Genomic DNA, 144179 nt, shown 5'->3' with positions numbered 1-144179 from the left:
CCTCTGCTTAGTCTACAGGCAATTTTCTTTTTTCTGGAATCAATCTACAAATACAGGCAGGAAAGTTGCATCTGTGTGTTTAGCAGAAGAGAGAATTGGGGACCTCAACATGCTAGGCAAGTTCCCTACCATTGAACTAAGTTTTTACACTTCATAACTTTATTACTCCTATGAGTTCTTTTAAAAGAAGTGTACAGCAAATCAGTAGCCAACATTAAATAAAATGGAGAGGAATTAGAATCAATATCACTAAAATCAGGGACAAGACAAGGTTGCTTACTTTCTCCCTATCTATTCAATATAACACTTGAAGTCCTATGCAAAACAATTAGAGAACAAAAAAGGGTCAAAAAATACAAATTATAAAAGAAGTATTCAAAATACTACTATTTGCAGATGATATTGTAAACTTAAGGAATACCAAAAATTCCACCAGAAAAGTCCTAAACCTGAAAAACAACTTCAGCTAGGTGTCTGTATATAAAATTAATTTAAACAAATTAGTAGCCTTTTTCTACTCAAAGGATAAACATGCTGTGAAAGAAACTAGGCCAATGACACTCTTCACAATAGTCACAAATAATAAAAAAATAATACCTTGGTGAAACTCTCACCAAGAAAGTGAAAGATCTGTATGACAAGAACATCAATTGTCTTAAAAAAAGAATTGAGGAAGATCTCAGATTTTGGAAAGAACTCCCATGCTCATGGATTGGCAGGATTAATATAGTAAAAATGGATAACTTGCTGAAAGCAACATGCTGATTCACGGCAATCCCCATTAAAATTTCAACTCAAATCTTCATAAACTTAGAAAGGGAAATTTGCAAATTCATTTGGAATAACAAATACACAGGATAGCAAAAACTATTCTTAACAATAAAAGAACTTCTGGGGCAATCACCATCCCTGACCTCAAGCTGCATTACAGAGCAACAGTGATAAAACTGTATGGTATTCCTACAGAGTCAGGCAGGTAGATCAGTGGAATAAAATTGAAGACCCAGAAATGAACCCACATACCTATGGTCACTTTACCTTTGACAAAATAGCTAAAAGAATCCAGGGGAAAAATGACAGTATTTTCAATAAATGGTACTGGTTCAACTGTCAGTCAGCATGTAAAAGAATGCAAATTGATCCATTTTTATTGCCTGGTACAAAGCTCTAGTCCTAGAGGATCAATAACTTCCAAATAAAACCAGATATACTGAAACTAACAGAAGAGATAGTGGGGAAGAGCATCAAACACATGGGCACAGGGGAAATTTTCCTGAACAGAACACCAATGGCATATGGTCTAGGATCAAAAGTAGATGAATGCGACCTCTCAAAATTGCTAAGCTTCTGTAAGGTAAAGGATACTGTCAATAGGAAAATATCGCAACCAACAGATTGGAAAAGATCATTACAGATCTCACATGCAATAGAGGGCTAATATACTATATACACAAAGAACTCAAGAAGTTAGACTCCAGAGAATCAAATAACCCTATTAAAAATGGGGTACAGAGCTGAACAAAGAATTCTCAACTTTGGAATATTTAATGGCCGGGAAGCTCTTAAAAGAGATATTCAACATCCTTAGTCATCAGGAAAATGTAAATTAAAACAACCTTGAGTCACAAAAGCCAGAATGGCTAAAATTAAAAACTCAGGTGACAGTAGATGCTGGCAAGGATGTGAAGAAAGAGGACTACTTCTCCATTATTGGGGGATTACAAACTGATATAATCATGCAGATATCAATCTGGCAGTTCATCTGAATTGGACATAGTACTTTCCCCCAATATTACAAGGATATATGCACCATTATATTCCCAGAAGCCTTACTTTTAATAGCCAGCAGCTAGAAAGCACTCAATTGTTCTTCAACAGAGGAATGGATTCTGAAACTGTAGTACATTTCCATAACCAAGTACATTGCAGAGGCCAAGAAGTGCTTGCTGACAGGAGCCTGATATTGATGTCTCCTGAAGATGCTATTCCAGAGCTTTACAGATACAATGGGAATGCATGCAGATAAGCATGGGGCCCCAATGGTAGAGTTAGAGAAAGGACTGAAGGAGCTGAAGGGGTTTGGAAAACCATAGGTAGAAAAACAATATCATCTAACCAGAGAACTCAGAGCTCCTAGGGACGAAACCACCAACCAAAGAGTACACAGGAGGGACCCATGACTCCAGCAGCATATGTAGCAGAGGATGGCCTTATCTGCCAACAGTGGGAGGAGAAGCCTTTGGTCCTGTGAAGGCTGGATTCCCTAGTGTAGAAGCATGCCAGGGCATGAAGCCAGTAGAGAAATGTTGGTGTTAGGGGGCACATCCTTATATGAGCAGGAGGATGGGGATGGGAGTGGGGGTAACCAAAAAGGAGATAAAGTTTGAAAAGTAAATACATGAAATAAAATAAAAATTCTTAACCAGTTTTTCTAAAGAAATCTTAGGTCAAGAAGGACACAGAGCATATATTACTGTGTTTCCGAGACTGATGTCACTTATAATTTGTTATATCAGTACATGGGGCAGCTGAGGTCTCTAATCCCAGCACTGCAGAGTATAAGACAGAGCAATCATTATTACTTAGAGGTCAAAATCATCTACATCAAAAATTTTAATATAACAAAAAAATGTAGGTTTCTGTAAATCCAATAGAGGGGATTCAAAAAGTTCATTTATTGGGCTTTCTATTCTCCCATGGTCATTGGTTTCTCCCTAAGAGCAGCGCAGGCTCTGCTGCAAGGTGAGCATAGTACAAGGGTCCTTTAGCATTTCTGGACAAACCAGTAAGTTTTTAATCAACATTCCAAGAAATGTGAAGCCCCACCTGGCTTGTTATGTCTTCACAATGATGGGTAAAAAAACCTTCTATTTGGAAAAATAGGAGAATTCAGCCAGGATCAGCTGATTCAGTGTCCAGAACATTTATGATATGCTACCAGATTTTTAGTGTAAGTCAGTCTGCAACCTCTGCACACACAATGCACTACCTGTCAAATCAGAAACCAAGGAGTATTTGATCATAATCCATAGTGTTGGAGTGTAGTGCCAGGGAACTCTTCGTAATCTCCTAAAACATGGACAGAAGCTAATCTGAAACAAGTTAAATCAGGGTCTTTATTCTATTCTAGCTAACGCAGGCCCCTCTAACACATCACATTTACTGGCACAGAATGATTATATCAAATTTGATATCAGGGCCTACAGGAGGACTCCTTTTCTGATGTTAAAGGTAACCTTGCCTATCCCTTGTTGATCTGCATTCATCAGTCCAGTGGCAGAATTTGACACACTTTTTGCATTTTCCAGAAGGCTGAAGTTTTCTCTTTGTATTGTTTCTAGGTTAAAAAATTGTTTCTAGTCATGTCTTGCCTATAATCCGTTTTCAAATTACCTTCCTTACCACAATTAGAATATCTCCCATTAGGGATGAAGATCCCGGGAGACAAGCTAGGGGAAAAAGAAGCCTTTGATTGAAAAAGAGGCCCGGGTTCTGTTTGAGAAGATTTCAAAACACATTGGAGAGAATCTACAACTCCTACTGGACAGACTGGACGGCACCTACTTTTTCCAGCTCCACAAAGACCAAGTGTATTATCTGAGTGAGATGAGCCCTAAACTGGATGCCAACATATCCAGAATAAGCTAGTGTCCCTGGGGACATGTTTTGGAAAGTTTACTAAGACCCACACTTTCTGGTTGCACATTAAAACACCTTGTACCCTATGCCAAGTATGGACAAAACTAGAGCAGAGCAATCCTTCTTGTATGGAAACCTGGTGTGAAATCCTGTCTGAGTTGAATCACTGAATACACGGCTCAGTACCAGGGAGTAGTGGTTTATTCCATGGCAGACATTCCTTTGGGTTTTAGGATAGCAGTGAAGTCTACCCAAGAGTGCAGAAAAGTGGACCCCATTGTAGTGGTCATGTTCCATCAAGCAGATATTGGAAAGTACGTATGCCAAGAAGAGACACTGATTTACAATAGTCATCCCAAGAACATTTTGCTGTGTGAGAGGACTTAGCTTTGTTTCCTATGTGCTAGCCTTCATGCTAAATCAGGATAACACTGAGATATGCAGCTTGGATTCTTATCAACAGAAATGGCTCAAAAATAGGGTTTCTGGAACTCTAGAATCAAATCCAGGTGGATAACAAAGGTAAGGCCAGCTCAGGCTATTTGGCAAGTTCAAGGCTATCTTGGGCTACCTAGTGAGATTTTTCTCAAAAATCTAAAACATGCAAACCAGAACCTGTGACTGTTTGTGTGAACACATAGAGTGTTTCTATTTTGTATCTGCATCATGTTTGTTTGAATCAGGACACTTGTTCTGAGTGACAGCTTCTCAGACACTTCAGTGAGAACAGGGGTAATCTTACTGTTAACTGTGATACCACTTTTCCAGGATGATAATAGCACAGTGGACTTTAAGGATAGTGTGCCATGCCTGTGGTTTTATATATGAAGTTTAATAAATTTTAATGGTTTAAAAATATCTGCCATTTTGATTTTTCTTGATACCTTTAGAAATTACTTCTATCATATTATCACTATAAACGTGAGATTCAATTGCAGCTATATCTCTAATTTATTCATCTATTGGGCCTGATCTTGCCTTTAAATGTCTAATCACCCTCTTCAATCTGAATTTCAATTTTCAAAAATTTAATTAGTCTTTTTCTGACTTTTGAATCTGATATTATTCTATTGTTGCTGAAGTCAATCTTTGCAAAAATTCAGGGAAGACTTCCTTTGGACCCTGTCTAATTATAGTATGTGACACAGACCTCTCTCTGGACTCTTCAATTTTATCTCAAGCATTTAAACCTGCTAGACGAAATTGCATTAAACTATGATCATGAAATCCAAGCTGGATTTGTAATTCAGCATTCTATGATAAAAAAATTCAAGTCTTTGAACAAATTGAATGAGTCAGATGACAAAAAGTTCTGTTATGTTTATGAATCAGTTGAATTAACATAATAAAATAACAGATATCCTACCACAAGTGATAAAGAGATTCAATGCAATGTCTATCAAAATTTCCTGGATGGCTGTATGTAGAAGAATGAAGCCCAAGAAGAAGGAAAACCAAAATTTGAATGCTTCATTTCTTCTAAAAAAGAGAACAAAATACTCATAGGAGGAAGTTCAGAGACAAAGACTTAAGGAAAGGTCATCCAGAGACTGCACCACCTGATGATTCATCCCATATGCTTCTGCCAAACCTAGTCACTATTGCTGATGCCAAGAACTGCTTTCTGACAGGAGCCACATATGGGTGTCTCCTGAGAGGCTCTACCAGAGCCCTACTGATACAGATGAGGGTGCTTGCAGCTAATCATTGCACATCATAGGAACATCAATGGAGAATTTATAGAAAAGACTGAAGGAGCTGAAGGGGTTTGCAATACCATAGGAAGAACAACAATATCAATCAAACAAATGTCACCAGATGTCCCAGTGACTAAATCACCAAACAAAGAATACATATAGAGGGACCCATGACTCCAGCCACATAAGTGGAAGAGTATGGCATTGTCCAGCTTCAATGAGAGGAAAATCCCTTCGTCCTGTGAAGGCTTGATTCCCCAGGGTGTTGAACTTTGTGTAGGTGGATGGGAATGGGCACATCCTCGTAGAAGGGTGAAGGGGGAGGCAGTATAGTACAGAGGGGAAAGGGGATAACATTGGAAATGTAAATACATAAAATATCCAGTCACCAAACTAGATAAAATGAATGAAGCAAAGAAGTGCAGACTGATAGGAACTGGATGTAGATCTCTCCTGAGAGACACAGCCAGAATACAGCAAATACATAGGCGAATGCCATCATTAAATCACTGAACTGAGAATGGGACCCCCGTTGAAGGAATCAGAGAAAGGACTGGAAGAGCTTGAAGGAGCTTGAGACTCCATATGAAAATCAATGCCAACCAACCAGAGCTTCCAGGGACTAAGCCACTACCCAAAGACTGTACATGGACTGACCCTGGGCTCCAACCTCATAGGTAGCAATGAATAACCTAGTAAGAGCACCAGTGGAAGGGGAAGCCCTTGCTCCTGCCAAGACTGAACCCCCAGTGAATGTTATTGTTGGGTGGAGGGCAGTAATGGGGGGAGGATTGGGAGGGGAACACTCATCTAGAAGGGGGGTAGGAGTTAGGGGGATGTTGGCCTGGAAACCAGAAAGGGGAATAACAATCGAAATGTAAATAAGAAATACTCAAGTTAATAAACATGGGGGGGGGGAAGTGACTTCAAGCTGACAGGACTAGGCTTTTTTAGCAGATGCTTGTTTACCCAGCTGGCTTAGCCCCAGTAGCAAGTCATATCTCCAGTTCATCGTTGACATGTGAATTCCTGTTCTAACTTCTCTGGACATTGGGTATATCCTGATCCAGACTGGGGTAGCCTCAGCCTTCAACTGGACTAGAACTGAGGTCTTATGATGGGCAAGTCCTATTGCGTTCTTTTTTTTTGTCCAAACCTCAAGGAATTTTTCAAGGATCATCTGAAGATAAAGAAAGGCTTAGAAATGTGACTGGAAAGGGAACAATTTGTACTCTTGTTCTTTTGTAAGACACCAAAGTGGCCTTAACACAGGAGTGCAGCCCACAGAGTACAGATTTGCTTGAGCTTATCTCTGATCTCTTCCCCAATTGTGGTCTGGGGGAGCATGATTCCTGGCCAACATACCATAATGTTGTAAGAACCCATAGTGGCCTTACCTCAGGAGCACCACTCACAGAGCACTGATTGACAAAGTGACTGATGCAATAGCCTGAAGGTATAAGGTTTTTAAATCACATTGGTGGGGTTGCTCTTCCACAGGGAGAGGTTAAATGACCACTAGGGTGGGAAAGAACACCACTCAAATCTCGAGACGACAGAAACCCCCCAAAACTAAGGAGAAACCTGTGTTGATGTAATAAACAAGAGGTGTAATTGAGGAACCAGAGCTCTGGGGACGACATGTATCTCACACATTAGACAAAGGAGTTAACCCCGAGCCCAATTAGGGGAAGGTATTTATAGGGAAAATTACAGAGGCAGTTGGCAACAGTCACACTAAGCAATTTCATTGGTTGGTTTACGTTGGCACACATGATCTAACTTGGGCTCAGTTCAACTCTAGGCCACCCTGCTTCTGGGACAAGCTGCCCCTAGTTCTTGTTTTTCTCAGGACTCAAGTCAGGCCTTATCGATGGTTTGTGGTGGCTATAGCCAGGCTACATCCCCAAAACATGTTATGTTATTCTTTGCAGTGAGATACACGTGTCCTCACAGCATGGTCAGTGGGGGATAGTTTAAAATTTTTATTCTTTCATTCCTCACTTCTGCTTGTGACTAGTTCTAACCTTAGAACTCAGGGCCTTCTTCAATTTTTCCCCCAAGGTCTTCTGAGGCATGATATTGTTGGCAAAGCATTAAAATCTGCACTGCACTAACTCTTTCTCTAATAAAGGCTATTAACTTATTAAAAATACAGGGTCCAAATGTCAAAAGTAACAAGAGAATTACTAAGGGTCCTGGGAGTGTGGAAATTAGTCTGACATCCCCAAGCAGAACAGTATAAACTTTCCAAGCACCCACAACGTCGGATGGTAGCCCAGTCTCGGCCATCTCGGGGGCAAACCTAAAACCCCAGTCTCCCCAATTGGCAACTTGCTTCTGGACTTCCGCATCTGAACCTGCTCCCAGGTGAAAATCTCTTTGGGACTTTTAAGGGCATACTCTGAGGATCTGTGTCAGGAGTTTCACAGGTGTCCAGCCCAGCTACCAACTTACAAAAGTCAGGGGTGAGAGTGGGCAACCATGTGTATGGTGGGGCCACCTTGGAGATGGACCATATTACCTCCCAGGCCTGGGAGGAAATTTGCCAAATCAGTTTCTGAGGGATATGGGGATTATAAGCTCTTACAACAGAGATAAAGCTTAAGAGGATTAGCAGTCTTTTCTAACTTCCATTCATTTCTGAGAATATCTGGTGCTGTCTTCAAATGGGAGGCATGGACCCATGCAGCATTCCCATCTACCTAACAACAGTGGGAGTGGTTAACAGTACTAGATAGGGTCCTTTCCAGTGAAGTTATCTGGTGTTGCTGGACCAGGACTGTGTCTCCTGCTGGGAATTGGTGAGGTGCCCTGGACTTCCCATCTTGTAGGCGTCCTTCACTTGGCTCCAAATTCCACTTTGGACTGTTTCTAAAGACTTTAAATGAGCAAACACATTTTAGGAAAAACCTCAGGGTAAGGGACCCCGCCCAACTTAATGAGGGAGGGTTCTCATACATAATCTCAAAAGATATTAGGCCAAAAGCGTGAGAAGTGTTCGGTACGTGGAACAGAACAATAGGAAGGAGGACAGTCCAGTCTTCCCCCAACCCGTCTCTAAGTCCAATTTTGTCAAGGTGTCTTTTAGAGTTCTATTTATCTTTTTTACCTGTTCAGAACTCTGTAGTCTCTTTGGGGGCATGGGTAAGGCTGAATCTGGAAGGGGCATTTCTTGCTCTGAATAGAGCAAGAGGGAAGAAGTGTCACCCAGTCTGTGCCAGTCTCCATGGTCAATTTGGTCAGGGCCTCTTTTAGAATTTTATTTATTCTCCCAACCTGTCCTGGACTTTGAGGTCTGAAGATGTAATATAATTTTTTAATCGACCTCTAAATGCCTGGCCAAACCCTGGCTTACCTTGGGAATGAAGGCAGGGCCACTGTCTGACCCAATTACCTTGGGCACTCCAAACAGGGGGAAGATTTCTTCCAGTATCTTCTTGATGACTACCGAGGCCATCTCTTGCTTGGTGGGGAAAGCTTCTACCTATTCCTGAAAAGGTATCTATAAACACTAGGAGATATTTGTAACCATATTTTCCTGGTTTTATCTCTGTGAAGTCCACTTCTCAGTAGGATCCAGGTCTTTCCCCATGGAGCCTCCTTCCAGAGTCAACTTTCCTGAAAACAGTTACCTTTTGGCATGGTATACATCAGTGCACTATCTGTTCCACAAGATACTTGACAGCTGTGACATAATATTTAGTTTTTGAAAACATCTGGATGAGTTTGCTTACCCCTAAGTGAGTCCATTGATGCATTTGTTTTATCATGGCCTCTGCCTCCTTTTGTAGCAGGATCTTTTTTCCCATTGAGTTATACAAGAGTCTCTTCGTCAGCCTCGCTGTGTCATGGAGGACCCTTAACATAGCCAGAAGCTCTTTTTTTCTTGCCCTCAGATATCAGTAGGCCCCTCTGCTGATGGGCTATAGCAAAGGCATACCTGCTGTCCACATAGATGTTAAGTCTCTTTCTCAGCTCAAGAGCTTTGGTGAGGGGAGCGAGCTCTACCCTCAGAGTAGAGGTGCCTTCTGGTAGGGCCTGAGCCCATATGACTCTGTTTCTATCTACCACTGCTGCCTCAGCCCATCTTTTCCTTCTCTAAGAAGCTGCCTCCCATCTATGGAACAGATATCATCTACCCCCTCTGGTGGCTCTTCAGTCAGATCTTGATAATGCCCCTGTGCTTTAGCGAGCACCTGCTAATAGTCATGAAGGGGGGGTCTAGTTCAGGGTGCGGAGCAGGGTTGCCAGGTTCAGACTCATAGGGGCAGTCTGGAATCACAAGGAACAAGTGGGATATCTGGCCCATGCCAAGGCCCACCGTTCTTCGGGTAGTCCATGAGTATTGTTTGTTGCCGGTAGTACCCTGTACTCAAGGTCTTTTGCTGGACACTAGCCTATTTCGTCATAGGAGCACAGAGTGTTGGACCCCCATATTCACAATACAATTGGATGGGCTTCCCTTCTATCTTTGCTCATAGACAGCACTCTAGGCCTTCTGGCCACTGGAGAGGCCCCTTGTTCTTCCTGGGGCAGTCCTTGACCCAGTGTCCTTTTTCTTTGTATTAGGCACACTGATCTTTAGCCAGGAATTCTCTTCTGTTGCCAGGTAATGTCTTCCTAGGTTCCATAACTACTGTTGCCAGTATATGTTCCTCTCCTGACTTTTATCTCTCTTTAGCTCTCTAACTTCCTCTTCTCTTTGTCTCTTTTTTGTCCCTAGCTTCCTGCTCTTTTTACCTTCTTTCCTCTTTCTCTTCCTCAGTCTCTCTGTTATGATATCTTCTGCATCTTCCTCTACAGCTACTAGATGCTGTCCACTTAGGTGCTCAGACCCTGAACCATACTTCAACCTTACTTTTTCTGCAACTTACACTAACTCTCTCAGCAACTTATCTTAACCCCTCAAGTTTCTGTAACTTTTTCTTTATATCTTTTTCTTACCTTAGCCAGATTGGTAGGACATTTTCCAGCCCCTCAGAGACCTATCCTTGGAGCCTGGTGGTAGACCAGGAGCACTCCCTACCTTCAGGAAGTCAACAGTCAGGAGTGAAGGTTTTCCATCCATGTCTGGAACATTTTTTCTGGCCTCTAGTAGGATTCTGTCTTTCCTTGGTGGTAAAGAAGACCCAGAACAGTTACTAACAGGCATCTCAAGTGGGATGGTGACAAAACAAGAAGAGAATCTAGAGAATAGAGGTCCACTGAAGAGGACAAATAGCATTTAGTCACACAGCTAAACCAGGAGGCCATTTTGGGACAAAAAGGCCATTGTAAAAATAAGCAGAAGCTTTTTGCCTGTGAAACAGAAAGGCAGGCAGAGAGGCAGTTGATCTGTTACCGATTGTCTCTCAGGACTTAGATTTTCCCTCAAGGGGTATCTCTCTTCAGTGTCAGCTTGGTGGCTTTGCCTCTCAATATAACCAGCCTCCAAATGACACTAGGCTTCTAGTAAGAACCAATAACAAAATGATGAAGAGATGATTAGGACCTGGCTGTTAGATGCCAAGTGGCTGACATAAGAATTGTAACCAGTTCACCTGGGACATTCAGGACCTCAGTAGCAGCCCTTTACCAAACTGTCTCACTGGATTAAAGGCCCATGGAAAAGAAAACATTAATCCTGACCTTGGCCATAACCAAAGCCTGAAATCTAAATTTTGACTGGCAAAACAAAGTTCTTCACAGCTTTAGTAGATTCTTTTTGAAACTATTTTATGGGCTTCCTTGCCCCCCAACCTGGGGCATTTTGACCACATGGGCAGGAACTGGCTGCTGAGGGGATAGGATCCCCTCGGCACTCTCCATGTCAATGATGACTTAACAGGGAAGGTGACTTAATGTTGGAGACAGACTCCTCTCTTGCAATAGGGCCAGCAGATAAGGCGAGGAAGGCAGACTCTCTCAAAGAAAGTTCTCTTAAGGCACTCTCTTTTTGCTGTCAAAGCATCAGCCCTGGATGGTGGCCCCTTCACCTTGAAACTCTTTCCCAATGGCTCAGGCTGCTGCCCATGCACAGCCTGCAGGTTGCTTCCCTGTGCACTTGCCACCCTCAGCCCCACACTTCCCTACTCTGTGCTGTTCCTTCCTTAGAAGCTGTGAATGTTTAAGCAACAGGTAGAATTTCTCTTCAGGATCCAAGTTAAAGCTTTCAGGTTCTTGTTAATACCCGCTTCAGACAGGGTCCCTCACTAACCTGGAGTCCTTCATACACAACTGTCAACAGCAGCTTGACTGGTCAAGGGCAGCAAAGGGAGTGGCATCTCTCCATGGGGAGGAGGTTCAAGAGAGAAAGATAAAACTCCCTGGCAGAAAACAATTTTTCTCAAGCAAATTATTTTTAACTTCTAAGTTAAGTACCAAGAGGACCAAGTAAAACTCTTTGATGAACAAAAGAAATAGTTCCGTGATTAAGTTTCCAGTTATAAAGATCAGAGGAGGAGAAAGGCTAATACTGAAGGGGCTGCATCCCCTTCCCTGGACCTGGGGGAGGTCTATAATCCTTCAAGGCAAAAACAAGAATCTGGCCAGTAGAGGAGTCAGGGGTGAGTGATAGCCGACTTCATGTCCCCTGGGCTGGACCAGAAGTGTCTGCCTCCAGAGGGGCAGAGGATTCAAAAGGTTGGGTACACCATAAGTGTGCAAAGGCATGGTTATTGTGGAGTCAGGCTCTGTGGGTCTCCAAGCCCTTCGGCTTCAGGTACCTGTAACCGAACATCTACTCCATGCTTCTTTTACCTGTGGAGCAGAGAATAGAGGCCACTGGGGAGAAAATGGGGGATATGAGGGAGGAGATGGCCATTCAGGAGTCTTTTCAATCTCAGGATAGGTCTTAGGAGGAGCAGAGGCTGCTGGGGATTTTGAACCAGGTTTTGCCAAACCGAGATATAAGGTTGCTGGTCCCGGTGAGCTCCTGGATTTTCCTGAAAAAAACAATAGCTTTATCATCAAGAATCATAGTCAGGTCAAAAGAGCCCTTGGGGGGCCAGCCGACACTGAAAGTCTGCCACTTTCCCTTCTTAACTTCAACTGACATATTATGTGCTCTGTCCTTAACTTCACTCCACTGATCTAATGTCAGGCTTAAGGGGGTCATTACCATCTGTCCCATCATCACAAAAAACACTAAACAGATAAACAGCAGACAACACAAAGAGACCACAATATCCACAATATCCAGACTACAACTGCCATGCCTAGTCTGCAGGCACCAGCCAAGACAGTTTCAGATAGAAAAGGTCTTTGAAGTTTCTCTTCCAAGAGGAACACACTATCCTCTTCTACTGGATAGGAGACCACCAGGAATCCCTCGATCTCCTGTTGCTCTGAAGCATCCCCAGGGCTGTAGCTTGCAGTCCTCTGGACACATCTGTCGGCCACAGCTTCTGAGCTTTACAACTTCAGAAAGCATCTGCGAAACCAAACCACTTTTCAGATAATAACCAGAACCAGAACAGAGAAAGACACAGACAGTGGCCACACACTCAGACACAATTGGAGAGCCCCCTTACCTCCAAGAAGGACTTTAGAGTCGTGGGTGGTTGAGAGATCCTGGATGAGCCCCCAAATTAAAGTCCACCTGGGTGGTGAAGACCCCCACTCAAATCTCGAGATAACACAACCCCCCAAGAACTCACGAGAAACAAATCCTGATGTAATAAAGAAGAGGAGTATTTGAGGAACCAGAGCTCTGGGGATGACACCTATCTCACACAGGAGACAGAGGAGGCGACCCCGAGCCCAATTAGGGGAAGGTATTTATAGGGAAAATTACAGAGGCAGTTGGCAACAGTCACACAAAGCAATTTCACTAGTTGGTTTACATTGGCACACATGATCTAACTTGGGCTCAGTTCAACTCTAGGCCACCCTGCTTCTGAGACAAGCTGACCCTAGTTCTTGTTTTTCTCAGAACTGTTGAGTCAGGCCTTATCAAGGTCAGATGGTTTGTGGTGGCTATATCCAGGCTACATTCCCAAAATATGTTATGTTATTCTTTGCTGTGAGGTGCACTTGTCCTCATAGCAGGGTCAGTGGGGGATAGTTTAATTCTTTATTCTTGCAAGGCAACCCTGGACCCAAAAAGCACACAACTTTTATTCATTACACAGGGCACACTTCACCAACAGGGTTAGCTTGCTTATTCTCATTGCTGGTACACAGGACAAAGGATCTTGTCAGGTATTGGCTGGCCTGCTCAAAGGGCAGTTCTTGCCTCAGTTAGATATTTTCATCATCCAGAACTACACCTGGCCTTGGTGAATCACTGGGAAAGGGCTAGGTTGGCACTAACCCTTGGGGGTGGGGGGAGGTGAGCTTCATAGTCAGGCAGGATCAGGATGACATCTTGTGGTTGCTCTCTGAATTTACCATAGGGAGTGTTAGGGAGTCTTTCGAAGGACAGGTGTTTTCGTTTTGTCCTAATTAGCTTGGTCGTCATCAGTGAGGCCTGGTCATTCTTGACTCATTATCTTGATCACCAAAACTATATCATATCACTTGGCATCCTGATGTCAGAAGTATCTCTCAGAAAGGTCACAAGTTTGTCATAGGCATCCTGACCACCAGATATATTTCTCAAAACCTTGTTTTTAAAGCTTTGTTTCTCATATCTATGAAACTATGAAACTATTACTTCAGCATCAATTGTCTTTTTCTACTCATAAATATAAAGCCAGAGACATATGTCTAAAGATGCTGAGTTCTCCTGCTTGCAGGACCTGGAACATGGCCCCCTTGTTCTATTATACTCTCACTAGCTTCCTCTTTTCTAAATCCTTCACTGTCTAAACTTGGTTGTCCTGGATATTGCTCTTTAGATTGATCATGAATTTAGACATCTGTATGCTGGTCTCCTGGGATTAAAGGTGAGTACCACTACACTTGTATTTAAGCATTGCCTCACCTAGAACTTGCTCTGCTCTAGTCTAACCTTGAAATCAGAGCTCTGCTTGTCTTTGCCTCCTAGGATTAAAGGTTTGTAGTAAGTTGCCTGGAGTGTGAACTTACCTGGGTGGGATCTTGCCCCAAGGTCATTACTTCCTTATTTAATTTACTATCCTTGAACACAGAATTCAGCTCCAATTCACTTCCTGTTGTTCCTTAAATACTCAAATCACATATTTTGTTTTCTCCTTTTTCAACTTCCTTTTTTTATTAAAATGCTCTTCGTAAGAGTGAATTTTAGCAACTATACAAGAGACCTTGCACTAGGCTGTTTTGAGTCTTTCTTTTTCCAGAAAATGAGTCTAAATCTCTTCACCTTAACCTCAGGCAGACACTTTAGACAAGAGCAAAAAGTGGCCACATTCTTCACCAAAATACCAGAAAAGCAGCCTTCATAGCAGGTACAGAAATTCTTCTCCTCTGAAACCTCTTGGACCAGGCCTGAACAATTCAAATTACTCTCAGTAACAAAGTCTTCCACATTTCTACAAAGATGGTCCATTAAGCCCCATTTTAAAACATTATAAGGCTTTCCTAATCCAAAGTCTCCAAATCTACATTCCCCCAAACAAAAGCATGTGTCAGGCCTATCACAAAAATACCCGGCTCCTGGCACCAACTTCTGTCCTAGTTAGGGTCATATTGCTGTAAACAGACACCATGAGCAATGTAAGCTTTCTAAAGGACAACAATTATTTGGAGCTGGCTTACAGTTTCCAAGGTTCAGTCCATTATCATCAATGAGGGAGCATGGCAGTGTCACAATATCCAGGCAGGCATAGTGTAGGAGGACATCTTTACCAAAGGAAGCCTGGAACAAACTCAGCAACCTCAGGCACCTGGCAGGAGGTCCTCCAAGCCCAAACCCACAATGACACACTTACTCCAACAAGGTCATGCCTTCTAATAGTGACACTCCCTGGGCCAAGCATATGCAAACCATCAAAAAGGGAAACATTATATCCAGCATGTTCATTCCCTCTGGGTCAAAGTGTATCTGTGCTCCTATTTAGTGAAGAAATGTTTTCCATCTGGGAGTACTGGCATTCAGAAATAACCATGAACGAATCTGACTCATTACAAAATCAATCTTTCTATGGCTAGACACGGATAAGTCTTGGTGGCTGTTGCCCCTGTACCCATTTTTTCATTTGAAATTGGTGCCAGTGCTTGTTTCAAGACAGAATTTTGTGCCCTGTGCCCAAAGAAAACTATTAGGCTTTCCCCTACTCCTTTAAGTTTACCCAGAGCATGGAATGGAGCTGAACCACAAGGCTGTCAGTCATATAGTTCTTTCTACATAAAGTTATAGGACATTGCTTGCCTCTAAACAATCCAGGCACTGAAGTTCCTGACAGATATCAGCGGCTGTTTGTTGAAAAAAAAAAAAGCCAAGCTTCCCACTGATAATTTTCTCTCATTTCTGTGTCTGAGAGAATGTAAATCTTATGGGTCAAACAATTCTTTTTAAATATTCTGTAGAGTTCTCATTATTTCACCTGGTTACTGTAGGTAAATTTATAGGCCAACTTGATTAAAACTTCTCTTAGGCTCAGCAAATGGAATCTGGTGGTAGACACATATATTCTCCCTACCTTCAACAGCCTTAAAATCCCCAGTTGGGTATGGTCAAAGTAAAGGCTGCATCAATATTTGCCTGGACTTGTGTGGGCAGATTATTTGCCTCCGGAACCAATTTTCAAGCTTCTCCAACAATTCTCCCACTTTCTTCAGTTGTGAAAAGAACCTGGAACTGCTGTTGACAGTCATCCCAGGTGGGTTTATGAGTCAACATGATTGAATCCAAAAGATCTAAGGGATATTAGGGTCTTTTTGAAAATGGAGGGAGGGGGTCTACAACTTCCAATTATAAATGTCATTACTGGTCAATGGTACTTAGGACACAAACTGTCTCCCCTGTACATCTGGGTGTTCAGAAGTCTAGAGGAGTATGGTCATAGTAGAGTCAATCCCCTGGGCAGAATGGCATGAATGTGTCTTGAACTCACATTAGGTAAGGGCACTAATACTCATCCAAGTAAAAATGCCTAAGCTGCCATTTCATTTCTCATTATGTGTACACCAAATCAAAGGCATCAAAGTATAGCAGCAGCCATTAAAAGTCTCCCCATCAAAAATGCCCATGATTTTCACCAGCTATTATAAGAGGCATTATGGCATATACTCCTCAAATCATGTCACAAAATAAAAAGAGAAGGAATATTTCACACTCTATTTTATGACAGATTACAGTTACACTGATATCTAAAACACATATCAATTTCCCTTATGGACTCATGCAAACATAATCATTAAATAACTGCAAGAACACATTAAAAATATCATTTTCAAAAACTAAGTAGGCTTTGTCTCAAGGTGAATAAGGGTGGTTCAATATAGAAAAAAATCAATAAAATTTAATTGACCACATAAACTAACTGAAATAAAGCAAAACAAAAGGGAGCAAACAAAAAGCAAAAAACATGATCATTAAACTGGATCAGGACATGGTCTTTAAGAAGCAACCCCTTAATGATAAAAGTTCTCCAGAGATTGGCACACAGGTGATATGGATAAGTATAATAATGGTAATATAGAAGAAGCCCATATCAACATCAACTTAAATGGGGAGAAACTCTAAGCCAGTATACAAATGCAAAGGTAAGTCAAGGTTTCTCATTCTCTTAAATAAACTCAATAAAAGAATTGAAGTCTTTTTTTTTCAGTTTTTCTTTATTTATTTAATACTTAATAATAATTCTTTGGTTTCCGGGCAAACATCCCCCTCACCCCTCCCCTTCGTTATGGGTGTTCCCCTCCCAACCCTCCCCCCATTGCCGCCCTACCCCCAACAGTCTAGTTCACTGGGGGTTCAGTCTTAGCAGGACCCAGGGCTTCCCCTTCCACTGGTGCTCTTACTAGGATATTCATTGCTACCTATGAGGTCAGAGTCCAGGGTCAGTCCATGTATAGTCTTTAGGTAGTGGCTTAGTCCCTGGAAGCTCTGGTTGCTTGGCATTGTTGTACATATGGGGTCTCGAGCCCCTTCAAGCTCTTCCAGTTCTTTCTCTGATTCCTTCAACGGGGGTCCTATTCTCAGTTCAGTGGTTTGCTGCTGGCATTCGCCTCTGTATTTGCTGTATTCTGGCTGTGTCTCTCAGGAGTGATCTACATCCGGCTCCTGTCGGTCTGCACTTCTTTGCTTCATCCATCTTGTCTAATTGGGTGGCTGTATATGTATGGGCCACATGTGGGGCAGGCTCTGAATGGGAGTTCCTTCAGTCTCTGTTTTAATCTTTGCCTCTCTCTTCCCTGCCAAGGGTAATCTTGTTCCACTTTTAGAGGAGTGAAGCATTCACATTTTGATCATCCGTCTTGAGTTTCATTTGTTCTAGGCATCTAGGGTAATTCAAAATTTGGGCTAATAGCCACTTATCAGTGAGTACATACCATGTATGTCTTTCTGTGATTGGGTTAGCTCACTCAGGATGATATTTTCCAGTTCCAACCATTTGCCTACGAATTACATAAAGCCGTTGTTTTTGATAGCTGAGTAATATTCCATTGTGTAGATGTACCACATTTTCTGTATCCATTCCTCTGTTGAAGGGCATCTGGGTTCTTTCCAGCTTCTGGCTATTATAAATAAGGCTGCAATGAACATAGTGGAGCACGTGTCTCTTTTATATGTTGGGGCATCTTTTGGGTATATGCCCAAGAGAGGTATAGCTGGATCCTCAGGCAGTTCAATGTCCAATTTTCTGAGGAACCTCCAGACTGATTTCCAGAATGGTTGTACCAGTCTGCAATCCCACCAACAATGGAGGAGTGTTCCTCTTTCTCCGCATCCTCGCCAGCATCTGCGAGGATGAGCAACCTGAGTTTTTGATCTTAGCCATTCGCAATGGTGTGAGGTGAAATCTCAGGGTTGTTTTGATTTGCATTTCCCTTATGACTAAAGATGTTGAACATTTCTTTAGGTGTTTCTCAGCCATTTGGCATTCCTCAGCTGTGAATTCTTTGTTTAGCTCTGAACCCCATTTTTTAATAGGGTTATTTGTCTCCCTGCGGTCTAACTTCTTGAGTTCTTTGTATATTTTGGATATAAGGCCTCTATGTGTTGTAGGATTGGTAAAGATCTTTTCCCAATCTGTTGGTTGCCCATTTGTCCTAACCACAGTGTCCTTTGCCTTACAGAAGCTTTGCAGTTTTATGAGATCCCATTTGTCGATTCTTGATCTTAGAGCATAAGCCATTGGTGTTTTGTTCAGGAAATTTTTTCCAGTGCCCATGTGTTCCAGATGCTTCCCTAGTTTTTCTTCTATTAGTTTGAGTGTATCAGATTTGATGTGGAGGTCCTTGATCCACTTGGACATAAGCTTTGTACAGGGTGATAAGCATGGATCAATTTGCATTCTTCTACATGTTGACCTCCAGTTGAACCAGCACCATTTGCTGAAAATGCTATCTTTTTTCCATTGGATGGTTTTGGCTCCTTTGTCAAAAATCAAGGGACCATAGGTGTGTGGGTTCATTTCTGGGTCTTCAATTCTATTCCATTGGTCTATCTGTCTGTCTCTGTAGCAATACCATGCAGTTTTTATCACTATTGCTCTGTAATCTGCTTGAGTTCAGGGATAGTGATTCCCCCTGAAGTCCTTTTATTGTTGAGGATAGTTTTAGCTATCCTAGGTTTTTTGTTATTCCAGATGAATTTGCAAATTGTTCTGTCTAACTCTTTGAAGAATTGGATTGGTATTTTGATGGGGATTGCATTGAATCTGTAGATCGCTTTTGGTAAAATGGCCATTTTTACTATATTAATCCTGCCAATCCATGAGCATGGGAGATCTTTCCATCTTCTGAGGTCTTCTTCAGTTTCTTTCTTCAGTGTCTTGAAGTTCTTATTGTACAGATCTTTTACTTGCTTGATTAAAGTCACAACGAGTTACTTTATATTATTTGGGTCTATTATGAAGGGTGCCGTTTCCCTAATTTCTTTCTCGGCTTGTTTCTCTTTTGTGTAGAGGAAGGCTACTGATTTATTTGAGTTAATTTTATACCCAGCCACTTTGCTGAAGTTGTTTATCAGCTTTAGTAGTTCTCTGGTGGAACCTTTGGGATCACTTAAATAAACTATCATATCATCTGCAAATAGTGATATTTTGACTTCTTCTTTTCCGATCTGTATCCCCTTGACCTCCTTTTGTTGTCTGATTGCTCTGGCTAGAACTCCAAGAACTATATTGAATAAGTAGGGAGAGATTGGGCAGCCTTGTCTAGTCCCTGATTTTAGTGGGATTGCTTCAAGTTTCTCTCCATTTAGTTTAATGTTAGCAACTGGTTTGCTGTATATGGCTTTTACTATGTTTAGGTATGGGACTTGAATTCCTATTCTTTCCAGGACTTTTATCATGAAGGGGTGTTGAATTTTGTCAAATGCTTTCTCAGCGTCTAATGAAATGATCATGTGGTTTTGTTCCTTCAGTTTGTTTATATAATGGATCACGTTGATGGTTTTCCGTATATTAAACCATCCCTGCATGCCTGGGATGAAGCCTACTTGATCATGGTGGATGATTGTTTTGATGTGCTCTTGGATTCGGTTTGCCAGAATTTTATTGAGTATTTTTGCGTCGATATTCATAAGGGAAATTGGTCTGAAGTTCTCTTTCTTTGTTGGGTCTTTGTGTGGTTTAGGTATAAGAGTGATTGTGGCTTCATAGTAGGAATTCGGGAGTGATCCATCTGTTTCAATTTTGTGGAATAGTTTGGATAATATTGGTATGAGGTCTTCTATGAAGGTTTGATAGAGTTCTGCACTAAACCCATCTGGACCTGGGCTCTTTTTGGTTGGGAGAACTTTAATGACTGCTTCTACTTCCTTAGAAGTTATGGGGTTGTTTAACTGGTTTATCTGTTCCTGATTTAACTTCGGTACCTGATATTTGTCTAGGAAATTGTCCATTTCCTGCAGATTTTCAAGTTTTGTTAAATATAGGCTTTTATAGTAAGATCTGATGATTTTTTGAATTTCCTCTGAATCTGTAGTTATGTCTCCCTTTTCATTTCTGATTTTGTTAATTTGGACACACTCTCTGGGTCCTCTCATTAGTCTGGCTAAGGGTTTATCTATCTTGTTGATTTTCTCAAAGAACCAACTTTTGATTCTGTTGATTCTTTCTATGGTCCTTTTTGTTTCGACTTGGTTGATTTCAGCTCTAAGTTTGATTATTTCCTGCCTTCTACTCCTCCTGGGTGTATTTGTTTCTTTTTGCTCTAGAGCTTTTAGGTGTGCTGTCAAGCTGCTGACATATGCTCTTTCCTGTTTCTTTCTGCAGGCACACAGCGCTATGAGTTTTCCTCTTAGCACAGTTTTCATTGTGTCCCATAAGTTTGGGTATGTTGTACCTTCATTTTCATTAAATTCTAAAAAGTTTTTAATTTCTTTCTTTATTTCTTCCTTGACTAGGTTATCATTGAGTAGAGCATTGTTCAATTTCCATGTATATGTGGGCATTCTTCCCTTATTGTTATTGAAGACCAGTTTTAGGCCGTGGTGGTCTGATAGCATGCATGGGACTATTTCTATCTTTCTGTACCTGTTGAGGACCGTTTTTTGACCAACTATATGGTCAATTTTGGAGAAAGTACCATGAGGAGCTGAGAAGAAGGTATATCCTTTTGCTTTAGGATAGAATGTTCTATAAATATCCGTTAAGTCCATTTGGCTCATGACTTCTCTTAGTCTGTCTACGTCTCTGTTTAATTTCTGTTTCCATGATCTGTCCATTGATGAGAGTGGGGTGTTGAAATCTCCCACTATGATTGTGTGAGGTGCAATGTGTGTTTTGAGCTTTAGTAAGGTTTCTTTTATGTATGTAGGTGCCCTTGTATTTGTGGCATAGATATTTAGGATTGAGAGTTCATCTTGGTGGATTTTTTCTTCGATGAATATGAAGTGGCCTTCCTTATCTTTTTTGATGACTTTTAATTGAAAATTGATTTTATTTGATATTAGAATGGCTACTCCAGCTTGCTTCTTCTGACCATTTGCTTGGAAAGTTGTTTTCCAGCCTTTCACTCTGAGGTAATGTCTGTCTTTGTCTCTGAGGTGTGTTTCCTGTAGGCAGCAGAATGCAGGGTCCTCGTTGCTTATCCAGTTTGTTAATCTATGTCTTTTTATTGGGGATTTGAGGACATTGTTGAGAGATATTAAGGAATAGTGATTATTGCTTCCTGTTATATTCATATTTGGATGTGAGGTTATGTTTGTGTGCTTTTCTTCTCTTTGTTTTGTTGCCAAGACGATTAGTTTCTTGCTTCTTCTAGGGTACAGCTTGTCTCCTTATGTTGGGCTTTACCCTTTATTATCCTTTGTAGTGCTGGATTTGTAGAAAGATATTGTGTAAATTTGGTTTTGTCATGGAATATCTTGGTTTCTCCATCTATGTTAATTGAGAGTTTTGCAGGATACAGTAACCTGGGCTGGCACTTGTGTTCTCTTAGGGTCTGTATGACATCTGTCCAGGATCTTCTGGCCTTCATAGTTTCTGGCGAAAAGTCTGGGGTGATTCTGATAGGTCTGCCTTTATATGTTATTTGACTTTTTCCCTTACTGCTTTTGATATTCTTTCTTTATTTTGTGCGTTTGGTGTTTTGACTATTATGTGACGGGAGGTGTTTCTTTTCTGGTCCAATCTATTTGGAGTTCTGTAGGCTTCTTGTATGCCTATGGGTATCTCTTTTTTTAGGTTAGGGAAGTTTTCTTCTATGATTTTGTTGAAGATATTTACAGGTCCTTTGAGCTGGGAGTCTTCACTCTCTTCTATACCTATTATCCTTAGGTTTGATCTTCTCATTGAGTCCTGGATTTCCTGTATGTTTTGGACCAGTAGCTTTTTCTGCTTTACATTATCTTTGACAGTTGAGTCAATGATTTCTAGGGAATCTTCTGCTCCCGAGATTGTCTCTTCCATCTCTTGTATTCTGTTAGTGAAGCTTCTATCTACAGCTTCTTGTCTCTTCTTTTGATTTTCTATATCCAGGGTTGTTTCCATGTGTTCTTTCTTGATTGCTTCTATTTCCATTTTTAATTCCTTCAACTGTTTGATTCTGTTTTCCTGGAATTCTTTCAGGGATTTTTGTGTCTCCTCTCTATGGGTTTCTACATGTTTATTTATGTTTTCCTGGAATTCTTTCAGGCATTTTTGCGATTCCTCTCTGTAGTCTTCTACTTGTTCTCTAAGGGAGTTCTTCACGTCTTTCTTGAAGTCCTCCAGCATCATGATCAAATATGATTTTGAAACTAGATCTTGCTTTTCTGGTGTGTTTGGATATTCCATGTTTATTTTGGTGGGAGAATTGGGCTCCGATGATGCCATGTAGTCTTGGTTTCTGTTGCTTGGGTTCCTGCGCTTGCCTCTCACCATCAGATTATCTCTAGTGTTACTTTGTTCTGCTATTTCTGACAGTGGCTAGACTGTCCTATAAGCCTGTGTGTCAGGAGTGCTGTAGACCTGTTTTCCTGTTTTCTTTCAGCCAGTTATGGGGACAGAGTGTTCTGCTTTCAGGCGTGTAGTTTTTCCTCTCTACAGGTCTTCAGCTCTTCCTGTGGTCCTGTGTCTTGAGTTCACCAGGCAGGTCAGTTGCAGGGGAAAAGTTGGTCCTACCTGAGGTTCCGAGGCTCAAGTGTGCTCGTGGGGTACTGCCTAAGTTCTCTCCGCGGCGGCAGCAACCGAGAAGATCTGCGCCGCTCTTTCCGGGAGCGTCTTTGCACCAGGGTTCCAGATGGCGTTTGGTGTTTTCCTCTGGCGTCTGGATGTGCGCAGAGTGCATTCTCCTCCGGTCTCCCAGGCGTGTCTTCCTCTCTGTAGGTTTAGATCTCCCTCCCGAGGGATTTGGGTGCAGAGAACTCTCTATCTTGTCTGTTTCCTTCCAAGAATTGAAGTCTTAATTAGAACAATAAGGCTACTGGCAATTAAGAGGATAAATACAGTAAAGTTGAAAGAATGTTATTTGCAAATAGATAATACACATGAATTAGGTGGAAAAATTTACATGTCAGTTAATACATATAAGTTAGGTCAACTATTCTGCTCAGTGCAATGCAAACAGGTTTCTCCAAAGAAAGTCAGTTATGCTCTGCTTCAGGCCAGTTGAATCCTAGTTCCAAGACATCAGACAAGAGTAAAACATCCACAGGATAGATGTCAGGTAGAGTGTCCAAGACCCTAATGCTGCCCTTTCCCTACACACCATTTTGAAATATTACAGCTGTATGAAATGCATATTCACAATGCTGCCTTGCCCCAGATTAACTGTAAATGTTCCAGCAAAACCGTAATCTAAACAGAAGTCATTGTTAAAAATACTGGTTTTAGCTATTAGCAGCAAGGTGAAGGTCATAGCTGTCAATCTCCTAAAATATCTTTCAGAGTTTTAGCAGAGACATAGACTAACAGAAGTTATGAACCAAATGCTCTTAACTGATGTTTATAGAACATTCCATCCTAAAACAAAAGGATATACCTTCTTCTCACCACCTCATGGTGCCTTCTCTAAAACTGACCATAAAATCATTCACAAAACAGGATGGAACAGATACAGAAAGACGAAAATAGTCACATGCATACTATCAGACAACCAGGGACTAAGAAAGTTCTTCAATAACAAAAATAAGGAAAGAAGGCCCACTTATACATGGGGGTTGAACAATGTTCTACTCACTGATAACTTGGTCAAGGAAGAAATAAAGAAAGAAATGAAAGACTTCTTAGAATTTAATGAAAATGAGGTACAACATACTGAAACTGATACGACACAATGAAAGCTGTGCTAAGAGGAAAACTCATAGCTCTGAGTGCCTGCAGAAAGAAATAGGAGAGGGCATACATCAGCAGCTTGATGGCACACCTAAAAGCTCTAGAACAAAAAGAAGCAAATACACACAGGAGGAGTAGAAGGCAGGAAATAAACAAATTCAGTGCTGAAATCAGCCAAGTAGAAATATAAGAACTATAAAAAGAATGAACAGAACCAAAAGCTGGTTCATGGAGAAAATCAACAAGATAGATAAACCCTTAGCCAGACTAACCAGAGGGAACAGAGAGGATGTCCAAATTAACAAAATCAGAAATGAAAACGGAGACATAACAAAAGAATCAGGAAATTCAAAAAAACGTCAGATCCTACTACAAATGTCTGTATTCAACAAAACTTGAAAATCTGAAGGAAATTGTCAATTTTGTAGACAAATACCAGGTACCAAAGTTAAATCAGGAACAGACAATTTAAACAACCCCATAGCTCCTAAGGAAATTGTAGCAGTCATTTAAAGTCTCCCAATAAAAAAATGCCCTGGATCAGATGGATTTAGTGCAGAATTCTATCAGAACTTCATAGAAGACCTCAGTCCAATACTGTCCAATCTATTCCATAAAGATGAAATGGATGGAGCACTACCAAATTCCTTCTATGAAGCCACAATAACTCTTATACCGAACCACAGAAAGACCCAACAAAGAAACAGGACTTCAGACTGATTTCCCTTAGGAATATGTACACAAAAATACTCAATAAAATTATTGCAAACAGAATCCAAGAACACATCAAAACGATCCTTCATCATGGTCAATTAGGCTTCATTCCAGGTATGCAGGGATGGTTCAATATACAGAAAAGCATCAATGTAATCCCCTATAAAAACAAACCCCAAGGAAAAAAAAAACCACACAATCATTTCATTAGATGCAGTGAAAGAATCTGACAAAATTCAACACCCCTTCATGATAAGAGTCCCAGAAAAAAAAAAAGGAATTCAGGGTCCATACCTAAACTTGGTAAAACCATATACAGTAAAACAATAGCTAACATTAGCCTAACTGGAGAGAATCTTGAAGAAATCCCACTAAAATCAGAGACTAGACAAGGTTGCCCACTCTCTCCCTACTTATTCAATATAAACACTACTCCCTGGTATTGTAAATCAATGTCTCTTCTTGGCATATGTACTCTCCAATATCTGCTTGATGGAACATGACCACTACAATGGGGTACAGTTTTCTGCACTCTTGGGTAGACTTCACTGCTATCCTAAAACCCAAAGGAATGTCTGCCATGGAATAAATCACTACTCCCTGGTACCAAGACGTGTATTCAGTGATTTGACTCAGACAGGATTTCACACAGGGTTTCCATTCAAGAAGGAGTGCTTTGCTCCAGGCTTTATTCATACTTAGCATAGGGTGCAAGGTAATCCAATGTTGTAATGTGCAACCAGAATGTGTGGGTCTTAGTAAACTTTCCAAAACATGTCCCCAGGGACACTAGCTTATTCTGGATATGTTGGCATCCAGTTCAGGGTTCATCTCACTCACACTTGGTCTTTCTGGAGCTGGAAACAGTAGGTGCCGTCCAGTCTGTCCAGGAGGAGCTTTAGATTCTCTCCAATGTATTTTGCAATCTTCTCAAACAGAACCTGGGCCTCTTTTTCAGTCAAAGGCCTCTTTTTTTCCCTAGCTTGGCTCCTGGGATCTTCATGCCTAATGGGAGATATTCTAATTGTGGTGAGGAAGGACATTTGAAAACGAATTATAGGCAAGACATGACTAGAAACAGTTTTTTTTTAACCTAGAAAGAATAAAAAGAGAAAACTTCAGCCTTCTGGAAAATGCAAAACTTTTGTCAAAGTCTGACACTGGCCTGATGAATGCAGATCAACCAGAGATAGGCAAGGTTACCCTTTAACATCAGAAAAGGAGTCCTCCTGTAGGCCCTGATATCAAATTTGATTTAATCATTCTGTGCTTGTAAACGTGGTGTGTTGGAGGGGCCTGAGATAGCTAGAATAGAATAAAGACCCTGATTAACTTGTTTCAGATTAGCTTCTGTCCGTGTTTTAGGAGATTACGAAGAGTTCCCTGGCACTACAGTCCAACACTATGGAGTATGATCAAATACTCCTTGGTTTTTGATTTGACAGGTAGTGCATTGTGTGTGCAGAGGTTGTAGACAGAATGACTTACACTAAAAATCTGGTAGCATCTCATACAGGTTCTGGACACTGAATCAGCTGATCCTGGCTGAATTCTCCTATCCTTCCAAATAAAAGGGTTTTTTTTTTTACCCATCTTTGTGAAGACATAACAAGCCAGGTGGGGCTTCACATTTCTTGGAATGTTGAATAAAAACTTACTGGTTTGTCCAGAAATGCTAAAGGACCCTTGTACTATGCTCACCTTTCAGCAGAGCCTGGACTGGTCTTAGGAGAAACCAATGACCATGGGTGAGTAGAAAACCCAGTAAATGAACTTTTTGAATCCCCTCTATTGGATTTACAGAAACCTATATTTTTTGTTATATTATAATTCTTGATGTAGATGATTTTAACATCTAAGTAATAAAGATTGTTCTGCCTTATAATCTGCAGTGCTGGAAATAGAGACCTGAGCTCCCCATGCACTGATACAACACATTATGAGTAACACCAGTCTCAGAAACACAGTCTTACATGCTCTGTGTACTTCTTAAACCAAGTTTTCTTTAGAAAAACTGTTTAAGAATTTTGATTTTATTATTGGATATTTTTATGTATTTACTTTCGAATTTTATCTCATTTTTGGTTACACCCACTCCCATCCCCATCCTCCTGCTTATATAAGGATGTGCCCCCTAACACCAACATTTCTCTATTGCCTTCATGCCCTGGCATTCTTCTACACTAGGGAATCCAACATGCACAGGACCAAGGGCTTCTCCTCCCACTGTTGGCAGATAAGGCCATCCTCTGCTTCATATGCTGCTGGAGCCATGGGTCCCTTTGTGTACTCTTTATTGGTGGTTTCGCCCCTAGGAGCTCTGAGTTCTCTGGTTAGATGATATTGTTTTCTACTTGTGGTGTTCCAAACCCCTTCAGCTCCTTCAGTCCTTTCTCTAACTCTACTGGGGCCTCATGATTAACTGCAAGCCTTCCCATTGTATCTTTAAAGCTCTGGAATAGCATCTTCAGGAGACATCAATATCAGGCTCCTGTCAGCAAGCACTTCTTGGCCTCTGCAGTGTACTTGGTTATGGAAATGTGCCACAGTTTCTGAATCCATTCATCTGTTGAAGAACATTTGGGTGCTTTCCTTACTTCTTTTATAAGTAAGGCTGCTGGGAATATAGTGGTGCATATATCTTTGTTATATTGGGGAAACGTACTATGTCCAATTTAGATGAACTTCCAGATTGATATCTGCAGTGATTATATCAGTTAGTAATCCCCCAATAATGGAGAAGTATTCCTCTTTCTTCACATCCTTGCCAGCATATAGTCACCTGAGTTTTCAATCTTAGCCATTCTGACTGTTGTGAGCTGTAAACTCAAGGTTGTTTAAACTTGTATTTTCCTGATGACTAAGGATGTTGAATATTTCTTTTAAGAGCTTCTGGGCCATTAAATATTCCAAAGTTGAGAATTCTTTCTTCAGCTCTGTACCCCATTTTTAATAGGGTTATTTGATTCTCTGGAGTCTGACTTCTTGAGTTCTTTGTGTATATAGTATATTAGCCCTCTATTGCATGTGAGATCTGTAATGATCTTTTCCAATCTGTTGGTTGCCATATTTTCCTATTGACAGTATCCTTTACCTTACAGAAGCTTAGCAATTTTGAGAGGTCTCATTTGTCTACTTTTGACCTTAGAGGATATGCCATTGGTGTTCTGTTGAGGAAAATTTCCCCTGTGCCCATGTATTTGATGCTCTTCTCCACTATCTCTTCTGTTAGTTTCAGTATATTTGGTTTTATTTGGAAGATATTGATCCTCTAGTACTAGAGCTTTGTACCAGGCAATAAAAATGGATCAATTTGCATTCTTTTACATGCTGACCGACAGTTGAACCATTACCATTTATTGAAAATACTGTCATTTTTCCCCTGGATTCTTTTAGCTATTTTGTCAAAGATCAAGCGACCATAGGTATGTGGGTTCATTTCTGGGTCTTCAATTTTATTCCACTGATCTACCTGCCTGTCTCTGTACGAATGCCATGCAGTTTTTACCACTATTGCTCTGTAAAACAGCTTGAGGTCAGGGATGGTAATTGCCCCAGAAGTTCTTTCATTGTTAAGAATAGTTTTTGCTATCCAGTGCATTTTGTTATTTGAAATGAATTTGCAAACTGCCCTTTCTAACTTTATGAAGATTTGAGTTGAAATTTTTAATGGGGATTGCCTTGAATCAGCATGATGCTTTCAGCAAAATATCCATTTTTACTATATTAATCCTGCCAATTCATGAGCATGTGAGTTCTTTACAAATTATGAGATCTTCTTCAATTCTTTTTTTAGACAATTGATGTTCTTGTCATACAGATCTTTCACTTTCTTGATTAGAGTTACACCAAGGTATTTCTTTTTATTATTTGTGACTATTGTGAAGGGTGTCATTTGCTTAGTTTCTTTCACAGCATGTTTATCCTTTGAATAGAAAAAGGCTACTGATTTGTTTAAGTTAATTTTGTATACAGACACTTTGCTGAAGTTGTTTATCAGGTTTAGGACTTCTCTGGTAGAATTTTTTATATTCCTTAAGTTTACAAAATCATCTGCAAATAGTAGTATTTTGAATACTTCCTTTTGAATTTGTATTGATTTGACCCCTTTTTGTTGTCTAATTGTTCTGGATAGGAGTTTGAGTGTTATATTGAATAGATAGGGAGAAAGTGGGTAACCTTCGATAGTCCCTGATTTTAGTGGGATTGCTTCAAAATTCTCACCATTTTATTTAATGTTGACTACTGATTTGCTGTACACTGTTTTTAAAAGAACTCATAGGAGTAATAAAGAAATGCAGTGTGAAAACTTAGTTCAGTGGTAGGGAACTTGCCTAGCATGTTGAGGTCCCCAATTCTATCTTCTGCTAAACACACAGATGCAACTTTCCTCTGTTGACTACCTGTATATGTGGATTGATTCCAGAAAAAAGAAAATTGCCTGGAGACTAATCAGAGGAGGCCAGATGCACACTGAATATTTGCATTGATTGATCTCTGGGGCATTCCTTAATAGGGTCACTGAGTCACAGTGTGTGGTACTCATGACTGATCTTGCCTGGGAGACCCAGATTGGATAGGAGGATGAAGGCTAGCCTGGCGGGCAGAGAGATGTTACAACAGTAACAAACTGAGAATGTATACATATAAGGAGAAGAGGAGAGCAAGAGAAAGATCTCCTTCTGCATTTGCCAGGCGAAATAATCATGTTAAACAAAGATATCAACTGATATTTTCTTCCATCTCTTTCTGCTGTGGTGGAGCTCCATGTACAGACCAGACTAAAGGACACCTATTCTTCTACCTCTGTCTCTGCATTAATAGGGCCCACTGACAGCACGTCAACAATGAACATTCCATACATTCCAAAATACTTTTACATTATATATATTTCATATGTAATAACCTTTCCCACTTTTAGTATTGTGCCTTACAAATTAAGAAGTTAAGCATTTACATTCTAGTCATAAGTGGGAGAGGTAGGAACATCTCTGTCTTATTTTTAGACCAGCTTGTTCTATAGAGTAAGTTCAAAACAGCCAAGGCTATATAAAGATACTCTGTTGCAAATGAGAGAGAGAGAGAGAGAGAGAGAGAGAGAGAGAGAGAGAGAGAGAGAGCACAAATCAATCTGAAATTGGTCTGTGGTTATGTATGGAGTGATTAATGTTTTAGTTCACAATTTTATTGTGATTGTCAGAGGAAATTGTTTATATACAAGAAGATCATTTTGAACAATGATTCAAAATTCTCCCTGGAGAGATGAAAATCTCTGTTTTCTCTATATGCAGAAAAGGTGTATATTTTAAATGGTCTGCATTGGAAAATTCATAAAGTCGGACTCCTGGGTGTTTGATAGGTGTGTCTCTCACATATATGTTGATTCTCTCTCTCCAAAATGAAAACAAACTCACAAACTCCACATGAATATCCACACCATTATGTATAACTCCCCAAAAGATCAACTCTGAAACTAAAGTCAGAGGTGTCCTTCTGAAAATTATAGTCAAAAGGTAGAAGTAGAAGGACCTAAACTGAAGTGGTGTCATGGAAAACACAGTGAGTAAGGCTGTCATGGGAAATTAGTTTATTTGAATTGATGTCATTCTTCTTAAACAAATTAATATCTAAAAAACAAAACAAAACAGCCAACCAAATATTAAATAAAAGAAACAACAAAAACAGGTTGAGCAATTATTACAGCAGTTGAGTAGGCACATCATCATCAAGGAGAATGTGGACATGATTCATAGTAAAGTCAAGAGATCTCCAGCTTTACTACACATGTTGGCCTGTCTTATATTAACTAACAACACAAACTAGAGGTATCTGATTGAAGGGAAACTTAACTGAGAAAATGCCTCCAGGAAATCCAGCTGCAAGGCATTTTGTATAATGACTGATGGGGGAGGGCCAGATCATTTTGCATGGTGTGTTTGCTGTTCTGGTAGTCTTGGGTTCCATAAGAGAGCAAGCTGAGTATGTGAGGACCAGCAAGGCAATAAGTAACATTTCTCCATGTCTTCTGCATCAGCTCCTGCTTCCTGTGTGAATTCTAGTCCTAATTTCCTTCAGGGATTAACAGCAATGTGAACGTGTAGGCTGATTAAAGTCTTTCAGGTCATAGTGTTTCTCACAGCAATACTAATGCTTACAATGATACAAAACAAAATGTAAATCATCAAAATGAAAATCACAAGTTAATCATCTATCACAATTATCCTTAAAATCTGTCAGAACCAGTCACTGGTGACCCTGTGGAGAAATGAAGTTTTCCATTGTCTGGTCTGGAAAAAGTCTGAGTTGACAAAATTACTTTTTTGGCAGTCCCTCCAACCTGAAAATTTTCAGGATGCTCTGGCCCTAATGTTTCCACTCCTAGGATATCTTCAACATAAATGAGTTAATAAAAAGGCAAGGGGGACCCTCCCCTGTGTCTCCCTCAAAGTTACCACAACACTGAAGTAGAATCAAGCCAGGTATCTGTGAGAAACCTCGATTTGCTGCCAACTTAATGAATAGGTTCCTTACTTCAAGGATGGTAAAAGGCCCTCCTGACAACTGAGCCTGTGTGAATCTCACACCCCAGTGTAGAGAAGAATCCCAACATTCAGGAGTCCATTGATGTTTCATTTATACATAATTCAAACACCAGAAAAAAACATTTAAAGTGATGGCAATGAAAAACAGTGTTTACTACAGTTGTGTGTGTCCATGAGGAAGACCACAGAATCCTATAGAACACAAGCTTATTTTCTTTCAAATGCAAACTGTTGAAAGGTCAGGAATGTTTTATAAATCATAGACCTCTGCCCTTAGGAAGACACTTAATTCCTCATTTTGTTTACCTGTTCATACATTACAGCCTACAGTTAAATCTTCTAGGTGAAAAGCTACAACATTCGAAAGTGGTCCGATATTTATTATTTTAAAAATTATATCAATGTTAGCTAGATAAAATTTTAATTCTATTTTGTTAAACATAGTTTAACTTGAGCATTTTCAAACCTGGCAGTCTGCCTGCCAATCTTCATTTCTCCCTCAGTTCCCAAAGATGCTATAACACAGGCTCACCTCCTAGTACGCATCTAACTCCTATAGCTTTCTACCTGCCCCATTCTTTCTTCTCATCAGTGGATCCTAAAGAGCTTCCCTTTGTGTTCTCCCTCTCCCCATTTGTTGCTTTGTCCCACCACACAACCACAGCTCTCATTCCTGCTAATTTCAAAGATCATTACTGCCAAGGCTACATGTAGGGTGATGTTGGATCCACAGAAATCCAACATCTCCAAACACAAACCCTGAGTCCCATCCCCAGCTTTGTAGCATAAAACCTGCTGCAGTCTCCATTTCCCTGCTATATTGCAGGAGATTAAAAGGATCACAAAGATCTCCAGCCTACCTCCTCCTACTGACCCCATGATCACAGCCTCCAATCCCAGCAGGCATAGGCTGGAAACATGCAAGCAGAGCAGGCCATGAGAACAGGTGCTTACCCAGTTTTCTACAGTGCACCAGAAAGCCACCACACCCTCCTAAACTCCAGGAAGCAGAGAGAAATAACAAAATACTTATCCTGAAGAGACAAAAGCAGATCTCATCACCTAGACCTATAAAAGTCTTCACAGCGTCAGGTGCATCGATGTCAACGTCAAGAGCACAACCAATAACATCCGGGACAGCATGTACCTATTTTAACCCAGCAACCCTACCATAGCTGACATGGAATATTCCAACATAGCTAAAGAATGGGACCTTAGACCAGCCTTATGAAAATGATAGAGGCCCTTAAAGAATAATCAAAGACTTTCTAGAATTAAGTGTAAATGGATATACATCATTCCCAAATTTATGTGACACAGTGAATGTAGATATATGTGGAAAGTACATAGCAATAAGTTACTAATTAAAAAGTGGAGAGAACAGCTTCCTGCTCCCAAATACCGTGGGGGAGAGAGCTCACCACCCAGACAGGTGGGCACTCCTGAGACTGTAGAGCTGGAGAGACTGCCAATACTGCCCACCCCTGCTCACATGCCTGGCTTAGGGGAAACTGGATAGGGCCTCTGGAACTAGAAGACAGGGACACTCAAGCCTGGAGCACCAGGGACACTGCCTGGACCTGAAGTAACCCGATCTACAGCTCCCTGAACCCAAAACCTGTGGGAGGGAGAGCTAAACCTTCAGAGGGGCAGACATGCCTGGGAAGCCAGAAAAGAGTACACTCTGCCCACATTTCTGACTCCAGAGGAAACCATCTAATGCCATCTAGGACCCTGGTGCACAGGGACCTGGGAAAAGGTGGTGCAGGCCCTCCTGGTTGCAGCTGTCAAGAAGAGCTCAAAAGCAACCCCCCAGGACCACAGGTAAGACCAACTTTTCTGATCCAAGTGACCTGCCTGGTGGACTCAGGACACAGGCCCACAGGAACAACTGAAGAACAGTAGACAAGAAAGACAACACTTCTGAAAGCAGAACACTCGGTTCCCATAACTGGCTGAAAGAAAACAAGAAAACAGGTCCACAACACTCCTGACACACAGGCCTATAGGACAGTCTAGCCACTGTCAGAAATAGCAGAACAAGGTAAAACCAGAGACATCCTCATGGCAAGAGGCAAGCGCAGGAATCCAAGCAACAGAAACCAAGTCTACATAGCATCATCGGAGCCCAATTCTTCCACCAAAGCAAACACTGAATGTCCAAACACACAAGAAGAGCAAGATGTTGATTTAAAATCACATTTGATCATGATGATGGAGGACTTTAAGAAAGACATTAAGAACTCCCTTAGAGAATCGCAGGAAAATATAAATAAACATGTAGAAGTCTACAGAGAGGAAGCACAAAAGTCCCTGAAATAATTCCAGGAAAACACAATCAAACAGGTGAAGGAATTAAAAAATGGAAATAGAAGGAATAAAGAAAGCACAAAGGGAGACAACCCTGGATATAGAAAACCAAAGGAAGAGACAAGGAGCCGTAGATACAAGCATCACCAACAGAATACAAGAGATAGAAGAGAGAATCTGAGGAGCAGACGATTCCATAGAAATCATCAACCCCACTGTCAAAGATAATTTAAAACAGAAAAAAACGTGGAGAGATATCCTATTTGAAACATGAGAGCACTCCTTAAAGCTCTACATAGAAATGTGAAAAAAAAACAAAAACAAAAACAAACAAAACAAAAACAAAAACACACCCAAAGAAGTAGGCAGAAAGAAATAGTCAAACTCAACGTTGAAGTCAATAAAGTTGAAACAATACAAAGTATCAATTAAACAAATGTGTCTCAGGAAGAAATCCACTACCCAAAGATTACAATGGACAGATGCATAGCTTCAGCTGCATGTGTAGCAGAGGATGGTCTTGTTGGTCACCAGTGGGAGAAGAAGTCCTTGGTTCTGACAAGGCTGGACCCCAACAGGACAGGGGAATGTAAGGAGGGGGTCGGAGAGGGAGATGGTTGTGGTGTGGGAATATCCTCATAGAAGAAAGAGAAGAGGGATTGGAGAGGGTGGCCTATGGCTGGGAAACTGGGAAAGGTAATAACATTTGAAATGTAAATAAAATATTCAATAAAAAATAATTGTAACTAAAAAAAACAAGTAGAGAGGCTCAGATTACAAATCTTAGCAATTAAAAATATAGGAGTCCAAGTTACCATGATTTGGTCATTACACATTATGCACTCTGCACACATACACACACACACCCACACACAAACATATTGAACAATCAGGGAGACATTAGGAAGGGAAGCATTCCAGGGAGAATGGAGGGAAATAAGAGATGGGTACAGAGGCTAAATATTGTCAAAACACATCACAGACATATAAAAAAAGTAAAATAAAAAAAGAGTTGGTTCTTTGAGAAAATCAGTAAGATCAGCAAACCCTTATCCAAATTAACTAAATATTGGAGAAATCCAGAGAATTCTATGGACATATTTGGAAGCCTCTACTCCACTAAAGTGAAATCTCTAAAAGATAGGGTTAAATTTCTCAATAGCTCCCACTTACCACAGTAAAATCAGGATCATGGGGGAGATGGAGGGGAAGGGATGGGGGCTTATGGACAGGAAACCATAAGGGGAATAACATTTGAAATGAAAGTAAAGAAATGTAACTAATAAAAAATTTTAAGAAAGGAAAAAAGAGACTTATATCCCCTAGTGAAATATAACCTGTCATTATAAATCACTTCTCCACAGGAAAAAAATAATCTCAGGTTAAGGTGACATTAGGACAGAATTCTACCAGAATGTCAAAGAGGAGCTAACATCAGTACTCCTCAAATGATTTCACAAAATGAAGTAGAGGAAACAATTGCCAATACATTGTAGAGGGCCACAGTTACCTTGATACTCACATCACACAAAGACCCAGAAGAGCAAGATTACAAACCTATTTCTCTTATGATCACAGATGCAAAAATAAGCAATAGAGTATTTGCAAACCAAATCCAAGACCACATCCAGAGAATCATTTACTAGGATAAAGAAAATTCCATCTCAGAGATGCAGGGATGGTTCTGCATACAAAATTCAATACATGCAATCTACCATATAAAAGATCGAAAGAAATAGCCACATGAAGATCTCGTTACACGTAGAAAAGCCTTTGACAAAAATCAGCACCCCGTGATAACTAACACAAGTCCTGGAGAGATTAGGGATACAAGGGACATAGCTAAAAATAAGAGCACAATTTAGACCATAACAATAAACAGCATCAGTTTAAATGTGGGAAGTTCAAAATAATTCCAGCAAAATCAAAATGAAGGAAAGATTTTCGACTTTCTCCATACTTACTTACTATAATACTTGATGTCTTATGTAGAGCACTAAGAAAAGTGAAGGAGACTAAGGGGACACAATTCAGAAAGGAAGAAATTAAAATGTTATTTGCAGATGATATGCAAAACATCGCTGACCCTAAAACTCTACTGGAGAATTCCTAGAGCTGAAAAACACTTTCATCAAAGAAGCTGGAAACAACATTAACTACAAATAAAGAAACTCAGCAGTCCCCCTTTATAGAAAGGACAAACAGCCTGAGAAAGAAATAACCTCCGACAAAATAGAATATCTTTAACTAACTGTGACCAAACAAATGAAGGTCCTGCATGATAAAAACTTCAAGTCTTTGAAGAGACAAATTGAAGAACATCTCAGATGAAAAGATCTCCAATATTCATGAATCAGTAGGATTAACACACTAAAACTGGCCACCTTACCACAACACTCTACAGATTCCATGCCATTTCCTGCTAAAGCCAATGTAATAGTTTAAATAAGTTGAAAGCACAGTTCTCACCTTCCTAAGAAAACATGAGAAAACCCGGGGAAGATAAAACAAATGTGAACAATAAAAGAACTACAGGAGCTCTCACCTTCCATATTTTGAGGTACAGAGCTATAGTAATAGAAACATCATGGCAAAGTCGTTTATTGTTATTTCATAGTAGCCTTTCCTCTTCTGAGAGACAGAAAGGGGGGATCCATATGAGAGGGAAATTAGGAAGGAAATAGAAAAAAGGAAAGTGGAACTGTATTCTTATTATATAGATAATATATGTCTAATTAAAATGAAAAAGGGGTATGGGCCAATGAGGTTTTGAGAACTTTCATGAGACAAAAATGTTTCTAATTAGCACAGTTCTGGTTCAGTTTTAGTGTAATGTGACTAGGGACACTTATATTCATTAATATTAGCAGTAACTATGTATAAGGAAACATTTTAAAATACCTGAGAAAAATTAAAGTACAGAAGCTGGCTCCTGATTTTCATGGCTGTTTCTTCCAACTGTGATGAAATTGTCTCAGTCACTGTTTTGGAAAATTAGTTCATTTCATATTTAGGGTGTTTATTCTGCATATGTATGTGCGCAATACTTGCATGTGTGCTACGTATAGAAATAAGAAGGGAGTGATAGATTCCATGAGGCTGGCATCCAGATGGAATTCAGGAGCTTTTTTTTTTTTTTACATTTTACTAGGAAGAAAACCTGTGTTCTCCTGAATAGCATCAAATATTCCTAACTACAGCAACATATGGGCTCAGCTTGGATTCCACATCTTCTGTTACTCTCCGCAGAAGCTCATGTGGTATGGAAACATGACAAATGAATTCAGAGTTCTGAAGCACCCCAAAGAGGGAGCACAATTTCCTCTTTTAGGTGCATATCTAAACGCTTGGTGTTACTGATACAGAAGTCTCTTCTCCTGCCCATCTTTTCTCTGTTTACCCACATTCAGTTGTATCAATGCACTTCTGTAACTATTAGGAATATTGAACTGTTTGGGTGTCAAGAGAAGTATGTTATCATTTCCTCTATTGAAATGTTTACAGGAATAACCATGAGAACATTGGAACTTGCTTAGATAGCTTGTTTAACAAAACAACAAGAACCAAGGCACCAAGGTTAAGAATTAATAAGTGGGACATCAAGGAACTGAAATGCTTCGATGAGAGATTTTGACAGTATTAATAGGACAAGATGGCAGTTTGTTGAAATGCAAAAATTTCACGAAGCCAACGTCTGACAGGAGACTAATTTACCAAATATATAAACATCTCAAGTATCTAGACACTATCAAACCAAGTAAACCAACTAAAAATGGGCTAGACATCTGAAGAGGAAATTCTGAACAGAGGAATCTGAAATATCTAAGAAGCATTTAAGGAAATGTTTAACATCCTTGGTTCTCAGAAAAATGCAAATCAAAATGACTGTAAAAATCCATATGATACTTCTCAGAATGGCTAAGTTCAAAAACACAAGTGAGAGCACATGCAGTTAAGGCTATGAAGTATATGCTGGTAGAAATGGTAACATGTACAGATGCTATGACAATCACTATGTCTGTTTCTCAGATAACTGGGACTCAATCTCCAGGACATTCCATCTTACCACAAGTTCATTTCCTAAATATGTTCAGAGCAGTTTTAATCATCATACCCAGAAACTGGAAACCTAGATATCACTCAAAAGAAGGATGGATAGGGAAAATTGCACATTTACTCAATAGAGCATTATAAGGTTGATATTAAAAAATAACATCATGAATTTTGCAGGCAAAAGCCTTAGTGAGGTAATCCAGTCTCAGAAATTCACACAGTAATGAATTCACTTAAAATTGGTTATTAGCTGTAATGCAAAGAACAATCATACAACAGACCCATGAGATCAATACCAAGAGAGCTCAAGTGTGGAATGCAGGGACCTCTCCAGGGAGGGACAACAGAATTTCCCTGGTGACAGTGGTCATGTGGGGATGGATAAAGCAAAGATGAGGGAACATTATGGAAGCAGAGAGTACTGGGAGACATCGGTAGAATTTAGAATCATTTCAGGGGTGGGGAAAGAAATCCAGTGCAATAGAAACTCCCTGGAATCTACAAGAGCAATCCTAGCAAAGACTCTTAGTTGGGATTTGAAGCCTGAACTGGCCAGCTTCTGTAAGGCCTGGCATCCAGTGGAAGGAATTGGAACACCAATGCAGCCACTCAAATTTCAACCTATAATTTATTCCATATGGAAGGTACCCTATGGTAATAATCACACAGAAATTGTGAGTGTGGATACCAAGTGACTGGTACAACCTGAGCCCATGCCTCAAGAAGGAGCCCACACCTACCTGGAAGTGTCTGGAGGGCCAAGACCCAGAAGATGAATAGTCCAGAGATGTTATGTAGAATCAAATACAACTGGGGAAAAAAGTCAATGGAGCTGTTCCTAATGACCCTCTGCTATACTTGTAGAAAGGAGTCTATCATAACTGTCACCAGAGAGTTTTCATCCAGCAATAGATTGGAGTAAAGGAAGAAACCTAAAACCAAACATTATGCAGAAGTCAGAGAATCCTGCAAAAGAGGGGGAAGAAGGATTGTAGAAGGCAGCAGTGTCAAGGACACCACAAGCTCAGGACTCAAAGTATCAACTGACCTAACTTAGTCCCATGGAGCTCACAGAGACTTCTCGTAAAATCAGGGAGCCTCAATGGGTTCAGACATGCCCTGTGTGTATATTTTATAGTTGAGTAGCTTGGTGTTCTGGTGGGATTCGTAACAATGCGAAGACAGCCTGTCCCTGTTGTGGATTGCTGTGTGTATGTTCTGCCTTCTCAAGAGTGCCTCTATTCACATGCAGTCAGCAAAATCTTAATTAGTCAGATAAGTCTACAGGGTGTGATAGGGGAGTGGGAGGAAGGGGCAAGCTGTAGGTTTAGAGAGGGGAGAGACAGAGTTAGATAGAGGGGGAGATGAGACAGGACATTGAGAGAAATGTTTAAACAGAACCAAATGGCCTGATTGAGTTCCAAGTTGCTATCAAAGGGCAGTAGAGTAATGTAGGGTACATTTGCCCCATCTGGGTACAGCTTGTATTTATATCAATTGAGTTTTCAGTTCTTTGTTTGGGCTTTTTGAGAGTTGATGATTTACTGATATAAATCTAGCTGATAAATTACGAAGCTGTACATTTGGTTCTATGAGGAGATGAGGATTTATTCCAGCAGCATTCCTCGTTCTCCAGGGTGGCCTGGAAAGATCTGGGTATTTCTGAACCCTGCTATCCATGGGAACCAAGGGGACAGAAAAGACAACTGTTGTTGGCAGCAGGATATAGCATGGACCGTTTTTTTATAATCACCAGGTACCTGTCTCTCACTGTTTTGCCTGCTTTTGGGACCTCTTTCATCCTACTGGTTTGCAGTGTCCCACCTCAGTATGATGGCATGTGCCAGGCTTAATGTAACATGTCCTGCTTGGTTGACATCTTTGGGAGGCCTGCACTCCTTTGGAAGGAACCAAAGTAGTTGATGTGTAAGAGGATGTATTGGGGTTGCTGGGCCTACATGGAGGAAATGAGGGAGGAGAAATTCTTCCTAAGGTGTAATATATAAGAGAAAAATCAATAAATATGAAAATGCCATGGAACATGAATTCATGTTCAAGACTTCTCAGGAGACTCCAAAACAAGAATCCTGGAGGCTCCACAGTAATTCTAGAAACTATACTTTGAGATGCTAGGGTCTAACCCCTTCAGAGCAAGGAAGAGAGGGCAGTGGTCAAGGGATTCCAGAGTGTGCTCAACCTGAGTTCCAGATTGGGACGATTTTGTTTGATCATTTTTTTTCCTAAAACACTTACAAGGAGCTTGATACTTCAACAAAAAAAGGAAACTGTTTCAGCATACTTGATAATAATTGTTACCTCCTGAAAAAAAAACAAGCAAACAAACAAAAGCTTTGTCTAGTCTCCAGAAAGCTGGCTACAAGTCTGAACAAGTACCTGTAACCGCATAAAATCAAATCCTCACCAGCTTGTAATTTATTAGCCAGATTTATAACAGTAAATCCTCAACCCCAAAATGCCTACACAAAGAACTCAAAACTCATTTGATATAAATAAAATTTTTAGTTGTGAAGTGGCTTAGCTTTGGGAGACAAGTTTAATCCCTGTGATTGGAATACAGACAAACCCTTAGTATCCACAATAAATTCCACACACTGAAAGTAAAATAAATTTGTAGAAAGAAGCAACAGTGTGAAAGGAAAGTGAAAAATCAGAGAAGTATTAGACAGAAAAGGATGTGCCCAACTTTGACAAGAAGGTATAGGAATGGAAGCTATTCAAGAGGTCAGTGAAGAGAGCAAAGGATAGAGAGGCCAGTTTTAATGGGACAAAGATACAGAGAGGTTGAAGAGACTACAAGAGAGACACAGACAGAACAAGTCAGAGAGTGAGGTGGAGACAGAAGATTAGAACTGATTTCCAAAGTTAGTATGAGACCAAGTGGGCAATTCACAGGCAGCTGAGAAAAGCCAAAATAAAACAGTTTCAGTGGAGAGAAGTTTAGAGCCAGAACAAATGAAATCAGGCAGCCAGAGATCAGAAAGCACTAGAAAGTGGTGAGCTTATTCAGCCATAAATATCAGAAGATGAGAACATTCTAAGCCTAGTTTGATTTGACATAGGCTAGAATCTTCCATGATTAGTCCTATGTCAGCAGACCAAAGCAAAAAACCTCAAGGATGACAATTAATATGTGCAAATAAATATGTCTTTTAGAGGAAAGTATTTGACTGCTTCCTGGACTGAAACCTCTGAGGTAAGTATGGTTAAAGCATCTTCAGTGTACATACCAGTTTCTAGAGCCTGTGAAAGACATCACCAGATTCTCCTCTTTCTGGGAGCATGGATATGTGCCAGCCACAATTTGTTGTCTGTTTAGTGTCACTGTATGTGTCTTTATCTCTCCGTGCATCTTTGTCTCTCTCTATCTCATTTCTGTGTCCTCTCTCTGTCTCTCTCTGTCTCTCTGTCTCTCTGTCTCTCTGTCTCTCTGTCTCTGTCTCTCTGTCTCTCTGTCTCTGTCTCTCTGTCTCTCTGTCTCTCTGTCTCTCTCTCTCTCTCCTGCTCTATCCATCTCTCTCTTGAGCTTTCTATGTACATTTGTCTGTTTTTTAAAAATCTCTCAATATTTTTACTTAGTTATTTATTTTTACATTCCAGATTTTATTCCAGTCCTGATCCACCATCCCACACAGGGTTCCACATCCCAAACTCCCAGCCCCCATTAAACCACACGCTCCAATCTCCACAAGGATGTCCCCTTCTCATACACTCCACCAGAACTCTAACCTTCCTGGGGCCTCCAGTCTCTTGAGGGTTAGGTTTGTCTATTCTGACTGAACCCAGACTCAGAGGTCTCCTGATGTGCATATGTTGGAGGCCTCATCTCAGCTAGTGTATACTGCGTGGTTGGTAATACTGTTTCTACTAGATCTCGAGGATAGAAGCTAAAAGAGACTGCTGGTCCTCATACAATCAGTTTGGATTTTTATAATAACTAGGTGCATTCTTTGGTATGAGGATAATTACTACCATTATCACCTGTCTTCCTACTGTGTGGTACAAAAGCCTTTTGTTTCTGGCAGGATTCTAGTAAATCACTCCTCCCATTCATGACCCTACAAATACTCTACCGCTATCTTACCCTATGACAGAGGTTTCATTAGCAAAGCCCATGATTCATGCCCAGGGGGTCACACTTCCACTCTACAGGAGCCTGCTCCTGAGAACTAAGAAAAGAACTATTTAGAGCATCTTTCCTGCAAAGGAATGGTTGCATAGTGATCATCTACAAGCATCTCCAATGTTACGTATCTATCCAGGGATCCTCTTATTGAAGCCCCAAAAAACCAGAGACAGAGTCACTGATACTCATACTTTTCAATAAGTCTAACACAGGAATAAAGAGTAAAAATCAATTGATTGTTTTATCTAGTATTGAGAGATAAAGAAACTTGGAGCAAGTTATACACGAGAGCTAGGTGCTGTTGAAGTGATTGAATCACTGAATATTTTTCTGTGTCTTCTGTGCCATGGATTTTTCCTAAGACATGACAAACTTGAGAGATGAGAGATCTAAATAGAATTTTACATGTACTTTACATCAATGTAAACATCACAAACTTCAATCTTTGATATCTATTCAATATATGCTGTAGCCCTTGGCAAACAGAATACTCTCTCCCTTCTCAGGACCAAGAGAACAAGCAGTGCAGTCCCAAGTCTGAAGAGGTGAGAACTCACCTGCACAGGATGTAGATTATGAAGTACTGATGAGCTGAATCCTTCCAGTTAAAGTGATTGAATTAAAAAAGCACTTAGGATACTCTTTAACCACACCCTTAAGTAAAACTGGGAAATCATTTTTAAGGAGGATGTACTTGAGAGGGAATTACAAGACCCCCCCAACCAAATTTGGGGAAGTCACCACAAGGTCTGTGGGTCTGATTGGACAAATATACGTGATAGAAGAAAGCCACCATCAGAGGTTTGGGGCTCTGCTTTATGCCCACCATATAAGAGTTCTTCCACCTGCCCTCCATTTTGTGAACACTCATACTTCTGACAAGTTCAGATCCCTTCTCTGATGATGTTTGTGTAAGGAATTAATGTAAGACCAGCACAAGCTTAAATAATAGCTTTGCAGAAAATTCCCTTCATTTATGGAAGATTCACCACAGTTCACTGGTCATGGCTACTCATATTCCCATCTGGACTAACTCTGGAATTAATTTAATTAATTTAATTAATTTAAGTCCAAAACTAGTTGGCATACATAACCTTTAATTTTTTTTCATAAGTTGAAGTACATACAGCTGGTTCAAATAGTGTCTCGCTAGAAAAACACGCCTTTAATCTGAGTGCTGAGTCAGAAAGTTACCTACCTTTAATCCAAATTTTGGGAGTACAGGACTGGGCCACACCTTCTGATGTAGGCCTATATAAGCACTTGGAAGAAGGAAGCCTTCTGTCTTTGCCTGAGTGCTTTCATCTTACTAGCAGCCCATTCCCTCACCAGCATTAGAGCCCACTTCAGAATTCTTTTATATATTGAAGAAGAAGACCTGATACTTCAAACATTGTTGACTGGGTAAGTACTGGCTTTAGCCATTGTTAGGTAGCTGGACCTCACCCTTAGATTTTTCTCATATATATCCAGTTTCTATTCATACAGATAAACTTATTCTGTACATTCTCTAGAGGCCTCTGACTAACATAACAAATTTGAAATCAGAACGTAGAACATTTTTGAAACCCATTGATAGGTCGACATTACATCTGTTTTGTTTTATGAAAAGATTGCCAGGATATGTTTGTTAGAACTAGGTGTGGTGTGGGTAGGAGGGTTGCACTTTCAGGTCCATCCTGAAGTATTCTTTCCCCCAGGGTTACCAGCCATTGTATAGAATGTAGTTTATTATATGGTTTTGATGTAGTTTATTTTTAGTATAGATAGTATAGATAGATGATAAATCAGTAGATACATGGATATAGAAATATATATATATATATATATATATATATATATATATATATATGCACTTAGTATAGTTACAGTGTAGAATCAAGGTTATTTAGAGCATAGGAAGGGAAGTCGGGTAGGGAAGAGAAGAGAGTAGAGGCTGAAAAAGAAGACATACATTTAGAGAGACTGTGTGAGTCAGAGAGGGAGGAAGACAAAAAGAGAGAGAAATGGAGATAGAGTTGTTGGCCAGGAACACATGGAGAAAGAAGAGGAATGGGGAAAGGGGGAGAGAGATAGAGAAAGGGGTTAAAGCATCAGGGAGAGTAGGAGTAAGAGAATAAGGGAGTAGGAAGGAGCAAGCAGCCTTACCTTGTCTTAGGCAATATGAGACATTTAACTCTCTTGTATCCTCAGTTTGACAGCATTGTAGGGTGATACAGACAGCAGCAAGGCAATGGAGCACTGTTTCTTAGTGGTTATCATACCACAATCTAGGCAGACTTGTCACTGTGTCTATTTCTTCTCAGAGATCTTGGTGGGTGGGGGTGGGGCAGTTGCAACATCTATGGATGGGATTCTCTGTCCTAATAACTTTAAACATGTAAGGTTATATTCAGCAGATTTCCAAAAAGATTGATAGTGAATATCTATTAAGCATATGAGTTATGCAATCATTAATGCTCTTTAAATTTTTACTGCTGCAAATCATTAAATTAATATTAAATAAAGATTTACCAAATCAGGATAGAAATTAGCGATTCAAAGAGTATTCTAATGTAAGGAGGCAATGTTTATGTAACTGCCTATAGCAAATATGGTAGATGACCACTGGCCTGTCATTAACTATGACGACACTGAAGCTACAACCAGTCATATGGTCTGCATTAGCTAAATGGTGCTGAAACAATAGCATAGGAAATCCTTATCTACCAACAACAAAGATGGCAGTCACTCAGCGGACTGCCCTCAATGAAGATGTTGCTGAAGCTACACCCCTCTCTGAAGGAAAGCCATAGGTTTTTTGTATCTTGAAATTGTCATAAATGGATGTGTATGAGCAAAAAAACCATAAAAAGAGAAAAACACAGAGATAAATGGGCATGTTTTCTTTGAGGGACAAGTGGTCTTTCCTTTCCCTGTAGTCATTCATCCTCTATTGCTGAATGAAGAGGGTTTGACTTGTTCATGGAACAGCTCAGCTGTCACATCTGGTTTAGACCTGCTGAAGACTTTCTAGTGTTTTTATAGTAAAAATAACTACTATTATTTGCATTTTTTGTCATCTCTGGAAGCTTCTAGACACTAAGTCTATTCTAGGCCTAGAAAAAAAATTTAGCCTGTGATACTTATAGGTGAATAAGTCACTCCTTTTTAGTTTTTTCTGAGGTCTGGATGGGTAGTTTAAAACTCTTCTCCATTGTACCTGATTCAATCTGAATTATTTCAGGATTTCCTGAGCTGCTCTTCCTTGCCTCATACTAACTTTCACCAACTATTGTATTCTTCTGGCTACTTTCTTGTTCTCTGAATCCTTCTGTCTTTCCCTGTGTCTCCATTTCTCTCTCTTCAACCTGTCTCCGAAAAACTCTCCTGGAAAAACTGCCTCACCTCTTACATTTCTCTCTGTACTGGTTTCTTTTTCTTCATTATTTATTTTATTTATTTACATCCCAAATGTAAATAAATATATTTGGGATGTAAATTCCAGTTTATCCTTGAAGAGTTCTTCACCACCCCCTTGCTCCAAATAACAGACAGGAGACTATCTGACAAAACTCATAGCAGGGTCTTTATTTTGTTTTCTAGCTCAGACACCCCCACCCCTCCCAACACCCCAATGCACCACAATCATGAAACATCATTTTGCTTGTGAAGGAGTACCTAACATCCGCCTTTTTAGACTTCCTGTGGACTTAAGTAACCTAAAAAACTGGAGAGGATGGTTTTTAACAGTTTTTGGCTTAAGTTGAAGTAGATATATCCAGTTCATCTACAGACTCTTTTGGTAGAAAAACACACCTTTAATCTGATTCTTGAGTCTGGAAAACATGTACCATTAATCCAAATCTTAAGTCTAGAAGACACACCATTAATTGGGCCCCACTTCTCTTGCAGGCCTATAAAAGTACATAGAAGAAGGATGCTGTGAGTCTGCCTGCTTGCTCTCACTTTACTAGCAAGCTTATTTCTATACTGACATCTGAACCTATTTCTGCAGGATTCTGTTGAATTCTGAAGAGGATCTGAGACTTCAAATCTTGTGGAATAAGTAAGTATTGACATTAGCCAACTTTATATTAGTTTGACTTCTGCCTACAGATTTTTCTCATACATCCAGTTTCTATTTATATAGAGAAATTTATTCTTTATGTTTATTACACGCCCCTGATTAGTACAACAGAGTTGAAATGGTAGTGTTTATCCATTTCCAAACAGTTCAAAAGTTGGATAGAATAGTCAAACCTAGTTACTATTGACCTAATATTCAATAAAGATACACAGGGTCATACAGAGCCATGGTAGTTTTGGTGGGGGTAGTGGAGAATGAGAGAGACATAAAAAAACAAAGACAGAGATATACAGACACAATCAAATGAGGAGAGAGAGACAGAGACAGAGACAGAGAGACAGAGAGACAGAGAGAGAGAGAGAGAGAGAGAGAGAGAGAGAGAGATTTAACAGTCATAGTGGGTCTGTTTTATGTTTGGTAGAACAAGTATGGAAACCTACAGATCCTGCTTAGAAATAGACATTTTCAAGAATATGAAAGGGGCAATTTAACAGAAATTGAAAATAAAAACGAAAGGCTATCTATAATTGTATCTTGCAGAATAAAGAGTAAATTCTATTACTTCTTTCAGATCAACCTTAATCTCCAAACTACCTCCAGAAGATATGTCAGGGGACCTGGAAGACAAGCTCTGCGGCTACACACATATCAGTGTTCAGAAATTCTGCTACAAGTGGACCATTAGCAACTTTTCATTTTGTATGGATGGAATTTGGGAAACTATTACAAGCCCAGTGTTCTCATTAGAGGCCAATGAAGAAGTGCAATGGTGTTTGACATTATATCCAAACGGTGTTGATGAAGAAAGCAAAGATTACCTGTCTGTTTGCCTGGGTTTGCACAGTTGTCCAAAGAGCCCAGTTTTGGCAAAGTTCCAGTGCTGGATCTTAAATGCCCAAGGAGAGAAACATCAAATTACAGAGATCCCAAATGTTATAAGGTTTCTTCCAAATGAACAATGGGCATTGAGGAAGTTCATCCTTCGAGATTTCCTCCTCTCTCATAGGCATTGGTTTCTCCCTGAAGACCAGCTCATCCTGTGTTGCAAGGTGTCCATAGGAGGACCCCCCTTTAGCAGGCCTGGACATAACATGACACCTGCAATCAAGGATCCAACACAGATGTTGGCTAATGACATAGGAGAGCTGTGGGAAAATTCCCTCTTCACAGACTGCACCCTTGTTGTAGATGGGCAGGAATTCAGGGCTCACAAAGTCATCCTAGCAGCTCGCTCTCCAGTTTTCAGAGCCATGTTTGAACATGAAATGCAGGAGCGCCTAACAAACCGCATTGAGATCCATGACCTTCACCTGCAAGTCTTTAAGGAAATGATGGCCTTCATTTACACAGGGAAGGCACCACACCTCCACAGCCACTCAATGGCCACTGGTTTGTTGGCAACTGCTGATAAGTATGATCTGCAGGACTTGAAGGTCATTTGTGAGGATTCCCTGTGCAGGAACCTCTCTGTGAAGAATGCTGTACCAACTCTGATCCTGGCTGACCTCCACAGCACAGAGCACCTGAAGACTAAGGCCATGGATTTCATTATACTTCATGCTTCTGAAGTCTCTGAGACCTTGGAGTGGAAGTCAATGGTGGGGTCACATCCCCACTTGGTGGAGGAAGCATTTCGCACCCTAGCTTCTGTACATTGTTTTTCCTTGGAGCCCTCACTCAAACGCCAAAAGATATTTTAGGAGCTTGTCAGTTATGGCCTGAACCTGGCTGCTAACAGCTATAACAAGTGTTTTTAACAATGACTTCTGTTTAGATTACAGTTTGACTGGAACACTTACAGTGAATCTGGGGCAAGGTAGCATGGTGGCTATGGATTTCATAGAGCAGTAATATTTCAAAACGGCGTGTAGGGTAAGTGCAGCACTAGGGTCTTGGACACTCTACCTGACACCTATCCTGTTGATGTTGTTTTATTCTTGTCTGATGTCTTGGACCTGGAATTTATGTGGCCTAAAGCAGATCCTATCTGACTTTCTTTGGAGAAACCTGTTTACATTGGACTGAGCAGAATAGATGAACTAACTTAAATGTATTAACTGATGTGTAAAGTTTTCCACCTAATTCATGTGTAGTATCTATCTGCAAATAAAAATTCTTTCAACTTTACTGTATTTATCCTCTTTATTGATAGTTGCCTTATTGTTTCAATTAAGATTTCAACTCTTGTCTTCAATCCATTTAAGAGAATGAGCAACCTTGACTGACCTTTGCTTTTGTACAGTTACTTTGAGTTTCTCCCCATTTAAGTTGATATTGATATGGGGTTCTTCTATATTACCATTATTATATTTAGCCATATCATCTGTGTGCCGATCTCTGGAGAACTTTTATCATTAAGGGATCGCTTCTTAAAGACCATGTACTGATGCAGTTTAATGATCATGTTTTTTGATTTTGTTTGTTCGCTTTTGTTTTGCTTTTTTTTCTTTCAGTTAATCTATGTGGTCAATTAAATTTTATAGATTTTTGTATATTGAACCACCATTACTCACCTTGAGACAAACCCTACTTTTTGTGAATGATATTTTTCATGTATTCTTGCAATTATTTAATGATTATGTTTGCATGAGTCCATAAGGGAAATTGATGTGTGTTTTAGATATCACTGTAACTGTAGTCTGTCATAAAATAGAGTGGGAAATATTCCTTCTCTTTTTATTTTGTGAAATGATTTGAGGAGTATATGCCATGACGCCTCTTAGTATAGTAGATGAAAATTATGGACCTGGGCATTTTCTGATGGGGAGACTTTTAATGACTGCTGCTATACTTTGATGCCTTTGATTTGGTGCACAGATAGTGAGAATTTAAATGGCAGCTTAGGCGTTTTTACTTTGATGAGTTTTAGTGCCCTTACCTAATATGAGTTCAACACACATTCATGCTATACTGCCCAAAGGGATTGACTGTGCTATGACCTTACTCCTCTAGTCTTCTGAACACACAGATGTACAGGAGAGACAGTTTGTGTCCTATGTACCATTAACCAGTAATAACCTTTATAATTGTAAGTCGTAGATCCCCTCCCTCCATTTTCGAAAAGACCCTCAGATCCCCCTAGGTCTTTTAGATTCAATCATGTTGACTCATAATCCCACCTGGGATGACTGTCAACAACAGTTCCAGGTTCTTTTCACAGATGAAGAAAGTGAGAGAATTGTCAGAGAAGCTTGGAAATTGGTTCCAGAGGTAAATGGTCTGCCCACACAAGTCCAGGCAAATATTGATACAGCCTTAACTTTGACCATACCCAACTGGGATTTTAAGGCTGTTGAAGATAGGGAGAGTATATGTGTCTACTACCAGATTCTGTTGGATGAGCCTCAGGGAAGCTTCAATCAAGTTGGCCTATAAATTTACCTATGGTAACAGGTGAAATAATGAGAGCTCTACAGAATATTTAAAAAGAACTGTTTGAATCCCATAAGATTTATATTCTCTCAGACCCAGAAATGAGAGAAAATTATCAGTGGGAAGCTTGGCTTCTTTTTTTAACAAACAGACCCTGATATCTGTCAGGAACTTCAGTGCCTGGATTGTTTTGCTGGTAAGCAACGTCCTATAACTTTATATAGGAAGAACTCTATGACTGAGAGCCTCGTGGCTCAGCTTCATTCCATGCCCTGTGTAATCTTAAAGGAGGAGGGGAAAGCCAGATAGTTTTTTGTGGGCACAGGGCCCAAAATTCTGTCTTGAAAAAAGCACTGATGCAAATTTCAAAAAAAAAAAAAAAAAAACCATGGGTACAGGGGCAACAGCCACCACGACCTATCCAGGTCTAGCCAAAGAAAGATAGATTTTGGAATAATTCGGATTCATTTATGGTTATTTCTGAATGCCCATACTCCCAGATGGAAAACATTCCTTCACCAAAGAGGAGCACAGTTCCATTTTGACCCAGAGGGAGTGAAAGTGCTGGATAATATGTTTCCATTTGTGATGGTTTCAGAATGCTTGGCCCAGGAGTGTCACTATTAGAAAGCAGGGCCTTGTTGGAGGAAGTGCATCAGTGTGGGGGCAGGCTTGGAGGAACTTGTTTTAGCTGACTGAGGATGCTGAGTGTGTTCCTGGCTTCCTTTGGGTAAAGATGTAGAACTCAGCTCTTCCTGCACCATGCCTGCCTGGATATTGTGACACTGCGATGCTCCCTCATTGATGATAATGGACTGAATCTTGGAAACTGTAAGCCAGCTCCAAATAATTGTCATTTATAAAGCTTACATTGGTCATGGTGTCTGTTTACAGCAATATAACCCTAACTAGAATAGAAGTTGGTACCCGGAGCCAGGTATTGCTGTGATAGGCCTGACCAAGCTTTCGTTTGGGGGGAATATAGATTTGGAGACTTTGGATTAGGAAATCCATATAATGTTTTAAATGGGGCTTAATGGACCATCTTAGTAGAAATGGAGTAGACTTTGTTACTGAGAGTAATTTGAATTGCGCAGGCCTTGCCCAAGGGGTTTAGAGGAGAAGAATTTCTGTAGGATGCTTTTGTGGTATTTTGGTGAAGAATGTGGCCACTTTTTGCCCTTGTCTGAAGTGTCTATCTGAGGTTGAAGTGAAGAGATTTAGATTAATTTCCTTGAAAAAGAAAGACTCAAAACAGCCTACTGTAAGTTCTTCTGTACAGTTACTAAAATTAACTCTTATGAAGAGCATTTTAATGAGAAAAGGAAGTTTAAAAAGGAGGAAGCAAATTATGTGATTCGAGTATTAAAGGGACAGCAGGAAGTGAAATGGAGCTGAATCCTGTGTTCAAAGATATTAAATTAAATTAAGGAAGTAATGACCTTGGGGCAAGTTCCCACCCAGTTAAGTTAGCACCAGGCAACTTAGTACAAACCTTTAATCCTAGAAGGGAAAGACAAGCAAAGCTCCGATTTCAATGCCAGACTAGAACAGAGCAAATTCTAGGTGAGACAAAGCTTAAATCACGTGTGGTGGTACACACCTTTAATCCCACGAGACTGGCATACAGATGTCTAAATTCATGGTCAATCTACAGAGCAATATCCTGGACAGCCAACTTTAGACAGTGAAGGATTTAGAAAAGAGGAAGCTAGTGATGTTGTAATAGAACAAGGGGGCCATGTTCCAATTCCTGCAAGCAGGAGAACTAAGCAGCTTTAACCATGTGTCTTTGGCTTTCTATTTAAGAGGAGAAGAAGACAATTGACACTGAAGAAATAAGGTTGGATAGTTTCATAGACTTGAAAAACAAAGGTGTAAAAGCAAGGTTTCGAGAACTATATCTGGTGGTCAGGATGCCTATGACAAACTTGTGACCTTTCTGAGAGATACATCTGATGTCAGGATGCCAAGTGATATGATATAGTTTTGGTGATCAAGATATTGAGTCAAGAATGACCAGGCCTCACTGACCAAGGCCAAGCTAATTAGGACAAAACAAAAACAATTGTTCTTGGAAAGACTCCCTACCCCTCCCTGTGGTAAATTCTGAGAACATTCCCAAGAGGTTATCCTGACCCTGCCCGAACACCCAGTTCACCCCCTGCCAAGGGATGTGCCAACTTCGCCCATTCCCAGTGATACACCAAGGTCAGTTGTAGCACTGGATGAGGAAAATATCTAACTGAGGCAAGAACTGCCCCTTGAGCAGGCCAGCCAATACCTGACAAGATCCTTTGTCCTGTGTATGAGTAGTGAGAATAAGCCAGCTAACAATGTTGCTGAAGTCTGCCTTCTGTAATGAATAAAAGTTGTGTGCTTTTTGGATTTGGTATTGCCTCTCCCTGTGGGGATGAGCAACCCCACATATGTGGATTAAAAACCTTATACCCTTAGGCTATTGCATTGGTCACTTTGTCAATCTGTGCTCTATGGGTGGTGCACTATGGGGTCTTACAACATTTTGGTGCATTGGCCAGTAATCATGCTCCCCCATATCACAATTGGCGAAGAGAACAGAGGTCAGCTCCAGCAAATTTGTCCTCTTGGGTTGCATTCCTGTGGTAAGGCAACTTTGGTGTCTTACAAAAAAAGAAGAGTACAAATTGTTCCCTTTCCAGTCACATCTCTAAGTCTTCTTTACATTCAGTGGATCCTTCAAAAATTCCTTGAGGTTTGGGCAAAAAAGGATCCCAATAGGACTTGCCCATCATACGACCTCAGTTCTAGTCCAGTTGAAGCCAGAGGCTACCCCAGTCTGAATCAGGAAAGTCCCAATGTCCAATGAAGCTAGAACAGGAATTCACATGTCAATGCTGAATTGGAGACAGGTTAGTAGTCCACATAAGACCCGCTACTGGAGCTAAGCCAGCTGGGTAAACAAGTGTGTGCTAAGAAAGCCCAGTCCTGTCAGCTTGTGGTCACTTAACTGTGGTACATCCTAAAAGGGAGTCAACACATATTGTCATATGCCCAGATGCAAATCATCATGAACCAAGTATGGGAATTTCTGGGATCTGTCAGGCTTTGTAAACTTATTTCAGTATTTATTGTGATAGCCAAACTGCCAGAGGTCAAGCTGGCTTACACACCCTCTGTCTCAAACATGTTTCAGGAATGTCAAGCCCACTTACACTCTGGGAGAACCCTAGCCAGTTAGCTGTTCTTATCAGCACATCTGCTCTTTGCTGTGTAGTGTTACAGGAACCAAAAGAACAATGGGAGAGTGGTGACTCTAGTAAAATTGATCTTGGGCCTTGGGTGGCCTTCCCCCTTGCATGTCTGTATAAGCTACTACCCGAAAATAAAATTTTAGAGCTTGATTAGGCAATAGACTGGCTCTCTTTCTTTGTGCTTCCTGTCCTCCATTCTTTGATTCCCTCCCAGGTATCTGATGAAGACCCCAGGTCCAGGCATCTGGCACCCAGATATAGAGTTTGGGTACAGGGATCTGGATGAATGTTGCTTGCCCACGGATGCCCTCCTCTCATAGGATCGACACTTCCCCAAGGACATGAGAGAAGATCTGCACTATGATTGCAGCAGCTGTCCACTGTTAGTCTGATCTGATTATGGTAAGACTGAGTAATGCAACATTGGGACAGGCACTGAGCAAATATGGCATATTTTAAAATGCTCTCAAGGTATCACTCAAGGCACGAGGAACTCGGGTTAGGAAAAAAGATCTTGCTAAATTCTTTATATTCATTGATGATGCTTGTCCTTGGTTTCCCCAAGAGGGAACTACAGGTGAAAAGATGTGGGCCAGAGTGAGTGAATGTCTAAAAGATTTTTATAGAACATCTGGCCCAGAAAAGTTCCCTGTTCCAGCCTTTTCCTACTGGAACTTGATTAATGAATTACCTAGAGGTTATAAGACATTGCCAGATATTCAACAGAAACTTAATGAGGTTTTAAAAAGATGTCCTACAGTGCCTTGTGGAGTTCCTTCAATCTGTGAATCTCTCTCCATTGTCATTCCAGACCAGGGCCCTCCTGGTCTGCATACTGAGTCCCAGCAGGCATCTGCAAAGGTCCCTACCCTTAAACTTTTCCCTGCCTTGACTAAGTTAAGAGCTCCAGTCCACAGCAAGCCTGAAGAGGTTCCTCCCCCAAAGGATTTGTTATTCCTAGAAGAAAAGAATGCTCCACCCTTGCATGTTAGCTGCCCAAGTATACCCCCCATATGTCAATACTTCCCCATTTTGTGCTTCTGTTTTTCAATTTGACTCAGATATTGCCAAGGCCACTGAAAACACTAAAACAAAACTTTACAGGGAGGTATCCTTCTTTAAAGATTTACAATTAAAAAAGAGGGAATATCTTACTCTATTGAAGGAATTGTGGGCTTCGGATCTTGAGTTAACCTGGTTGCTTCCCAAGTGAGCCCCTCTTAAAATTAAGACAAAGGAAAATGCTAAAACTGAAACAAAGAATAAAAATCCCCCAAACTCTTCAAGCATTCCTAGTTACACAGATTAAAATACCCCTTCACGCCCAAGGAAGGCCAGAGAAGACAATGCTTCTGATCAGGGAGGGAACCCCATCAGGAGGGAATCCCCCTTGGATGAAAAAGCCTCAGATGATGAGTATGAGGTTTCAGGAGATGCTGACAGGGAAAAGGAAGAGGTTAGTCATCAACAATATTGCTGCCTCTAGCTTAAACACATAAAATAATTAAGTTGGCATCCCGGTTTACTTTATCCATGATTGAAACCTTGAGTGACTTATGCCTTACACCTAATGATTGGTATCTTGTGGCATGGGCCACCTTGTCAGGGGGTGACTATGTTCTCTGGAAAACTGAATTTGTTGAAAATTGTAGAGAAACAGCAATCCACAATTCTGAAACCAAAAACCTCCAAAACTAAGACCAAGGATAAACTTTTAGGTTACAGCCCTATGACACCCATGAAAGGTAGGCTAAGTTTCCTCAGAGTCTCTTAGCTTTGATACAAAACCCCAGTCTTAATGCTTGGGAACCATTTCCCCTTAAGGAGCTGGCAACTCTCTCACTGTCTAAGATATGACAGGGTTTCAACCAACCCTATAGCAGTTTCATCAGCTCTCTCACAGATGAGGCTGAAAGGCTCAAAGTCTAACAAGAGGAAAGTGAAAGCAAATTCATTAAACATCTTGCTTTCGAAAATGCAAACCCCACTTGTCAAGTTACCATATGGCCCCATTGTAGTGGCCAGTACATTTTGGGTTATCTCAAACTCTGTGCAGGCATCATTTCAGCTCATAATATCAGCTTAGCCATCGTAGACACCCTTAAAATACTTTACCCAGGACAGTCTCCCAAAGACTTGCTTGAATTGCAAACATCCAGACCATTTCTTCAGAGAATGCAAGGGCCCCAGAGGCTGAATTCATGCCTTCCTGCTTCCTGTGTTCTCAATGCAAAAAAGGCAGGCATGGGACTTCTGAGAGCCACTCTGAAATGAATGCTTAGTGTAACAACCTGCCTCCATGGCAGAGGAACTCCCGGGGTGGGGGGGCAGACCCTGCCCTGAAATGAAGAGAAATCCCTGGGGCTAATCCTTGGGTCCCCCAAGAAGGATAGCTTAGCCCGAGAAATATTAAAAAGTGATGAAATCCAAGGAAAGGATCCCTCTTTCCCTTTCTCTTTACTGGTTAAAAAAAGGGTCATTCTCTATCAAGACTTGCCTGAAATGGTTCTCCAGAACTGAAGAGGATTCAATTTGCTCCTTCTTCAGCAAGGGCGGGGGTATGTGCAGCCCTTAAAGAAGAATGTTGCTTCTACACCAACTATACCAGGGTAGTCAGAGATAGTATGGCTAAGGTTAGAGAAAGCTTGGAACTAAGAAAGAAACAGAAAAAAGAAGAGGGCCGGTTTCGGAGCTGTTTTCCTCCTCTCTCTGACTTACCCTCCTGTTCCTTATTTTGGGGTCACTGGTTGGTTCCTTCCTGCTCCTGGATTTTGGTCCTTGGTCCTTTAACTGGCTCACAGGCTTTATCAAAAAAACAATTGATTCCCTGGTATCCAAACTCCTACAGGTTCATTACCAAAAGCTTGATTTGGCTGGCAGAGGCCTGACTGGGCACTATGATGATCTGCCTCCTTTAGGAGCTAAATAAAATTCAGATTTGTGCTTGCCTGTATTGGTGTGGATACCTGCAAGGGGAGGACTCTATTATGCATTTCTGAGTCCCTGAGAACTAAACCTGATTGCAGAGAGGTTGGTGTAAATCTCTTTCTTGGTCAGTTTTCACAGATATCACTTCTGTTGAGATCACCAAGGCAAATGTTCCTGTCCTTCCCAACAAAGTAACTGAAACTGCACAAAGTGCTCAGAGGATCATGTCAATGCTAACCCACTCTGGTCTGTGCCAGATCCTAATAATTCATTTATCCCTGGATGCTTACTGGCCTGATAAAAAGTGATGCTGGGAGCCAAGCCTGCTTACAAAAGCTCTGTCTCAGGAATGGTTAAGGAATGTCAAGCCCACTTACCCTCTGAGAACCCTAGCCAGTTATCTGTCCTTAACAGCATACCTGCAATTTGTGTTTAGGTTACAGGAACCAACAGAACAATGGGAGGGTAGTGATGGTAGTGAAATTGGTCTTGGGCCCTGAGTGACCTTCTCCCTTGCTTGTCTTTATAAGCCACTGCCTGGAAATAAAATTCAATGTCTTGATCAGACAATAGACTTGCTCTCCTTCTTTGTGCCTCCTATTCCCCATTCTTTTGCCCCCTCCCAGGGGCAGGTCTCTGCTAAACCCCTGCAATAAGGGCACCAAAACACTAAATGAGCCTATCAACTTTTCAAGAAGTCAAACCACTATATGAAGCCACCAAGACATCAAGAAGGTGAGATAGAATAGGCCCCTGAGATAGACATGGTTTTTAAACCCTTGAAAACAGCCTTTTGGAGATATTGGAACCAGCCATTCTGGCTATACACAAACCTTCCCACCTATACATAGGTGAAAGAAAAGGGATAGCCAAGGAGGAACTCACCCAATTGTTGAGCCCAGGGAAAAGTGCAGGGAGTTGTATATGTAAGAAGCTGAGCCTGAAACATTATTTCACACTCACTTGTTATATATGAATGTAACAAAGAAAGTAATTATCCAAGGAATGTTATTTGAATACAGAAACACATGATCAGAAAACACTTGTGTAAATACTTATATGCATATATTAAATATTGTCAGAGCAGCCTTCTTCCAGAACTTTCTCAGACTAGATGAATTTAAATATAATTTAAATACATCACTGTAGATTATATCTGGAAAAAATGAAAGCAAAGCAGAATTCCATATGCAGAATCAGGACAAACTAAGAACAGGACTCAGAATATCCTTTCACCATATTGGCTTCTATACCTGTGAGCTGACATCTAACAAGAATAAACAGGAATTGTACCTGGAGCTTAACTGGTCCCACAGCTTCCTGCACCCAAATCTCATGGGGAGAGAGCTGAAGCCCCAGAGACATGAATAATCCTGAGACCTCAATGGAGACAACTATTTCTGCACACATTCCTGAAACAAGGGCAATCTGCCTACTGCCCTATGTGTCCCCTGGGCACAGGGAAGTAAAATTCATGGTCAGGACACTTTGTAGGATTCTGTGTGCTCCTAGAGCTGAAAACCACTCACCAGGAGCACATAAACACCAGAGAGCAGTGGTAAGACCAACTCCTGTGTCAAGCAACCTGCCTGGAGACTTCAGATCAGCTCTCTGCTCCCAAATCTGTATGAAAGTAAACAGGTCTACAGGATTGCTGATATAAAGGCTTACAAGAGGGTCAAGCCACTGTCAGAGACAGCAAGACAAGCTAACACCAGAGACAACCTGATGATGAGTGGCAAGCACAGGAACCTAAGTAACAGAAACCAAGTCTTCGTGGTATCACCAGAGCCCAGTTCTCCCACAAAAGCAAACACTAGATATCAAAACACACCGGAAAAGCAAGATTTGGATTTAAAATTACATCTAATGATGAAGATAGAGTACTTTAAAAGGACATAAATAATACCCTTAAAGAAATGAAGGACAACACACACACACACACACACAAAAAAAAAAAAAACAAAAAAAAAACAGGTGAAGGTACTGAACAAAAACTCCAGGATTTCAAATGGAAATAGAAACACTAAAGAAATCACAAAGGGAGATAACCCTGGAGATAGAAATCCTAGGAAAGAGATCAGGAATCATAGATGTAAGCATCACAACATAATACAAGAGACAAGAGAGACTCTCAGGGGCAGAAGATACCATAGAAATGCAAAATGCAAAATGCAAAATGCAAAACACAAAAAGTTCCTAACCCAAAACATCCAGGAAGTCTAAGACACAATGAGAAGATCATACTTAAGAATACTAAGTACAGAAGAGAGGGAATACTCCCAACTTAAAGGGCCAGTAAATATCTTCAAGAAAATTATAGAAACAAAGTTCCCTAATCTAAAGAAAGTGATTCCCATAAACATACAAGAACCCCACAGAACTCAAATAGATTAGACCAGAAAAGAAATTCCTCCTGTCACGGAATAGTCAAAACACCAAATGCACAAAACAAAATATTAAAAGAAGTAAGTGGAAAAGTCACATAAAAGTAACACACAAAGTCAGACCTATCAGAATTACACAAGACTTCTCACCAGAGACTATGAAAGCCAGAAGTTCCTGGGTAGATGTCATAGGGACCCTAAGAGAACACAAAAGCCAGCACAGGTTAAGATATCCAGCAAATCTCTGAATTAACATTGATGGAGAAATCAAGATATTCCATGACAAAATGAAATTTACACTGTATATTTCCATACATATAGAACTACAAAGTATAATAGATGGAAAACTCCTACACGAGAAAGGAAACTACATCATAGAAATACAAGAAATTAATCTCTGTACAAAAAAAAAAGGAAAAACAAAAAACAAAAAAACAAAAAACAAAAGGAGAAAGACACAAAATCCTAATTCCACATCTAACAACAAAAATAACTGAAAACAACAATCACTGTTTTGTAATATCTCTCTTTTTTTATATCTTTATTAACTTGAGTATTTCTTATTTACATTTAGATTTTTATTCCCCTTCCTGGTTTCTGGGCCAACATAACCCTAACCCCACACCCTCCCCTTCTAAATGGCTTCCCCTCCCCATTGTCCCCCCATTGCCACCCTCCCCCCAACAATTAATTTCACTAGGTGTTCAGACTTGGCAGGACCAAGGGCTTCCCCATCCACTGGAGCTCTTACTAGGCTATTCATTGCTACCTATGAGGTTGGAGCCCAGGGTCAGTCCATGAATAGTCTTGGGATAGTGGCTTAGTCCCTGGAAGCTCTGGTTGGTTGACATTGCTGGTCATATGGGGTCTCGAGCCCCTTCAAGCTCTTCCAGTCCTTTCTCTGATTGGTTCAACGGGGGACCCGTTCTCAGTTCAATGGTTTGCTGCAGGCATTCGCCTATATATTTGCTGTATTCTGGGTGTATCTCTCAGGAGAGATGTACATCTGGTACCTGTCGGCCTGCACTTCTTTGCTTCATCCATCTTGTCTAATTGGGTGGCTGTACATGTAGGGGCTACATGTGGGGCAGGCTCTGAATGGGTGTGTCTTCTGCCTCTGTTCTAAACTTTGCCTCCCTATTCCCTCCCAAGGGTATTCTTATTCCCCTTTTAAAGAAGGAGTGAACCATTTGCATTTTGGTCATCTTTCTTGAGTTTCATGTGTTCTGTGCATCTAGGCTAATTCAAGCATTTGGGCTAATAGCCACTTATCAATGAGTGCATACCATGTGTGTTTTTCTGTGATTGGGTTACCCCACTCAGGATGCTATTTTCCAGTTCCATCCATTTGCCTATGAGTTTCATAAAGTCATTGTTTTTGATAGCTGAGTAATATTTCATTGTGTAGATGTACCACATTTTCTGTATCCATTCCTCGGTTGAAGGAGATCTGGGTTCTTTCCAGATTGTGGCTATTATAAATTAGGCTGCTATGAACATAGAGGAGCATATGTCTTGGTTATGTGTTGGGGCATCTATTGGGTATATGCCCAAGAGAGGTATAGCTGGGTCCTCAGGTAGTTCAATGTCCAATTTTCTGAGGAACCTCCAGACTGAATTCCAGAATGTTTGTACCAGTCTGCAATTCCACCAACAATGGAGGAGTATTCCTCTTTCTCCACATCCTCTCCAGCATTTGCTGTCACATGAGTTTTTGATCTTAGCCATTCTCACTGGTGTGAGATGAAATCTCAGTGTTGTTTTGATTTGCATTTCCCTTATGACTAAAGACATTGAACATTTCTTTAGTTATTTCTGAGCTATTCATCATTCGTCAGCTGTGAATTCTTTGTTTAGCTCTGAACACCATTTTTTAATAGGTTCATTTGTCTCCCTCCAGTCTAACTTCTTGAGTTCTTTGTATGTTTTGGATATAAACCCTCTATCTGTTGTAGGATTGGTAAAGATCTTTGGCCAATCTGTTGGTTGTCACTTTGTCCTAACAACAGTATCCTTTGCCTTACAGAAGCTTTGCAGTTTTATGAGATCCCATTTGTCAATTCATTATTTTAGAGCATAAGCCATTGGTGTTTTGTTCAGGAAATTTTCTCCAGTGCCCATGTGTTCGAGATGCTTCCCAACTTTTTCTTCTTTTAGTTTGAGTGTATCTGGTTTGATGTGGAGGTCCTTGACCCACTTGTACTTAAGCTTTGTACAGGGTGATAAGCATGGATCTATGATCTGCATTCTTCTAAATGTTGACCTCTAGTTGAACCAGCACCATTTGGCTCTTTTGTCAAAAATCAAGTGACCATAGATGTGTGGATTCATTTCTGGGTCTTTAATTCTATTCCACTATTCTGTCTGTCTGTCTCTGTAGCAATACCAAGCAGTTTTTAGCAGTATTGCTCTTTAATACCGCTTGAGTTCAGGGATAGGGATTCCCCCAGAAGTCCTTTTATTGTTGAGGATAGTTTTGCTATCCTGGGTTTTTTCTTATTGCAGATTAATTTGCAAATTGTTCTGTCCAACTCTCTGAAGAATTGGATTGGTACTTTGATGGGAATTGCATTGAATCTGTAGATCGCTTTTGGTAAAATGGCCATTTTTACAATATTAATCTTGCCAATTCGTGAATATGGGAGATCTTTCCATCTTCTGAGGTCTCCTTCAATTTCTTTCTTCAGAGGCTTGAAGTTCTTATCATACAGATCTTTTATTTGCATGGTTAAAGTCACACCAAGGTTATTTTATATTATTTGGGACTCTTATGAAGGGTATCGTTGCCCTAATTTCTTTCTCAGCTTGTTACTCTTTTGTGTAAAGGAAGGCTAATGATTTATTTGAATTAATTTTATATCCAGCCACTTTGCTAAAGGTGTTTATCAGGTTTAGTAGTTCACTGGTGGAACTTTTGGGATCACTTAAATAGACTATCATAGCATCTGCAAATCATGATATTTTGACTTCTTTTTTTTTCTCAATGTGTATCCCTTTGATCTCTTTTTGGTGTCTGATTGCTCTGGCTAGAACTTCAAGAACTATATTGAATAAGTAGGGAGAGAGTGAGCAGCCTTGTCTAGTCCCTGATTATAGTGGGATTGCTTCAAGTTTCTCTCCATTTAGTTTAATGTTAGCGACTGGTTCGGTGTATATGGCTTTTACTATGATTAGGTATTGGCTTTGAATTCCTATTCTTTACAGGACTTTTACCATGAAGGGGTGTTGAATTTTGTCCAATGCTTTCTCAGCATCTAATAAAATGATCATGTGGATTTGTTTTTCCCATTTGTTTATATACTGGATTATGTTGATTGTTTTCCGTATATTATACGATCCCTGCATGCCTGGGATGAAGCCTACTTGATCAAGGTGGATGATTGTTTTGATGTGCTCTTGGATTCGGTTTGCCAGAATTTTATTGAGTATATTTGCATCGATATTCATAAGGGAAATTGGTCTGAAGTTCTCTTTCTTTGTTGGGTCTTTGTTTGGTTTATGTATAAGTGTAATTGTGGCTTTATAGAAGGAATTCGGTAGTGCTTCATCTGTTACAATTTTTTGGAATATTTTGGATAGTATTGGTATTGAGGTGTTCTATGAAGGTCTGATAGAATTCTGCCCTAAACCCATATGGACCTGGGCTCTTTTTGGTTGGGAGGCCTTTAATCACTGCTTCTATTTTGTTTGGAGTTATGGGGTTGTTTAAATGATTTATATGTTTCTGATTTAACTCTGGTACCTGGTATCTGTCTAGGAAATTTTCCATTTCCTGCAGATTTTCATGTTTTGTTGCATATAGACTTTTTTAGTAGGATCTGCTGATTTTTTGAATTTCCTCTGATTCTGTAGTTATGTCTCCCATTTTATTTCTGATATTGTTAATTTGGACACACTCTCTGTGTCCTCTCGTTAGACTGACTAATGGTTTATCTATCTTGTTGATTTTCTCAAAGAATCAACTTTTGGTTCTGTTGATTCTTTCTCTGGTCCTTTTTGTTTCTACTTGGTTGATTTCAGCTCTGAGTTTGATTATTTCCTCCCTTCTACTCCTCCTGAGTGTATTTGCTTATTTTTGTTCTAGAGCTTTTAGGTGTGCTGTCAAGCTGGTGACATATGCTCTCTCTTGTTTCTTTCTGCAGGCACTCAGAGCTATGTGTTTTCCTCTTAGCACAGGTTTCACTGTGTCCCATAAGTTTGGGTATGTTTTACCTCCATTTTCATTAAATTCTAAGAAGTATTCAATTTCTTTCTTTATTTCTTCCTTGACCAGGTTATCATTGAGTAGAGCATTGTTCAACTTCCATGTATATGTGGGAGTTCTTCCCTTATTGTTATTGAAGACCAGTTTTAGCCCGCGGTGGTCTGATAGGATGCATGGGATTATTTCTATCTTTCTGTGTCTGTTGAGGCCAGTTTTATGACCAATTATAAGGTCACTTTTGGAGAAAGTGCCATGAGGTGGTGAGAAGGTATATCCTTTTATTTTAGGATAGAATGTTCTATAAATATCTGTTAAGTCCATTTGGTTCATGACTTCTCTTAGTCTGTCTATGTCTCGGTTTAATTTCTGTTTCCATGATCTGTCCATTGATGAGAGTGGGGAGTTGAAGTCTCCTACTATTATTGTGTGAGGTGCAATGTGTGCTTTGAGCTTTAGTAAGGTTTCTTTTATGTATGTATGTGCCCTTGTATTTGGAGCACAGATATTTAGGATTGAGAGTTCATCTTGGTGAATTTTTCCTTTGATGAACATGAAGTGTCCTTCCTTATCTTTATTGATGACTTTTAGTTGAAAATTGATTTTATTCAATATTACAATAGCTACTCCATCTTGCTTCTTCAGACCTTTTCCTTGGAAGGTTGTTTTCCAGCCTTTCACTCTGAGGTAGTGCCTGTCTTTGTCTCTGAGGTGTGTTTCCTGTAGGCAGCAGAATGCAGGGTCCTGGTTGCATATCCAGTTTGTTAATCTATGTCTTTTTATTGGAGGGTTGAGACCATTGATACTGAGAGATATTAAGGAATAGTGATTACATTCCTTCCTGTTATATTCATATTCATATTTGGATGTGAGATTATGTTTTTGTTCTTTTCTTCTCTGTGTTTTGTTGCCAAGACGATCACTTTCTTGCTTTTTCCTGGGTGCAGCTTACCTTACCATTTATTATCCTTTGTAGTGCTGGATTTGTAGAAAGATATTGTGTAAATTTGGTTTTTTCATGGAATATCTTGGTTTCTCCATCTATGGTAATTGAGAGTTTTGCAGGATACAGTAACCTTGACTGGCATTTGTGTTCTCTTAGGGTCTGTATGACATCTGTCCAGGTTCTTCTGGCTTTCACAGTCTCCGGTGAGAAGTCTGGTGTGATTCTGATAGGTCTGCCTTTATATGTTACTTGACGTTTTTCCCTTACTGCTTTTAATATTCTTTCTTTATTTTGTGCATTTGGTGTTTTGACTATTATGTGACAGGAGGATTTTCTTTTCTGGTCCAATCTATTTGGAGTTCTGTAGGCTTCTTGTATGTTTATGGGCATCTCTTTCTTTACATTAGCGAAGTTTTCTTCTATGATTTTGTTTAAGATATTCACTGGTCCTTTGATGTGGGAGTCTTCACTCTCTTCTATACCTATTACTTAGGTTTGATCTTCTTATTGAGTCCTGGATTTCCTGTATGCTTTGGGCCAGTAGCTTTTCCTGTTTTACATTATCTGCATACAGGAAAGACACCTCAGAGACGAAGACAGACATTCCCTCAGTGTAAAGGTCTGGAAAACAGTTTTCCAAGCAAATGGTCCAAAGAAACAAGCTGTAGTAGCCATCAAAATCCCCAGTAAAATTGACTTTCAACCAAAAGTCATCAAAAGGCTAAGGAACTATACTTCATATCATCAAAGGAAAAATCCTCGAATCAATAAAACTAGGTACTGGTTCCTTGAGAAAATCAACAAGATAGATAAACCCTTAGTCAGACTAATCAGAGGGCACAGAGAGAGTATCCAGGTTAACAAAATCAGAAATTAAAAGGAAGACATAACAACAGAATCTGAGGAAATTAAAAACATCCTCAAATCCTACTACAAAAGCATATATTCAACAGAACTGGAAAATCTGGATGAAATCAACAGTTTTCCAGACAAATACCAAGTGCCAAAGTTAAATCAGGATCAGATAAACCATGTAAACTATCCCACAACTCCCAAAGAAATTGAAGCAGTTATTAAAAGTCTCCCCACCTAAAAGATACGAGTACCAGATGGGCTTAATGTAGAGTTCTATCAGACCTTCATGGAAGACCTCATACCAATACTGTCCAAACTATTCCACAAAATAGAAATGGAAGGAGCACTACCAAACTCCCCAATTTCTTCTATGAAGTCACAATTTTGGTTACAGCTAAACCAAACAAAGACCCAACAAAGAAAGAGAACTTCAGACCAATTTCCCTTAGGAATCTTGATGTAAAAATACTCAATATAATTCTCACAAGCTGAATCCAAGTACACATCAAAATGATCATCCATCATGATCTAGAAGCCTTCATCCTAGGAATACAGGGAAGGTTCAATATACAAAAATCCATCAATGTAATCCACTATGTAATCAAACTCAAAGAAAAAAAGTCTCATGATCAGTTGCTTAGAAAGCATTTGATGAAATTCAATGCACCTTCATTATAAAGCTTTGAAATGACTAGGAATTCAAGGGCCACAACTAAACATAGTAAAAGCAATATACAGCAAACCAGTAGACAACATTAAACAAAATTGGAAGAAACTTGAAACAACCCCACTAATATCAGGGGCTAGACAAGGCTGCCCACTCTCTCCTTACTTATTCAATATAGTTCTCAAAGTCCTAGCCAGAGCAATCAGACAACAAAAGGAGGTCAAATGGATAGAAAATAGAAAGGAAGAAGTCAAAATATCACTATTTTCAAATGATATGATGTTATACTTAAGTGACCCCAGAAAACTATTAAGCCCCATAAACAACTTCAGCAAAGTGGCTGGATATAAAGTTAACTAAATAAATCAGTAGCCTTCCTCTACGTAAAGGATAAGCAGTCTGAGAGAGAAATTAGGGAAATGACGCCCTTCACAATAGTTCCAAAGACCATAAAATACCTCGGTGTGACTCTAACCAAGCAAGTAAAGATCTGTATGACAAGAACTTGAAATCTCTGAAGGAAGAAATTGAAGATCTCAGAAAATGGAATTAGAGGAATTAGAGAAAGGATTGAAAGAGCTGAAGGTGCTTGCAACCCCATAAAAAAAATAGTACCAGCCAAATAGAGATCACGGGGAGTAAACCACTACTCAAAGACTACACATGGACAGACCCATGGCTCCAGCTGCATCTGTAGTAGTAGATTGCCTTGTTGGGCACCAATGGGAGGAGAAACCCTCGGCCCTGCCAAGGCTGTAACCCCCAGTGCAGGGGTTTGATGGGGAGGATGGAGCGGAAGTTGGGGAGGTTAACAACCTCATAGAAGAGGGGAGGGGGATGGGATAGGGATCTCATGGTCAGGAAACTGGGAAAGGGAACACCATTTGAAATATAACTAAAAATATCCAATAAAAAGAAAAACAATAAACATTAAGAACAAACTAGGGAACAACATGCACTTGAGGTAAGAGGTCCTCTGCCTTTTATCTTGAGCCTCCACATAGCTCCCTAAGGCATTGTTCACCACATGCAATGTTCTGTTGACAGTGTTCCAACACTCCCTTCCATGGTCATAAATTCATTCCTTCTTGGCAACAGGTTTAATGAAAGAATGTCTGCTATTTGTCACCTGCTGTGGTGGTTTCAAAATGTTTGGCCCATGGTAAGTGACACACTTCCTCTATCAAGACTACCCTTCTTCAATAACACCACAACCCCTAGTAGTGATACTTTCAGTGCCAAAAATTTTCAAGCTACCACACCTGCCCTTCTCCTCCTGAGTCCCCATGCTCTCCCTTTCACCTCAGTTCCCAAATTCTTCTGGAGGAGAAGAGTCAGTGGTAAGCTCCAGGTAAGAAGGAATAACCCCCTTGAGGTAGGTACGAAAAATAAAGGGAGGCCAATCTGACCATCAATGAGAAAGAACTAGGTTCAGATCAAATCATAACAATTTTTCAGAAAGGCATTACTTTCTTTGTTAGTTTTGCTATATAAGAATTTTAATGGGACACAAGAATTATGAGGATTATTTGTTCTAACTGTGTATCTAAAACAAAATCAAGATTTAGATACATAAACTAAATAGAAGCAAAAAGAAAATTTTTTATTATTGCCATATACTTCCAGCTCTGTGTCTAGCTCTTTCCATATATCTTTCTCTTGCATAAGAGACAGTCTATTTACTGTAGATTATCCTGTTTCTAGGTCAACAATTCCTAAGAATTCATTTAACCATTTAAAACTAAATATTTCTAAATTTTATATACAATTACTTCTATAGAGAAAGAAATAGAAGCCAATGGAAAGTACATAATTAACTCCAAGTTATCTTGTCTCCAGAAGGATCACATACCCCAGAGATATTTAAGTGTCTGATTTCTGAACTTATTGCTTATTTCTAAGGGATAGAAGGGAAGTAGATGCATCTTTTAATAATATCTTTCTTTCTCTGTCGCTTAATTTCTTCTGTGCTCATTCATTCATTTATTTATTTGAGGGAAGCTATTCTGTCCACACTGCTCTCTCACTTACCCTTAATTCCAGGATGGTCTTGAACCCCTGTCTTCCTATCTCTATTTCTGGAAAGCTAGCACTGAGGCAAGAAAGTTATCTTGTCATATCTAGGTGAATAATGTCACCAACAAAGGAGGCATGATACATAAGGAAGAAAATGTATAGAAGCATTGAAAGGACAGCAGAGGAGGCTTTCATGAGTCTGGCTGGGATCCCAAGCCTGGCATTGTGGCAACATCTAGAGGCTGGAAAGGACAGCAGCCTCCAGTATACTGCTGAGGGCTGAATGAGAGACCCTCTAAATTTCTGTCTTTCATCTTCTGCACTAATGCATTATGGAAAAAGCACTAAGCTTGTCGGCTTCTTACCATGGCAGCACTGAAGAGTAGCTTCAGCTTTTTGTCCTATGGGTCAATTGTAGTTTGGTGAGAGTATATTTATCAAAATGGTCAACAAAACCTATGACTCTTCCCTTTTATTTAGGCAGTGACATGATAATAGCCTTTCCAAGAAATGGAAGAAACTGTTTTTCAAAAGATAAAGTATAGGATAGTGTTAAGACTGTATGTTTTTAATGCAAATGTTAGAGTTACACAACGGATGCACAAAGGGGCAACTGAAGAGTATGAGAGTCTGCTGTTGCTACTCGTGCGACTCACCACAAAGTGATTATCACTCACAACTGTCAGAAGACTACACTTCACAAGGCAACTTTAAATGTAGATATCATTGTAAATGACGGACAATTCCTCAAAACAACAACAACCAAGGCCAATAAACAACAAACAACTAAAACCAATAATCAACTAAAACCAATAGTCTGTATTTTAGACATTTTTAATTAGCCCACAGGTGCATGGGACAGAATGTTGCTTTTCAGTTTCTATCACAATGTTATGCCAGGTTGTCTGGAGTGTCAGTCAGAGTGAATTTTCTCCTGAATTAGACAACTGCAAACCTGGTCTGTAGACTTTGACTTCTCCTGTGTCTCCTCCACTGCCCTGTAAGTGAATTTATAGACCCTATAAGAAGGAACCAGTGAAACTAAGGTTGCTATTCAGTGGGCCTCCTAGAATCCTCTCCTGAAAAATATAGGCTAAATCTATGTCTGAAGGTGTCAGCAGTAGGAACAGGTAAGGACCAATTGCATTTAACTGAATTAATTTTATCATTCTATTAATTCTATTATTTATATTATTATATAAATAACATTATTCTACAAACTGAAAACAGGGCTTTGTGCTTGCAGGGTAACATGCTTTAATTCTCATCCATGTACCCTTAGACTGAGAGTAGTTCTTATAACTCTTTTAAAAGTGACACCTGTGACAAAACATCATTAAGAAAATACACACTAATGTATGGATGTTCCCAACCTTTATTGGTGTATCACTATGACTACATTAGTTATAACAAATATGTCACACCCATGTAAGATTCCACTAAGACAACGTTCATTTAAGGGAGAAGGAACATAAGGAAGAGCAGAGAAGGAACATGAATTACTGGATGATTGTTCAATTATTATATGAGATGAAAATTCTCTATGAATGTTTTGAGTAAGAAAAAGATCTAGGCCCTGAAAAATTTTAGCTTCTGTTACTTGTAGGTGAAGAATTCACTCCTAACTAGTTATTTCTGAGGTTTGTATGGGTGGTTTAAAACTCCTCTCCATTGTAGCTGATTCAATCTGTATTCTTTCCATTTCTCCTGAGCTGTTCTGCCTTGCCTGGTACTAACTTTCAACAACTGTTGTACTCTTCTGACTCCTTTTTTTTCTGTGAATCATTCTATATTTCCCAGTAGATCCATTTCGCTCTCTTAAACCCATCTCTGAAAAACTCTCCTGGAAAAACTGCCTCCTCTCTTACTTTTCTCTCTGTACTGGTTTCTTTTTCTTCATTATTTACTTTATTTACATCACAAATGTTGCCCCATTCCAGTTTATCGTTGCAGAGCTCTTTGCCACCCTTCCCACTCCCCAAATAACAGACAGGAGCCTATTTGACATAACTCATAGCAGGGTGTTTTTTTTTTTTTTCTTTTCTAGCTCAGGTGCACTCCCACTCCTGCCAGCCCAATGCACCACAGTCAAGAAATATCATTTTGGGGGTGAAAGAGTACTGAATGTGTTCCTGTGAAGACATCCTATGTACTTAAGTTACCTAAAAAATGGAGGGGATGCCTTTTAACATTTTTTGGCTAAAGTTGAAGTAGACATATCTAGTTCAAAGATAGAATCTTTGGGTAGAAGAAAACATATTTAATCTGAGTCTTGAGGCAGGAAAACCCACACCTTTAGTCAAGATCTTAAGACTAGAAAACACAGCATTAACTGGGCCCCATTTCTCTTGCAGGCCTATATAAGTATATAGGAGAAGGAAGCTTTGAGTCTTTGCCTGCCTGCTCTCATCTTACTAGCAAGCTCATTTCTTCACTGGCATCTGAACCTTCAGGATTCTGTCTGATACTTGAAGACCTGAGACTTCAAACCTTGTGGAATAAGTAAGTATTGATTTAGCCATCCTTATATTAACTTTACCTCTGCCTACAGATTTTTCTCATACATCTACTTTCTATTTACATAGAGAAATTCATTCTCTTTGTTTGCTATAGGATCCCAATTAATACAACACAATCGAAATGAGAGTGTTTACACATTTCCAAACACTTCCAAAGTTGGATAGAATAGTCAAAACTAGTTACCATCGACTTAAGATTCAATAAAAATACACAGGGACATACAGACACACGACAGGGGTAGGGGGATAATAGAGACTGAGAGAGACACAAACACAGAGAAAGAGTGATACAGACAGAAACATATGTATATGTATGTATATATATATATGTAGAGAGAGAAAGAGAAAGAGACAGAGAGACAGAGAGACAGAGAGACAGAGAGGGACAGAGAAATTTAACAGTCATAGTGGGTCTGATTTATCTACAGTAGAACAATTATGGAAACCCAGAGAAACTGCATAGAAATTCAAGTTCACTAGAATATAAAAGCGGCAATTTATCAGAACCAGGAAATAAAATCTAAAGGGTACTCTATAATCGTATCCTACAGAGTGAAGAGTAACTTCTATTACTTCTTTATGATCAACTTTATCCTCCAAACTACCGCCAGAAGACATGTCAGGGGACCTGGAAGTCAAGAGCTGTGGCTACACACACATCAGTGTACAGAAATTCTGCCGAGTGGACCAGTAGCAACTTTTCATTTCTCATGGATGGAATTCAGGAAAATATTTGAAGCCCAGTGTTCTCATTAGAGGCCAATGAAGAAGGACAATGGTGTTGATGAAGAAAGCAAAGAGTACTTGTCTGTTTACCTGAGTTTGCTCAGTTGTCCAGAGAGCTCAGTTTGGGCAAAGTTGTAGTTCTGGATCACCCAAGGAGAGAATCATCAAATTTCAAAGATGCCAAATGTTTTAAGGTTTTTGCCAAAGGAACAATGGGGATACAAAAAGTTCTTCCTTAGAGATTGTAACCCCCACCTCATCCAGCAAGGAAGACACAACACAGTTGGATTCTTCTCAACAGCCTTTATTACAGGAACACCTCATTGTTGATACGGGGGCCCAGAGGAACAAAGGCACTGGCCTTATATACAAGATATGCTGTGGCTATAAACTTGTCCTCTAGGGATTGGTGAAGCATGAAATACCTTATTAGCATGAATACCACCCTGGCCTTGTAGTTGCTGGAGGAATGCCAAGGACACGCGCTTTGAGGTGTTAACCACAAACGACCACCAGATGTCAGCGCCATCTTTTATCTATATGTGCCACTCCCTACAACTCCTCCTTTTTTGTATTATAAAAAAAAAGAAGACCCATTAAGTGGAGGTAGTGGTCTGAGAGAGATCAGACATGTCTCACAGAGTGCCCAGCTAGTCTATGGCGAGCCACTCTTTCAGTCAGGACTGCACCCTAATGGCTAGAAATGAACTTATGTTGTAACACACCATTCTGGGCTATACGTGTGTTTTTATTGGGGGAGAAACTGGGCAGAGGCGCATTTGACCAGCCCATATGTTCAAACGGGGTGTAGCCACCTATGTCTATGAGTGGTCTAGATCAGGGTGTCACGTCAATATTGTCATTGCTCCTGTCTTAGGTTGTTCCTCTCGGCAGCTTGGCCTTACCCATCGTAGAGTTACCCTATCGCCACCGGGCCCCGTGACTTAGGTTGGTCCGAGCCTGAGGAAAGTTGCCCGTCTCTGGATACAATGACTTCACATGACAGTGACAAAATACGATCTAGGGCGAACTCTTAATTTTTCAAAGAGGCCAGCCATATGTTGGGAGAAGCACCACTTTCAATGGCAACCATAGCCTGGTAAACAATCGCTTTGTGTCTGGCATGCTCTTGTTGTAAACAGCAAAAGAGCCATAGACATACTCCACATCCCAAGAGGACAATGGCCCCCCAGGCAAACATGCCAGCCCTTTCTTTAAAAAAGGAGTAAGCATTGGTAATCCATGAGGTGAAATCTCCAAATGTGATGGGCTCCATTCTAGTGTTGTTGAGAACAGCAATCTGCATCAGCAATTGTCTCGATAATTGCTCCACTTTCATGGACCAGTTTCCTTTCAGATAATTTGAGATTTCTTTGCTCTGTTGAGAATACTGAGAAAAGTTAGCTTGCAAAGGAGTAATGCATAAACCTCTAAGGGAGGAAACACAGGACAGCTGTGTCATATGATATAATGCCTCAATTTGTTCTTGAATTAAATCCATTCGTTGATTAGTTAATAGAAAGCCAGATGCCAAGTGAGCATTAAATTCTTCTTGTATCTCTAATGCCACTGCGGTTCTTTCCACAATCTGATTGATAGTCTCAACCGTCTGCACTTGATTAGTCATAGCAATCACGGCTGTTGTTCCTGCAGTGGCTGATAGTACAATGGCTGAAATTATAGCTGCTGTAATACCAAAATCCCTTTTGGTTCTTATTAAATGAAGTATGGGAAACTTATCTGGAGTTGCTTCCACAAGGATAGGCAATAGCCTGAGGGTATAAAGTTTTTAATCCACATATGTGGGGTTGCTCATCCCACAGGGAGAGGCAATACCAAACCCAAAAAGCACACAACTTTTATTCATTACAGAGGACAGACTTCAGCAACATTTTTAGCTGGCTTATTCTCTCTGGTCATGCACAGGACAAAGGATCTTGTCAGGTATTGGCTGGCCTGCTCAAGGGGCAGTTCTTGCCTCAGTTAGATATTTTCCTCATCCGGTGCTACAACTGACCTTGGTGTATCACTGGGAATGGGTGAAGTTGGCACAGCCCTTTGGTGGGGAGGTGAACTAGGTGTTCGGGCAGGGTCAGGATGACATCTTGGGAATGTTCTCAGAATTTACCACAGGAGTTTTTCCAAGAACAATTGGGGTTTTTTTGTCCTAATTAGCTTGGCCTTGGTCATGAGGCCTGATCATTCTTGACTCAATATCTTGATCACCAAAATTATCATATCACTTGGCATCCTGACATCAGGTGTATCTCTCAGAAAGGTCACAAGTTTGTCATAGGCATCCTGACCACCAGATATATTTCTCAAAACCTTGTTTTTACAGCTTTGTTTTTCAAATCTATGAAACTATCAAACCTTATTTCTTCAGTGTCAATTATCTTCTTCTCCTCTTAAATATAATGCCAGAGACACATGGTTAAAACTGCTTAGTTCTCCTGCTTGCAGGAATAGGAATATGGCCCACTTCTTCTATTACACCATCACTAGCTTCCTCTTTTCTAAATCCTTCACTGTCTAAAGTTGGCTGTCCTGGATGTTGCTCTGTAGATTGACCATGAATTTAGACATCTGTGAACCAGTCTCCTGGGATTAAAGGTCTGTACCTCCACACCTGTATTTAAGCTTTGCCTCACCTAGAATTTGCTCTGTTCTAGTCTGGCATTGAAATCGGAGCTTTGCTTGTCTTTCCCTTCTAGGATTAAAGGTTTGTACTGAAAAGCTCTCAGGGAGAACTTTCCCTCGGGATGGAGACCCTCTAACTTCAATGACCAGGCCGAGACACCACAGGATGCAATCAGCAAGAGGATTTGATTTATTGTCGGGATACACAGGTACCTGTGGGCGCTTCAGTCGCTCGGGGGACTGGCGCGCCCACGGAACCAAGGATGGGCTTTTTTATAGGATTTTGGGGAGCAGAAGCAAGCATACAGAAGCAGATGCATGGTTACAGGGATATCATTGGTGGATTCTAATGTTTCCTAGCTACCTTCCTGAAACATAACGGCTGACTCAGCCCCCCAAGAGTTTAGCCCAGGGGCAAGTTTCCTAGCTACCTTCTTGAAACATAACAACTGACTCGGCCCCCCAAGAGTTTAGCCTGGGGGCAAGTTTCCTAGCTACCTTCTTGAAACATAACAACTGACTCGGCCCCCCAAGGGTTCAGCCCGGGGGCAAGTTTCTTAGCTACCTTTCTGGAACATAACAACTGACTCAGCCCCCCACCAGGGTGTGGGACCTCTCCCGGGGCTTTTTTTTCATTGTCAGGTGCTCAACCCAAGTCGTCCTGTTGCCAGGCCTTCAACCAAACATCTCCTGCTTGGCAGCCGCTGTATACTCAGTGTTCTAACCTTTCCCTGAACCAGTCATCTTAAGTACAGCCTTGCAAAATGGCGTTACTGCTGCTAAGCTGGGGTCTTTCATTCCCCCATTTTTTTGCTAACTTTGAGTGAAATCTTTCACTCAACTTGGTCAAGAAATTTCTGTCTCTTGTTGTCTCAGCCTATGGTACTGCTGCGTCAGTACGAGGGTCTGAATGACTGAAAGTCTATCCCTCATGAACTGTACCAGCCTATTAAGGTTGTAGGGTCCAAAAAGAAGAATTAGGAGAAGAATAAGTAGGGGTCCCATCAGGGTAGACAGGAGGGTAGCAAACCAAGGGGATCGGTTAAACCACCCCTCGAACCATCCCTGTTGGGAATCAAACAGTTTTTGTCTTTGGGCCAGGCGTTCTCGAAGCTTAGCCATATTATCTCTTACTATTCCAGTATGGTCTGCATAGAAACAGCACTCTTCTTTTAGAGCAGCACATAATCCACCCTCGCGGAGGAACAACATATCTAGCCCTCGTCTATTTTGGAGGACCACTTCAGACAACGATGTTAAGGACTTTTCTAATGTACTCACAGACTCTTCTATAGCTTTAAGATCTGCATTCATGGCTGCTTGTAACTGATGGAAATGGCCAGTTTCAATGAGTGCAGTGGTCCCGGTCCCTATACCCGCGGCCACTCCCCCCAAGGTGATTCCTCCTAGGAGTAAAGCTAAAGTCAGGGTGGCAGGCTCTCGTCGAAAACGAGTCTGTTTCTCAAAAAACGAGTATATATACTCGGATTCATGGTAGGTGACTTTGGGCCAAATTTCTACTAATACACAATAGTCAGAGGATTGGTTGAGGACTGTGGCTGAGATACAGGGTGTTAGTCCGGTATTGTAGGCCCAGTATGTGCCTTTTGGGGCTGCCAGGAAGTAGTTCCCGATGGGAATCTTCTGAGTGGTGTTGCAGAGGGTCTGGTGTGTGGGGGGTACATTCCCCAAGCAGAGCCCTCGTCCCGAGACCTCGGGCAGAGTTAGTCTGTGGCTGGGGGTATTGGCACAACTGTCTGGGGCAGCAGTCAGGTTGGTGTAATTTCCAATGACTGCTACCCCTTCATAATAGGGCGGACCGGAAACGAGACACAACCAGCACTCCTGAGTCCTAAAAGGGTCTGAATAGTTGAGAGCCAGATATGCACCAGCCACCAAATTGAATAATCGATCCCCGGTGCCTGGCGATGGGGAGATCAAAATGGTGGAGCCCCCCGTTGTGGAGAAGGGGCTTGTGGGAGTACTACCAGGGGCCTGGGTGACCTTAGGCAATGACGGGGGTTGGGCTTGTGCCGGGAGCGAGGGAGGCTTCTGATCTGGTAGAACTGGGTTGGGTCCAATGGGTCGAGTGGCCAGGGGAGAGACTTGTCTATTTAGAGAGAACAGACCCACCGGATCGGTCCCTGTGACGTATAAGCGCAGGCCCCAAGATTTGGGCCCGTCCCAGGTCGCTCTTCTACCTGAGTCGGTGAAGTGGAGGACGAGGGGATTGCATTTCGCGTCCCGTTTACACAAGGTGTAAGGAGGCCGACCGTCTCGTTTCAGAGTTATCAGGTCCCAAGATGAGGATGGCTTCCAATACGCATCCCCAGTAGTCTCACATCCCCACTGGGCACAGTACCCACTCCCCGGCCCTCCGCTCTGCCGGCTCACTCTGTGTCCAGGGCAAACGTAGATCTCTTTGCTGTGGGAAGCCGGACTGCAACCATAGTAGGTGGTTGAGGGATGCCAATTATGGGTAGTGCCAGGCTCCCACTTGTAGTCTATCACATCACAAAGGTCAAAGTATAAGGGAGGGAAGGCATCGGCCAGTGTCCCCCTTATGGAGGTAGCATTAGCCAGCCTTCCTGTCATGAGATTAGTGACTATCCAGGTAACGTTATAAATGTGGTGGGGGCTTATTCCCCCACTGACTCTAGGCCACAAAAGGACTAGGAGGAGCCACGTAGGAGTTTTAACTTTAAGGGGTTTGGAGTGCGCTGAACTCTCCATGTCTGGGGTGTAGTGTTGTGATTAGTCAATTCCTCAGACCGGACTGCCTTGACATGTGATGCGTGGATCCAAGCCGCGACTCCGTCTACCTTTAGGGCGGTCGGGGTAGTCAGGAGGACGGTGTAGGGTCCTTTCCACCGTGGCTCGAGATTCTTGGTCTGGTGTCTGTGCACCCACACGGTGTCTCCAATCTGGAACGGGTGTGGCACCACCGGATGCTCAAGCTCGTCCTGGTAAGCAGCGGCCAAAGGTCTCCAGACGTCTTTCTGCACAATCTGTAGGGCCTGTAAATGGGCCCTCAGAGAAGGGCTGTCAGTGAAATCAGCAATGTTTGAATCAAAGAAATGGACAAATGGGGGTGGTGCTCCATATATTATTTTAAAAGGAGTTAGACCATGGGGGCCCGGGGTATTCCGGGCCCGATAGAGAACTAGGGGAAGGAGGGCCACCCAATCCTTTGAGCCAGTTGTAAGCGTAAGTTTGGATAAAGTCTCCTTAATTGTTCTATTCATGCGTTCTACCTGACCTGAACTCTGGGGTCTATAGGCACAATGTAATTTCCAATCAATCCCCAGCAATTTGGCCACCAACTGACTAACGTGGGAGACGAAAGCGGGCCCGTTGTCCGACCCCAACGCTTGAGGCATGCCATACCTGGGAAAGATTTCCTCGAGGAGCTTCTTGGTGACCATTTTTGCAGTCTCGTGCTTTGTGGGGAAGGCTTCGACCCATCCTGAGAAGGTGTCTACAAACACTAGGAGATACTTGTATCCATACATACCTGGTTTAATTTCAGTAAAATCAATTTCCCAATGGATGCCGGGACGGTGTCCCCTAGGACGAACTCCTTGTCCAATCATGGTCCTTCCCGGGTTAACCTGAGCGCACGCTTTGCAACTCTCAGTCACCTTTTGTATCGCTTTGTCCCGATTCAAAAACCACAGATTTATCTCTTCCCGATCTAGTAAGGTTTTCATCTTCTTAAACCCCAAATGGGTTAATTTGTGTAAAAAAGAGATCAATTCAAAAGTCATTTTTATTGGCATAACTGTCTTTCCTTTGTAGACCCACTGTTTTAGTTGAGGGTGGTAGATGGCCCCCATTTTTTCTAGGAGCTCTATGTCCTCATGGGCATAAACCCAACTGGTTTGTCCCACTGGTGGGGGCGTGGGTTGGTCTGGGCTATTTAAGGGTAAGATTTGTTTGCTCATGGCCACTTCTCGCGCCGTGGCATCGGCCAGCCGGTTTCTTCGTGCCTCTGGGTTGTGCCCCTTCTGGTGTCCTGGACAATACATAATACTCAGTCTTTTGGGCAAGAATAGGGCTTCTAAGAGGGCCAGAATTTCAGCCTTATTTTTAATATCTTTACCCTCAGATGTGAGCAGCCCCCGCCTCCGGTAGATCTCCCCGTGGATGTGTGCCGTGGCAAAGGCATAGCGGCTGTCTGTATATACATTTAGCCTCTTACCTTTTGCCATCTTGAGCGCCTGAGTCAAGGCGATGAGTTCAGCCCGTTGTGCGGAGGTACCAGCAGGCAGGGATTTTGCCCAAATTACTTTGTCCTCCGTAGTGACCGCAGCTCCAGCCTTTCGCTCTCCCTCTGCCAAGAAGCTGCTGCCATCCGTGTACCATGTGTGGTCAGCATTCTGAAGAGGCTGGTCCGATAGGTCCGGCCTGGTTCCATGTACTTCTGCGAGGATTTGTAGGCAGTCATGTTGTTCTGCCTCCTCTGGTAGAGGAAGCAAGGTGGCAGGATTGAGGGCGACTACGGGCCCAAACTGAACCCGTTCTGCATCCAGTAACAAGGCTTGGTAGTGGGTCATGCGGGAATTAGAGAGCCAGCGGTCTGGGGGCTGCTTTACCAAGGCCTCCACTGCGTGGGGTGCTAGGATGGTGAGTGGCTGTCCCAAAGTCAATTTTCCAGCATCCTTGATCAGGACAGCAATAGCAGCCACCATCCTTAGGCACGGTGGCCAGCCGGAGGCCACAGGGTCCAATTTCTTAGACAGGTAGGCTACAGGGCGTTTCCAGGGTCCCAACCTTTGTGTTAGGACCCCTTTAGCATACCCCTGTTTCTCATCGATGAACAGTTCAAAAGGTTTGGTAATATCAGGGAGACCCAAGGCAGGGGAGGACAATAAGGCCTGTTTGATGTTTTCAAATGCTTTTTGCTGCTCTGGTCCCCACTGGAAGAGCACCCCCGGTTTAGTGAGGGGGTACAAAGGGGCTGCCATTTCAGCAAACCCAGGAATCCAGAGGTGGCAGAATCCCGCTGTCCCCAAGAACTCTCGTAGCTGTCGGCCATTCTTGGGGGCAGGGATGCCGGCCACAGTCTGTCTCCTGGCCGGGGTCAGCCATCGCTGTCCATCCCGTAGCTGGTAGCCTAAATAAGTAACCTGGGTCTGGCAAATTTGAGCCTTTTTGGCAGAGGCTCGGTAGCCCAATTGTCCCAAAGTCTGTAAGAGGGATTCAGTTCCCCTTTGGCATGTAGTTTCAGAAGTGGCCGCTAGGAGGAGGTCATCTACATATTGCAGGAGTATGAGGGTGGGATGCTGAACCCTAAAGTCAGCTAAGTCCCGATGTAAGGCCTCATCAAAGAGCGTTGGGCTGTTTTTAAACCCTTGAGGCAGTCTTGTCCAAGTTAATTGTCCTGAAAGCCCTACTTCAGGGTCTTTCCACTCAAAGGCAAATAAGGGTTGGCTTTTCGGGCTCAGCCGGAGGCAAAAGAAGGCATCTTTCAGGTCCAAAACCGTATACCAAGTATGTGTAGGGGGCAGTGTACTGAGCAAATTGTAAGGGTTTGGAACAGTCGGATGAATATCTTCTACCCTCTTGTTGACCTCTCTCAAGTCTTGTACTGGCCTATAATCTCCAGTGTCTTTAATCTTTAATCTCCAGGGTTTCTTTACAGGCAGAAGAGGCGTATTCCAAGGCGACCGGCAGGGAACTAGGATGCCTTGATCCAGAAGCCTCGTAATGTGAGGCCTTATGCCTTGATAAGCTTCATGTGACAGAGGGTATTGTTTTATGGAGACTGGAGTTGCAGTGGCCTTTAACTGTATAATTAAGGGGGGCTGTTGGAGCGCCAACCCCATCCCACCAGTCTCTGCCCAAGCCAGTGGAAAATTCGTGACCCAAGTGCCTATTTCTAGGGATTGTGGCTTGTCCTGTCCCGGTTCATATAGTCTATATTCATCCTCTAATTGTAGGGTTAGAACTTGAAGGGGAGTTCCGTGGGGGCCAGTTATTTGGGCCCCTCCTTCCTCAAAATGAATTTGTGCTTTTAGTTTGGTGAGCAGGTCACGGCCCAGCAGAGGGTACGGGCAGTCCGGAACATGTAAGAAGGAATGGGTCACCTTACCGGTAGCCAGCTGAACCCGGCGGTCCGTAGTCCATCGGTATTGTTTCTCACCAGTAGCTCCTTGTACCCAGGCCGTCCGGTCGCTGAGTTGTCCTGAAGCTTGAGTGAGGACTGAATGCTGGGCTCCTGTGTCTACCAGGAAAGTAACCGGCTGCCCCCCAACTTTAAGCGTTACCCTGGGCTCAGGGGGGGACTCCTGGCCCTGACCTCCCTAATCTTTATCTAGAGCCAAGAGGGAGGTTCGTGGTCGAGGCTTTCGGGGTCCGCCAGGCTTCTTGGGGCACTCTCTGGCCCAGTGCCCTTTCTCTTTGCAATAGCCACATTGATCTTTATCCAGCTTCAGCCCCTTTCGAGCTCCCCCCCTATCTCCCTTCCTTTCTTGGCCCTGAACTATGGCGGCCAAGATTCGACTTAGTTCTTTGTTTCTTTTTTTATCTCTCTCTTCCCTCTCTCTGCGAACTCTATCTTCTTTTTCTTCTTGTGTCTCTCTCTTATTAAAAATCCTTTCAGCTTCTTTAAGTAAATCCTGTAATGTATAGCCCTGCAAATTTTCTAACCTCTGTAACTTAGTCCTGATATCTGGAGCAGCCTGCCAGATGAAGGACATAGAGACACTCGTCATTTGTCCTGGGTCATCTGGGTCATAGGGAGTGTACATACGGTAGGCCTCCTTAAGTCTCTCTAGAAAGGCGGAGGGAGTTTCCCCTGCTTCCTGTAATACCTGTTTTACCTGAGCCAAATTAGTAGGGCGTCGTGTAGCCCCTCGGAGACCCGCTAGAAGCAACTGGCGATAAAGGCGTAGGTGTCCCTTACCTTCGGCTGTATTAAAATCCCAGTTTGGTCTCTTAAGTGGGAATGCAGCATCAATTTCCTCAGGCAGCTGGGTGGGACGCCCATCATCTCCCAGAACATGCTTTCTGGCCTCTAGGAACACTCTTTGTTTTTCTTCTGAGGTTAAGAGAGCCTGTAAGAGCTGTTGGCAGTCATCCCAAGTAGGCTGGTGGGTAAGTAAAACAGATTCTATTAGGTCGGTGAGTGCCACCGGATCTTTGGAGAAAGAAGTGTTGTGTTGTTTCCAATTGTAAATGTCAGCTGCTGAAAACGGCCAGTATTGGGTCTGGCCACCGGTTCCCTGTCTAAGTGGAAAAGCCTGGGAGGTTGTATCTGGCATCACCTCGCGCTTATTGCGCAATCTCCCTGCGACAGGGGAGAAACCCTTATCAGACTGTGGCCCGGCAACTGATCTGGCCGGCAGCTCTGCCTCCTCCGTTTCAGCCGGGCCTGTAGGTAAACGATATGGGGGAGGAGGATCTTCAGAGAGAAGATCTATGAGAGGGGAGTTTGAGTCTGCCGGGAGGACAGGTTTCTTAGAAGGCTCTGATTTAATTAGAGTGGGGTAGAGAGAGGAAGACGGGGCCAGCAAACCGGGCGGGGCCGAGGGGACAAGCTGGGGGTTGAGGGGAGGCCAATTCAGGTCCACGAAGGGTTCCGCCCAGGGGCGGGGGTATAAGGCGAGACTCTCCCAAGTGATAATATAAGGAACCTGGTCAGGATGTCCGTGGACGACCCGATCTTTAACCTGTAAAATAATGATCTTATTAAATGTGCCATTCACTGGCCATCCGGCTCTGAAGGTGGGCCACTCGGATGTGCAGAGAGTCTGCCATTTTTCTTTTTTAACCTCGACGGACTGGTTGTGTGCCCGGTCGTGGACGTCTTTCCAATGATCAAGAGTGAGACTTAGGGGCGTTGTTAGGGACTGTCCCATGTTAGTTCTAAGGAAGATTAGAACACAGAGAAAACAAACAACACCAACAGTCAAACAAACAACAGACAGGCGTGTTGCACGGCTTTGGTACCAAACTGAAAGCAAAAAGTCAGATAGAGGTGGCAAAAGTCCGGGGCCCTCTGAAAGCCAAAAATACAGACAGAGGTGCCGTTAGTCCGGATCTTTCTCAGATGGAGGTGGCAAAGGTCCGGGGCCCTCTGAAAGCCAAAAATACAGACAGAGGTGCCGTTAGTCCGGATCCTTCTCCTCTAACCAGAGTCCCAGATTGGGCCCCGAAAAGTCGGGCCCTTAACACCCTTGGAACGTCTTCCAGGGCTGCGGGGCGAGAAGTCCGAGCTCGTCAGCTCCTTCTTCGTCCCGCCCAAATTCCAAACAACCTGGCTGAGCGCTCACAGAACAGACCTGGCTGAGCGCTCACAGAACCTGGCTGAGCGCTCACAGAACAGACTTGGCTGAGCGCCCACAGAACAGACCTGGCTGAGCGCTCACAGAACAGACAGAATAAGGTAGAACGAGACAAAATTAGACAGACAGACAGAAGTCGGCCGGCTTACCTCCCAGTGGGTGGTCGGTGGTCCCTGGGTGGAGGATCTCCTTTCCCGGCCAATGCACCAAATGAAAAGCTCTCAGTGAGAACTTTCCCTCAGGATGGAGACCCTCTAACTTCAATGACCAGGCCGAGACACCACAGGATGCAATCAGCAAGAGGATTTGATTTATTGTCGGGATACACAGGTACCTGTGGGCGCTTCAGTCGCTCGGGGGACTGGCGCGCCCACGGAACCAAGGATGGGCTTTTTTATAGGATTTTGGGGAGCAGAAGCAAGCATACAGAAGCAGATGCATGGTTACAGGGATATCATTGGTGGATTCTAATGTTTCCTAGCTACCTTCCTGAAACATAACGGCTGACTCGGCCCCCCAAGAGTTTAGCCCGGGGGCAAGTTTCCTAGCTACCTTCTTGAAACATAACAACTGACTCGGCCCCCCAAGAGTTTAGCCTGGGGGCAAGTTTCCTAGCTACCTTCTTGAAACATAACAACTGACCCGGCCCCCCAAGGGTTCAGCCCGGGGGCAAGTTTCTTAGCTACCTTTCTGGAACATAACAACTGACTCAGCCCCCCACCAGGGTGTGGGACCTCTCCCGGGGCTTTTTTTTCATTGTCAGGTGCTCAACCGAAGTCGTCCTGTTGCCAGGCCTTCAACCAAACATCTCCTGCTTGGCAGCCGCTGTATACTCAGTGTTCTAACCTTTCCCTGAACCAGTCATCTTAAGTACAGCCTTGCAAAATGGCGTTACTGCTGCTAAGCTGGGGTCTTTCAGTACTAAGTTGCCTGGTGCTAACTTAACTGGGTGGGAACTTGCCCCAAGGTCATTATTTCCTTAATTTTATTTAATATCCTTGAACACAGGATTCAGCTCCATTTCACTTCCTGGTGTCCTTTAATACTCGAATCACATAATTTGTTTCCTCCTTTTTCAACTTCCTTTTCTCATTAAAATGCTCTTCCTAAGAGTAAATTTTAGTAACCATACAAGAGAACATACACTAGGCTGTTTTCAGTCTTTTTTTTTTCAAGGAAATTAATCTAAATCTCTTCACTTCAACCTCAGGTAGACACTTCAGACAAGGGCAAAATGTGGCCACATTCTTCACCAAAATACCACAAAAGAAGCCTTTATAACAGATACAGAAATTCTTCTCCTCTGAAACCTCTTGGGCCAGGCCTGCACAATTCAAATTACTCTCAGTAACAAAATCTACTCCATTTCTACTAAGATGGTCCATTAAGCCCCATTTAAAACATTATATGGATTCCCTAATCCAAAGTCTCCAAATCTACATTTCCCCAAATAAAAGCTTGATCAGGCCTATCACAGCAATACCCGGCTCCCGGTACCACCTTCTATCCTAGTTAGCATCATATTGCTGAAAGAAGACACCATGACCAATGTAAGCTTTATAAAGGACAACAAATATTTGGAGCTGGCTTACAGTTTCCAAAGTTCAGTCCATTATCATCAATGAGGGAGCATGGCCGCGTCACAATATCCAGGCAGGCATGGTGCAGGAGGAGCTGAGTTCTACATCTTTACCCAAAGGAAGCCATAAACACACTCAGAATCTTCAGTCATCTAAAACAAGTTCCTCTAAGTGCAACCCCACAGTGATGCACTTCCTCCAACAAGGCCATGCCTTGTAATAGTGACACTCCTCGGCCAAGCATTCTGAAACCATCACAAATAGAAACATTTTATCCAGCACTTTCACTTCCTCTGGGTCAAAATGGATCTGTGCTCCTCTTTGGTGAAGAAATGTTTTCCATCTGGGAGTATGGGCATTCAGAAATAACCATAAATGAATCCGACTTATTCCAAAATCGATCGTTTTTGGCTAGACCTGGATAGGTCTTGGTGGCTGTTGCCCCTGTACCCATGTTTATTATTTGAAATTTGCACTGATGCTTTTTTCAAGACAGAATTTTGTGCCCTGTGCCACCGAAAACTATCTGGCTATCCCCTCCTCCTTTAAGTTTACCCAGGGCATGGAATGGAGCTGAGCCATAACGCTCTCAGTCATATAGTTCTTCCTATTTAAAGTTATAGGACATTGATTACCAGCAAAACAATCCAGGCATGGAAGTTCCTGACAGATATCAGGGTCTGTTTGTTGAAAAAAGCCAAGCTTCCCACTGACAATTTTCTCTCATTTCTGGGTCCTACAGAATATAAATCTTATGGGCTTCAAACAGTTCTTTTTAAATATTCTGTAGAGCTCTCATTATTTCACCTGGTTACCATAGGTAAATTTATAGGCCAACTTGATTGAAGCTTCCCTGAGGCTAATCCAACAGAATCTGGTAGTAGACACATATACTCTCCCTATCTTCAACAGCCTTAAAATCCCAGTTGGGTATGGTCAAAGTTAAGGCTGTATCAAGATTTGCCTGGACTTGTGTGGGCAGACCATTTACCTCTGGAACCAATTTCCAAGCTTCTCTGACAATTCTCTCACTTTCTTCATCTGTGAAAAGAACCTGGAACTGTTGTTGACAGTCATCCCAGGTGGGATTATGAGTCAACATGATTGAATCTAAAAGACCTAGGGGATCAGAGGGTCTTTTTGAAAATGGAGGGAGGGGATCTACGACTTACAATTATAAAGCTCATTACTGGTTAATGGTACATAGGACACAAACTGTCTCCCCTGTACATTTGGGTGTTCAGAAGACTAGAGGAGTAAGGTCATAGCAGAGTCAATCCCTCTGGGGAGAATCACATGAACGTGTGTTGAACTCATATTAGGTAAGGACACTAATAGTCATCAAAGTAAAAACGCCTAAGTTGCCATTTAAATTTCACTATGTGTGCACCAAATCAAAGGCATCAAAGTATAGCAGCAGCCATTAAATGTCTCCCCATCAAAAAATGCCCAGGTCCATAATTTTCATCTGCTATTCTAAGAGGCATTATAGCATATACTCCTGAAATCATTTCACAAAATAAAAAGAGAAAGATATTTCCCACCCAATTTTATGAGAGACTACATTGACAGTGATATCGAAAACATGCATCATTTTCCCTTATGGACTCATGCAAACATAATCATTAAATAATTTGAAGAACACATGAAAAATAACAAATACAAAAACAAAGTGGGCTTTGTCTCAAGGTGAGTAATGGTGATTCAATATACAAAATGGTACAGCATTCTTCACAGAGAGGTTCCTGCACAGGGAATCCTCACAAATGACCTTCAAGTCCTGCAGGTCATACTTATCAGCAGCTGCCAAAAAGCCAGTGGCCATTGAGTGGCTGTGGAGGTGTGGTGCCTTCCCTGTATAAAGGAAACCCATCATTTTCTTAAAGACTTGCAGGTGAATGTCATGGATCTCAATGCGGTTTGTTAGGCGCTCCAGCATTTCATGTTCAAACATGGTTCTGAAAACTGGAGAGTGAGCTGCTAGGACGGCTTGTGAGCTCTGAATTCCTGACCACCTACAACAAGGGTGCAGTCTGTGAAGAGGGAATTTTCCCACGGCTCTCCTACATCATCGGCCAACATCTGTGTTGGATCCTTGATTGCAGGTGTCATGTTATGTCCAGGCCTGCTAAAGGAGGGTCCTACTATGGAAACCTTGAAACACAGGATGAGCTGGTCTTCACGGAGAAGCCATTGCCTATGGGAGAGGAGGAAATCTCGAAGGATGAATTTTCTCCATCCCCATTGTTGGTTTGGTAGAAATCTTAAAACATTTGGGATCTTTGTAATTTGATGTTTCTCTCCTTGGGCATTTATGATCCAGCATTGGAACTTTGCCAAAACTGGGCTCTTTGGACAACTGTGCAAACCCAGGCATACAGACAGTTAATCTTTGCTTTCTTCATCAACACCGTTTCAGTGTATTCACCAACACCATTGCACTTCTTCAATGGCCTCAAATGAGAACACAGGGCTTGTAATAATTTCCCAAATTCCATCCATACAAAATGAAAAGTTGCTAATGGTCCACTTGTAGCAGAATTTCTGAACACTGATATTATAGCCACAGATATTGTAGCCAGAGATCTTGGCTTCCAGGTCCCCTGACATATCTTCTGGAGGTAGTTGGGAGGTTAAAGTTGATCTGAAAGAAGTAATCGAATGTACTCTTTCCTCTGTAAGATACAATTATAGATAGCCTTTTGATTTTATTTTGAATATCTGCTAAATTGCCCCTTTCATATTCTTGGAAATGTCTATATCTATGTAGGTTCTGTAGGTTTCCATATTTGTTCTACAAAAGATAAAACAGACCCAATGTAACTGTTAAATCTCTCTCTCTCTCTCTCTCTCTCTCTCTCTCTCTCTCTCTCTCCTTGTTTGTGTCTGTGTGTCTCTGTATTTCTGTGTTTATGTCTCTCTCAGCCTCTACCACCCCACCAAACCTACCATGGTTCTGTATATATCTGTGCATGTTCATTGAATCGTAGATCAATGGTAACTAGGTTTGACTATTATATCCAACTTTGGAACTGTTAGGAAATGTGTAAATACTATCATTTCAACTATGTTGTACTAATCAGGGGCGTGTAATAAACATAAAGAATAAATTTCTCTATATAAATAGAAAGTGGATGTATGAGAAAAATCTGTAGGCAGAAGTCAAACTAATATAAAGTTGGCTAATGTCAATACTTACTTATTCCACAAGATTTGAAGTCTCAGGTCCTCTTCAGAATTCAACAGAATCCTGCAGAAGTAAATTCAGATGCCAGTGTAGAAATGAGCTTGCTAGTAAAGTGAGAGCAAGCAGGCAGACTCACAGCATCCTTCTTCTATGTACTTTTATAGGCCTGAAACACAAGTGGGGCCCAGTTAACGGTGTGTCTTCTAGACTTAAGATTTGGATTCATGGTATATGGTTTCCAGACTCAAGACTCAGATTAAAGGTGTGTTTTTCTACCCAAAGAGTCTGTAGTTGAACTGGATCTACTGCAACTTATGCCACAAACAGTTAAAAGGCATCCCCTCTCGTTTTTTATGTTACTTGAGTCCACAGGAAGTCTAAACAGGAGGACGTTCGGTACTCTTTCACCACTAAAATGATGTTTCATGACTGTGGTGCATTGGGGCGGTGGGAGGGGTGGGGGTGCCTGAGCTAGAAAGGAAAATAAAGGACTTGCTATGAGTTTTGTCCGATAGGCTCCTGTCTATTATTTGGGGAAGGGGATGGTGAAGAACTCTGCAAGGATAAACTGGAATTTGCATTCCAAATATATTTATTTACATTTGGGATGTAAATAAATAAAAGAAATAATGAAGAAAAAGAAACCAGTACAGAGAGAAAAGTAAGAAGGGAGGTAGTTTTTCCAGGAGAGTTTTTCAGAGACAGGTTGAAGAGAGAAAAATGGAGACACAGGGAAAGACAGAATGATTCAGAAAACAAAAAAGGAGCCAGAAGAGTACAATAGTTGGTGAAAGTTAGTATGAGGCAAAGAAAAGCAGCTATGGAAAAACTGAAATAATTCAGATTGTATCAGGTACAATTGAGAAGAGTTTTAAACTACCCACCCAGACCTCAGAAAAAACTAAATAGGAATGACTTATTCACCTATAAGTATCAGGGGCTAAATTTTTTTCTAGGCCTAGAATAGTCTTAGTGTCTAGAAGCTTCAAGAGATGACAATAAATACAGATAATAATAGTTATTTTTACTATAAAAACACTAGAAATTCTTCAGCTGCTCTAAACCAGATGTGACAGCTGAGCTGTTCCATGAACGGAAAGGAAAGACCACTTGTCCCTCAAAGAATACATGCCCATTTATCTCTTTGTGTTTTTCTCTTTTTATGTTCTTTTTTTCTTTTTTTGCTGATACACAGCCATTTCTGACATTTTCAAGATATAACAAAGCTGTGACTTTCCTTCAGACAGGGGTGTAGCTTCAGCACCATCTTCATTGAGGGCAGTCTGCTGAGTGACTGCCATCTTTGTTGTGGGCAGGTAAGGTTTTCCTATGCTATTGTTTCAGCACCATCTTAGCTAATGCAGACCATATGACTGGTTGTAGCTTCAGTGCCATCTTAGTTAATGACAGGCCAGTGGCCATCTACCATATTTGCTTTTGGCAGTTATGTAAATATTGCCTCCTTACATTAGAACAGTCTGAATCGCTAATTTCTATCCTGATTTGGTAAATCTTTATATAATATTAATTTAACCATTTGCAACAGTAAAAATTTAAAGATCACAGCATTAATGATTGCATAACTCATATGCTTAATAGATATTCACTATCAATCTTGTCGGAAATCTGCTCAATGTAACCATATATGTTTAGAGTTATTAGGACAGAGAATCCTATGCATAGATGTTACAACTGCCCCACCCCCACCCACCAAGATCTCTGTGAAGAAATAGACATAGTTACAAGACTGCCTAGATTGTGTTATGATAACCACTGAGAAACAGTGCTCCATTGCCTTGCTGCTCCCATTTATCAGCCTACACTGCTTTCTGGCTCCTTTTTTGTTCTCTGCATCATTCTGTCTTTCCCAGTGTCTCCATATCTCTCTCTTCAACTGATCTCTGAAAAACTCTACTGGAAAAACTGCCTCCTCTCTTACTTTTCTCTCTGTACTGGTTCCTTCCTTCCTTCCTTCCTTCCTTCCTTCCTTCCTTTCTCTCTCTCTTTCTTTCATTCTTTCTTTCTTTCCATCCCAAATGTTGCCCCATTCCAGTTTACCATTGCAGAGTTCATTACTCCCCACCATAATAAAAATCAAAAAACAAAAACAAAACAAAAACAAATGAACAAAAAACAAAACAAAACAAAACAAAAAACACAGACAGGAACCTATCTGAAGGAACTCACAGTAGGGTCTTTATTTTCTTTTCCAGCTCAGGCACCATCCCCCCACCACCCAATGCAATACAGCCTTGAACCATCATTTTGGTGGTGAAGGAGTACCAAATGTCTTCTGTTCAGAATACCTGTGGACTTAAGTAACCTAAAAAACTGGAGGGGATGCACTTTAACTTTGTTTAGACTTAACTTGAAGTAAATAGATGTAGATCAAATACAGACTCTTTGGGTAGTAAAATACACCTTTAATCTGAGTCTTGATGCATGAACACACACATCTTTAATCTAGATCTTAAGACTAGAAAACACACCACTAACTGGCCCCACTTCTGTTGCAGCCTATGTAAGTTACAGGAAGGAAGCTTTGAATTGTTTCCTGCTCACTCTCATCGTACTAGCAAGCTCATTTCTTCACTGGCATCTGAACCTACATCTTCAGGATTCGGGTTGATACTGAAGAAGACCTGAGACTTCAAACCTTGTGGAATAAGTAAGTATTGGCTTTATCCAACTTTATATTACCTTGACCTTTGCCTACAGATTTCTCTCACACCTCCACTTTCTATTTATATAGAGACATTCATTCTTTATGTTCACTATAGAACCATGATTAATACAACACAATCGAAATGAGTGTGTATATACATTTCCCAACTCTTCCACAGTTGAATAGAATAGCTAAAATTAGTTACCATTGACCTAAGATTCAATAAATACACACACACACAGATGTACAGACGTATGGCGGGGTGTGTGGGGATGGTGGAGACTGAGAGAGACACAAACACAGAGAGACAGATGGAGACAAACACACACACACACACACACACACACACACACACGTTTAACAGTCACTGTGGTTCTGTATTATGTTCAGTAGAACAAATATGGAAACCTAGAGAAACCTATAGAAATACAAGTTTCCAAGAATATAAAAGGGACAATTTACCAGACAGTGAAAATAAAAGCTAAAGGATATGTACAACTGTATCCTAGAGAATGAAGAATAATTTCTATTACTTCTTTCAGATCAACTTTAACCTCCAAACTACCTCCAGAAGACATGTCAAGGGACCTGGAATTCAAGAGGTGTGGCTACATATATAGCAGTGTTCAGAAGTTCTGCTACGAGTGGACCATTAGCAACTTTTCAGTTTGCATGGATGGAATTTTGGAAAATATTACAAGCCCAGTGTTCTCATTAGAGGCCAATGCAGAAGAAATGCAATGGTGTTTGAGGATACATCCAAATGGTATTGATGAAGAAAGCAAAGATTACCTGTCAGTTTACCTGTGGTTGCTCAGTTGTCCAGAGAGTCCAGTTTGGGCAACGTTCCAGTTCTGGATTATAAATGCCCAAGGAGAGAAATATCAAATTATAAAGGTCCCAAATGTTTTAAAGTTTCTACCAAACCAAAAATGGGGGCACAAAAAGTTCATCCTTCGAGATTTCCTCCTCTTTTATAGGCACTGGCTTCTCCCTGAAGACCAGCTCACCCTGTGCTGCAAGGTGTGCATAGTAGGACCCGTCTTTAGCAGGCCTGGACAGAACATGACACCTGCAATCAGGGATCCAAGACAGATGTTGGCAGATGACCTAGGGGAGCTGTGGGAGAATCCCCTCTTTACAGACTGCACCCTGGTGGTTGCTGGCCAGGAATTCAGAGATCACAAGGCCATCCTAGCAGCTCACTCTCCAGTTTTTAGAGCAATGTTTGAACATGAAATGCTGGAGAGCCTAACAAATCGCATTGAGATCCATGACATTCATCTGCAAGTCTTTAAGGAAATGATGGCCTTCATTTACACAGGGAAGGCACCACACCTCCACATCCATTCAATGGCCACTGGTTTGTTGTCAGTTGCTGACATGTATGACCTGCAGGACTTGAAGGTCATGTGTGAGGATGCCCTGTGCAGGAACCTCTCTGTGAAAAATGCTGTACCCACTCTCATCCTGGCTGACCTCCACAACGCAGACCACCTGAAGACTAAGGCCATGGATTTCATTATACTTCATGCTTCTGAATTCTCTGAGACCATGGGGTGGAAGTCAATGGTGGAGTCATATCCCCACTTGGTGGAGGAAGCATTTCACTCCCTGTCTTCCATACAGTGTCCTTTTTTTGTAGCCCTCACTTAAACACCGTAAGATATTTTAGGTGCTTGATTGCTATGACCTACATCTGTCTTCCAAAAGTAGCAATGAGTGTTTTTTGCAAATGACTTCTGTTTAGACTACTGTATTGCTGGAACATTTACAGTGAATCTGGGGAAAGGCAGCCTGGTGGCCCAAGATTTAAAACAGCTGTAATGTAATGTCAAAATGGTGTATGGGGAAAGAGCAGCTCTAGGGTCTTGGACACTCTACCTGGCAACTACCCTGTTGATGGTGTTTGATTCTTGTCTGATGTCTTGTAAACTGGGATTCAACTGTCCTGACCACCCAACATACTTTCTTTGGAGAAACCTGTCTGCATTGGACTGAGCAGAATAGATGACCTAACTTATGTGTACTAAGTGACATGTAAAGTTTTTCACCTAATTCTAGTGTATTTCCCAAATGCAAATAAAAATGCTTTCAACTTTACTGTATTTATCCTGTTAATTGCCAGTTGCCTTATTGTTCCGATTAAGACTTCAACTGCTGTATTGATAGATTTAAGAGAATGAGAAACCACTACTTGCTTTTGCTTTTGTACAGTGGCTTTGAGTTTCTCCCAATTTAAGTTGATGTTGAAATGGGCTTCTTCTATATTACCATTATTATATTTAGACATACCATCTTTGTGCCTATCTCTGGAGAACTTTTATCATTAAGGGGTTGCTTCTTAATGGCCTTGCCTGGTCCCAGTTTAACAATCCTGTTTTTTGCCTTTTGTTTGTTTGCTTTTGTTTTGCATTGTTTTCTTTCCATTGGTTTATGTGGTCAATTAATTTTATTGATTTTTTTATATTGAAGCGCCCCTACTTATCTTGAGAGAAAGCCTACTTATCTTTTGTAAATGATATTTTAATGTGTTCTTGGAATATATTTGCAATTATTTAATGATTAAGTTTGCATCAGTGTCCATAAGGGAAATTGGTATGTGTTTTGCATATCAGTGTGACTGTAGTCTTTCATATAATAGATTGGGCAATAATCTTTCTGTTTTTATTTTGTGAAATAATTTGAGGAGTATAAGCAATAACTACACTTAAAATGGCTGGGAGAATTTTTGTGAAAATTATCTGGTTCTGGGCATTTTTTGATGGGGAAAATTTTAATGCCTGCTGCTATACTTAGATGCCTTTGAATTTCTGCACACGTGGTAAGAATTGAAATTGCAGCTTGTGCCTTTTTCCTTGTTGAGTATTTAGTGCCCTTACATAATGTGAGTTCAACTGACATCAGGCTTTACTGCCCAGAGGGATTAACTCTACTATAACCTTACTCCTCTAGTCTTCTAAACACCCAGATGTACAGGGGAGACAGTTATGCCCTATGTATCATTGGAAAGTAATGACATTTATAATTGGAAGTTGTAGACCCCCTTCATTCATTTTCAAAAAGACCCATAAACCCATCTATGATGACTGTCAACAACTGCTTCAGGTTCCTTTCACAACTGAAGAAAGTAAGAGAATTGTGGGAGAAACTTAGAAATTAGTTCTAGGGGTAACTGACTGCTCACACAGGTAAAGCCTTTAATTTGAGCATACCAAACTGGTATTTTAAGGCTGTTGAAGTTAGGGAGAGGATATATGTCTACCAGCAGATTCTGTTGGGTGAGCCTCAGAGAAGCTTCTATCAAATTTGTCTATAAATTTATCTAAGGTAATCAGGTGAAATAATGAGAATCCTAGAATATATCTAAAAAGGATTCTTTGAAGCCTGTAAGACATACATCCTCTTGGACCCAGAAATGAGAAAATTGTCAGTGGGAAGCATGGCTTTTTTAAACAAACTGCCTCTGATAACTGTCAGGAACTTCAGTGCATGGATGGTATTGCTGGTACACAACTTCCTATAACTTTATATAGGGAGAACTGTACGCCTGAAAGCCTTGGGACTCAGCCCAATTTTATTAGACAAAAAGGGTGAAATGTAGGATGATGTCACTCTATAGGTGAAGGCAGGAACAAGATAGAATGAGGCCTGTCATTGTTCAAGAAAGAAGGATGGGCATGAGACAAGTTTTAGAGAGGAAGAGGAGACTGGAACCAGGGGAGAAGCAGCCAAGAGATCATGGAGGTGAATGTTAAGTTCCTCTCTGTACATTTACAAGTTGTTATGAATATTTTTAAGGGATGGATATGTACGGGGGTTTGTATGTGTAGGTGGGCAATTATATATTTTCAATTGGATCAGAAGTTATTGTGTTGTATGTTCTTTCATATGGCGATTTAATTGAATTCAAGAGATTATGTGGTGGCTGGAGACACTGGGCCACCAGATAATTGGGGTATGTATGTCTGGCATGGTGGCAACTTGCCTTGGAAACTAGGTGGGTAGAGAGTTTGTTGCCAGGCTCAGAGAATAGCCATCAGTAGTGTGATATGGGGTACAGCATAGCACGTGAGATGATTTGCTGACTGAGATGAAGACATTTACCAGATATCTTGGGGCACTACTGTGCCGGATCTGATGCAGGGTAAAATAAACAATTTAATTTATTATTACAGCAACATATTTGTATCATGGCAGGTAATGGGGTGGGAAGCAAGCAGACAGAGTACTGGAGATGTAGCTGAGCATTCCACATGCCGATCAGCAGGCATCAGGAAGAGAGACAGATACTGAGCCTTGCTTGAGATTATGAAACAACAAACCCCACACACAGGAATACATTTTGCTGATTCTGACGTTCACCAGACCAAAACAAATTAACCATTTTAGGCCAACTTTAAAAGCAAGCTTTACTAAGTTTTAAACACTGCCCAAGAGATGAGAATTCTATATCTTGATACAAAGGTTGTCAGGATGACATTCAGTTCTGCAACCATGAGGAGGCTCTTTTCCTGACTGGGCAGAGCTTGAGCACTAGGTGTTGTGATAAATCTCCAACACTCCAACCCCATAAGCCTCCCTCAAAGGCCACCTACCCAGTGACACAACAAGTCACACCTCCTAATGGTGTTATTTTACATGGACCAAACTTCTTCAAACTACCACAGATATCCACTTGACCTCTGACAGTAAAGTGGTCCATGGACATTTAGATGACTTCCAATGACATCTGAGACCATGAACATCCACAAGAACATCTGACTTTGACATGTCCTGCAGCAATTGACCACATATAACAGCATGGCTTCCAAGGGCATCACAGAGACCATACTGGTCATTTGAGGAGGTCAAATTCAGAAAATTAAATTGATTCATATTGGACATTCCTTCATTGCTCAAAGCCTGGGTAATTTTGTAGATGGGCAGCATTTTTGGGGGCTGAGTCTCCACAAACTCCAAGCTGTTATACACCAACCTTATGGCCCTATTCAGCTATGACATGTTCCACCACCCACCACAGGCACCTTTCTCTCACAACTGTCACTGCCATCCCATCTTCGGTTGTGCCTCTATTCACCATGCACTCACTGCTCTGTTCCTCCATCTTTCCCACCTCTCCATCCCATATTCATTTGTCATCGGGTCAGTGTGTCACACAGTAAGTATGCATCTATCTCTACCTATCTGAAACTTCTTTACATACAAATATTCATAGCAGTGAGTTGTTGGTCTTGTTCAAGTTTTCTAAAACACCAAAAGTATTGGAACATTGCTGAGGCTCTTCTCAGATACTCTGCTGTGGCCCTGTGACAAGGAAATTGTGTGTCTAGGCAGTCATTTTGGGGGGCAGGTTCTGTGCCAGCTACAAGTGCTGCACAACTCTCTGCCCACATGAGGCTCTTTGGGGTGGGGGATTCATTAGGCTCAAGGCTTGTGCTTGTATCCTGCACATAGCACCAGTGCCCTGTGCTCTCTCTGTCTTCCAGCAGGACAAGAAATGCTGTGTGCAGCTGCAGCTTTTCCATTTTAAGGAGCAGGGGGCAGTTATGGGAACAGCCCTAGACAGTAAAGACATCTACTTTTGCATGACTGGGTCTTCTTTGCACTTCAGCAGCTCATAGATGAAGTAGATGTTGGGGTGGATTAACTCAAAGTAGCAGATCTGGGCCTGCATGATAGTGAAGATTGTTAGTCGAGGGATCTTTACACATGGCCTTCAGCAACTAATGATACCACAGCCTTTCAGTTCTGTTTGAAAACCACCTGAGTAGCTGGCACCTGAACCTCGCTGATCCTGGCCCACAGCTCCCTGCTCCCAAACCCCATGGGAGAGAGAGCTCATTGCTCAGTCGTGTGGGCATTCCTGAGACTGCAGGGCAGGAGAGGCCTCCAGTACTGCCAACCCATGCCCACATCCCTTGCCTAAGGAGAAACTGTATAGGGCTTCTGGGAACAGGAAGATGGGGGCACCTTTATCTTTAAGTTTGATCTTCTCATTGTGTCCTGGATTTCCTGTATGTTTTGGGCCAGTAGTTTTTTTCATTTTACATTATCTTTGACAGTTGTGTCGATGATATCTATGGAATCTTCTGCTCCTGAGATTCTCTCTTCTATCTCTTGTTCTGCTATTTCTGGCAGTGGCTGAAATTGACTGTCCTATAGGTCTGTGTGTCAGGAGTGCTGGAGACTTGTTTTCCTGTTTTGTTTCAGCCAGTTATGGGAACAGAGTGTTCTGCTTTCAGGTGTGTAGTTGTTTTTGTCTAATAGCTTTCAGGTATTCCTGTGGGAGTGTGTCCTGAGTTCACCAGGCAGGTCAATTGGAGCAGAAATATTGGTCTTACCTGTGGCCTCAGAACTGAAGTCACTCCTTGGGACTGTATTTCAGCTCTCCGTGAGGGCAGCAATGAGAAGGCCTGCCCCTTTTTCTCCGTGGTCCCTGTGCACATGGGGCCCAGATGGCACTAGGTGTTTTCCTCTAAAGTTAGACATGTGGGCAGAGAGTATTCTCCTCTGGTTTCCCAGGTGTGCCTTCCCCTCTGAAGGTCTAGCTCTCCTTCCCATGGGATTTGGGTCAGGGAGCTCTTTGACCCAGTCCCTTCAGATCCGGGCACAATCTGGACCTCAGGGTTCCTGCAGCTTGAGTGCCCCTATCTTCCTCTTCCAAGAGGCCCTATACTGTTTCCTCTTTGGCCAGGGATGTGGGCAAAGTTGGGCAGAAGTGGCAGTCTCTCCTGCACTGCAGTCTCTGGAGTGCCCACAGGTTTGGGCAATGAGCTCTCTCTCCCACAGTTTTTGGGAGCAAGGACTTGTGGGCAGGGATCAGTGAGGACTAGAAAAAATTTTTGAAGGACTAGAAAAAAATTTTTTAATCTAGAAACAATACAGAGAGAAAACTTGAGCCTTCTGGAAAAGGCAAAAAAGTGTGTCAAAGTCTGACACTGGACTGATGAATGCAGATCAACAAGGAATGGGCAAGGTTATCCATTGACATCAGAAAAGGAGTCCTCCTGTAGACCCTGATATCAAATTTGATTTAATCATTTTCTGCCGGTAAATGTGGTGTGTTGGAGGGGCCTGAGCTAGCTAGAATAGAATAAAAACCCTGATTTAACTTGTTTCAGATTGGCTTCTGTTTGTGTTTTAGGAGATTACTAACATTTCCCAGGCACTACACTACAAAACCATGGACTATGATCAAATACTCCTTGGTTTTTGATTTGACATGCAGTGCATTGTATGTGCTGGGGTTGCAGCCTGAATGACTTACACTACAAGTCTGGTAACATCTCATACATGTTCTGGATACTGAACCAGCTGATCCTGGTTCAATTTGAAAAGTTCTCAGAGAGAACTTTCCCTCGGGAAGGAGACCCTCAAGCCCATTGACCAGACTGAGACCACTGGATGCAATCAGCAAGAGGGTTTATTATCAGGATACACAGGCACCTGTGGGCACTTCAGTCAACTCGGGGGACTGGCGCACCCCGCGGAACCAGGGACAGGTTTTTTTTATAGGGTTCTGGGGAGCAGAAGCAAGCATATAGAAGCAGATGCATGGTTACAGGGACATAATTGGTGGATTCTAATGAGGCGAGGGTTCAGCCCGGGGGCAAGTTCCTTGGTCGCCTTCCTGGAACATAATGGCTGACTTGGCCCTCCACTAGGGTGTGAGACCTCTCCCAGGGCTTTTCATTTCTCCCTTTTGTTGTCAGGTGCTCAACTACAACCATCCTGTTTGTCAGCCGCAGTGTTCTCAGTGTTCTGACCCTTCCCTGAACCAGTCATCTAAGTACAGCCTTGCAAAATGGTGTTACTGCTGCTAAGCCGTGGTCTCTCATTCCCCCATTTTTTTTCTGTTAACTTTGAGTGAAATCTATCACTCGACTTGGTTAAGAGATCTCTGTTTCCTGTTGTCTCAGCCTATGGTACTGTTGTGTCAGTACCAGAGTCTGAATGACTGAAAGTCTATCCCTCATGAACTGTACCAGCCTGTTAAGGATACAGGGTCCAAATAGGAGAATTAGGAGAAGAATAAGTAGGGGTCCCATCAGAGTAGACAGGAGGGTAGCAAACCAAGAGGATCGGTTAAACCACCCCTCGAACCACCCTTGTTGGGAATCAAACAACTTTTGTCTCTGGGCTAAGCGTTCTTGGAGCTTAGCCATATTATCTCTTACTATTCCTGTCTGATCTGTATAGCTTCTTTTAGTGTAGCACACAGACTCCTTCTTTAAGGAATATCAGGTCTAATCTTCTCCTATTTTGAAGGACTACCTCTGAGAGGGAGGTTAGGTATTCTTGGAGGTCAGCTAAAAAGTCTTTTTTACTCTTTTTATATCTGAGTCAATGGCAGGTCTGAATTCTCTATAAGCCTTGTATTGTAGGGCAACAGCAGATGTTCTTGTGCTGCCCTTGCAGCACCTAGATAGCCTTAAGTAATTCTCAACTCTTTCTTTTTTTTTGTCTTATTAAGTCTTTAGCATCAGGATTCTAATCTGGACACTATCTGAACCTATACAACAAGTTCATGACTGTCTTTTAGAACTTCTAAACTTATATAGATTGTGATCCCTGAGGCACAGTCCCAAGAAGTGTTAGGAGTACTAACATATGTAATGTTACATCATTTGTAATAGAAATCAAGCCTATCTCTACATCTATCCCAATGGAACCCAGGGCAAACATGAAATTCTTGTTTCTAAAGCACACTCCTCAAGTGATCATTATAGCAACCTCCCAGTCATGTCTCTGATGTATCCACTCATCTGATGTGCAAGTCTAGGGAGCTTTTTGAAGATCCGAGTGTCCCTCTAGGTCCCAGCTCTCAGCCCCAACAACTAGTATGCGGCTGGTGAGGGCTGAGACTTGATGGCTGTCAGGGTGGTCAGCAGCACCAGGTATGGTCCTTTCCAGCGAGGCTCGAGTGTGTGGGCTCCATGTCGCTGTATGTAGCTGCAGTCTCTGACCTGGAACTGATGAGATGTCTCAGGGTACCCTGGGGCATAGGTTGCTGCCAGCTGTGAGCATTTTTCTTTCTGTATCACCTGTAGGTCTTTTAGCCTGGCATATAAATCATTATTACTATGACATGTTGGTTCAGTAACATCATCTAATACAGTCAGAGGAGCTGAGGCCCCATATAAGATCTCAAAGGGGGTCAGGCTGAATCTAGAAAGGAGATTTCTTGCTCTGAAGAGAGCAAGAGGGAAGGAGTATCACCCAGTCTGCGCCAGCCTCCATGGTCAATTTGGTCAGGGTCTCTTTTAGAGCTTTATCTATTTATTCTATCTGTCTTGAACTTTGAGGTCTGTAGATACAATGTAATTTTTAATCGACCTCTAAATACTTGGCCACACCCTGGCTTACCTTGGCAATGAAAGTAGGGCCATTGTCTGACCAGATTACCTTGGGCATTCCAAATCAGGGGAAGATTTCTTCTAGTATCTTCTGGATGACTACCGAGGCCGTCTCTTGCTTGCTGAGGAAAGCTTCAATCTATTCCTGGAAAGGTATCTACAAACACTAGGAAATAAGCAATTTGGGCCTTTTCTTCTGTTGTACATTCTAACTGAGGCCATCCCTTAGTCCAATCCCAGTTCCCAGTGGCTGTCTCTTGTAGGTCTGTAACCAGGAGAGGCTCCTGCATAGCCATTTCCCGAGCCACTTTATCTGCTTTGTTACTGCCCCATGTCACTGAACCTCTTCCTTCCTTATGTCCTGGGCAATGAATAATACTCACAGTTGTTGGCTTCATCAGGTCATCCAAGAGATGGTAAGGCATCTGTGGCGCTGATGTGCTGGGGGTAGAGGTTTGTCCATCCCAGATGACATTTGTGTTGTCCTTCATTGTAGCATGCACTTATCTCTGACCTTCAAGAAGAGAACTGTTCCCATCAGTAAACAAGGTAGCCTCGGCTTTTAGCAGGGATCAATCAGCCAGTTGCAGAGGTCTTTTTTCCACCCATTGGCTTCTGCCAGTACTTGATACTCATGTTATGGTGGCTCCAGGTCAGGATTGGGCAGCAAGGTGACCAGATTGCCCCCAACCGGTAGAGAATCTAGTCCATGGCAGCTGACCAGTGGTCCCATCTTTGGGGACGTTCTATTCAGAGGCAAAACATCAGCCACTCTATCACAGTTTAAGCCCTGGATTGGGTGATAATTGTTAGTGCCCAGCTGGCAGGAATGGTGTGTTCCAGGCAGAATGGTACTAAGCCATACATTTTCCAGCATCAGGTACTGGTGCACTGAGACAGGTCTTAAGCTCCACATACACAGTCTGCAGATATGTATACACATGGCCTCACCCAGCCATTTCAGCCCACACAAGCCATTTTGGAGAGCAAATTTCTCATGAGCAAAGGCTAGGGAGAGTCAGGGATGACCTTGAACTAGTGGGTTACCCGGCCCACGCCAAGGTCCACTGTTTTTCGGGTAGTCCATAAGTATTGTTTGTTGCCAGTAGCCCCCTGTACCCAAGGTCTTTGGATACTGGCCCACTGGGGCATAGGAGCACAGAGCGTTGGGTCTCTGTATCCATAAAATAATTGGGCGGGCTTCCCTTCTATCTCTGTGCATAGCCAGCACACTAGGACCAAGAGTCTCTCCAGTGGCCCCTCTTGTTCTTTCTGGGGCAGTCCCTGACCCAGTGTCTTTAGCCAGGAATTCTCTTCTGTTGTCATGTACTGTCTTCTTAGGTTCCCTAACTACTGTGGCCAGTATATGTTCTTCTCTTGTCTTTTACCTCTCTTTAGCTCTCTAACTTCTTTTGTAACTCTTTAAATTTCTGTAACTTTCTCTTTATATCTTTTCTTTATCTTAGCCAGATTAGTGGGGCATTTTCTAGCCCCTCGGAGACCCACCCTTGGAGCCTGGGGGCAGACCTGGAACACTCCCTACCTTCAGGCATATTGAATCCAACACGCAGAAGTGAGAGCCTTCCATCCGTGTCTGGAACATTTTTTTTCTGGTCTCTAGTAGGATTCTGTCTTTCCTTAGTGGTAAAGAAGACCTGTAAGAGTTACTAACAAGCATCTCAAATGGGATGGCAAGAAAACAAGAGTCCAGAAGATAGGGGTCCGCCGAACAGGGCAAATAGCATTAAAACAGATTCTATTAAATCGTTAAGGGCCATCGGATCCTTGGAAAAAGTGGGGGTTGTGCTGTTTCCAGTTATAAACGTCGGCCACTGAGAACGGCCAGTATTGGGTCTGGCCACCCACCCCTTGTGTAAGCGGGAAAGCCTGGGAGGTGGAGTCCGGTGCCACCTCGAGCCGGCCCTGGAGTCTCGCAGCCACAGGGGAAGAAACCACCTCAGGCTGCGGCCCGGCAACTGGTCTGGCAGGCGGCTCTGCTTCTGCCTCCTCAGTCGGGCCTGTAGGTAGATGATACGGGGGCGTCAAATGCAAGACTCTCTCAGGTAACAATATAGGGCACCTGGTCAGGGTGTCCATGTGATCCCTTGTGGAAGACCTGATCGTTAACCTGTAAAATAATGGTCTTATTAAAAATGTCATTCACCGGCCAGCCCGCTCTGAAAGTGGGCCACTCGGATGTGCCGAGGCTCTGCCATTTTCTTTTTTTGACCTCAACCGACTGATCATGTGCTCGGTCACGGACGTCCTTCCAATGGTCAAGAGTGAGACTGAGGGGCATTGTTAGAGACTGTCCCATGTTAGTTTTAAGGAAAATCAGGACACAAGGAAGACAAACAATTCCAACAGTCAAACAAGTAACAGACAGACGCGCGGCGAGGCTTCGGTGCCAAACGGAAAACAAAAAGTCAGACAGAGGTGCTGAGGGTCCGGATCCCTCTCCTCCAACCAAAACCACATATCCTTCTGATATGGGCTGAGTTCCGAAAAATCGGGCTCCACACACCCTTGGAACGTCTTCCAGGGCTGCGGAGAAGTCCGAGCTTGTCAGCTCCTTCTCTGGCCTGCCCAAACGGAGGCACCGAGGGTCTGGGGCGCAAGGCACCGTTGGTCCGGATCCCTCTCCTCCAACCAGTCCTCAGATTTGAGCCTATTGATCGATCGTTTACAGGACAAGACACGACAAGACAGGACAAGACAGATGCCAGCCGGCTTACCTCCCGGTGGGTAGTCGGTGGCTCCTGGGCTGAGGATCTCCGGCTCCCAGACGAGCCCCCAAATTAAAAGTTCTCAGAGAGAACTTTCCCTCGGGAAGGAGACATTCAAGCCCATTGACCATACTGAGACCACTGGATGCAATCAGCAAGAGGGTTTATTATCAGGATACACAGGCACCTTGGGTGCTTCAGTCAACTCGGGGGACTGGTGCACCCCGTGGAACCAGGGATGGGTTTTTTATAGGGTTCTGGGGAACAGAAACATGCATACAGAAGCAGATGCATTCTTACAGGGACATAATTGGTGGATTCTAAGGAGGCGAGGGTTCAGCCTGGGGACAAGTTCCCTGGCCGCCTTCCTAGAACATAACGGCTCACTCGGCCCTCCACTAGGGTATGGGCCCCATATCTCCCAGGGCTTTTCATTTCTCCCTTTTGTTGTCAGGTGCTCAACTACAAACATCCTGTTTGACAGCTGCCATGTTCTGAGTGTTCTGACCCATCCCTGAACCAGTCATCTAAGTACAACCTTACAAAATGGCATTACTGCTGCTAAGCCGGGGTCTCTCAAATTAACCTATCTTTCCAAATACAAGTTGCCTTACCCATCTTTGTGTAGCCATAACAACCCTGGTGGGGTCTTCATATTCCTTGGAATGTTGATAAAAAGCTTCCTGTTTTGTCCAGAAATGCTGAAGGACCCTTGTACTATGCTCATTTTGCAGCAGAACCTGGGCTGGTCTTCAGGGAAAAACCAATGACCATTGGAAAGTAGAAAACTCAATAAATGAACTTTTTGAATCCCCTCTATTGGATTTACAGAAACCTATTTTTTGTTATTCTACAATTCTTGATTTAGATGATTTTGGCCTCCAAGTAATAAAGATTGCTCTCTCTTATATTCTGCAGTGCTGGGATTAGAGACCTGAGCTCCCCCATGCACTGATTCAACAAATTATGAGTAACATCAGTCTCAAAAGCACAGTATTATATGCTCTGTGTCCTTCTTGAACCAAGTTTTCTTTAGAAAAACTGGTAAAGAATTTTTATTTTATTATTGGACATTTTATATATTTACTTTTCAAATTTTATTTCCTTTCTGGTTACCCCACTCCTACCTCCCTCCTCCTGCTAATATGAGGATGTGCCCCCTAACACCCACCTTTCTGTCCTGCCTCAGTGCCCTGGCATTATTGTCCACTAGGGAATGCAGCCTTCACAGGACCAAGGGCTTCTCCTCCCATTGTTTGCAGATAGGGCCGTCCTCTGCTACGTATGCTGCTAGAGTTAAAGAAATAAAGTTTCATAGTTTCATAGATATGAGAAACTAAGCTGTTAAAACAAGGTTTTGAGAAATACATCTGGTGGTCAGGATGCCTATGACAAATTTGTGACCTTTCTGAGAGATATATCTGAGGTCAGGATGCCCAGTGATATGATAAAGTTTTGGTGATCAGGATTCTGACTAAGCTAATTAAGAACAACTGTTCTCAGAAAGACCCCCTACCCCTCCCTGTGGTAAATTCTGAGAACAACTGCAAGATGTCATTCTGACCTTGCCTGACCACCCATTTCACCCCCACTCTAAGGGACATCCCAACTTAGCCCTTTTCCAGAGATTCCCCAAGGCCAGGTGTGGGGCTAGATAGGAAAGTGACCAACTGAGCCAAGAAGAGCCCCTTGAGCAGGACAGTCAATACCTGACCAGATCCTTTGTCCTGTGTACCACCAATGAGAATAGGCTGGCAAACCATGAGCTGAAGTTTGTCCTCTGTAAGAAATAAAAGTTGTGTGCTTTCTGGGTTCAGTGTTGCCTATCCCTGTGTGGATGAGCAACCCCATGTACGTGGGTTAAAAACCTTATACCCTCATGCTATTACAGCAGTCACTTTGTCATTCTGTGCTCTGTGGGTGGTGCTCCTGAGGTAAGGGCACTATGGGGTCTTACGACAGAGCTATGGGTCCCTCCGTGTGTACTCTTTGGTTAGTGGTTTAGTCCCTAGGAGCTCTGAGGGTTCTGGTTGAATGATATTGTTGTTCTACCTATGGTGTTCCAAACCCCTTCAGCTCCTTCATTCCTTTCTCTACGTCTACCACTGGGGTCCCATGGTTAGCTGCAAGCATTCCCATTTGTATATGTAAGGCTCTGGAAGAGCGACTTAGGAGACATCAAGCACTTGTGTCAGTAAGCACTTCTTGGCATCAGCAATAGCACTCTGTTGTGTAAATGTACCACAGTTCCTGTATCCTTTCCTCTGTTAAAGAACATCTAGGTGCTTTCCAGCTTCTGGCTATTATATATAAGGCTGCTAGGAACATGGTGGAACATGTGTCCTTGTTATATGTTGAAGCATGCTTTGAATATTTGTCCAGGAGTGGTATAACTGGGCCCTCAGGTAGTTCCATGTCCAGTTTTCACATCAATTGCCAGATTAATATCCGCAGTGATTATACCAAATTGTAAGCCCCCAATAATGGAGAAGTTTTCCTCTTTCTTCACATCCTTGCCAGCATCTACTGTCACTTGAGTTTTTGATCTTAACCATTCTGACTGGTGTGAGCTGTAAACTCAAGGTTGTTTTGATTTGCATTTTCCTGATGACTAAGGATGTTGAATATTTCTTTACGAGCTTCCTGGCCATTAGATATTCCAAAGTTGAGAATTCTTTGTTTAGCTCTGTACCCCAGGGTCATTTGATTCTCTGGAGTCTAACTTCTTGAGTTCTTTGTATATATTGGATATTAGCCCTCTATTGTATGTGAGATTTATAAAGATCTTTTCCAATCTGTTGGTCAGCATCTTTTCCTATTGCCAGTGTCCTTCGCCTTACAGAAGCTTAGCAATTTTATGTGGTCCCATTGGTCTATTGTTGATCTTAGAACACAAGTCGTTGGTGCTCTGCTCATAAAACATTCCTCAGTGCCCATGTGTTTGATGTTCTTCCCCACTATCTCTTCTGTTAATTTCAATATATCTGGTTTGATTTGTAAGTTATTGATACTCTAGGACTTGAGCTTTGTGTCAGTTTATAAGAATAGATCAATTTGCATTCTTTTACATTCTGACCTCCAGTTGAACCAGTACCATTTGTTGAAAGTGCTGTCTTTTTTCCAATGGATTGTTTTAGATTTTTTCAAAGGTCAAGTGACCATAGGTATGTAGGTCCATTTCTGGGTCTTCACTTCTATTCCACTGATCTTCCTGCCTGTCTCTGTACCAATACTATACATTTTTTTTTATCAATATTGCTCTGTAATACAGCTTAAGATCAGTGATGGTGATTCCCCCAGAAGTTCTTTTATTGTTAAGAATAGTTGTTGCTATCCTATAGGGAGTCATTCTGAGATATATCGTCACAGGGCACTCACCCTTAAGATGGTCGCTGTAAGATTATGAGATTGTTGGACAAAAGCTTCTCCCAGGAAGATTCCAGGAACAATCACAGGGTGTTTCAGCCTGAGCAAACACCAGATGTCCCTGAACAGATTCCTGAGAAGGGCTTGACCTTTTCAAAGAAAGATTATGTCCCCGGAAGACTGTTGCCTCAGTGTCTAAGGAGAATATCTTGCAGTTTAATGATTTACCTTATGTTCTTGGGCACTTCCCAGTACTCCCCAGCCCTAAGCTTCAGTTCCTGCTTCAATTCCTGCTTCAGAGCTTTAAATGCTGTACATTCCTCTCAATAAACAGACCTTGACAATAAAACCTTGCTTGGTCTCCTTCTTCCCTTCCCCCACTTGACCCTCAGATAGAGCCTCTTCGGGACCCTGAATAACTGGACCTGCTGGACGGGTCAAGTGGCACCTGAATAGGGACCTGAAGCACAGCCAACTACTGGACAACGGAGACAGAGGATCCACAGGAAAGAAGTTGAGGACTCTTCAGGGCGCATCGCTCGTGCGTCACTGGAGAGGGAGGTAAAAACGCAGGCCAAATAATTGTCATCCGATTGTCATGGGGAAGCAATTATCTAAAGAAGTTTGTTTCATAGGAGAGATCAAGTGCTCACTCAGGGAGAGAGGAATAAGAGTTAAGAAAAAGGATTTAAAAAATTCTGTAGTTTTATTGATGAAAAGTGTCCTTGGTTAATTTTAAGAAGCCCCAATATACACCCCCTTACTTGGAATAAGGTTGGTCAAGACATTAATAAGCTCTTGAAAGCCGGTGACCCAGTATCCGCAGCATTTTTTAGTTACTGGTGGATCATTAGAGACATTATAAAAGATGCTGAGAAAGGAGGTGAGAGTGCCCACCTCTTCTAGCAGAGGATTTCTTACAAGCTTTGTGGCTGCCCTCATGTAAAAGCGAAAGTAAAAACAGGGAGCTGCACTCTCCTTGCACTTCCATTGTCATTGATATGCCTGGGGAGAGGGGAAATCCCTCATCGGAAGCCTTATGCTCTCTAGAGGACCCCAAAATGTCTAAAAATTCGAAAACCATGTATCCCTCTCTAAAAGAGTTCTCTAGAGACCAAGACAAATATAAAAGTGAGAGGCACCGCTTATGCCACTTTTCTGAATCAAGGCTAGATCCTGCCTCTGAGGCCGAGTTAGAGGAGGAAGCTGCCAAATATGAGGAGAGGTACAGTCCCGGGCCAAAGGAACCTCAGGTCTTTTTCACACAAGGATCCGGACCTACCCGCCCCCCACCCTAATTGCCCCCATTGCCATCAGCTCCACCTGCACCTTTGCCAATTGCAGTGGTAGAGGGACTAACTCAGGCTAAGGCTGTGCTTCAGGCTCAAATCACCAGACTGAAACAAGTCATACATTTACAACAGGATTTGGGAGACCTTACATTAGAGATTCAAAACTTACAAGAGACCATGAGAAAGGGACAAGTTGCCCCCAAAAGATCATCTAACACCATTAAAAAACCCCAACCAAAACTAACCTTCCCCATTATGACCAGGGAACGCGCTAGGCAGGCTAGAGAGGAACCTGAGCTTGATAGTAACAACCAGGGACAAGGACAAAATGGTAGTGAAGAACAGGAGAGCGAAGAGGAGAACGATTATAATGAGGTAGCTGCAGACTCTGAAGAGGAAGGCTCCGACCAAGGTGAATACTAGACTTCCTGTCCCATATACAAAAAATTTAAAATCAAATCTATTTAAGAATTATACTCGGCTATTAAAAATTATGGTATAAATTCTCCCTTTACTTTGTCCATCTTGGAGGGGCTTGTGGGGTCTGGATATTTGACTCCTAGCGAGTGGACCAAGGTAGTACAATCTGTCCTCACTAGAGGGCAATATTTAACCTGGAAATCAGAGTTCATAGATAGAGAGTCTTGCTGCTAGAAATAGAAAAAATCCCCTGAGTAAGACCACCTCTTGGACGGCTGACAAGTTATGTGGAAGGGGCTCATTTGCCACTGAGGACAAACAGCTGGGGCTGTCTCCGGGTGTCCTTGCTCAAATGGCGCAGGCTGCTTTGTCTGCCTGGAGAGCGGTCCCTGCTACAGGAGCACTAACCACCCCCCTAACTAAAATAATCCAGGGGACACAAGAGCCCTACGGTCAATTTGTGGGGAGACTACAAGAAGCAGCTGAAAGAATCTTAGGTCAGAGTGAAAGTGAGGGACTCCTCCTTAGACAGCTCACTCTTGAGAACGCTAATTTGCCATGCAGAGCCGTGTTATGAGGCAAGACCAAAGACCTTGATATTCCGGGAATGATTAAATTTGTAATGATGTCGATTCCTTCTCACATCAAGTATCCAAGTCTATTAGTCTGGCGATCGGGGCTGTGTTCCAAAAAAACGGGGATTCTGGTCACCCTAGAGGCAAAACATGTTTTAAATGTGGACAACCTGGTCATTTTGCTAGAGAATGTAGCGCCCTCAACCCCAGCCAGTCCCCTAATCCTACCGTTGGTCAAGGGGCCCATAGACCCACTGCCCCGGGAATTTGTCCCCGCTGTAGGAGACGCCGTCATTGGGCAAAGGAATGTCAGTCTAAGACTGACACTAATGGGCAAACCCTCCCTGCGGTCAGGGAAATGGGCAGGGGGCCCCACCCCAGGGCCCCTATCCAAAGGTGACCACATGCCCCCAAGTGCAGCATCAAGCTCCTGCAATGCCAACTTATCCCGGGCAACAGCAGGGAGCGCAGGATTGGACCTGTGTTCCTCCACCACCAGGATTATAACCCCTGAGGAAGGGACTATTATCATAGAATCTGGAGAGTTTGGACCCCTGCCGCCTGGCATGTTTTTCCTAATAATTGGGTGAGCCTCGAGTGCTCTTCATCCTTCCCTCTGTAATAGATACTGACTATTCTGGAGAAATTAAATTTCTAGCCAGTGCCACGCGGGGCCCCTTATCGCTTAGGGCCAGACAACACATTGCACAAGCTCTACTGTTTCCCTTCATGGGACAGTTCCCTCACATGGAAGAAGGACGTGGTTCCTCCTTCCCTGGCTCATCAGATATTTATTGGGTTCAAAAATTAACTGATGAAAGACCCATGATATCTCTTTGGCTCGATGGCAAAAACCCTCCCAAACAGCAACTTAATTCGGGACCTACACCTCTTAATCAAAATTGTGCCAACAATTGGTATAATCCTTTGCTTATAGCTTTCACAGAACAAGAAAAGGAGTTTAATTGGGAAACTACTCAGGGAGCTGAATGGGGCCTGTGCCTCTATATTTCTGGCAGAGATCCTTGCCTTTCCTTTAAAATACAGTTACAAAAAAACATTGCCATTTAAACATCAGGCCTCTATTGGACCTAATCCTCAATTATATAATTTTGTTCCCTCTTTGCCTAAAAGGGGCTCAGAGCCCAAAAACCCAGTGGCCACACAGGCCCCAGAGGATCCTTCTTGACTACTTTCTTTCAACCGACCATTCCTCCTGGCCCTATGCTGTTCTCACGAGTCATTCTATCCATTCTTATATTTTTGGTCGTGAGCCTAGCCTTTAACGGCTGAGCCATCTCTCCAGCCCCATTCTATCCATTCTTAATGCATCTGCCTCTGCCCTACTCTTCCAGGAGCAGATAAATAATTTCTCCAAATATGTGGAATGCTGGATGTGCTTTTCTGCTTTCCCTCCATTTTATGAAGGCATTGCCATTTTTGGAGAATTTATTTATACCAATGAATCCAATATCCTATATGGAGGCTTTTTAGGATTTACCCTCACTGAGGTATCCAGGGTGGGAAGCTGTATTCTGGGAAAACATATGCTCCCTTCTCACCAGCTGTTAGAAATATGCAACCATACCTTGGTCATTGACAATCATCATGAGTACCTGCTCACCCCAAATCATACTTATATGGCATGTTCATCAGGGCTGACTGGCTATGTAATAATATCTGATTTCTTGCAGCAGCGCAAATATTGAGTATTCGTGCAATTACTCCCCAGACTCAGCATTCATGAGCCACAAGATATCTTGAATTTTTGGGATAGAAACACTGGTGACCCCATTGAGAAAAGAGAGAGCCTATATTGGCCATCACTCTCGCAGTCCTCTTGGGGTTAGGGACAGCAGGGACAGGAACAGGCATTGCTGTGCTTGTTACCTCCCAACAAAACCAGCAATGCTATAATTTACTTAGCGCTGCAATTGACCAGGACCCAGGTGAACTGAGAGAGGGCTTAGCCAATTTAAAAGATTCTGCTGTCTCCCTTTTGTATTTTGTAGTGGGGCTACAAAATAGAAGAGGACTCGATTTGCTCTTCCTACAACAGGGAGGACATTGTGCAGCCTTAAAAGAGGAATGCTGTGTTTTTGTAGACAAGGCTGGTCTTGTGGAAGACAGCCTGATAAATGTGAGAGATAGCCTAGAAAAATGAAACAGAGAGAGAGAGCAACAGGAGTCTTGGTACAAAAACTGGGTTTCTGCATCCCCATGGCTCTCTACCCTGCTGCCTTCGATTTTAGGACCCCTTGTGGGCCTGCTTCTGTTGATTTCCTTTGGTCCTTGGGCCTTTCAGTGACTTACATTCTTTATTAAATCACAAATAGATTCTGCTTTGCGTAGAAATTCCGTTTCAGTACATTATCATCGCTTGGAGACCGGGACAACTGAAGAGGACCAGAGAGGCGACAAACAAGATGAGGTGCCCACAACTTATCGGGAGAGGCTCAATTTCCACAATCTCTTAAATTTATGCCTTTCTCCCCTGGGCTCAAGTAAGAGGAATGAGAAGATGACCCGAAGTAGCTATACTCAGTGACAGGCAACTTCCTCTGACCTTGAGCAACCTGAGACACGGAGCCTTGAGGGTGACAAGGTAATCCTATGATGGGTAAGGCTAGGGTTCCAGAAGTCGATCCTAAGACAGAGGTGGCTGCACCCCGTTTAAACTTATGGGCTGGTCAAATGCTCCTCTGCCCAGTTTCTCCCACCAAAAACACACACATATAGCCCAGAATGGTGTGTTACAGCATAAGTTCATTCCTAGCCATTGGGGTGCAGTCCTAACTGCAAGAGTGGCTCCCCCTGGCCGAGCTGGGCACTCTGCGAGGTATGTCTGATCTCTCTCAGACCACTACTTCCATCTAATGGTCTTCTATAAAAGAAAAAAGGGGGAGATGTAGGGAGCCATTCTGAGCTCTACAGTCACAGGGCGCTCAGCCCTAATATGGCCACTGTAAGATTATGAGATTGTTGGATAAAAGCCTCTCCCAGGAAGATTCCGGGAACAATCGCAGGATGTTTCAGGCTGAGCAAACACCAGATGTCCCTGAACAGATTCCTGAGAAGGGCTTGACCTTTTCAAAGAAAGGTTATGTCCCCGGAAGACTGTTGCCTCAGTGTCTAAGGAGAATATCTTGCAGTTTAATGATTTACCTTATGTTCTTGGGCACTTCCCAGTAATCCCCAGACCTAAGCTTCAGTTCCTGCTTCAGAGCTTTAAATGCTGTACATTCCTCTCAATAAACAGACCTTGACAACAGAACCTTGCTTGGTCTCCTTCTTTTCTCCCCCGCCTTGACCCTCAGGTAGCGACTCTTCAGGACCCTGAATAACTGGACCTGATGGACAGGTCACTATCCTGTGTTTTTCGTTATTCCAAATGAATTTGCAAATTGCCCTTTCTAACTTTATGAATAACCGGATTGAAATTTTAATGGGAATTGCCTTGAATGAGCATGTTGCTTTCAGCAAGATATCCATTTTTACTATATTAATCCTGCCAATCCATGAGCATGGGAGTTCTTTGCAACTTCTGAGATCTTCTTCAATTCTTTTGTTAGGAAATTGAAGTTCTTGTCATACAGATCTTTCACTCTCTTGGTTAGAGTCACAGCAAGGTATTTTATATTATTTAAGATTATTGTGAAGGGTGTCCTTTGCCTAGTTTTGTTTTCACAGCATGTTTATCCTTTGAGTAGAGGAAGGCTACTGATTCATTTACGTTAATTTTACATGCCGAAGTTGTTTATCAGGTTCAGGACTTTTCTGGTGGAAATTTGGTGTCCCTAAAGTGTGTAATATCATCTGCAAATAGTAGTATTTTGATTATTTCCTTTCCAATTTGTATTGCTTTGATCTCTTTTTGTTGTCCAATTGTTCTGGCTAGGACTTCAGGTGTTATATTGAATAGATGGGGGAAAGTGGGAAACCTTGTTTAGTCTGTGATTTTAGTGGGATTGCATCAGAGCCCAGTTCTCCCACCAAAGCAAACACTGAATATCCAAACACACCAGAAAAACAAGATCTAGATTTAAAATCACATTTGATCATGATGATGGAGGACTTCAAGAAAGACATAAAGAACTCCCTTAGAGAATCGGAGGAAAACATAAATAAACAAGTAGAAGCCTATAGAGAGGAATCACAAAAATCCCTCAAAGAATTCCAGGAAAACACAATCAAAGAGGTGAAGGAAAATAGAATGGAAAGAGGTGAAGGAAATGGAAATAGAAGCAATGAAGAAAGCACAAAGGGAAACAACCTTGGATATAGAAAACCAAAGGAAGAGACCAGGAGCCATAGAAACAAGCATCACTAACAGAAAACAAGAGATAGAAGAGTGAATCTCAGGAACAGAAGATTGCATAGAAATCATCAACACAACAGTCAAAGATAATGCAAAACTGAAAAAGCTACTGGTCCAAAACATACAGGAAATCCGGGACTCAATGAGAAGATCAAACCTAAGGATAATAGTATAGAAGAGAGTGAAGACTCCCAGCTTAAAGGACCACTAAATATCTTCAACAAAATCATATAAGAAAACTTTCCTAACCTAAAGAAAGAGATGCCCATACACATACAAGAAGCCTAAGAACTTCAAGATGATTGGACCAGAAAAGAAACTCCTCCCATCACATAATAGTCAAAACACCAAATGCACAAATAAAGAAAGAATATTTAAAGCAGTAAAGGAAAAAGGTCAAGTAACATATAAAGGCTGACCTAGCAGAAACAAACCAGACTTCTCACTAGAGACTATGAAAGCTAGATGATCCTGGGCAGATGTCATACAGACCCTAAGAGAACACAAACGCCAGCCCAGATTACTGTATCCAGCAAAACTCTCAATTAACATAGATGGAGAAAACAAGATATTCCATGACAAAACAAAATTTACACAAGTTCTTTCTACAAATCCAGCCCTACAAAGGATAATAAATGGTAAAGCCCAACATAAAGAGGCAAGCTATGCAGTAGAAAAAGTAAGAAACTAATTGTCTTGGCAACAAAACAAAGAGAAGCAAAGCACACCAACATAATCTCACATCCCAATATGAATATAACAAGAAGCAATAATCACTATTCTTTAATATCTCTGAATATCAATGGTCTCAACTCCCCAATAAAAAGACATAGATTAACAAACTGGATATGCAATGAGGACCCTGCATTCTGCTGCCTACAGGAAACACACGTCAGAGACAAAAAAAGATATTACCTCAGAGTGAAAGGATGGAAAACAACTTTGCAAGCAAATGGTCTGAAGAAGCAAGCTGAAGTATCCATTCTATTATTGAATAAAATCGATTTTCAACTAAAAGTCATCAAGAAAGATAAGGAAGGACACTTCATATTAATCAAAGGAAAAATTCACCAAGATGAACTCTCAATCCTAAATATCTATGCTCCAAAAACAAGGGCACGTAAGTACATAAAAGGAACCTTACTAAAGCTCAAAGCACATATTGTACCTCACACAATAATAGGAGATCTCAACACCCCACTCTCATCAATGGACAGATCATGGAAACAGAAATTAAACAGAGACTTACACAGACTAAGAGAAGTCATGAACCAAATGGACTTAACATATATTTATAGAACATTCCATCCTAAAACAAAAAGATATACCTTCTTCTCACCACCTCATGGTACTTTCTCGAAAATTGACCGTATAATTGGTCATAAAACAGGCCTTAACATATACAGAAAAATAGAAATAATCCCATGCGTCCTATCAGACCACCATGGGCTGAAGCTAGTCTTCAATAATAAAAAGGGAAGAATCCCCACATATACATGGAAGTTGAAGAATGCTCTACTCAATGATAACCTGGTGAAGGAAGAAATAAAGAAAAAAAAATTAAAGACTTCTTAGAATTTAAATGAAAATGAACGTACAACATACCCAAACTTATGGGACACAATGAAAGCTGTACTAAGAGGAAAACTCATAGCTCTGATTGCCTGTAGAAAGAAACAGGAGAGAGCATATATCAGGAGCTGGACAGCACACCTGAAAGCTCTAGAACAAAAAGAAACAAATACACTCAGGAGTAGTAGAAGGCAGGAAATAATCAAACTCAGAGCTGAAATCAACCAAGTAGAAACAAGAAGGAGCATACAAACGATGAACAGAAACAAAAGTTGGTTCCTTGAGAAAATCACCAAGATAGATAAACCTTTACCCAGACTAAGGAGAGGACACAGAGAGTGTGTCCAAATTCACAAAATCAAAATGAAATGGGAGACATAACTACAGAATCAGAGAAAATCATCAGATCCAACTACAAAAGCCTATATTCAACAAAATTTGAAAATCTGCAGGAAATGGACAATTTCCTAGACAGATACCAGGAACTGAAGTTAAATCAGGAACAGATAAACCATTTAAATAACCCCATAACTCCTCAAGAAATAGAAGCAGTCATTAAGGGTCTCCCAACCAAAAAGTGAGTTCAGTGCTCAATTCTATCAGACCTCATCGAAGACCTCATACCAATACTATCCAAACTATTCCACAAAATTGAAACAGATGGAGCACTACTGAATTCCTTCTATGAAGCCACAATTACTCTTATACCTAAACCACACAAAGACCCAACAAAGAATGAGAGCTTCAGACCAATTTCACTTATGAATATCGACGCAAAAATATTCAATAAAATTCTGGCAAACCGAATCCAAGAGCACATCAAAACAATCATCCACCATCATCACGTAGACTTCATCCCAGGAATGAAGGGATGGTTCAATATACAGAAAACCGTCATCGTGATCCATTATATAAACAAACTGAAAGAACAGAACCACATGATCATTTCATTAGATGCTGAGAAAGCATTTGACAAAATTCAACACCCCTTCATGATGAAAGTCCTGGAAAGAATGGGAATTCAAGGCCCATACCTAAACACAGTAAAAGCCATATACAGCAAACCAGTAGCTTACATTAAAATAAATGGAGAGAAACTTGAAGCAATCCCACTAAAATCAGGGACTAGACAAGGCTGCCCACTCTCTCCCTACTTATTCAATATAGTTCTTGAAGTTCTAGCCAGAGCAATCAGACAGCAAAAGGAGATCAAGGGGATACAGATTGGAAAAGAAGTCAAAATATCACTATTTTTAGATGACATGATAGTACATTTAAGTGATCCCAAAAGTTCCACCAGAGAACTACTAAACTTGATAAACACCTTCAGCAAAGTGGCTGGGTATAAAATTAATTCAAATAAAGAGTAGCCTTCCTCTACACAAAAGAGAAACAAGCCGAGAAAGAAATTTGGGAAATGAAACCCTTCATAATAGTCCCAAATAATATAAAATACCTCCGTGTGATTTTAACCAAGCAAGTAACAGATCTGTATGATAAGAACTTCAAAACTCTGAAGAAAGAAATTGAAGAAGACCTCAGAAGCTGGAAAGATCTCCCATGCTCATCAATTGGCAGGATTAATGTAGTTAAAATGGCCATTTTACCAAAAGTGATCTACAGATTCAGTGCAGTCCTCATCAAAATACCAATCCAATTCTTCAGAGAGTTAGACAGAACAATTTTCAAATTCATCTGGAATAACAAAAAACCCAGGATAGCTAAAACTATCAACATTAAAAGCACTTCTGGGGGGAATCACTATCCCTGAACTCAAGCAGTATCAGTCAGTATTACAGAGCAATAGTGATAAAAAACTGCATGGTATTGGTACAGAGACAGACAGATAGACAATTGGAATAGAATTGAAGACCCAGAAATGAACCGACACACCTATGGTTACTTGATTTTTGACAAAGGAGCCAAAACCATCCAATGGAAAAAAGATAGCATTTTCAGCAAATGGTGCTGGTTCAACTGGAGGTCAGCATGTAGAAGAATACAGATTGATCCATGCTTATCACCCGGTACAAAGCCTAAGTCCAAGTGGATCACGGACCTCCATATCAAACCAGATACACTCAAACTAATAGAAGAAAAAGTGGGGAAGCATCTCAAACACATGGGCACTCGAGAAAATTTCCTGAATAAAACACCAATGGCTTGTGCTCTAAGATCAAGAATGGACAAATGGGATCTCATAAAAGTGCAAAGTTTCTGTAAGGCAAAGTATACTGTTGTTAGTACAAAACGGCATCCAACAGATTAGGAAAAGATCTTACCAATCCCAGAACTGATAGAGGGCTTATATCCAAAATATACAAAGAACTGAAATGTTAGACCGTAGGGAGACAAATAACCCTATTAAAATGGTGTTCAGAGCTAATAAAGAATTCACAACTCAGGAATGCCAAATGGCTGAGAAACACCTAACGAAATGTTCAACATCTTAAGTTATAATGGAAATGCAAATCAAAACAACCCTGAGATTCCACCTCACACCAGTCAGAATGGCTAACATCAAAAACCCAGGTGACAGCAAATGCTGGTGAGGATATGGAGAAAAAGAAACACTCTTCCATTGTTGGTGGGATTGCAAGCTGGTATGACTACTCTGGAAATCAGTCTGGATGTTCCTCAGAAAATTGGACCTGAGGACCCAGCTATACCTATCCTGGGCATATATCCAAAAGATGTTCCAACATATAACAAGGACATATACTCCACTGTGTTCATAGCAGCCTTCCATAATAGCCAGCTAGAAAGCACCTAGATATCCTTCAACAGAGGAATGGATGCAGAAAATGTGGTACATAAACACAATGGAGTACTACTCAGCTATTAAAAACAATGGCTTCTTGAAATTCTTAGGAAAATGGATGCAACTAGAAAATATCATCCTGAGTGAGTCAACCCAGTCACAGAAGAATCCACATGGTATACACTCACTGATAAGTAGATATTAGCCCAACAGCTGAGTATACCCAAGATACAACTCACAAAACAAATGAAGCTCAATAAGAAGGTAGACCAAAATATAGATGCTTCAGTCCTTCTTAGAAGGAGAAACAAAATATGGATTAGAGGTAGAAGGTAGGAGGGACTTGGGAGGAAGTAAAGAGGTGGTGGGAAAAGGGCGGGCAAAATCAGATATGACAGGGGAAGGGGATAATATACAGAGGGTCAGGAATTTGAACAGAGGTGAGTAGCAATGGGAAATGGGGAACATGATCCTCCAGAGGGCTGGCTTCACTTCTCCAGCTCTGCCCTCTGTAGCACTCAGGTTGATCCACTCCACTGCCTCAGTTGTTCTTGGTGATCATCCTATGGTGGCATTTCCAATACACTGGGGTCTTCCATTGCATCTAGGCTTCACCAATAGCCTCTCATATGCTCTATTCATGGTACCAATCCTCAACCCCTTTGCATGACACCTTCAGTCCTGAAATGTCAACTGCAATTGAAGTTGTACCTTCACCAATGGCCTTCCATGGCCTCTCACAGTCCCAAGCCTCAGCTGTTCTTCATGCCTTCAAAACCATTACCACCTGGGTGACTCTTACACATTACCAAGTATAGCTACATCATGAGGCACAACCTTGACTATCTCTGGAACACAGATTTGTGCTCTCAGAAAATACTTCCCTGAAGATTTCACCTCAGTGATGCTGGTTTCTTTCTTAGCTCCAGCTAACCACCATCAATTGTCTCCTTCTCCTCTTAAATACAAAGCCAGAGACACATGACCAAAGCTGCTGAGTTCTGCTGCTTGCAGGAGCTGGAACATGACCCCCTTGTTCTATTTCATTATCACTAGCTTCCTCTTTTCTAACTCCTTTACTGCCTCAACTTGGCTGCCCTGGATCTTGCTCTGTAGATTGACCTTGAACTTAGAGATCTGCATGCCTGTCTCCTAGGATTAAATGTTTGTATTAAGTTGCCTGGAAAACTTAGTTTGGTGAGATCTTGCTCCAAGGTCATTACTCCCTTAGTTCACTTTAATATTCTTGAATATAAGTTCAGCTCCATTTCACTTCCAGGTGTCCCTTTAATACCCGAATCATATATTTTGTATTTTTCCTTGCTCAACTTCCCTTTTTCACTAAAATGCTCTTCATAAGAGTGAATTTTAGTAATCACACAACAGAATTTATACCAGGCTGTTTTGAGACTTCTTTTTTCAAAGCAAATAATCCAAATCTCTTTACCTTAACCTCAGGCATACTCTTTGGACAATGACAAAAAATAGCCTAAGGTCACAAACCTTGGGTTCATATTCAAGGGGGGCAACACATGATGTCAGATGCCCAGATGCAAACCATCCTTGGTATCCCACCATGAGGCAAGCATGTGAATTTCTGGGATCTGTCAGGTTTTGTAAACTCTAGGTTTCAGGGTTACTGAGATAGTAAACCACTTATGTAAGGACATCAGAGGACAAGAAGATGAGATAGAATAGACCCCTGAGATAGACATGGCTTTTAAGACTTTGAAAAAAGCCTTGTCAGAGGCACTAACCCTGGCCAATTTGGATATACACAAACCTTCCCACCTGTACATAGGTGAAAGAAAAGGGAGCCAAAGGGGTTCTCATCGAAAATTTAGGCCCATGAAAAAGACCAGGGCATATATATCTGAGAAGCTGAGCCTGGTGGCCCAAGGACAGCCAGCCTGCCTCTGGATCTACTATTGCCCTGCTCATTAAGGACACTGACAAGAAAATTGTAAAACAGGAATTTTATATCACCACCTACCATGCTATTGAGATCTCCAAGAATCCTCTTAGTCAATGGTTATCCAATGCTAGATTGGTACACTTCTAGGTGCTACTTTTGAACCCCCTTCACATAAGATATAACCTATCATCTGCCCTAAACCCAGTCTCCCTGGTACCTAGCCTATCCTCAAATGTACAACATGATTGCTCTATAGATTTGGGGCTTGTTTAGAGAATCAGGCTGGGCTTGACTGACATACCCTGGCTAGATGCAGAAAAGATCTGCTTCATAAAGGAGAATGGCTTCATCCAGAAAGGAATCAGGTATGCGGGTTTGGCAGTGGTGGACTTGGACTCTGTTATCTGGATAACTGCTCTGCTACCAGGCACATCAGCCCAAAAGACTGAGTTAACAGTTCTAACTCAGGTTTTGAAGTTAGCAAAGGGTACTGTAGCCAACATTTATACTGACAGCAGATATGTCTTTGCCATGGCACCTATACATGGGTCCATATATCAAGAGAGAGAATTGTTGACTGCTGAAGTCAATACTATCAAAAATAAGGAAGAAATATTTGCTTTGCTGGAGGCATTATGGCTTCCTCTCAAAGTGGCCACAATTCATTGCCCCGGGCATCAAAAAGGAACATCAGAAATAGCCCGAGAAAACAGAAAAGCTAATAAAGCTACAAGAGAGGCTGCCAAATCTTCCACCACCAATATCCTGGTAGCCTTGCCACCCTCTGAGATCCCAGCCCTGAATATATTTCTGAAGACTAACAGGATCAAAACAAATGCAAAGAAATATACACAAGAGATGGATGGTTGCTAACCTCTGAGGTCCTTACCACCCTAAGAAATTTGCTAAACAACTCAGCCATCAGATTCATCAAGCTTCACACCTGGGTCACCAAAGGTAAAGGAATTCCTACAAGGGACAAGATATAAAATATTTCACTTAGGATACTCAGTTCATCAAGTAATCTCACAGTGTCCCACATGCCAGACTGTGAAGCCCTCAGGCCCTAATCAAGGAGCTCCAGAAAGTAGAATTAGGGGCAAACAGCCAGGGGTTAATTATAAATAGAATATACAGAAACTAACACAGGAATGTATGGATATAAATACCTGGTAATTTTTATAGATTCTCTTTAGTATGGGCAGAAGTCTACCCTAAAAAGAAGGAGACTGCCAGTGTAGTGGCAAAGAAGCTTCTGGAAGATATTATACCCAGTTATAGTTTGCCTACCCTCCTTGGGTCTGACAGTGGACCAGCCTTCATCTCTCAGGTATCTGAAACTCTACATAGATTCTGGGATAGAGATGACAAATGGGATCTTGAAGGAGGCCTTGACCCAAATAACCCTTGAAACTGGTGGTGCCTGGGTTTCTCTCTTACCTTATACCTTATAAAAGGCCAAGAATATGCCTTAGACCTTGGGTCTTACCCACTTTGAGATCCTATATGGGAGATTTCCTCAAGCGCTTGCTAACCTCCAGTCTGACATTCTAGCCAAATATGATCATTTGTTCTTAAAATCCTTGGAAGCTCACCACAGAGGCCAGAAGCAATTCTAGCCTGCCATATACCAGGTTTATGACTCGGCCACCCCATCTCACACTAGAGAGGGTCTCACACCATGATCCTGACCATTCCATGAGCTGTTAAGGTGGACAGAATACAGACATGGATACAACACTCCCATGTTAAGCCTGCCAGGAGAGAGAGGAAGCTCCCAGACGAATTGCCACAAGAAAAATGGAAAGTCAACCCATGCCCACCTGATCTGCTAAAGTTGCAACTTCAACGTTTCTAATTGTGCTCACTATATGCCTGCATCTTAAAACCATCACAACTACCCCCTATCAGCTCTTCATCCTCACTTGGATACTTACTAACCTTGACCAAACTATCATCATCCACCAAGTCAACCACCCTGACCCCACTTGGGACTAGGCTCCCATACTTACACTTTGACCTGAAAAATATATTGCATCACCAGTTAGATCCCTATGGGATAAAATTGCTCCTAAAACAACTAAACATTTAAGACTAACTCTAACAAAGAAAGAAGAGGACTTGTATGATAAAAATCTTAAGTCTTTAAAGAAAGAACTTGACAGAGGTATGAGAAGAGGGAAACACTCCCACACACATGGATCAGGATTAACATAGTAAAAATGGTCATAACCAATCTACCCAATGGATCTAATCCCCATCAGAATTGCAACACAATTCTTCACAGATCTTGAAAGTCAATTCTCAACTTCATATGAACCCTCCACCTCCAAAAAAAACCAGGAGAGATAAAACCATCCTTAACAATAAAAGAACTGTGGAAGTTTACCCCATTTAAATTTCTGTTACTGATTTCAATTTGTATCACAGAACTATAGTAATAAACCCACATGGTATGGCATAAAAACAGACGCATTGATTACTGGAATTGAACTGAAAACCCAGACATAAATCTACACACATTGGAAAAAAGAGAGCATCTTCCACAAATGGTGCTAGTCTAATTGGATGGCTGCATGTGGAAGAATGCAAATAGATCCATCTTTACCACCATGTACAAATCTGAAGTCTAAGTGAACCAAAGACCTCAAGATAATACCAGATACACTAAACTTTACAGAAGAGAAAGTTGGGGTGTGGTGGTCTCATTGTCACTGGAGAATACTTTCTGAATAGAATAGCCATAATACAGACACTAAAATCAACAATAAATAAATGGGATTTTATGAAGCTGAGAAGCTTCTGTTGGCAAAGAACACCATCATTCAGACAATGGGAGATTACAGAATGGGAAAAAAATTCTTAACTCCACATTTAATCAATAACTAGTACCAAAAATAAAGAACACAAGAACCTGATATCAAAAAGCCAAATGATCCAATTTAAAAATAGTGTACAGATCTAAACAGAGAATTTCCCATAGTGGAAACTCAAATGGCTTAGAAACACTTAAAGAAAAGTTTGACATCCTTAGCTGTCAGAAAAATGCAAATCAAAAACTACTTTGAGGTTCCATCATACAATGGTCAGAATAGCTAAGAACAGTAACACAAGTGACATTTCATGCTATTGAGTATGTGAAATAAGGGGAACACTCCTCCATTTCTGGTGGAAGTGCAAACTTGTACCACCATTATGGAAATCAGTCTGGTTGTTCCTCAGAAATGTGGGAATTGATCTACCTCAAGGTCCATCTAAACTACTCTTGGGCATATACCCAAAGGATGTTCCACCGTAGCAAAGGGAGAGTTGCTCAGAGATGTTCAAACTGCTCTAGTCATAACAGCCAGAGACTAGAAACATTCTTCTGTCCATCAACAGAAAAACAGGATAAATAAAATGTGGTACATTTACAGATAAATTATTACTCAGCTCTTTTTAAAAGATGACATCGTGAAATTTGCAAATAGGTAATACCAGAAAAAGACATCCTGAGTGAGGTAACTCAGACCTGGAAAGATGCATATGGTATGCATTCTTGTATTTGAGTGATGATTTAGAAACATAGCTCAGTGCAAACTTCTTAAAATATACCAAAGTGATCCTAATGACGTCACCTAATATTCAGGGATAAGAATCTCAACTGGTCATCCCTTGTTACCAAATGAGGCTTCCAGGACTGGGACTGGATTGCATTCGATTGAGTTGTTTAACCAAGAAGATCCAATGGAAGCTTACAAATGATTCAGGCTGCCACTAAGACAATGAGTTGCTGTCTGCAAACTGACAGCAGGGCACCATTACCAAGGACAACACACACACACACACACACACACACACACACACACACACACAAACATTTAATATAAAGAATTCTAGGTGGTCCCTTCGTAGAGCCTTCACCTTCTGCTCTAGTGTCTTTGGTGCATGAAAGTACTCTGTGGACTACCAACAGAGAAACATAAACACCAAACCCTTTGTCATACAACTTGTCCTGCCTAGAAAATATGCTAGGGCAATAGTGACCCAGAACCTCTGATAGGAGCCAACTGATAGTTGATTTGATATAGGCTCACTTCATGAGTCAGGACCCATACTCAACCCTGCTCAGGTAAACAAGAACCAGAAACCTAGGATTCAAACAAAGACAACAGGTCTTTAAAGAAAGGTATCAGTAAGACAAAACCTAATGATATTCTGCTCTACTCATTCATGAGTACCTTATTCAGTCATCATCAGAGAAGCTTCCTCCAGGAGCAGGTGAGAATACATTATGCAGAGAGAGAGAGAGAGAGAGAGAGAGAGAGAGAGAGAGAGAGAGAGAGAGAGAGAGAGAGAGAGAGAGAGAGAAATGGAAAGGGTGTCTCCATCAGATTTCAGGGAAACATGGAAAAGAGGAGGCAGAATGAGTGTAGGAGCAGGAGGGGATAGAGGACACCAGTAGAACAAGACCCTCTGAATCGACTATGCAAGGTTCAGAGGAGCTCACAGAGACTGAAACATCAAATACAGGACCCACACATGTCTGCACCAGGACCACTGTATATACATTATACCTTTTAGTTTAGTGTTTTTATCCAATCCTGAGTGTGAGAACAAATGGGACTCTGATTCTTTTGTTGGCTTTTCTCATATTAGGACTCTTTTCATTCTGTCTAGTTGCTTTTTCCAACTTCAATATAGTGTTTTTTTTCCTTCCTTATCTTCTATTTTGTCATTTTTGTTTGTTATCTCTTAGAAGCCTGTTTCTTTCGAATAAGAGACAGAAAGGGAGTAGATCTGAAGGTTAGGTGAGGTAGCAGGAATAGGGGGATGTAAAACAATAAAAGCCAGTCACCAGTACTGACACACCTGAGAGCAGAGGTAAGACCAACTCTCCTATTCCGAGCAACCCGCCTGGAGCCCACAGGACACAAAAACCCAGGAACACTCTGGGATAGGGCACTTCCAGTTTCTGCCTGCATACAAAGCTGACCCGGGCCAACAGCTCTCTGTATCCAAATCCCATGGGGGAGAGAGCTGGACTCTCAGAAGTGAGAACAATCCTGAGAGCTCAGGGAAGACCACCACTTCTACTCACATTCCTGGCCCAAGAGGAACACACCTAGAGCCCTCTGGACACAGGAACCTAGAAGAAGTCAGGGAAAGAATCCTTCAAGTCTCTGCCTGCACGCAGAGCTGAAAGCCAGTTGCCAGGAGCACTGGCAGAGGTAAGAGAGCAGAGGTAAGACCAACTCTCCTGTTCTGAGCAACCCACCTGGAGCCCGCAGGACACACAAACCCAGGAGCAGTCTGGAATAGAAGGTTTACAGTTTCTGCCTGCACATGGAGCTGACCTAGTCCCATAGCTCTCTGTACCCAGATCCTGTTGTGAGAAAACAGGTCTACAGGAGTGCTGACACACAGACTAACAGGAGGGTCAAGCCACTATCAGAGACAGCAAGATCAGCTAACACCAGAAACAACCTGATGGCAAGAGGCAAGTGCAGGAACTTAAGCAACAGAAAACAAGACTACTTGGCATCATCAGAGCACAGTTCTCCCACCAAAACTAATACTGGATATCCAAACACACCAGAAAAGCAAGATTTGAATTTAAAATCACATCTCATGATTATGATGATGATAGAAGACTTTAAGAAGTACATAAATAACTCCCTTAAAGAAATACAGGACAATACAGGTAGATAAGTAGAAGCCCTTAAAGAGAAAACACAAAAATCCCTTAAAGAATTAGAGGAAAATGCAACCAAACAGGTGACAAAATTGAACAAAATGATCCAGGATCTAAAAATGGGAATAGAAACAATAAAGAAATCACAAAGGGAGACAACCCTGGAGATAGAAAACCTAGGAAAGAGAGCAGGAGTCATAGACACAACCACCAACAGAGTACAAGAGATAGAAGGGAGAATCTCAGGAGAAGATACCACAGAAAACATTGTCAACAACCATTAAAGAAAATGTAAAACACAAAAAACTCCTCGCCCAAAACATCCAGAAAATCCAGGATACAATGAGAAGATCAAACCTAAGGATAATAGGTATAGAAGAGAATGAAGATTCCCAACTTAAAGTGTCAGTAAATATCTTCAACAAATTATAGATGAAAACTTCCTTAACTTAAAGAAAGAGATGCCCATAAACATACAAGAAGCTTACAGAACTCCAAATAGGTTGGACCAGAAAAGAAATTCCTCCTGTCCCATAATAGTCAAAACACCAAAGGAGCTCATGATCATCTGTTGTGCTCAGTCCAATGCAGACAGGTTTTTCTCAAGAAACCCTTTTGGGAAGATTCCAAGTCAGCAGACAAAAGTCAAACAAGAATATTGACAGGGTAGATGTCAGGTAGAGTGTCCCAGACTCCAGTGCTGCCCATTCCCCCACCCACTATTCCAACATATTTAGAGCTGTTGTAAGTCCTGAGCCACCTTGCTGCCCTCGAGGTCCAGCATAAATGTTACATTTATGTAAAATTACATTGTGTAATTAGGAGTCACTGGGAGCAACATTGTTTGTTGCTATTGGAAGACAGGTGTAGGTAATAGCTGACCTGGTCTTAAAGACCACTTAAGTAGTTTCAGGGGGAGGGTCAGAAAGCACTCTTTGCAGAAGCCAGACAGTAGAATTCTTGAGCCACCAAGTGGGGATGTGAATCCACCATTGACTTCCACCCCAAGATCTCAGAGACCTCAAGAAGAATGAACTGTAATGAAATCAAGGGCCTAAGTCTTTAGTTGTGGAGGTCAGCCAGGATGAGAGTGTGTGCAGCATTTTCCACAGAGAGTTTCCTGCAGAGGGCATCCTCACATATCGCCTTCAAGTCTCTTAGGTCATACTTGTATGCAGCCAACAAACCAGTGGCCATTGGGAGGCTTTAGAGGTGTGGAGCCTTCCCAAAGTAAATGAAGCCCATCATCTCCTTGTAGACTTGGGGATCAAGGTCATGGATCTCAACTCGGTCATTTAGTCTCTCCTGCATTTCATGTTCAAACATGGCTCTGAAAACTGGAGAGCAAGCTGCTAGGATGGCCTTGTGATCCCTGAATTCCTGGCCAGTCAACAGCAGGCAGCAGACTGTGAAGAGCAAATTCTCCCAGAGCTCCCCTAGGTCATCTGCCAATGTGCACCTTGGAAACTTGATCAAAAGTCTTGTGTTCTCTCCAGAAATCATAAAGGAGCCTTGGACCACACTCACATTGCAAAGCAGGGTAAGTCTGTCATCCAGTAAGAGTGGGTTTGAGACAAGATGAAATCCGGAATGATGAACTTTTTGAATCCACAGGCTTTGTGCAGCAGTAAATGATAGACACCTGGGCTCCTTGCATTATTGCTCCCCCCCGACCCCCCTTGGCAGTTAAGATACAAAAGTAAATTTACCCAAACTGGGCCCTTTTCACAGCTGAGCAACATTGGGTAAAGTGACAGGTAACCTTTGCTTTTTTAATCACCCTCATTTAGGTGTACACTCAAACACCATGCCCCAGTTTGCCTTTGATGAGAACATCGGGCTTGTAATTTATTCTGCCATTTCCTCAGCAAGAAAAGAGAAGTTGCTAATGGTCCACCTGCAGCAGAATTTCTGGTGGCTGCTCTGTGTGTAGTGCAAGCTCATGGCATCCACATCCCATGACATTTCTACTTCAGGTACTTTGGATGTAAAACTGGAACCTGAAAATAAGAACTAGAAATTATTTGCTCTTCAACCTATAGGATACAATTAGAGATACTTTTTAGATTTCATTTTTATTTATCCTAAATTGCCCCTTCTATGATGTTGAAAACTTGTGTCTCTTTGAAATTTTCTGTCTAGGCTTCAGTATTAGTTTTAGAGAAAACAATCCAGGCCCCTATTCTCTCTCTCGCTCTTGCTCTTGCTCTTGCTCTTTCTCTCTCTCTCTCTCTCTCTCTCTCTCTCTCTCTCTCTCTCTCTCTCTCTCTCTCTCTCTCTCTGTGTGTGTGTGTGTGTGTGTGTGTTTATTGTAAGAGAGTAGTTTTGTAGTTTTTGTTATTGTAGCATTCCATCTAGGCTCCACCTACCTGGCAATCAATAGTCAGGCTTACTATGAAGGGACTGTTTTCCCCTGCGCCCCCACCCCGCCCCCAGTGCTCTTACTCTCTCTTACTCTCCCTGACTCCCTAATCTCTTTCTTCCTTTCTCCCCTTCCCCCTTCTCCTCTCTCTCTGGGAATTCTTGGCTGGTCTTTCCTGTTCTGTCTGTCTGTCTGTCCATATCTCCCCCACCCTCTGTCTCTACTCCCATTTCATCCCTACTCAACTACCCTTCCCCCTCAGCATGGGCCTGCCAGGGCACCCCTCCCATCCTTACCATACCTGGTTCTAACAAACTTATCCTGGCTCTCTTTTCATAAAGCAAAACAGTTAATTCATTGAACTTTGGATGAGCTTTGGAAATGTTATGCATTCTCTTTTCAAGAATATTGTATTAGTCAGTGTCCTGTAGAGAACATACAGAATTTATTCCTCTCTCTATAAAAAAAAGTGGATATATGAGAAAAACTTATAGGCTGAGGTCCAGTTAATCCAACAATGGCTAACACCAGTACTTACTTAGTCCACAAGGTTTGAAGTCTCAGGTGTTCTTCAGTATATGCTGGACTCCTAAAGTAGTAGGTTCTAATGCCAGTGAAGAAATGGGCCTGCTAGTAAGATGAGAGCAAGCAGGCAAAGACACAAAGCTTCCTTCCTCTATGTGCTTACATAAGCCTCCAGGTGAAGGTGTAGCCCAGATAATAGTGCCTTCTAGTCTCAAGATCTGGATTAAAGGTGCGTGATTTTCTACCCGAAGAGTCTATACACCTCAACTTAAGAAAAAAAATTAAAGTGACATCTTCCAGTTTTGAACTTTACCCAATTCCAAAGTTAGTCAAGATGGGAATAGAAGTAGCCATCTCCAGTGTACTTTGCTTACTGTGGTCAATCTTCCATAAATGAAGGGACCATGTCAGTCTCTACACCCTTGTGCTAGTCTTACACGGATTCCTGCTACAAACATGATCAGGGAAGGAGTGTTTTCCTTAACTTGTCAGCAGTCTGAGTGTTCACAAAATGGAGGACAGGTGGAAGAGTTCCTCTATAGTGGGCAGGAAGCAGAGACCCAAATCTCTGAAGGTGGTTTTCTTCTTTCCTGTGTTATTCCATTTAGACCCACAGACCTTGTGATGATTCCTCCCAATTTGGTTGGTGGTCTTGAAATTCCACCTCAGGTAATCCTCCTTAGAAATCCTTTCCCAGATTCAGGGAAGGGTGTGGTTTAGGAATATCCTGAGTGCTTCTCAATTCAAATGAAAGGTAGAAGTTTTTTTTTTTTTTTTTTTTTTTTTTTTTACAGTTTTTTTTTCTTTCTTTTTTTTTCCTTTATTAAATTGACTATTTCTTATTTACATTTCGAGTGTTATTCCCTTTCCCAGTTTCCAGGCCAACATCGCCCTAACCCCTCCCTCTCCCCGATTTTATGGGTGTTCCCATCCCCATCCTCCCCATATTACCACCTTCCCCCAACAATCACTTTCACTTGGGGTTCAGTCTTGGCAGGACCAAGGGCTTCCCCTTCTACTGGTGCTCTTACTAGGGTTTTCATTGCTACCTATGAGATTGGAGCCCAGGGTTAGTCCATGTAAAGTCTTTGGGTAGTGGCTTAGTCCCTGAAAGCTCTGGTTGGTTGGCATTGTTTTTCACATGGGGTCTCAAGCCCCTTCAAGCTCTTCCAGTACTTTCTCTGATTCCTTCAATGAGGGTCCCGTTCTCAGTTCAGTGGTTTGCTGCTGGCATTCGCCTATGTATTTTCTGTATTCTGGCTGTGTCTCTAAGGAGAGATCTACATCCAGTTCCTGTTGGCCTACACTTCTTTGCTTCATCCATCTTGTCGAATTGGGTGGCTGTATATGTATGGGCCACATGTGGGGCAGGCTCTGAATGGGTGTTCCTTCTGCCTCTGTTTTATATCTTTGCCTCCCTATTCCTTGCCAAGGGTATTCTTTTTCCCCTTTTAAAGAAGGAGTGAAGCATTCGCATTTTGGTCATCCTTCTTGAGTTTCATGTGTTCTGTGCATCTAGGGTAATTCAAGCATTTGGGCTAATAGCCACTTATCAATGAGTGCATACCATGTTTGTTTTTCTGTGATTGGGTTACCTCACTCAGGATGATATTTTCCAATTCCGTCCATTTGCCTATGAATTTCATAAAGTCATTGTTTTTGATAGCTGAGTAGTATTCCATTGTGTAGATGTACCACATTTTCTGGGTCCATTCCTCTGTTGAAGGGCATCTGGGTTCTTTCCAGCTTCTGGCTATTATAAGTAAGGCTGCTATGAACATAGTGGAGCACGTGTCTTTGTTATATGTTGGAGCATCTTTTGGGTATATGCCCAAGAGAGATAAAGCTGGGTCCTCAGGTAGTGCGATGTCCAATTTTCTGAGGAACCTCCAGACTGATTTCCAGAATGGTTGTACCAGTCTGCAATCCCACCAACAATGGAGGAGTGTTCCTCTTTCTCCACATCCTCACCAGCATTTGCTGTCACCTGAGTTTTTGATCTTAGCCATTCTCACTGGTGTGAGGTGAAATCTCAGGGTTGTTTTGATTTGCATTTCCCTTATGACTAAAGATGTTGAACATTTCTTTAGATGTTTGTCAGCAATTCGGCATTTCTCAGCTGTGAATTCTTTGTTTAGCTCTGAACCCCATTTTCCAATAGGGTTATTTGTCTCCCCATGGTCTAACTTCTTGAGTTCTTTGTACATGGCATTTATGGGATATTTTCATCTCAGTCAACAAAGCGTCTCACCCGCTAGGCTCCATCCCATATCACACTGTCAGTGGCTACTCTGTGAGCCTGGCAACAGTCTCCCTAAACCATCTAGTTCCCAAGGTGGGTTGCCACCATGCCAGACATACACATCCAAATTCTGTGGTGGACCCAGTGTCTCCAGCCACCACACACTCTCTCCAACTCAATTAAATTGCCACATGAAAGAACATACAAGAAAATAACCTCTTGTCCAACTAATAAGATATAATTGCCCACCTAGATAAGATATATTTTTTTGGAGAGGGAGTTCATCTCCAGGACAGGTGGACACTCCTGAGACTGCAGAGTGGGAGAGACCACCAATAGTGCCCACCCCTGCACACATCCCTGGCCCAAGAAGAAACTATATACGGCCTCTGGGAACCAGAAGACAGGGGCAGGGCACTCGAACAGCAGATCCCCCACAGTGCAGACACCACCAGGAGCTGAAGGTACTGGTCAACAGTTCTCTGCACCCAAATCCCCAGGGAGGGAGAACTAAACCTTCAGAGGGGGAGACACACATGGGAAGCCAGAAGAGGCTACACTCTGCCCATATTTCTGACCCCAGAGGAAAACACCTAACGCCATCTGGGAACCCGGTGCATGGGGGCCCTGGGAAAAGGTGGCACAGGCCCTGCTGGTTGCCGCCCTCATGGAGAGGTCAGAAGCAGCCCCCCACGAGCAACTTGAGCTGTGGGACCACAGGTAAGAACAACTTTTCTGCTCCAAGTGACCTGCCTGGTGGACTCAGGACACAGGCCCACAGGAACAGCTGAAGACCAGTAGACAGGAAAGACTACACGCCCGAAAGCAGAACACTCTGTTCCCATAATTGGCTGAAAGAAAACAGGAAAACAGGTTTACAGCACTCCTGACACACAGGCCTATAGGACCGTCTAGCCACTGTCAGAAATAGCAGAACAAGGTAACCAGAGATAATCTGATGGCGAGAGGCAAGTGCAGGAACCCAAGCAACGGAAACCAAGACTACATGGCATCATCAGAGGTCTTCTGAGGTCTTCTTCAACTTCTTTCTTCAGAGGCTTGAAGTTCTTATAGTACAGATCTTTTATTTGCTTGGTTAAAGTCACACAGAGATATTTTATATTATTTGGGACTATTATGAAGGGTGTCGTTTCCCTAATTTCATCTCGGCTTGTTTCTCTTTTGTGTAGAGGAAGGCTACTCATTTATTTGAGTTAATTTTATACCCAGCCACTTTGCTGAAGTTGTTTATCAGGTTTACTAGTTCTCTGGTGGAACTTTTGGGATCACTTAAATATACTATCATATCATCTGAAAATAGTGAAATTTTGACTTTTTCTTTTCCAATCTGTATCCCCTTGATCTCCTTTTGTTGTCTGATTGCTCTGGCTAGAACTTCAAGAACTATATTTAATAAGTAGGGAGAGAGTGGGCAGTCTTGTCTAGTCCCTGATTTTAGTGGGATTGCTTCAAGTTTCTCTCCATTTAGTTTAATGTTAGTGACCGCTTTGCTATATATGGCTTTTACTATGTTTAGGTATGGGCCTTGGATTCCTATTCTTTCCAGGACTTTTATCATGAAGGGGTGTTGAATTTTGTCATATGCTTTCTCAGCATCTAATGAAATGATCATGTGGTTTTGTTCTTTCCATTTGTTTATATAATGGATCACGTTGATGGTTTTCCATATATTAAACCATCCCTGCATGCCTGGGATGAAGCCTACTTAATTATGGTGGATGATTGTTTTGATGTGCTCTTGGATTCAGTTTGCCAGAATTTTATTGAGTACTTTTGCGTCGATATTCATAAGGGAAATTGGTCTGAAGTTCTCTTTCTTTGTTGGGTCTTTGTGTGGTTTAGGTACAAGAGTAATTGTGGCTTCATAGAAGGAATTCGGTAGTGCTCCATCTGTTTCAATTTTGTGGAATAGTATGGATAATATTGGTACGAGGTCTTCTATGAATATAGAATTCTGCACTAAACCCACCTGGACCTAGGCTGTTTTTGGTTGGGAGACTTTTAATAACTACTTCTATTTCGTTAGGAGTTATGGGGTTGTTGAAATGGTTTATCTGTTCCTGTTTTAACTGTGGTACCTGTTATCTGTCTAGGAAATTATACATTTCCTAAAGATTCGGTACTTGGTTGATATCAGCTCTGAGTTTGATTATTTCCCGCCTTCTACTCCTCCTGGGTGTATTTGCCTCTTTTTGTTCTAGAGCTTTTAGGTGTGCTGTCAAGCTGGTGACATATGCTCTCTCCCGTTTCTTTCTGTAGGCACTCAGAGCTATGAGTTTTCCTCTTAGCACAGCTTTCATTGTGTCCCATAAGTTTGGGTATGTTGTACCTTTATTTTCATTAAAATCTATGAAGTCTTAAATTTCTTTCTTTATTTCTTCCTTGACCAGGTTATCATTGAGTAGAGCATTGTTCAACTTCCATGTATTTGTGAGCGTACTTCCTTTATTTTTATTGAAGACCAGCTTTAGGGGGTGGTGGTCTGATAGCACACATGGGATTATTGTTATCTTTCTGTACCTGTTGAGGCCCATTTTTTGACCAATTATATGGTCTATTTTGGAGAAAGTACCATGAGTTGCTGAGAAGAATGTATATCCTTCTGCTTTAGGATAGAATGTTCTATAAATATCTGTTAAGTGCATTTGGTTCATGATTTCTCTTAGTCTGTCTATGTCCCTGTTTAATTTCTGTTTCCATGATCTGTGTATTGATGAGAGTGGGATGTTGAAATCTCCTGCTATTATTGTGTGAGGTGCAATGTGTGTTTTGAGCTTTAGTAAGGTTTCTTTTACATATGTAGGTGCCCTTATATCTGGGGCATAGATATTTAGGATTGAGAGTTCATCTTGGTGGATTTTTCCTTTGATGAACATGAAGTGTCCTTCCTTATCTTTTTTGATGACTTTTGGTTGAAAATTGATTTTATTTGTTATGAGAATGGCTACTCCAGCTTGCTTCTTCTGACCACTTGCTTGGAAAGTTGTTTTCCAGCCTTTCACTCTGAGGTAGTGTCTGTCTTTGTCTCTGAGGTGGTCTGTTTCCTGTAGGCAGCAGAATGCAGGATCCTCATTGCATATCCAGTTTGTTAATCTATGTCTTTTTTTGGGGGGAGTTGTGACCATTGATATTGAGAGATATTAAGGAATAGTGATTGTTGCTTCCTGTTATACTTGTATTTGAATGTGAGATTATGTTTGTGTGCTTTTCTTCTCTTTGTTTTTTTTCCAAGATGATTAGTTTCTTGCTTTTTCGAGGGTGTAGCTTGCCTCCCTGTGTTGGCCTTTACCATTTATTATCCTGTGTATGGGATTTGTAGAAAGATATTGTGAAAATTTGGTTTTGTCATGGAATATCTTGGTTTCTCCATCTATGTTAATTGAGTGTTTTGCATGATACAGTAACCTGGGCTGGCATTTGTGTTCTCTTAGGGTCTGTATGACATCTGTCCAGGATCTTCTGGCTTTCATAATCTCTGATGAGAAATCTTGTGTGATTCTGATAGGTCTGCCTTTATATGATACTTGACCTTTTTCCCTTACTTCTTTTAATATTCTTTCTTTATTTTGTGCATTGGTGTTTTGACTATTATGTGACTGTGAAAAGCTCTCAGGGAGAACTTTCCCTCGGGATGGAGACCCTCCAACTCCAAAGACCAGACCGAGACATCACAGGATGCAATCAGCAAGAGGATTTGGTTTATTGTCGGGATACACAGGCACAGGCACCTGCGGGCGCTTCAGTCGCTCGGGGGACTGGCGCGCCCCACGGAACCAAGGATGGGCTTTTATAGGATTTGGGGGAGAAGAAGCAAGCATACAGAAGCAGATGCATGGTTACAGGGATATAATTGGTGGATTCTAATATGGCAAGGGTTTAGCCCGGGGGCAAGTTTCCTAGCTACCTTCCTGAAACATAAGGACTGACTCGGCCCCCCAAGGGTTCAGCCCGGGGGCAAGTTTCTTAGCTACCTTCTTGGAACATAACGACTGACTCGGCCCCCCACCAGGGTGTGGGACCTCTCCCGGGGCTTTTTTTTCATTGTCAGGTGCTCAACCGAAGTCGTCCTGTTGCCAGGCCTTCAACCAAACACATCCTGCTTGGCAGCCGCTGTGTACTCAGTGTTCTAACCTTTCCCTGAACCAGTCATCTTAAGTACAGCCTTGCAAAATGGCGTTACTGCTGCTAAGCTGGGGTCTTTCATTCCCCCATTTTTTTTTGTTAACTTTGAGTGAAATCTTTCACTCGACTTGGTCAAGAAATTTCTGTCTGGTGGGGGCTTATTTCCTCACTGACTCTAGGCCACAAAAGGGCTAGGAGGAGCCACGTAGGAGTTTTAACTTTAAGGGGTTTGGAGTGCGCTGAACTCTCCATGTCTGGGGTGTAGTGTTGTGATTAGTCAATTCCTCAGACCAGACTGCCTTGACGTGTGGTGCGTGGATCTAAGGAGGACGGTGTAGGGTCCTTTCCACCGTGGCTCGAGATTCTTGGTCTGGTATCTGCGCACCCACATGGTGTCTCCAATCTGGAACGGGTGTGGCACCACCGGATGCTCAAGCTTGTCCTGGTAAGCAGCGGCCAAAGGTCTCCAGACGTCTCTCTGCACAATCTGTAGGGCCTGTAAATGGGCCCTCAGAGAAGGGCTGTCAGCAAAATCAGCAATGTTTGAATCAAAGAAATGGACAAATGGGGGTGGTGTTCTATATATTATTTCAAAAGAATTTAGACCATGGGGGCCCGGGGTATTCCAGGCCTGATATAGAACTAGGGGAAGGAGGGCCACCCAATCCTTTGAGCCAGTTGCAAGCATAAGTTTGGATAAAGTCTCCTTAATTGTTCTATTTATGTGTTCTACCTGACCTGAACTCTGGGGTCTATAGGCACAATGTAATTTCTAATCAATCCCCAGCAATTTGGCCACCAACTGACTTACTTGGGAGACGAAAGCAGGCCCGTTGTCCGACCCCAACGCTTGAGGCATGTCATACCTGGGAAAGATTTCCTCGAGGAGCTTCTTGGTGACCATTTTTGTAGTCTCGTGTTTTGTGGGGAAGGCTTCGACCCATCCTGAGAAGGTGTCTACAAACACTAGGAGATACTTGTATCCATATATATCTGGTTTAATTTTAGTAAAATCAATTTCTCAATGGATGTCGGGACAGTGTCCCCTAGGACGAACTCCTTGTCCAATCATGGTCCTTCCTGGGTTAACCTGAGCGCACGCTTTGTAACTCTCAGTCACCTTTTGTATCGCTTTGTCCCAATTCAAAAAAAACCCACAGATTTATCTCTTCCCGATCTAGTAAGGTTTTCATCTTCTTAAACCCCAAATGGGTTAATTTATGTAAAAAGGAGATCAATTCAAAAGTCCTTTGTAGACCCACTGTTTTAGTTGAGGGTGGTAGATGGCACCCATTTTTTTAGGAGCTCTATGTCCTCATGGGCATAAACCCAACTGGTTTGTCCCACTGGTGGGGGCGTGGGTTGGTCTGGGCTATTTAAGGGCAAGATTTGTTTGTTCATGGCCGCTTCTCGAGCCGTGGCATTGGCCAGCCGGTTTCTTTGTGCCTCTGGGTTGTGCCCTTTCTGGTGTCCTGGACAATGTATAATACTCAGTCTTTTGGGCAAGAATAGGGCTTCTAAGAGGGCCAGAATTTTAGCCATATCTTTACCCTCAGATGTGAGCAGCCCCCGCCTCCGGTAGATCTCCCCGTGGATGTGTGCCGTGGCAAAGGCATAACGGCTGTCTGTATATATATATTTAGCCTCTTACCTTTTGTCATCTTGAGCGCCTGAGTCAAGGCGATGAGTTCAGCCCATTGTGCGGAGGTACCAGCAGGCAGGGCTTTCGCCCAAATCACTTTGTCCTCCGTAGTGACCGCAGCTCTAGCCTTTCACTCTCCCTCTGCCAAGAAGCTGTTGTCATCCGTGTACCATGTGTGGTCAGCATTCTGAAGAGGCTGGTCCGATAGGTCCGGCCTGGTTCCATGTACTTCTGCGAGGATTTGTAGGCAGTCATGCTGTTCTGTCTCCTCTGGTAGAGGAAGCAAGGTGGCAGGATTGAGGGCGACTACGGGCCCAAACTGAACCCGTTCTGCATCCAGTAACAAGGCTTGGTGTGAGAATTAGAGAGCCAGCGGTCTGGGGGCTGCTTTACCAAGGCCTCCACTGCGTGGGGTGCTAGGATGGTGAGTGGCTGTCCCAAAGTCAATTTTCCAGCATCCTTGATCAGGACAGCAATAGCAGCCACCATCCTTAGGCACGGTGGCCAGCCGGAGGCCACAGGGTCCAATTTCTTAGACAGGTAGGCCACAGGGCGTTTCCAGGGTCCCAACCTTTGTGTTAGGACCCCTTTAGCATACCCCTGTTTCTCATCGATGAACCGTTACTGAGCAAATTGTAAGGGTTTGGAACAGTCGGATGAATATCTTCTATCCTCTTGTTGACCTTTCTCAAGTCTTGTATTGGCCTATAAGCTCCAGTGCCGGGTTTCTTAACAGGCAGAAGAGGCATATTCCAAGGCGACTGGCAGGGGACTAGGATGCCTTGATCTAGAAGCCTCGTAATGTGAAGCCTTATACCTTGATAAGCTTTATGTGGCAGGGGGTATTGTTTTATGGAGACTGGAGTTGTAGTGGCCTTTAACTGTATAATTAAGGGGGGCTGTTGGAGCGCCAACCCCATCCCACCAGTCACGAAAATTCGTGACCCAAGTGTCTATTTCTAGGGATTGTGGCTTGTCCTGTCCCGGTTCATATAGTCTATATTCATCTTCTAGTTGTAGGGTTAGAACTTGAAGGGGAGTTCCGTGGGGGCCAGTTATTTGGGCCCCTCCTTCCTCAAAATGAATTTAGTTTGGTGAGCAGGTCACGGCCCAGCAGAGGGTACAGGCAGTCCGGAACATGTAAGAAGGAATGGGTCACCTTACCGGTAGCCAGCTGAACCCGGCGGTCCGTAGTCCATCGGTATTGTTTCTCACCAGTAGCTCTTTGTACCCAGGCCGTCCGGTCGCTGAGTTGTCCTGAAGCTTGGGTGAGGACTGAATGCTGGGCTCCTGTGTCTACCAGGAAAATAACCGGCTGCCCCCCAACTTTAAGCGTTACCCTGGGCTCAGGGGGGGGGCTCCTGGCCATGACCTCCCTAATCTTTATCTAGAGCCAAGAGGGAGGTTCGTGGTCGAGGCTTTCGGGGTCCGCCAGGGTTCTTGGGGCACTCTCTGGCCCAGTGCCCTTTCTCTTTGTAATAGGCACATAGATCTTTATCCAGCTTCAGCCCCTTTCGAGCTCCCCCCTATCTCCCTTCCTTTCTTGGCCCTGTACTACGGCGGCCAAGATTCGACTCAATTTTTTGTTTTTTGTTTTTTATCTCTCTCTTATTAAAAATCTTTTCAGCTTCTTTAAGTAAATCCTGTAATGTATAGCCCTGCAAATTTTCTAACCTCTGTAACTTAGTCCTGATATCTGGAGCAGCCTGCCAGATGAAGGACATAGAGACACTCGTCATTTGTCCTGGGTCATGTGGGTCATAGGGAGTGTACATACGGTAGGCCTCCTTAAGTCTCTCTAGAAAGGCGGAGGGAGTTTCCCCTGCTTCCTGTAATACCTGTTTTACCTGAGCCAAATTAGTAGGGCGTCGTATAGCCCCTCGGAGACCCGCTAGAAGCAACTGGCGATAAAGGCGTAGGTGTCCCTTACCTTCAGCTGTATTAAAATCCCAGTTTGGTCCTCAGGGAGCTGGGTGGGACGCCCATCATCTCCCAGAACATGCTTTCTGGCCTCTAGGAACACTCTTTGTTTTTTTTGTTTTTTTTGTTTTTTTTTTTTTTTTTCTGAGGTTAAGAGGGCCTGTAAGAGCTGTTGGCAGTCATCCCAACCAAGTAGGCTGGTGGGTAAGTAAAACAGATTCTATTAGGTCGGTGAGTGCCACCGGATCTTTGGAGAAAGAAGGGTTGTGTTGTTTCCAATTGTAAATGTCAGCTGCTGAAAATGGCCAGTATTGGGTCTGGCCACCGGTTCCCTGTCTAAGTGGGAAAGCCTGGGAGGTTGAATCTGGCATCACCTCGCGCTTATTGCACAATCTCCCTGCGACAGGGGAGAAACCCTTATCAGACTGTGGCCCGGCAACTGATCTGGCTGGCGGCTCTGCCTCCTCCGTTTCAGCCGGGCCTGTCAGAGAGAAGATCTATGAGAGGGGAGTTTGGGTCTGCCTGGAGGACAGGTTTCTTAAAAGGCTCTGATTTCACAAAGGTAGAGAGAGGAAGACGTGGCCGGCGGACCGGGCGGGGCTGAGGGGACAGGCTGGGGGTTGAGGGGAGGCCAATTCGGGTCCACGAAGGGTTCCGCCCGGGGGGGGGGGTTTAAGGCGAGACTCTCTCAAGTGATAATATAAGAAACCTGGTCAGGATGTCCGTGGACGACCCGATCTTTAACCTGTAAAATAATGATCTTATTAAATGTGCCATTCACTGGCCATCCCGCTCCGAAAGTGGGCCACTCGGATGTGCAGAGAGTCTGCCATTTTCCTTTTTTTTTAACCTCGACGGACTGGTTGTGTGTCCGGTCGTGCACGTCTTTCTAATGATCAAGAGTGAGACTTAGGGGCATTGTTAGGGACTGTCCCATATTAGTTCTAAGGAAGATTAGAACACAGAGAAAACAAACAACACCAACAGTCAAACAAACAACAGACAGGCGTGCTGCACGGCTTTGGTACCAAACTGAAAGCAAAAAGTCAGATGGAGGTGGCAAAGGTCCGGGGCCCTCTGAAAGCCAAAAATACAGACAGAGGTGCCGTTAGTCCGGATCCTTCTCCTCTAACCAGAGTCCCAGATTGGGCCCCGAAAAGCCCAAATTCCAAACAACCTGGCTGAGCGCTCACAGAACAGACCTGGCTGAGCGCTCACAGAACAGACCTGGCTGAGCGCTCACAGAACAGACAGAATAAGGCAGAACGAGACAAAATCAGACAGACAGACAGACGCCGGCCGGCTTACCTCCCAGTGGGTGGTCGGTGGTCCCTGGGTGGAGGATCTCCTTTCCCGGCCAACGCACCAAATGAAAAGCTCTCAGGGAGAACTTTCCCTCAGGATGGAGACCCTCCAACTCCAAAGACCAGACCGAGACACCACAGGATGCAATCAGCAAGAGGATTTGGTTTATTGTCGGGATACACAGGCACAGGCACCTGCGGGCGCTTCAGTCGCTCGGGGGACTGGCGCGCCCCACGGAACCAAGGATGGGCTTTTATAGGATTTGGGGGAGAAGAAGCAAGCATACAGAAGCAGATGCATGGTTACAGGGATATAATTGGTGGATTCTAATATGGCAAGGGTTTAGCCCGGGGGCAAGTTTCCTAGCTACCTTCCTGAAACATAACGGCTGACTCGGCCCCCCAAGGGTTCAGCCCGGGGGCAAGTTTCTTAGCTAACTTCTTGGAACATAACAACTGACTCAGCCCCTCACCAGGGTGTGGGACCTCTCCCGGGGCTTTTTTTTCATTGTCAGGTGCTCAACCGAAGTCGTCCTGTTGCCAGGCCTTCAACCAAACACATCCTGCTTGGCAGCCGCTGTGTACTCAGTGTTCTAACCTTTCCCTGAACCAGTCATCTTAAGTACAGCCTTGCAAAATGGCGTTACTGCTGCTAAGCTGGGGTCTTTCAACTGGAGGAGTTTCTTTTCTGGTCCAATCTATTTGGAGTTCTGTAGGTTTCTTGTATGCTTATGGGCATTTCTTTCTTTAGGTTAGGGAAGTTTTTTTCTATGATTTTGTTGAAGATATTTACTGGTCTTTTGAGCTGGGAGTCTTCACTCTCTTCTATACCTATTATCCTTAGGTTTGATCTTCTCATTGAGTCCTGGATTTCCCGTATGTTTTGGACCAGTAGCTTTTTCCACTTTACATTATCTTTGACAGTTGAGTCAATGATTTCTATGGAATCTTCTGCTCCTGAGATTCTCTCTTCCATCTCTTATATTCTGTTGGTGAAGCTCGTATCTACACCTCCTTGTCTCTTTTTTTGGTTTTCTATATCCAGGGTTGTTTCCATGTGTTCTTTCTTGATTGCTTCTATTTCCATTTTTAATTCCTTCAATTGTTTGTTTGTGTTTTCCTGGAATTCTTTGAGGGATTTTTGTGACTCCTCTCTATGGGCTTCTACTTGTTTATATATGTTTTCCTGGAATTCTTTCAGGGATTTTTGCGATTCCTCTCTGTAGGCTTCTACTTGTTTATTAATGTTTTCCTGTGTTTCTCTAAGGGAGTTCTTCATGTCTTTCTTGAAGTCCTCTAGCATCATGATCAAATATGATTTTAAATCTAGGTCTTGCTTTTCTCATGTGTTTGTATATTTACTGTTTGCTTTGGTTATCTCTGGTGTTCTTTGTTCTGCTATTTCTGACAGTGGTATACTGTCCTATAGGCCTGTGTGTCAGGAGTGCTGTAGACCTGTTTTCCTCTTTTCTTTCAGCCAGTTATGGGAACAGAGTGTTCTCCTTTCGGGCATGTAGTTTTTGCTGTCTACAGGTCTTCAGCTATTCCTGTGGGCCTGTGTCCTGAGTTCACCAGGCAGGTCACTTGGTGCAGAAAAGTTGGTCTTACCTGTGGTCCCGGGGGCTCAAGTTTGTTCGTGGGGTGTTGTTTTTGAGCTCTCCGTGAGGGCAGCAACCAGGAGGACCTGCACCGCCTTTTCCGGGAGCCACAATTCACCCCTGGGAAAGGATTTTTAAGGAGAATTTCTTGATGGAGAATTACAAGACCCCCAGTCAAATTTTGGGGACTCACCACAAGGTCTGTGGATTTGATTGGACTAAACACAGGATAGAAGAAAGCCACCTTCAGAGGTTTGGGGCTCTGCTTTCTGCCCAAATATATGAGCTCTTCCATTTTGTGAACACTCAGACTTCTGACAAGTTAAGAACCCTTCTCTGATGATGTTTGTGGCAGGAATTAGTGTAAGACAAGCACAAGAGTAAATAGTAGCTTTGCAGAAAATGTCATGAACCTTCATTTATGACTGACCACAGTTCAGAAAGTACACTGGTGATGACTATTCCTATTCCCATCTGGACTAACTCTGGCATTAAGTCAAGTCAAAAGCTAGAAGGCATCCATAACTTTTTCCCTCTAAGTTGAAGTACATAGAGCCATTTCAAATAGAGTCTCTTTGGGTAGGAAAACACACCTTTAATCTGAGTCCTGAGTCAGAAAATTACACACCTTTAATCCAGATTTTGAGACTAGAAGACTGGGCCACACCTTCTGCTGGAGGTCTATATAAGCACATGGAAGAAGGAAGCTTTGTGTCTTTGCCTGCTTGCTTTCATCTTACTAGCAAGCCCAATTTTCATAGGTGTTAGAGCCTACTTCTTCAGAGTTCCAGCATATACTGAAGAAGGAGAACACCTGAGACTTCAAACCTTGTGGAGTAAGTAAGTACTGGCTTTAGCCATTGTTGGTAGCTGGACCACACCCTTAAATTTTTCTCATATATCAGCTTTCTCTTTACCGAGAGACTTATATTCTGTTCATTCTCTATAGTCCCCAGTTCATAAAACATATTTGAAATCAGAATGTAGAAATTTTTGAAACTCATTGATAGTTTGATATTATAACTCTTTTATTTTATGAAAAGAGAGCCAGGATATGTTTATTAGAACTAGGTATGCGTGGGAGGGGTACACTGTCAGGCTCATTTTGAGGCATCCCTCTCCCTGGGGGTACCAGCTGTTATATAGAATATAGTTTACTATATAGTTTATTTATAGTTTAGATCATATAATATAGATATATGATAGACCAGTAAATAGATGGATATAGAAATACCACACACACAGTTTATTATAACTTTAGTATTGAATAAAGTTTATTTAGAGCTTTTTAAGGGGATTTTTGTAGGGAAGAGAAGGGAGTTGAGGCAGAAAAAGACAGACATACATATATATATAGAGAGAGATTGTGTGAGTCCGAGAAGGAGGAAGAGAAGGGGAGAGAAAAAAAGGATCAGAGTTGCCACCCAGGAACACACGGAGAAAAGGGGGGATGGGGAAGTAGAAAGAGAGACAGAGAAAGGCTTATAGGATCATGTAGAGTAAGAGTAAGAGAGAATAAGAGAGTAAGGAGGGGACAAACAGATTATTTTATAGTGAGTCATGCCTATCTGGATGTTGCCAGGTAACTGTTGGGTGGAGCCTAGGAGGAATGCTAAAATTCCTTCATCATGGATTAATTTAAAATTAAAGGAAGAATTTGATAGAGACTATGATGGAACAGGAATAGGGTCATCATGATCTTTCACTACTTCTTCCTGACTTTGGGATGATGTCTCTCTGGGAAAGCAAAGAAAATATGGATGTTGATGTTGATCCAATCTTAGCAGGGTTGGCTGTTTCCTTGCTATCAAGGAACCGTGGAACCATCTGTAGGTAGAAGGAACAGTTCCAGTAGAAGTGTCTGTGTTTGTGAGAGTAGGTTGGAGTATGTGGGTTGCTTCTTTGGAACTGTCATGGATGTTGATTTTGAGTGAATTCCTGGACATGACAAGATGTTGAAACATTGTGTGTGTGTGTGTGTGTGTGTGTGTGTGTGTGTGTGTGTGTGTGTGTGTATTAGTAATAGTAGTACTAGTCAATTATATATAGTAGAGAATAAAGTTAAGTGTTTTGGGGAGAAAAGAATTTTTCTTAGGTGTATTGAAACCCTTAGGTCTTAGTGGTTCGTGTGAGGGGAGTTCTAATCCCAGGGAACAGGAAAGGAATCCCACCCTCTGGAATAGGTCACAAGTGGGAACTTAGGTTATTGATTGACAGGTTACTTATCTAGATGCAGTCTGTTTGGTCCATGGGAAGGAGGTCTTATTGTTTTTCTTGGAGCTTATAAGTGTACAAAAGAGATACATTTGTTAACAGAGTGAGCAGTCTTTAAGATGAGCTTAGGAAACCTTTCCTGTAAGAGAAGGAGAAAGAAGGGCTTTTACCTCTGTCTAGAAGATGGAATATATATATATACATACATATATATATACATACATATATATATACATACATATACATATATATACATATATATACATATATATATATATATATATAGTATAAATTTATTATAATGAGAAACATTTTGAAGTATGTATTGAAAAGACAATTAAAGGAACCTGGAAAATTTGACAACTTTGTGAATATGATAATTGATCATATAGTTTAGCATGAGAAAACCTTTAAGTCTATAGTTTAAAGACAATCAAAGGAAACTTAAATTTGAATTTGTGATATAAAAGTTGAATTGTATAGTGGGATGTTTTATTAGGATTAGGCTAATTTATAAGATTTTTCTTGGTTCATGATTGGACAGTGGCATAACAGGCAGAGGAAATATGAAGCATTTAGTCACTGGAAAGTGAGTTTAGGAAATGAAGAAACAGAAGGTTATATCTGTGAAACGTTATATCTGAACTTGTGTATCTTTTATCCTGAAGCCTGGGAGTTAGACAAACTTGTCTGTTTTTGAGAAGAGATCCGGTAGTCTTCAAGTTAACGAATTGACTACTGAGATAATAAGGTAGTGGATTACCTCTGGGTAAGGAACTAGAGGTCTGTTTTCTAACTCTAGTTAGTTTAGCTACAAATATAGTCAGAAATTAGGGAAAATAAATTATAATCTAGATGTCATTATTTAAAATGACAGAGGTTGGCCAATAGTCTTTTACCTAGACAGTTTTCCCAGGTCCCTGTGGTCTCCATCACAACTCAGACAGAGTCAGTGTGGTCATTAGGTCCAGAAAAGGAGAACCTTTTTTCCTGTGGAGTAGTTACTTTGGAAAGATGACTCATCTTGTCCTAGGCAATATGAGACATTTAACTCTCTGGGTATCCTCAGTTTGACAGCAGTGTAGGGTGAGCTCTGGCAGCAGCAAGGAAATGGAGCACTGTTTCTCAGTGGTTATCATACCACAATCTAGGCAGTCTTGTTACTGTGCCTATTTCTTCTCAGAGACCTTGGTGGGTAAGGGTGGGGGAATTGTAACTGTTATATTTTGGGATTTTCTGTCCTAATAACATTAAACATGTGAGGTTACATTTATCAGATTTCTGAAAAGATAATTGAGAGCTAATATCTATTAAGCATATCTAAGTTATACAATCAAGGCAGTGATCTTTAACTTTTCACTGTTGTAAATCTTAAAATCAATATTAAATAATGATTTACCAAGTCAGGATAGAAATTAGAGACTCTAAGATTGTTCTAAGGTGTGGAGGCAGTGTTTTAGTAATGGCCTAAAGCAAATATGGTAGATGGTCATGGGACTGTTATTAACTAAGTTGGCACTGAAGCTACAACCAGTCACTTGACCTGCCTTAGCTAAGATGGTGCTGAAGCAATAGCATAGGTAAACCTTATCTGCCCACAATAAAGATGGCAGTCACGCAGGAGACTGTCCCCAACCAAGATGGTGATGAAGCCACAGCTCTGTCTGAAGGAAAGTCAGATGTTTGTTAGATTTTGTAATAGCAGAAGTGGACGTGTATCAGCAGAAAAAAAACATAAATCGGGAAAAACGTAAAGGGATAAATGGGCACATTTTGTTTGAGAGACAAATGGTTTTTCCTTTCCCCACAGTCATTCATCCTCTGTTGCTAAATGCAGAGCAGCAGGTCAGACCTGTGCATGGAGAAGCTCAGCCCTCATTATCTAGTTTAGAGCTGATGCAGACATTCTAGTGTTTTTATTGTAAAAATAACTATTAATCCTCTGTATTTATTGTCATCGCTGAGGCACTCTGCCTCTACTTGTCAACCTAGGCCTAGATATGGAAGCTTTTATTCTCTTAAAATCTATTCTAGGCCTTGAAAAAATTTACCCTCTGATACTTATAGGTGAATAATTCACTCCTAACTAATTGTTTCTGAGGTCTGGATGAGTGGTTTAAAACCCCTCTCCATTGTAACTGATTCAATCTGTATTCTTTCAGTTTTTCCTGAGCTGCTCTGCCTTGCCTCATACTAACTTTCACCAACTGTTGTACTCTTCTGTCTCCTTTCTTGTTCTCTGAATCATTCTGTCTTTCCCTGTGTCTCCATTTCTCTCTCTTCAACCCATCTCTGAAAAACTCTCCTGGAAAAACTGGGTCCTCTCTTACTTTTCTCTCTGTACTGGTTCCTTTTTCTTCTTTCTTTCTTCCCTTTCTTTCTTTCTTTCTTTCTTTCTTTCTTTCTTTCTTTCTTTCTTTCTTTCTTTCTTTCTTCCTTTCTCTCTCTCTCTCTCTCTCTTTCTCTCTCTCTCTCTCTTTCTTTCTTTCCATCTCAAATGTTGCCCCATTCCAGTTTATCATTGCAGAATTCATTACCCCACACCATAATAAAAAAAAAACAAAAAAACAACAACAACAAAAAACCCAAAAGCAAAAACAAATGAACAAAAAACAAAACAAAACAAAACAACAGCAGGGTCTTTATTTTCTTTTCTAGCTCAGGCACCACCCCCACCCCCATCGCAATGCACCACAGTCAAGAAACATCATTTTGGTGGTGAAGGAGTACCAAAAGTCTTCTGTTCAGAATGCCTGTGGACTTAAGTAACCTAAAAAAAAGTGGAGAATATGCACTTTAATATTGTTTTGGCATAACTTGAAGTGGATTGATGTAGTTCAAATACAGACTCTTTGGGTAGAAAAACACACCTTTAATCTGAGTCTTGATGCAGAAAACACACACCTTTAATCTAGATCTTAAGACTAGAAGACACACCATTAACTGGGCGCCACCTTGGTTGCAGCCTGTGTAAATTTATAGGAGAAGGACGCTTGGAGTTGCTGCTTGCTTGCTCTCATCTTACTAGCAAGCTCATTTCTTCACTGGCATCTGAACATACATCTTCAGGATTCTGGTCGATACTGAAGAAGACCTGAGACTTCAAACCTTGTAGAATAAGTAAGCATTGGCTTTATCCAACTTTATATTACCTTGACCTTTGCCTACAAATTTCTCTCACACATCCACTTTCTATTTATATAGAGTAATTCATTCTTTATGTTCACTAAAGGACCCTGTTAATACAATACAATTGAAATGAGTGTGTATACACATTTCCAAACTCTTCCACAGTTGGATAAAATAGCCAAAATTAGTTACCATTGACCAAAGATTCAATAAATACACACACACACACACACACACACACACACACACACACACACACACATACAGACACACAGGTTTAACAGTCACTCTGGGTCTGTCTTATCTTCAGTGGAACAAATATGGAAACCTAGAGAAACCTGTAGAAATACAAGTTTCCAAGAATATAAAAGGGGAAATTTAGCAGAAATTGAAAATAAAATCTAAAGGGTATCTATAATTGTACCCTACAAAATAAAGAGTAACTTCTATTACTTCTTTCAGATCAACTTTAACCTCCAAACTATCTCCAGAAGACATGTCAGGGGACCTGGAAGCCAAGAGCTGTGGCTACACACATATCAGTGTTCAGAAGTTCTGCTATGAGTGGACCATTAGCAACTTTTCATTTTGCATGGATGGAATTCGTGAAAATGTTACAAGCCCAAGGTTCTCATTAAAGGCCAGTGAAGAAATGCAATGGTGTTTGAGGATATTCCCAAATGGTGTTGATGAAGAAAGCAAAGATTACCTGTCTGTTTACCTGGGTTTGCTCAGTTGTCCAAAGAGCCCAGTTTGGGCAAAGGTACAGTTCTGGATCATAAACGCCCAAGGAGAAAAATATCTTCTTACAAAAATGTCAAATGTTTTAAGGTTTCTGCCAAATCAATACTGGGGATACAAAAAGTTCATCCTTCGAGATTTCCTCCTCTCCCATAGGCATCGACTTCTCCCTGAAGACCAGTTCACCTTGTGCTGCAAGGTGAGCATAGTAGAACGCTCCTTTAGCATGC

The 144179-nt window shown here is 42.0% G+C and overlaps 2 protein-coding genes and 6 pseudogenes across 5 annotated transcripts; 4 read left to right on the top strand and 4 right to left on the bottom strand.

Moving 5' to 3' along the window:
* The first annotated feature begins 2926 nt into the window (after positions 1-2926).
* Nip7-ps8 (nucleolar pre-rRNA processing protein NIP7, pseudogene 8) lies at positions 2927-6709 on the top strand (annotated as a pseudogene). Its single transcript, XR_015675499.1, has 2 exons — positions 2927-2950; positions 3454-6709. The product of XR_015675499.1 is annotated as a nucleolar pre-rRNA processing protein NIP7, pseudogene 8, transcript variant X2 (transcript).
* Positions 6710-25252: 18543 nt separating this feature from the next.
* On the bottom strand, positions 25253-41862 carry Nip7-ps13 (nucleolar pre-rRNA processing protein NIP7, pseudogene 13; annotated as a pseudogene).
* Positions 41863-46546: 4684 nt separating this feature from the next.
* On the top strand, positions 46547-47641 carry LOC120101038 (TD and POZ domain-containing protein 2-like). Its single transcript, XM_087643891.1, has one exon. The coding sequence runs from the start codon at positions 46547-46549 to the stop codon at positions 47639-47641; it is 1095 nt and encodes a 364-aa protein (XP_087500017.1).
* Positions 47642-72572: 24931 nt separating this feature from the next.
* Positions 72573-136693, bottom strand: LOC147996394 (MLV-related proviral Env polyprotein pseudogene; annotated as a pseudogene). 2 transcript variants are annotated; one of them, XR_015676477.1, is made up of 4 exons: positions 136272-136693; positions 134974-135132; positions 72949-75473; positions 72573-72813 (listed from the first exon to the last, which is right to left on the bottom strand). The product of XR_015676477.1 is annotated as an MLV-related proviral Env polyprotein pseudogene, transcript variant X3 (transcript). The 2 variants fall into 2 exon arrangements; XR_015676476.1 differs by lacking the exon at positions 136272-136693 and having other exon boundaries at positions 134974-135359.
* Positions 83984-84909, bottom strand: LOC147996392 (TD and POZ domain-containing protein 2-like; annotated as a pseudogene).
* Positions 88728-89807, top strand: Tdpoz1-ps1 (TD and POZ domain containing 1, pseudogene 1). Its single transcript, XM_087641252.1, has one exon. The coding sequence runs from the start codon at positions 88728-88730 to the stop codon at positions 89805-89807; it is 1080 nt and encodes a 359-aa protein (XP_087497378.1).
* On the bottom strand, positions 122980-124094 carry LOC148006721 (TD and POZ domain-containing protein 4-like; annotated as a pseudogene).
* A 7011-nt stretch (positions 136694-143704) lies between the features above and the next one.
* Tdpoz2l9 (TD and POZ domain containing 2 like 9) overlaps positions 143705-144179 on the top strand; it is a 1251-nt pseudogene continuing 776 nt past the window's right edge.

Source organism: Rattus norvegicus, chromosome 2, assembly GCF_021556685.1.
Source record: "Rattus norvegicus strain SHRSP/BbbUtx chromosome 2, alternate assembly SHRSP_T2T, whole genome shotgun sequence".
Lineage (NCBI taxonomy): Eukaryota > Metazoa > Chordata > Mammalia > Rodentia > Muridae > Rattus > Rattus norvegicus.
This window is presented reverse-complemented; position numbering and strand designations above follow the sequence as displayed.

Bases quoted from the DNA above. Each gene is read 5' to 3' on its own strand.
- LOC120101038 (XM_087643891.1), top strand. From the start codon at position 46,547: ATGTCAGGGGACCTGGAAGACAAGCTCTGCGGCTACACACATATCAGT.
- Tdpoz1-ps1 (XM_087641252.1), top strand. From the start codon at position 88,728: ATGTCAAGGGACCTGGAATTCAAGAGGTGTGGCTACATATATAGCAGT.